This window comes from Polyodon spathula, chromosome 3 (assembly GCF_017654505.1).
Source record: "Polyodon spathula isolate WHYD16114869_AA chromosome 3, ASM1765450v1, whole genome shotgun sequence".
Lineage (NCBI taxonomy): Eukaryota > Metazoa > Chordata > Actinopteri > Acipenseriformes > Polyodontidae > Polyodon > Polyodon spathula.
Window position 1 is genome coordinate 72,817,146 of NC_054536.1, and position 144,179 is coordinate 72,961,324.

The 144,179-nt window shown below is 36.6% G+C and overlaps 4 protein-coding genes and 1 long non-coding RNA gene across 18 annotated transcripts in view; 2 read left to right on the plus strand and 3 right to left on the minus strand.

Moving 5' to 3' along the window:
- Positions 1-13,894: 13,894 nt before the first annotated feature.
- LOC121313382 (armadillo repeat-containing protein 1-like) lies at positions 13,895-32,737 on the minus strand. 2 transcript variants are annotated; one of them, XM_041245846.1, is made up of 7 exons: positions 32,263-32,737; positions 29,008-29,238; positions 26,508-26,599; positions 19,109-19,295; positions 15,625-15,741; positions 15,430-15,504; positions 13,895-14,674 (listed from the first exon to the last, which is right to left on the minus strand). In XM_041245846.1, the coding sequence occupies exons 2-7, from the start codon at positions 29,167-29,169 to the stop codon at positions 14,483-14,485; spliced, it is 825 nt and encodes a 274-aa protein (XP_041101780.1). In that variant the 5' UTR covers positions 29,170-29,238; positions 32,263-32,737; the 3' UTR covers positions 13,895-14,482. The 2 variants fall into 2 exon arrangements, with proteins under 2 accessions (XP_041101780.1, XP_041101779.1); XM_041245845.1 differs by having other exon boundaries at positions 29,008-29,225; positions 32,263-32,734.
- A 2,041-nt stretch (positions 32,738-34,778) lies between these two features.
- On the plus strand, positions 34,779-48,318 carry LOC121313383 (mitochondrial fission regulator 1-like). Of its 2 annotated transcripts, none has more exons than XM_041245847.1 (9): positions 34,779-34,855; positions 35,132-35,251; positions 39,332-39,501; positions 40,305-40,403; positions 44,079-44,203; positions 44,555-44,793; positions 45,859-46,099; positions 46,320-46,497; positions 47,133-48,318. In XM_041245847.1, exons 3-9 carry the CDS (start codon positions 39,436-39,438, stop codon positions 47,199-47,201), a joined length of 1,017 nt encoding a protein of 338 aa, XP_041101781.1. In that variant the 5' UTR covers positions 34,779-34,855; positions 35,132-35,251; positions 39,332-39,435; the 3' UTR covers positions 47,202-48,318. The 2 variants fall into 2 exon arrangements, with proteins under 2 accessions (XP_041101781.1, XP_041101782.1); XM_041245848.1 differs by having other exon boundaries at positions 34,818-34,855; positions 35,132-35,187.
- Positions 48,319-55,271: 6,953 nt separating this feature from the next.
- On the minus strand, positions 55,272-108,676 carry LOC121313384 (high affinity cAMP-specific 3',5'-cyclic phosphodiesterase 7A-like). 10 transcript variants are annotated; one of them, XM_041245850.1, is made up of 14 exons: positions 107,626-108,676; positions 72,356-72,416; positions 68,541-68,573; positions 68,024-68,107; positions 65,289-65,440; positions 64,689-64,752; positions 62,839-62,934; positions 62,227-62,327; positions 61,224-61,355; positions 60,810-60,901; positions 57,478-57,622; positions 57,031-57,127; positions 56,687-56,767; positions 55,272-55,679 (listed from the first exon to the last, which is right to left on the minus strand). In XM_041245850.1, the coding sequence occupies exons 1-14, from the start codon at positions 107,761-107,763 to the stop codon at positions 55,468-55,470; spliced, it is 1,488 nt and encodes a 495-aa protein (XP_041101784.1). In that variant the 5' UTR covers positions 107,764-108,676; the 3' UTR covers positions 55,272-55,467. The 10 variants fall into 10 exon arrangements, with proteins under 10 accessions (XP_041101784.1, XP_041101792.1, XP_041101786.1 ...); XM_041245858.1 differs by lacking the exon at positions 107,626-108,676 and adding an exon at positions 82,608-83,182; XM_041245852.1 differs by lacking the exon at positions 107,626-108,676 and adding an exon at positions 77,988-78,784.
- A 13,136-nt stretch (positions 108,677-121,812) lies between these two features.
- LOC121313387 overlaps positions 121,813-144,179 on the minus strand; it is a 24,852-nt gene continuing 2,485 nt past the window's right edge. Inside the window, exons 2-3 of one of the 2 annotated variants that reach the window (XR_005949981.1) lie at positions 138,447-138,644; positions 121,813-122,935 (exon numbers count right to left, since the gene is read on the minus strand). This is a non-coding gene — a long non-coding RNA (uncharacterized LOC121313387). Of the gene's footprint in view, positions 122,936-137,996; positions 138,060-138,446; positions 138,645-144,179 lie in introns of those variants that run through there. The other variant, XR_005949982.1, reaches the window with a different exon arrangement.
- LOC121313386 (dnaJ homolog subfamily C member 5-like) overlaps positions 130,778-144,179 on the plus strand; it is a 14,636-nt gene continuing 1,234 nt past the window's right edge. Inside the window, exons 1-4 of one of the 2 annotated variants that reach the window (XM_041245860.1) lie at positions 130,778-130,878; positions 134,318-134,440; positions 137,803-138,016; positions 138,504-138,678. In XM_041245860.1, the coding sequence (XP_041101794.1) occupies positions 134,334-134,440; positions 137,803-138,016; positions 138,504-138,678 (496 nt within the window). In that variant the 5' untranslated portion in view covers positions 130,778-130,878; positions 134,318-134,333. The other variant, XM_041245861.1, reaches the window with a different exon arrangement.

A 144,179-nucleotide genomic window follows, 5' to 3' on the forward strand; every position in this document is an offset into this window, starting at 1 on the left:
ATGTTATATTCACAATCCTTGACTGTATAGGCAAGAGCAATGTTACAAACTCAAGGGACTCCTGCGAAAATTTTATGTTGCAGATGGACCGTTCTATGCCAAAAAAAACTTCACTTTGTTGACTGATTCATAAAACAAATACGGATTGCAGACCTCGGCTCATAGTGGAAAACTAAAGGCCCATCGGGAAAACTATAGTTACCTCCAGGCCTGCGTTCGGGCATTATAGTCCCATTAGGAACTATAGTTCTTCCACCAGGGGCCATAGTTTCCCACTATACACCATAGTTTCCACTATAGCCCTTCTCTCCAGTCCATATTTACTCTCTCTCTCTCTCTCTCTATATATATATATATATATATATATATATATATATATATATATATATATATATATATATATATATATATATATCATGGATGAAGGCTATATTTGCATCCTGAGCCATTCAAAAAAAAGGCGTAATACCACAGTAGTGATGGAAAAAAGTGATAATTCCTCTAGAGGAAAATGTACTTGAATTCGACGCCTCGAGACCATCACTTTCAATTCAAACACAAAATGTCTCGTTTTCAATCACTCGACAACACCCGCAGTACAGAAATATTCATTAATGATCAACAAAATGAGAATATGTTAAAAAAATAAATGTTAAGCTGGTACATTCGTATCTCAGAGAAAGTGGAGAGGAACAGGAAATTAAAACAAGGTAAAGGCAATCATCCAAATAAAGCTGAAGCACTAACGGATAACAACATAGAACGTCTGTTCAACACTGAAACACTACGTTACTGATGAACCTCGTCTTCTTTAATATTAACATCACAAGAGCATAAATGTATTATAAAAAATAACAGATGGACCTCTTCAGTGAGTTACAGGAAAACAATTCCATCTCGGGTTTAGTAAACCACAGGTGTCCCAATACATTTTAACAATAAGTGATTATTACAAATTGTTCAAAATTATTATTACAAATCCAGTCATTCGTATGTATTCATTTAAAAGGGTACAATTGAAAGCAAGAGGAAACAGCACAGCTCTCAGAAACAGCACAATTTACTTTTGGGTTCATGCCTTTGATTTATTTTCCATCTGCATCAGAATTTTCCATGATAATCTGCAATTAGCTTCAATGTCCCTGATGATTAAGGTGCAAAAAGTCAAAGTGGATTGGTAGATATAAAGGCACCATATGCATGTGTTGGTTGGGGGTGTCCGATATTCCCTGGATAGGCTATGAAAGGTACCAAGGTGCATCCTCGGATGAAACTATTGAATGTGTGGGCAAGTGGAAATAAGCAAGAGATAATAATACAATGTTGATACGGAGAAAGAAGCGCCGACCAACAGGCACGGTAAGAGCTAAATGAACAAGAGAAAAGGAATAAGAAGATAAACTGGAGGTGACCGAATCCCTAATCAATATTAGTTATTTATATTCGGCGAAAAAGTACGACTTAACCCGCCCTTCAACCCGCGCCAGCTCTCTATTCCGACAGTCATTAATATATATATATAGTTTCGGCCTATATAGCAGGAATCTAAATATTTAACAATAAAAACAGATCACACCCAATATATCATTTGCGGGCCAATTATATATAAATACTATATCCGATATACATATATATAGGATAACTATATATCGTATGATATATAATGCTTATTAATTTTATTTATTTGGTGGTTATATGACAAAAAATAAAGTCTGTTAACATTTGCAAAGCTTTGACTCTTATTACCTTCCTCAGAGCGAATGATGATTGCCAAACATGGACAAACTTGTTTTTTCTTTTTTGTTTTAGTTCTCATACTAGCCAAATCTTAGCACATACAGTGAAAAGCAATGAGATAATCATGAGCTTAAGAAACATTTGTTTGTCTACACATTGATTTGGATATTAATACTGACAAACCCGGGTAGTAGAATGTAAACAACATAATTAGGAATACAAGTCTGGGTGTAAACTTGTAACTGCTGTGGAAGACTGAAAATCTATTTCCGGTAACACTGCGCATTAACTGTCTCGAACTGCACTGTAATTACACTGTAGTACCACCGTAATTACACATGTGGTTGTGTAGTTACAACACTACATATGAGTAATTACAAAATGAAAAAAGTTGGCAGTAGCTAGCGTGTGTTTTGTAATTACACTGTATTTCCACATGTGCGATTATTATGTAGCCACATATGCAATTGCAGTGTAGTTAGAGACACTTAAAAGGGTTACCCTATTCTTACATTTAACAATATTGTTGTTTTGAAGGTAAATATATATTTTCATATAAATTATTATTTCTGTTACTGATTTTAGAAGTGTACTTTCTTTAGGAAAGCTAAACATTAAAATAAAAGTCAATGGAAGATGTATGGAAAACCTATTTTTATTAATAGGATAAAAATACACTATAGCCTCACATGGACTGTTAGGTGCTTGTCTTCATAACCATGATGCACAAAATAAAAACACCAAAGAGTCAAGGTTATTCATTTTGGACACTCTATTACTTCTCAGACTTGCTGAGCTGACAACTCATTCTTGGAACAATTTTGTTTTACTTCGGAATACTCTGTATACTATAATAATATTTATATTTATATTTTTTCCTCCACTGGTTTCATACATTACACTATATCCTAAGATTCAAAATACAGACAGAAAATGTGTATCTACTCGTCAACATATTACAGATGTTAACCCTGATACCACACTAATATTTTCCATTATTGTTGTAAAATCTCTAAACATTGAACTCAGTATTATCCTTTCAATATTTAAAGGGTAGAAGTATAACATTTAAATTAAATCACAACACCAGCTTCTGCGCAAGAGTTATTACATCTACAAATGGTGATCCATATACCTGCATCCTAGGAAATCATTTGACATAAATTCTAGTTGTCATATCATTTCCAGCCTGAAGTAGGTAATTTACTGCTGTTCGCATTGACTGGGAGTTGAAATGCAAATAAAATTGTCAGGTTATTTCAACTTGAAGATGCTCTATAGGATCTATGTTTGTGTGTGTGGGGGGGTGGGGGTATTACTATCAATGTGCGGACAAAATTTGAGAAAATGTCCCCACAAAGATAGTAAATCCTGAAAAAAACGACATTGTGGGGAAGTCCTCACTTTGTAAAACACTTAAAAGAACTAAATTTGTCTGCCAAAATATTTAGTTTGTTGTCGACCTGCACCCTGTGTGGAGTTTTGTCTGAGTGGAGTTAGAAATAGTAAATAACAATATAGTGAGAGTCAATGAGAAGTCCCAATAAATATAGGAATGCAAACGTGTGTGTGTGTGTGTGTGTGTGTGTGTGTGTGTGTGTGTGTGTGTGTGTGTGTGTGTGTGTGTGTGTGTTTTCATCTTTTAGTTCAGTGATGTATTTTTTTTTTTTTTTTTTTTTTAAGCAAATAGTGAATTTAGCATTTACCCAAATTATCATAAAAAATAATATCATGCATACAAATAGAAATATTCCCAAATAATATTAACCAATTGAAATGACTGAGCTGATTTCACAAATCCAAAATTACAATTAACCCTTAAAACAGGTGCAGATGGATCTGAGGGCAGAAATGCAGTTATGTCAATCAGTCAAAGACAATTAAACTTGCTTGCTTTAAACATATATTTGTGATCCAGTTAGCAATACAGCAGTAAAACACATTTAATCTATGTCTCATGCAATACTTACTTTATTTTAAATAATGTATATGCAAATACAACAACAACAACAACTGATGAAAACACAATACAGACGCTGGAGAATCTGTTTCTTCTCGATTGAGTTAACTGAATCTTCCATTAATAAGAAAAAACTTCCAGTGTGAAATTCAAGAGATTCTGATATTATAGTTAGTAATCATTTTAATAGTATTATCCATGCATTATGTTTTTCTTTTTGAGTTACTCCAGTATTTGCATTGTTTAATGTGTACGTTTTGTATAGTACTGTATCTATGCTTCTTAACAAAATAGCATTGTGTACAAAATACTTCCATAGCACCCTCTAGTGGAAAAACTAGCATCCAATCTTGTATTGTAAAACTATGAATACAATTATGTGCTATGGATACTATTGATAAGCTTCTGAATGCAAGTCATGTGGCACACATGTTGTAAATGTGAATAATATACATATCTCAATTAAATACCTGTATTTGGTTTGTGTGAAATTAGATAACATTGAACCTTTAATAGCTTATAATGTCTGTATAGGTTTAGTACCGTGCAAAGTTGTAATATTCTATTCTGTTTGTTAAAAAAAACATGCAGAAACATGCAGACTATCGGGAGATGTTAAAAACAGCAAATGTAGTAGATGTTGTTTTTCTTTTCCTCTGGATTATAATACCCATTTTTTGGTGCATACAGTGTACTTCTGCTGGAATGGTCATGTACTGGTTTAGGCATATACACTGGTGGGCACAGGGTTCAGTTGTGTAACAAGTGCCAAACATATTGCTCCTTTCTTCTTTTTTCTTGCATGGACTTCTGTTCAGACAGATGTGCAGGAAATGTAATTCATCTGTCATCTTTTTATTGCAGTGTTTAACACAGCCCTTTTATTCTACCATTCGTAACAAGCATTTAGAATGAGCAACACAGCAGCGTGTTCACTGTACTACTGAGAGCGACATCCTCTGCAGAAAATCAGAGATTAATCAAAGCATTTTCACAAAGTGATCCTTCAAACACTTTGTATTTTTGCTCCACAATTAGTTTGTGAATTGTGTAAATGCTTGTGAATATTACCACAAATAGGATCTTAATAATACATTCATTTACAGTAGCTCTTTGGAGATTGACAAGATTAATCCAGTAATCTGGTTTGTAAATTCAGATAAAATAAGAGGACAGTCCTCTTGTAATACAAACAACTAGTAATGTGCCACTGAATACGGTGAATGGCTTTAAATAGTTGGTAATATATTTGTACTTTTCCTTGACTCATAGTAAATTATGTGGATTGTGTACAGGCTATAGCGGGACCAATATGCAGTGTACTGGACTAGAAACTGTTATGCAGTTTCTTTACCAATTTTAGATTGTGGACATGATCGTTTTGTATTGGTTTAGTTCAATAATACTGCCACTGTAGATACTCTTTATAATTAATTGTAACTGGTTATAAACATAGATTTTTGGTTGCAGTTCCTTATGTTGGGCTGTATTGTGCAGTTGTTGTGCTTGCTATTCACTGGAACACTATCTTTGTAATTGCAAGAGAGAAGAGTTCTTTCTTTAAAGTTTTATATATATATATATATATATATATATATATATATATATATATATATATATATATATATATATATATATATGTGTGTGTGTGTGTGTGTTATATAACTAGTGTGCCAAATTTTGAACTTTAAAGCAATTGTCAAGTTACCCAGAGTGATTTATATTGTTAAAAACACAAGGAAACAGTGTTTTCTAATATATAATTCCTAATATTCAAGACACCAGATGTAGATTGTCATTGCTTCAGTAACCACACTCCCAACCTCATGTTAGCATACATGCAATACCAATCCTCCCTCTGCTGGTACAGAAATGTTTTACCAAGAAAGTTGATTCTTCTGTAACTACCTGGTCTGACATTCTACATGAATTGTACCAGTTATTAAAAGTCTTGGTACCTGGCCCTAGGTAATGTTATGCTTCTATTTGCCACTAGTTGTTTTGTTTGTGAGAAGTCACTAATTTTCCCTGTGTCCATTTAAGAATACCATTATTAAAGATATTTCACTGGAATAAATATACTGTGATATCTGTGCCAGCCTGGAGACCCATTTATAAAGGTTAGGTCATTACAGAAAAGTTCAAATTTGGTCCATGTCTGATGTGCAGTAATGTAACTTTGATTGTTACCTGGTAATAATTCTTGAGAAAATGGGTTACTGAAACTGCTTTTTACATGTCAGACAAAATAGGGGCGCTAAGATGGGCACCGGGCATCAGTGGCTTATCGAAATGATAGAACTTCAAATTTTCAAACCCTTAATATGTAATATTGTAAATATTTCCAAATGCTGGAACATATTAAGAAATAAAAAAAATAAAAAACTCTTACAATGACATTTCCATTTCCAGGCCATAGTGTCACACCACAGATAGCTTTTTACCATGTCTTAATCAGACACAGGTCTGGTGACCACGGTACTGGTTCGGTATGGGTCGACCGGGTCGCAGTCACAGTGGGTGGCAATGTACAGGGATGCTCACATGTAAAAGCCACTGGAAAAACCAATCAGTCAGTACCACACAAGAGACTGAGGGAAATAGCTGTTCACCAAAGCAGCAGGATACCTGTGGTGGTTGTGATGCAAATCAACAACAGTAAAGAAGCAAGTATCTTGGTCCTGTGCAATGCTGCAGCTGAAGCAAGCAGCTGCTCGCATGTACGTGTGCAAGCACCAGGATACAGACAAGCCTGTGCATGGTTGTCTGAAAAACAGAAAAAACACAATGAGAAAAGATTCTCTCAACAAAAAACAATAATTTAACAATTACATAAATAATATAAAACTTATTGTATGGAGCTGATAACAAAAATGAGAAATAACTTCCAGTGGGTGCTATGCAGCCTAGAGAGAGAGCAAAAAGTCAGCTGACTTATGTTGCTGGATCCCTGGGAAGGAGTGACTCAAACCACTGGCTTCAAAATGCAAAATATATACAGATATAAAGGAACAATTTCCCATCATTCTCTTGCTCACATATGTAACTGAGATAGATTTACCAGTGAGCGTGATGGGAAATGTAGTTCTGAGAGGCCTATGCAGGTACATGGGAAGCCATTCTGAACATGTAACACAATAAAATAGAAAGGTCCTTATGTACCCTTTAAGGTGTCTGGAAACCCAGCCATTGTCCACAATCTCCCGGATAAGGAGGTCCGATTCCTTCCTGGATGTGCAGAGCTGGGAGGGAGGGATCAGGCAGGCATCACTGGGAGGTTGAGGTGGGTGTCATTTAGGTTTAGTCACAATGACTGTGAAGAGGAAAGGGAACTCTTATGATGGCAAATCAGTGTAATAAGCCTATACTTTGAATAAAAATATAAAATTTAAATGCAATTTTTTTTTTACTTTTGTTGGATAGGAAACATGTGCAATCAGGATGAACTCCTGTGCAATCTGGGAGAAATTAACTGGTTATTTACCATGCCACTTTGCTATAAATGGTAGCTACTGCTGGGTCAATTAGTAGCAACAATTATTTCATAATGAAATGTAGATAGCAGGGAGGACATACTGTAAATAATTACATTACATTACAATTTACATTGTTAATTCCATAATGGTAACATTAAAATTTGTTTTGCTGTACTGAAAAAAAATATATATATATATTTGGAAAGAGTTCAAAAATGTCAAACAGGGAGTAAGCCTTAATGAAAATATGCAGTATATAAAAGTTTAAGCAGTAAATATAAATGGTCACAGATTTAAGGATACGAGAGGGATTGTTACCCTCTCAGCCCTTCAGAGAGGGCGCGTTATCCCCATTGTGTTATACTGTACCAGGTTTTTGATTGAGGCAGTATTGACATTTCAGCTCATTTTCAGCTCAAAAAAAATAAATAAAAAAAATAAAACAGACTATTTGCCATTTAAAATAGATTACTGCCAAACTTTTTTTCTGTTTGTATTTTAATTAGATTCAGGGCCACTATGTTCTATTTTCTACTCACCTAGTTTCCATGATTATTTAGCCCATGCCTAATAGGAAACATAGAATTTTTCAATGATAATACCAGTGCTGTTTACATAAATATTGCATGGATGTCTGATTGGAGTATTCTAGTTCAATCAAATAAACAGATTGTAGATTTGCAGTGGAACAAAAGTTTAATTTGTTATGGAAACAGATTTGTGTGATCATATAAACCCAAACAGTAGGTTTGTAGCATTAAAAATCACTGATGAAGGCATAGTGAGGTGTTGGAGTTTGATTTTTGTTTTAAAAAGTATGTAAATTTAGGGGGGTCCCGAGTGGTGCATCCAGCAAAGGTGCTCCACACGGATGTGCCCAATAGCCTGGAGATCGCAAGCTCGACCATAACCGTGAGTTCCTAGGGGGAGGCGCACAACTGGCCGAGTGCCGTCTGGGGGGGGAGGTAGGGCTAGGTCGGGCAGGGTGTGAGTCTGCAGTGTGTGAAGATGCGGGCAGTTAACAGCACAAGCTTTGGAGCACAGCGTGTGTTCATCTTCACGTTTCCCGAGTCAGCACAAGGGTGGTAGCGGTGAGCTGAGCTTAAAAATAACTAGACATGATTAAATTGGGGAGAAAATAATAAAAAATAATAATTGGCGACGACTACATTAATAAGTAAATTGAAATAAAATACAAATATACAAATGCAGTAGTATTTTTTGGAAGGTGAGGTCACTTTAAAGTAAGTTTATTTTCATAATGAATTAAGGCAAGGATTAGGGTTTTAAAACTATTGTATAGAGACAAAAAATAACAGTGTGCTTGTGCTTGAAGAATGTATTTCATTGCTGCTTATTGAGTTAATGTCACTGAAAGACCTTAAAATCTACCTTTTCAATATATCCCTATTTCTCATTATAAAACATAATCTTGGATTTGGACTAGTAAATTACATCTCTCAATTATTAATACAAAGATAACCATTAGTTTTGTAAATGCAAAAAATAAATTAAATGTGAATCTAGAAAATATCCCAATGTCATTCCAATCTCAACAGTTAACTGTGACGCTTGTAATTTACACTACTGACTATCAGTTTACAACCTTGCTTGACCTTGTAGTTTGAAAGAATTCACTCTTGTGCCAGGAACAGACTGCTTAAATAATAAAAACCCTTCAAGTTTAATCAAATTTAGCAAACAAAGCAAAGTGTACTGTTCTGAGTCGTGAAGTGTTCACTCTGGGCTTTATTTTTTCCCAAGTTATAATACATTCATTAATAAATCAATAAATAAATAAATGCTATGTGACTAACTTCAGAATTCTATTAAGGATGCCTGTTACCTTAAGAAACACTTTTTCCAGTCTAAATTACCCAGTCTAAAAAGGGTCTACATTTTAAGTTCTAATTTCAGTCGACAAACACTGTCCTTACAAGGTCACATATCTCAATTTCACGTCCCTGCTCAACTACACAATGTTGCATGCAGCTGTACATTGCCATGAAGTATGGTCCATAAAATGTGTAATCTGCATCACAACAGAGGTGGCCCCCACTTTAATCATGTAAGCAGTTGCAAATTTACATATTGCCAGCATTTTAAATCATAATACTTGGGAGGCTATTGAGCTATGTAAAAATGCTGTTTTCATCCAATGCATTTTTAAACAAAAACATATTAATAGTGTATTAAGATGACAAATTTAGCAAAATCCAGCAAGACACAAACGTTATTGCTTTTAAAACTTAACCATTTCCAATGTATGAACTTTTCCCATTTTTCCATGGACAATTTGTAGGAGTCCTTACCAAAGCAGTGGAGCGCAATTTAAACAAAATCTGAAACATCATGAAGTACTTCATGTGATAACAGAAAGTCTCTAAAAACATGTCCAGTATTTAATAAATGGAACCATCAAAAGAAACCCAGAAAAATATGCAGTATTAGTTTTGATTACTTTATTATTTCATCATAATTTCAATTAAGGACCTTTACAGTGTGTCAAAATTGGAAACCTTGCCTGGTTCTGCAATACTTGACATGAAAACAGTAGGTACATTTAGCAAATGTAGAACTACTTTATGTGGAGTGGAAACACAAATGTCTACTTACATTAAAAGCAACCTTATAAATGGGTTTTGTTTAGATCTTTTTTTACCCTGCTATAGGCAATGTCTACATTTTAGGGCTAACAGTTAAATATGAACAGCACATGCACCAAAGCACAAACAGAAAATCCTACACCCAAGTAAATTGTTCCATTAAGGTGTTACTGTACACTGGAGTGTTTAGAAATTACTTGCCAGTGTCTCCAGTGCTGTAATATCCTAGCAATATCTAACAGTATATACCCAAGTATAAGTCAGTAGATATTAGGGTTAAACCAGACAGTTCTTGTAAATCCCATTGCATACTTGAACAGCTCCACATTAATGCTGCAAATTTCATGTTTTCCATCTACATATCCTTGGCTGTCAAAAAGTGGTTATTTAAATGTGCCATTAGAATAAAATGTTCAGCTGTGCTCTCATTTAACACAAGTTTCTAAGAACCGATGCAGGAAAACCTTTGTCTGGTTTCATTCCACAGCTGATAAATGTACCAGTGTACATGAATAACAGGAATTAAAGCAATTGCGATTATGTTTAAAAATATATTTCAGGATATATATGTAATGCGCTGGAGATGGTTACAATATGTAATGAGCTTCCAAACACAACCGTGTATTCAGCAATGCTTTAAAAAGTGATCAAAATCAACTGTGAGCACTTACGTGCTCCATGTGAAGACCCCATGGTAACCTTTATAAAATGAATCCATACAGTGCAATATTATTAACAAGTGGCAGGCATTTTACACTCTTGAAAGTTGTAAAGAGTATACTTAAAATGCTGGATAAACAATATTTTGTTTCGTGCGTGTAGCCAGTATGCAAACTCAAATACTTCGAAACACCAAAAACAATCTAAAAAAAGAAACTATGTAACCCTTCGATAACATGAGCTTAACGCAACACTCCTGAGACTGTCAGTGCTGAATGACAATCGCTAGGAATCTTTTTAAAGTGCAGTTTAGCCAACATTAGATGCTCATTCAAGAAGTCACCAGTGAAGGCTATTATTACAAGGACTGACTGCTCAGTGATCATCAAACTTGTTGAGATGAAAAAAAGCTGTACATTGTTTCAAATATGCTTCTAGGATGTGTTAAGGGACCAGTTCATTTGGTTTTGAGTGGGATGGTGCTTTAATTAAGACCTTCCAAATTATTGGCTTCTGTTAACAGCAACATTTGTAGCTTCCCAGTTGACAGATTTGACGACATCTGAAACCAAAATCTGTGTGTGCATAATGTCTTTTATACAAAATTGTACTTGAGGACTGAAATTCCTGCTGACACAAGCTAACCTTTATTGTAATACCACATTAACACAAATCTCTGAATAGTCAGAGGCATGGTGGTAGTTAGGGCACAGCTGGGGATGACTTCAAACTAATAGGTACCTTCATGGGTAAACAAAACAGCTTGAACATGTAAACTGCAAGATTTCTAAACGCCCTCATGAAATGGACACAATTTGTTCGATCAATTAAATGTGAACAATTTTAAGACACTGTGGGCTGTAAATTGTATGATGCTAGCCAACGTATGAAGATTAAATATTTTATATTTAGGTTCACTTAGGCCAGACAGAAAAAAAAAATACATTTGGCAAGCAACAAAATGACTTTCTTGAACTGATCTTTGTTCTAAGATTGAGAACTTTTAGAAAACAGAAGATTGCACCATTTCAAATGCACCTTGATGGAGGCAGCCTTAACAGATACTAGAATCATTTGGATTTGGAATAAGGCTAAAAAAGCAAAAACAGGACTGTGTGTTAAACTGTTTACAAAAATCACTTTGAAAAGCATGGAGATATATATATATATATATAGTACCAGTCAAAAGTTGGAGTACACCTGCATGAAACCAGGTTTTTCATGATTATCTATGCTTTAAACCATATAAGCTCGTCTATAAACACTTAATATTTAATTATATGATACATGTACTTATATAAGCTGATATTCATAAGTGAATTGCATTCAAAAATCTAATTTTTCAATGAAAATGTAAATCTTGTCAATTTCAATGAAATGGTCACCCAAAGCAAGGGGATTTCAGTCTGAAGCCCACGTCAGTTAAAAGTCTGAAATATGTATAACATGGCATTAGAACACTGGCCTAAGTGTCTTTGTTAGATGTTCTCTGAGTTAACTAGCAGGTGAGGGTCCATGATTACTATAAAAATATAGGTAGCATAGGCACAAGTTTGTTATTCCTGAATGTAAGGGAGCAGAAAATGGCAAAATATGCTCAGTTAAGCAAAGAAAAAAGACAGTCTGTAATTACTTTAAGAAATGAAGGTCAATCTTTAAGAGAAATCGCAAGAACTTTGCAAGTGTCTGTAACTGCTGTGGCCAAGACCATCAAACGATTTGAAGAAACTGGCACTCATGAGGACCGAACAAGGTCAGGAAGGCCAAGGGTGACCTCAGAATCAGAGAACAAGTTAATTCGAGTCACAAGTCTGCGAAACTGGCAATTAACTGCCCCTGAAATACAAGCTCAGCTAAATGCTACTAGAAGTACAGATGTTTCAACATCAACTGTTCAGAGGAGATTGCGTGAAGCTGGCCTAACTGGAAGAATTGCTGTAAAGAAACCATTGTTAAGAGTGCAGAATAAGAGGAAAAGACTTGCCTGGGCCAAAAAACACAGAAACTGGACATTTGAGGAGTAGAAGTCAGTTATGGACCAATGAGTCAAAATTTGAAATATTTGGGTCCAACTGCCGAGTATTTGTAAGACGCAGAGAGGGAGAGCGCATGAGTTCTGTATGTGTGGTTCCCACTGTCAAGCATGGAGGAGGCAGTGTCATGGTCTGGGGTTGCTTTGCTGGTGACAGAGTTGGTGATCTTTACCAAGTCCATGGCAAGCTCAACCAGCATGGCTATTCTAGCATACTTCAGAGGCATGCCATTCCATCAGGCTTACGGCTAGTTGGGCAGTCCTTCATTCTTCAGCAACATAATGACCTGAAACACACCTCAAAGTTGTGCAAGAACTATCTGGCGAAGAAGGAAAGTGAAGGACAACTCAATCTAATGACCTGGCCTTCCCAGTCACCAGACCTCAATCCCATAGAACTTGTATGGGACGAACTAGACAGAAGAGTCAAAGCAAAGCTACCCACAAGTGCCCTACATCTCTGGGAATTGCTGTAGAAGAGCTGGGAAGACATGTCGGGTGATTTCCTGCTGAAACTTGTTAACCTAACGCCTCATGTTTGTGAGGCTGTTATTAAGGCAAGGCGTGTCTATTCTGAGGAATCCAAGATTTAGAGACAATTTTCAATTTTCTTGAACATTGATTTGATACTTCTTATATTTTGTTTTGTATATTGTAACACGTGTTTTCATTTTCACGTATTTACACAAACGTACACAACGTAAAATATTGTCAATTATGAAAAAAACCTAGTTTCCAGCAATTGTACTCAAACTTTTGACTGGTACTGTATTTTTATCCTATAAAAAGTAGCACTTTCAATCTTCCTGTTATAAACTAGGGGAATCTTATCAGGATACTTCCAGTACACTGCAACCAAATTGGCTGATCGGCTACTGGTGTCTTAATGCAGAAAAACATTTCTTAAATGTGAAACATAAAACTGCAGTACAGTTTAGTACGTCTGTGATTGGGGTGCAGTGACTGATTCTGTATTGGACTATAAAGAGTTGTATGGTTTGCACAAGCTAGGATCCTAGGAGGCTACTCAAATACATTTCTACAAGGCAGGTGGTAAGGGTTTACCTTTACATTTCAAATATTCATACACTGTCACATTGTTAAACCAGACTCATCAAGTTTACAGCTACAGCATTGTAAATTAGATTTTAAAATATTTTAACAGAAGATCCAAAAAGCTTTACATTTCAAATTTGTTAAAGAAAAAAAAAAAAAAAAAAAAAAAAACACAACAACCACACACTTCTTGGAAAGCATTAACATTTAAGCTTTTTAAGTTTTGGGACAACATGATGGCAGCCACTGACATGGTTAGAAGGATGTCTGCTAAAAGAAAGAAAATAAATTTGGGGAAAAAAAATACAAAATTAAATAGAAATTAAAAGCAGCAACCAAGGCACACAAAATAAAAGTAATTCAGTAGACAAAACAAAAAAGGCAGACAGCAATAAACATTAAAATACAGTACAGCCTGACCAATCCAAACAGCAACAAAATATAATGCAGTTTGTAAATACTCTTGGGGTAAATCAAAGCATTGGTAAAATGAGGAAAGGCTGATCAAAACAAAACAGAGCGGTTATAATTCATGCACAAAAACACCCTTCAAATTGCATTATGTATCTAGGTCCTCAATTAAGTAAAACAGGAAAAAGTAGCGCCCTGGGTAATGTTTTTAGATTCCCCCAAAAATCCTTGTGATAAATCTTCAATGTCACAAGCCATTTTATTTGGTTACAAATATGGACCAGTTATTAACCAAAAAGGGCACAGAAAAAAAAAAAAAGGCAAATTTAGAATAACTGTGCATTTTGTTGACAGCATAAATTCTTAGTAGAGAAAAAAACAAATGCAGCATATTTACCGATAGCTAGATAGATACAGAAGTGTATGGTGAGTATCTAAACGCACAGCAATATATTATTGCAAATTGCACTAGGCAGTCCATCGCTCCAAAGGAAACCCAGCTACTTCTAAATAATGTACAGTTGCTCCCGGCCTAACCCTTCCGTCACCAGTAGAAGGACCTGGTTAAAAAGTTTGCTGCTGTGTTGAGCCAGCCGCTTGCGTCCTGCTTGGTCCCCACGCGGGAAACTGCTTTGTCCAGCTCCTTCGAGGGGCTTTCCTCCTCCGGCAAATAATCAGGCAGGTCTGTGTTCTGCTCAACCTCGACAGGGGCATCTTCTTCAAAAGAGATCATGACCTAGAGACATATAATATATCACTGTTATCCTTTCTTCCAAAATAAACTACTAATGAATTCCCCAAGAGCAGCCTGTGAGCACTAAATGGGACCAAAGAAATGACTTCAGTACCACACACACACTGGTATTTGGTTACCATACAGTTTTTAGAGTGGATTAATATGCGCCGTCTTCCTTCTCAGTGCAGGAGAAGTGGAGCTGCAGCCGCTGAAGTTTATCGCAGCTGCTGGGTGATGTCTGCTCCTGGATAAGCAGCACAATGCTGATGAAGCTCTCAAGCTTACTGCTCTCCAGGCAGAAAAAGGCTTTCCAATTATGGAAAGTTTTTCATTTAGTAAAATGAAGTTGTTATAATTTAATTACAGTAGACCCCTGATTTAACCAGGTTCCTCGATAGGACATGCTTTTCTGGGCACTATGATTCACACACATTAAAATAAAGGCAGCTTGATTTACGGCAAGTGAGAAAAAAAAGCATGCAGTGGTGAGGGAAGGAATAAATGAATTAATCAAAAAGCAATGCTTCCAAGCAACTTCATTATAATGGTATTAAAACACTCTACACGCACAAATAATGTTTCTAAGCACATCATTTTACACAATTCAGCATCCAAGACTTAACAGTATAGCATTAATGGCTAGCTTGGGGTGTATTACATTGGGAACTACATAATTCAAATGAACCGAGACAGTTACATGATGTTCCATTATCAAATATAAAGGGTATGACTAGAATATATATGAGATCTCTCACCTCATCTCCATCTTCACCTTTTACTATTTGCTGTGCTTTCATTATTTTGGTTGAAGCAATTGCAGTGCCAAGTGCCTAAAACATATTAAAAGAAACACTATTAGAAAATGCTACAAAAAAAAAGTGAAATGCAAGTTTTATCGTAAAAGCTTCTGAACAAAATAAGAACAATAAGACTCTCTTGTTTGAACTTACCTCAGCTTTTAAATCTGACCTGATCCTAACAATGCATCTCTTCACTGTCATCTGAAATGTGAAGCTAATGACTCCCTTAATCTTCAGCAATGCCTCTTCGCAAAGACTTCTACGGGCCTGAAAAAAATAAAAATAAATACAAGTTCCCTAAGCATTTTAAAACAGCCAGGATCACATCCATAGAAATTATAACAATACACGCGATGTATTGGACCTTACTGTGCGGTTTACTATCTTCCAGGATCAATACTTTTTCAGCATGATTAATTGCTTCTGGCTCAGATCTATCTTTAACTTTGGTGATATGCAGTGCTCCAGATAAGGTTTTGAGTTATTAAGTAATTTACTCTCCAGTTTAGGCACTACGGGCCTCAATCACTAAACAGTGATAACATGTTTTGCATGCGGCAAGCCGCTTACTGTGTGCTTTGTACAACTGCTGTATTCACTAACCAGTGGCAGGCAACCTAGCGCATGGAAAAAAGCGTGTGGAAAAAGTACCACGTTCGAGTCATTTAATAACGAATAAGGGGTGGAAACATATGCAAATTAAGTCACAAAATACCACGAGGGAGGTATTTAATATGCAAGCCACATTCACTTAAAGGTGCTAACTTTCCTAGGTGCCTCAGTGTGTGTTAAAAGTACCACTTATTGAAACCAAGCGGTGTCACAGAACCAGAAGGAGCAAATGACAGCAGAAGAGCTGCACAGGAGAAAGACGACTCAGGAGAGAGTATTTCAGACCAGGCAGATGTTACTAGGGCCGTGTGAGGAGGAGGTAATAACTAGATAGAGACTCAGCACAGGAGAGCCTTATACGTAGGCCCCAGGAAATTCACGATATCACGAATTTTACAGAAATCGTGTATGACTGCCTAACGTGGAAATGATTTTCATTACAACATTTTACATTACTCTTCACCTCCCCTGTTCATGTCATAATTTATATCAAGTATAAGCAGCGCTACAGTGTATTGCATTTGGTTACTACGGCAACAGAGTCAAATAAATACCGGCTTCACAATTGGTGAATTCCTCATACTGTACAATGACGTAACATGTGAGTCAGAGGCGGGAAGTTTAAAATGGTTGCTTAGATATTGTTGATTTATTAGCTAGCAGGGAGTATGACTAACATTAAAAATGCAGACAGCTGACAAATAAAAAAAAAGATAAATTAATTTCAACAGAAGATTGCATTCAGACATACGAAAAGGGGATGTTGCATGCAGATGGTGGGATTCTGTTTTGCTCAACTTGTAATGTGTCTTTGGATCATCTAAGAAAAGGTACTATTGACAAGCTTCTTGACAGAGCAGTGCACAAAAAAAAAAGAAAATGAAACTTGAAGTTCAGGCTAAACAATTACCGAACAAGCAGGTCACAATCACAGGATTGTTTAAAAAGAGCACAGAAAGCAGAAGCACATAATGTCAACACGTTTGAATTCGTGGAAGCCTTTAGTGCAGCAAATATACCGATGCAATGACTGGTCAATTAAATATTAAGTTTTTTAATGAAAAAAATCCCAAATTGTGGAGCCTTGCCTAACAGTGACAGTTTCTCCCTAAATTGTGTGCAGCACACAAAGAATATTAAAATGGCAAATTGAATGATTCCAAGTCTTTCTGCATTGTGTGCTACTATCAGACACTGATGATCAAGGCTAATTCAGAGGCACTTACTGCTTTCTTAGTAGATACAATTCATCTTGACTCTAACCACACAACAGTAGTAGATCAGGATATCATTAAGATGGCATTGATTTCAACTGTGTGTCTGCCTTTCTAATAGACAATGTAACAGAGGGAGAAACACTAGATGTTTACGTCTCTGCTTAGTCGTATATATATAATTTTTTTAATTTTTATTTATTTATTTGAATTAATATTATTTTTTTTAGGTTGATAGGCTCCAGTGGCATATATGATGTTGTATCATTTACTAATAATCTGATGGTATCTGTGTTTTTAGAACTTCATAAATTATTTCTACATACTACTAGAAAATGTAGTGTGTAGAAAGAAAAACACAAAACCTTTGGTTTTGTTAATTTCAGGTTTGTAGTCAATGTTTCACTCATGTTTAACATTTATGATTAAAAGGCAGCAAAATAGGATATGGGAATTATAGGGTCAATTTAATTAAATGTGTCAACATAAGTTTTAATGGTTTACAAAACTCGAAAATGTTGCTGAATATGTCATCTAAAATGTTTCAGCCTTGGTTTTTTGGTTGATGTTCTTGATGAACTATCAATGATAACACAACTGAAATATACACATTGCCCCTGCACCACAAACCTAACAGGGACATAAACAAACAAGATAGCTGATTCCGCATCCAGTGCTTAGACAATATCACAGACATTTGCAGAGTTTGAGATGTTACAGTAATAAAATAACGACTTGGATCGCATTATTGAGGAGTTTGGTGATAAAACGAGTGATCAGGAGATGATTTATCAGTATACTCAACTATGAAGAGGTATATGATAAATACAGCGAACAAGAGGTGGGGCTTGGCTGGAGAGGGTGTCCTGTTGATATGCCATGCCTTTTAAACCTGTTCTACTGTGAAATTAAAACACTTAAAACAGCACATGTGAAAATAAATTGGACCTGACGCTCCTGACAGGCACTGAATAAATGTACCACTAAGGGATAAAAGGCACTGCATATCAACAGGACACTCAGTACTGCATCTCCAGCCCCGCCCAACCCCTTGTTCGCTGTACTTTTCACATACCTATATAAATGTTATAAAATCATTTAAAGTTAAACTGTTGAAAGAACATATTAAAGTTTATAACAGAAGAGTTGATCTGCTTGACATTGACAATGTTGTAAACAAATTGTTTAGACACATTTAAGATAATGTTAAATATACTTTGTATTGGTTTAAAGGAATATTGTAGGATTGTATGTATTATTTTGAACACTCCAGTGTAACAGTACAAAATAAGTATTTTAGAGCCTGTGTAATTCTGTGTAAAGACAGCGCATTGGCTTGAGGTCACGCTGACCAAAAACACCTGTGAAATGAGCTAAGCTTCCCTTTATTAGAGAGCTGGTGGTGCAGAAGCATGTAACCTTGTAACCCAGCATGAGGCAGGTCTCCAAAATGAGAAAACAAGAGAATGGCAAAACCCAGCATGAAAACATTTTCAGGTAAGGTACAACTATTTATAATTTAAAAAAAAAGAATGCATGCACACTATTAAGGTTAAACTATGATAATGGATCTTTAAAACACGTTTTAGTGCAAGCTAAATACACATGAATCCATTACTGTGCAAGAACACAGATCATTAGAAGTGGTTTGGGACTGTGGCTACATTGAGGATTAGCTATAACTGTTAGATGAGTGCAACAAAGAAACCTAAAGTTCTAGTTTGATAAATTAGTAACAATGATGATGATGATGGACTACAAACTATAAAAAAAAATATAGAATAAAAAATAAAAAAAATCTGACTTACAGCATCATCAAGACCATCTATATGTAAAACCACAGTTTTGGCACGCTTGTTCGTGGCTCCAAGGAAGAACTGAGTCTTGCGTCTGTAGCTGGCCTGTTCAGCCTGGTCTGTCCCTGCGTTGCTGGAAGACTTAAGGATTTCATAGATTTCTGAGGCCAACAACTTTGTTTCTCCAGGTGTCGTTGTTCTAAAGAAAGCAAAAAACGTATTACAACACTACAAATTAGTATGTGCAGGGTGTGGGGGGGATGGAAAGAGGTCAGGCGATCATAAACTTTTAATCCTGGTTGTGATAAATTGGCAAACTTGAGTGGGGGCCTATACGAAATTAAATCAGTTTGGGTTAGTTAACCTCATCACTCTTCAGCATCCCCTACTGGGAACAGTATTTATAATGGTTTAACTTGGATCCTTGTTGACAAAATGCAATCCTAGATTTATTTGACTGCATTTTAGAATAAATGTATACCTTTGGTTTTCTACAGTTTTAACAGTCTCCATTTGAACAAATAACTTGTACTATGAGTTAAGACTTCTGCTCTCACTGAATCACAAGCCAATCTCTAATGGAACAATGGTGACACTAACTGACATTAGCAAATACACGAACCTCCAGGATTGGGCTCAATTCCCTTTTTTTGGATTCCAATTCCATTTCCTATTCATTTTTTAAAAAAAAAATCCATTCCCAATTCCAATTCCTTAAAAGGAATTTCTTTGAAGGAAATGGAATTGACTTAAATAGATTGGAATTGAAAAAAAGGGGAATAGATCCCAACCCTGCCTCTATCACTGAAAGCAAATTTCCACAAAGCAATTACAAACAAGAATGTTATTAACGCAAGTACTATACACCTCCATCACGGCAATAAATACAACATTTTCAGTCATGCAATAGTTGATAACCATGACCTACATCCAAGGAAAAATACTTCACTTCTGCGGCGATGACTTGGTGTACCGTATCTCCACCCCCTTTCTAGATGGCCAACTTCCACCTGACCTTGGGAATTAATTGTCAGGACAACCAGTCTAGGGCACTCTGTTCCCTTCACACAGCACCCTCACAGGTCAGGAGGGAGATTTATCACCAAGAATCATTCGGTCTTTGTCACAGTCTAGCATATTATTAAATGTTCAAACACTTCTTTGGAGTTTATATGTTTAACCCTTTGCAGTCCTATGTCGGACCAGGTCCGACATTACAATTTTCCCTTCCTGGTCTGATGTCGGACCCTGTCGGACATCAAAAAGATGTCAAGCACAGGTCTCTAGTGGGTTTTTTCTCCAGAAAAAGCAGAGAAAATCTTTCAATGTCCGAGTGAGACCGATAGGAGCCGAAAAAAGGGGCGGATCTGAGCAACACACATAGTCCCTACACCACAGACCTAACACGGACATAAACAAACAAGATAGCTGCTTCCTCATCCAGCGCTCAAAGAAACTCGAAAATGTTGCTGAATATGTCATCTAAAATGTTTCAGCCTTGGTTTTTTGGTTGATGTTCTTGATGAACTATCAATGATAACACAACTGAAATATACATATTGCCCCTGCACCACAAACCTAACACGGACATAAACAAACAAGATAGCTGATTCCGCATCCAGTGCTTAGACAATATCACAGGCATCTGCAGAGCTTTGTGATACTATAGTAATAAAATAATAACTTGGATTGCATTATTGAGGAGTTTCATGATAAAATGAGTGATCAGGAGATGATTTATCAGAATGCACGACTATGAAGTAGTACGTGATAAATACAGCGAACAAGGGGTGGGGCGGGGCTGGAGATGCAGTACTGAGTGTCCTGTTGATATGCAGTGACTTTTAAACGGGTTTTACTTTGAATAAAATTACTTTTAAAACAGTGTGTGTAAAATAAACAGCACGTGTGAAAATAAACTGGACCTGACGTGCCTAACAGGCGTTGAATAAATGGACCGCTAAGGGTTAAACATTTAAAATTCACATTACTACAAGATAGGCAACTCAGTCTCTCTATCTGATTTAAATACTCTCAAGGATTTGTGTTCAATCATATCCAAGTTGGGTAAGCAAGACACTAGATACGCAGAATGCATCATCGGAACAAGAAAAACAATTACAACCATTATTTAGGGCTGGCACGATGGTGGTTTTTCTCCCATCAATGCATTGTTCTCTTAGAGATAATGCATCATTTTTTTACATCAAGCAAAACATACAATATTAGAGAATAAACAGATCACATGTTTTCAGATATCTGATGTAAGCACAAAAACAAAATGTTTCTGCAGTTTCTCTTTCTAGTTCTAGATTAAAATAAACACCTTCGACATTCCCTATGTTCTAATATAAATCAAACGATACCGAGCGAGTTTCTCACTCACAAATGGTTAAAATGATTAAAATGTTTCTCTCCTAAGATGTCTTGACTGACAGCAAGCGGTTAGAAAAAAAATCCTCTGCAACAAAATCCAACGAAGTGGTTACACTAGTCAACTCAACTTAACTATTCCCAAGTCCAACTTATTTTATAAAGTCCATGGTCAAGAAAGATTTGCTTTTTGTTGAGAAAATGATGGCATCCACATTCTGCAGTTTCAAAGAAGAACGAATTTTGTTAACTATCATCCCGGACTTGTTGAACACCCGTTCACTTGGGACACTTAACACGTTCACTGCCAAGGTTGCTAATTTTGGAAAGCGCATCTGATTATTTTTCCACCACTGCAGTGGATCTTCGTTTCAGAGTGTGACAGGACTGGAAGGAGTCCCTGTCGTAATTTGCCCTCCCGACCACCGACAGCGTTGTGTAGGGTTGACCGTGATTGGATCAGGAGGTTGACCATGCAGGAAGTTCCGGGTCAGGCAGCCATCTTGGCCCAAGGTAGAACCATGCGGCCGTCAGGTCCCATCATTGCAATCAGCTGTGCTGTTCTCGTTGATTGGCTGACGTGGGGCAGCGTGCCGATTCCAGGGGTGGGACTTGGCAGTATTTAAGCAGTATGGTTTTGCCATTCGTTCTCCCTGGGCTGAACTGAAAACACATGCCGTGCTTGTTGTGTTGCTTTCATTCACTGCTGTTATTCACAGAAGCTTGAAAACCTTGGACACTGTGTTGGATTACCGGAGTGAGGAACCGAGCACTGGCCATTAATCTGTGAAGGGGAGCTAAGCAGCTGTGAGAGGAAACCCACCACAGTACCACAAAGAAACCCAGTGCTTCATTTGTTGTTATTTATTTTGTAACCGTGACATTTTTTGTTTACTCTTTTTATTTCAAACCTGAGTTTACCATTGCTGGTATTCCACATGGTTTTCTTGTTTATTTTTTATAATACTGGACTGTTCTATTTTTATTGTTTTTGTAAAATAAAACCCTGCCCTGATACCATTGATGGTACAGGGCTCTAAGGACTAATCTCCATTTCCGGCTCCTGTGTGCTGTCATTTCTGGTCCTTCCCAAAAGCTCCACCCACTACCCTCCCACATAGAGGTATAGGTCATGACTTCTTGTCTGATTAGGCTTTCCCTGGAGGTCATCTTTGGTTGCTGCTGTCCACGAAATAACAATGCAAATGCTTGTTCTGTCTTTGTTTTCTTTTTAACTGGCAAGTCACTTGTAGTTGTAGTGGCACAGTTCTGTCGTTAGCGGGACTGTTGTCCGTCAGCCTAACTAGTCTGGAAAGCACTGCTTCAACTACAGTGGCTTTGCTTGTTCCGAAATCCAAATTGCAAAATCGGGGATCAAAGAATGATGCAAAAACCATGACATAACTTTGTCGCCTGGGTCATTCAGTTGATGTACATTAAATTGCTGCAATAAAGTACACAGTAGTTTTTCTCTTTGTGCATTTGGACTTAGCAAATCAGGTGTTGTGTCCCCTTCACAAGCTTCAATGGGAATTTCAGTCAGTCTGTATTTTATCTCTGTTGCAACTGGGAAGAGTATTGTAGCTAATTTGAACGACTGAAGCAGAGGGGGTATCTCGGCCATTAGCTTCCACTGCTCAGTAGTTAGATCTAAAGTAGACTTTTTTGTCAAATCAGGGTTTAACAAAACTGCAATTACTGGCCATTTCAACTCAAGCAGACGTTCAAAACATACAATATACTGTATTCCATCTTGTGTGCACATCCTATACTAACTTTAGTGGTGCCTTTTCTGTGTTCAGCATTTCTGTTTGTTTTTTATTTAAAGCACTCGTTGCCAGCTCGCTTTTAAAATGTGTAACCAGTCTTCTTGCTGTTGTCACCAATGTGTGTACGGCTCGAACATCCTCCAAACTGTTCTGAATACACAGGTTTATATTGTACCCTGCACAGCTCACACTTGCCACGCTATTAAAAAGTGCTCCAGTGTGATCGTTTACATGCGTAAGTAAAAGGCACTGCTGTGCACATGTTTCGACAGGGCATTGCATAGCCTGGAGCAAGATTCGCTATCGGATTTTTAAACCTCCTCTATCAGATCTGTTTTGTGCAGATTTCTTTTGCTCTGGCACTATTTGGCTCGATTTTCTTTCCAAAATACAATGCCACTGTAGGTTGTTACTTTTGTTTTTTTAGTACTCGCATTCTCATATTTTGTTGGATGGAGCCCAAATGGTCCCGCAAGTTCGTGGTATTGCCGGAGAAGCTCAGCAAAGTTTCACAAATGTCGCATTTTACCTTTCCATTTTGTTCTTTAGAAAAAAATCTTCCAAATGCTGGACGGCACTGTTAGTAATTTAACTGAGAAAGCTTTAATCCTGTAGCAGCTATTCTGGTATTTCACTGGTTTGTTCTGTTCATGCTTTTGACCAAGTTCCCAGGCTGATTCTAGAATGTTTGTGCGAAGATGTGTGTGTGTGTGTGTGGGGGGGGGGGGGGGGGGTTTAAAAGAAATAAAGCAAAAGGCGGGGAACTAGAGTACAGTTTTATAGAATTAAATTTAATCTTAATAAAATGGACTAATGAAACAACATGTGGTTTCATGTTATTCATTTTGCTTAGATCCATCGATGGGTATTTTATCCATTGATGGTTGTTGGACCAAATCGATGCATCGATTCATCGTCCCAAACCTACCATTACTGTTATTACATAAAAAAAATGTGTTTATAATATCATACGCTGCAAGTTTTAATTTGAAGAAACATACTGTTGACAAGCATTTGTATTGTACAAACATAAAAAGGTGCTCACACTGACATTTCCCTACAAGGCAACATTACAAGATGCCAAAAGGGTCCTGCACTGAAGCCACCAGCTGTGAACAGATGTGTAACCAAGTCTTCAAAACTCTTATTATAATGCGACTTGATACAAACTTACAGGAATAATTTAATGCTTACAGTGAACTGAAAAGTTAAGATCAACATTTTTTTTTCTTACAGTAAACTGAAAAGTTAAGATCAACATTTTTTTTGCCTTAGATTTGGTGAAACATTAGAAACGTCAGTCTGAATCAGCCTCTGCCATATTAATTCAATCGATTAGTACAACCTAAAAGAGTATTAGGTAACCCTATCAAACAAGAGACTATAGAGTTGAGGAATGTTATGATGTAGGTCATTTCCTAATAAAATCTATTGTTGGAAATGTTTTCATTGGTGTTACATAAATGAGCACACAATACATATATATATATATCCAATACCGTGCTTTGGATAACATAAACATACAGGTATTACTAAAGCATTTACAGTAAACATAATCAACCTACTAACATAAAAAATGACAGGTTGCCAGGAATAAGACTTAAATTGCAACTTTAGGGCAAAGCCTGATGAAAATGATCGTAACCAAAGTGACTCACTACTGACAGGATTGGTCAGATACTTGCCAGAGGGGGGTGGGGGTGGACAACCACAGCACAAAATACAGTATTAGACTCAATGGCACAATGTGGCCATCTTGAAGAATTTACACAAAGAAAGCTCTCCCAAATTGGGATGCAGCTTTAGTCTTTATGTATGATTGAATCAAACAGTTTGTGAAATGTAGAGTACAGAAAGTATACAGCTTGACAGGCAAGTGCATTCCCTGTTGTACAGTGTTACATACAATACTAAAGAACTTCATAAAATGGCTTGGATAAATTAAGAACTGTGGATTGACTGAACAAGATCATATGACCGTTCGGTAATAACTGTCTTGCCGCACGGCTATGACATCATAGACCAACTTACTAACCTGATCTATTAATATTACTGTGCCTTAATAGTAACAATTATGTCAGCATACAACTGAAACAGCATTTAAATCACTCAATCTGTTTTTTTTTTTGTTTTGTTTTTTATCTCCGTCACTAAGAATTACAGAAAAATGGCGTAATATACTGTGGTATTTATTTAGTCGGAGAACAGAACAAAGAAAACTGAAGCAAGCAGTAGCAGTAACACTTTATTCAAAAGCCATCTGAGAAATCCCCAAGCAAGTCTCACTCAGCATGTAATATACTGTATATGCAGCAGCTGCATCTACTTATTAAACTAAATAGCGCCTTATAAAACTGACTAGCGAGTATGCAATGTTTAAACTCGACACAACAGATACATCTCACCACTACCCTCCAATTTCAGGAACATATTTAAAACAAAAAATTACACAGCGGTTGGGCTTTTATACAAGGTTGGGTTCAGCATAGAATTCCATTCTGCTCGCCGCAAACTGACATGAAAGTTGTTTAGTCCACATATCATCTAATTCTGGTTTACAATCTAGGGAAATTATGCCGATTACCAGCATCGGTGTGAAAACAGCCTCAGAAATTATTGGTCAGCTTTTCTTGGACTGCAAAGCCTGAATAGGATCATTTCTTACAAAAAAAAAAAAACCACAAAACCACACACCACTCGGAAGCCCCTCCCTCCAGTGCCAGTGCAGTGTTTGGCTGTTCCATGAATCCTCCCACAGATGTGGGAAATCAGTCTGCTTTCAATTCACAAATGTCATTTCATCTCGAAAAATTTTACTATGAAATGGCAATGTTCAATAATGTTTATGGCAAACAAAACAAAAAAAAAAAAAAGTATAAAATATGCTACAACCAAACAGTCTTCAAGGGCTATTTTTTTCAGTGGAAGCATACAGAATATATTTCTTCTTTTTTTCCTTAAAAAAAGAGTTTGTGTAATTATTTAAAAAAAAAAAAAAAAAAAAAAGTTGCCATTTTAGAAGAGAAATGATCCACTCCAGGGTGTGCGGCAATACAATTCTTACCGCACTGCGGCCTTGTGCCTCACAACACACCCAGGGCGTGTGGTAAAAACTGTCTTACTGCACACCCTGTCAGGGATTATTTCTTACATATACTACAGCACTATTACTTTTGGGTGCATTAATAACAGACCTGAAAAAACAACTTCATTATGGCACCAAGTTAAGATTTTTGGTTTTTTGAGGAAAGCTAACATGAGAGACTTACTTTTTCATCACATTCTCTAGGCTCTGCATCATGCCAAGCTCGCATCTCATCTTCTCTCTGTTGGAACGACATTCTGCTAAATAGCGCACAGCCTGCCAAAGAAGGGAGGGGAAGTGTGGATGTCAATTTCAAAAAAACAACTGGGCACAGAGAATCCATAATTGGCAGCAGGGTTGAGAAACGTTTGGGAATGTAGATTGAGGAAACTATTTAAAACATTTGCAACAGGATTACAGCTATGGGCTCGATTCACAAAACTTCTCACAAGGACTCTTAAGGAATGCTTGGTTAAGGACCGTTTTTGTTAAAGTCCATTCTGAATAATTACTTGGTTTGCGGTTCATGAAATTGTTTGCCAACTATTTGAGTGAGCTTTAGGAATATGCCCTACATACATTACCTGCTCAAAAAGTCTAATGAAGTTGGGGGAGGCAATCCTGTTCAGAAGAGTTCAAAACTTCAATAAAACTTAAATTTAAAGCTATCATAAAAAAATATTCACAGTATGGTTACCTTTATCCATACTGTGAATATTGTGTGTGGAGGCAGTATGGTCCAGTGGTTAAAGAAACGGGCAGCCGGCAGCAGGTCCCCGGTTCAAATCCCAACTCAGCCAGACTCATTGTGTGACCCTGAGCAAGTCACTTAACCTCCTTGTGCTTTGTATTTCGGGAGAGACGTTGCTGTAAGTGACTTTGCAGCTGATGCACTGTTCACACACCCTAGTCTTGTATCTTGTAAAGCGCTTTGTGATGGTGGTCGACTACGAAAGGTGCTATATAAAAGACTATTATTACTACACTGGTCCTTATTATCATTACCTGGTGTGTCTAAGTGCATGACTCCTGGTTAAGAACCACAAAAGGCAGACAGAAGTTGCAGCACTATCTCCGCCAGTATCTTGCATGCACCACTATTATGACATTTCCAGCATCAGCAGAATGCATCAGTCAGCCCATAATCCAGCACACAAATTTGACGACTTTAACACCAGTCAGCCGAGACGAGTTTCTTTTCATAAATGATTGATTTACCTACAAAATAGGTCTTGTTAGCTTCTGTCTTCAGTGAGGTAGTAAACCCAGCTTAGTGGTTATGAGATGACATCAGAAACACAAATAACAAAAGTTTTATATTGGAAGGCTAGTCACAAAGTAAATGATAAGCAATTAAACATGTACAGGTGCAGTACAAAGAACAACTGGCAGAGTCTGGGTCTATAAATTACAAACAGAACCAAAAAACAACTTTTTTTGTTTTCTGCAACTCTCCATACAATAATCTGTAAAGTAACAGCAGTCTTCGATGAACAAATACATTTCTTGGGGAAAACATCTGACAAACTAGACAGAAAGCTAAGGGAGTCTTGTGTCGATCATAAAAACATTAACAACACGCCTGTCCTTAGTAAATAGCCCTTATAGCAAAACTCCTTGGATCCATTGCAACATATCACTGCTTTAACCCTTTGCGGTCCTATGTCGGACTAGGTCCGACATTACAATTTTCCCTTTCCAGTCCGATATCATCAAAAAGACGTCAAGCACAGGTCTCTAATCATTTTTTCTCCGGAAAAAGCCGAGAAGACCTTTCAAATGGCCAAGTGAGGCAGATATTATAATATTATTATGTGACTAGAGCCTAATTAATCATCACTTATTTCATTTACGGGTCCACATGTGTCTGCTGGAAGGAATTTTACCCCCTTCCTGTCACTCACACCTGTGCATCAACAGTGCTTACACCCTGCCACAGGCACTTTAGTGTGGATGCTTTGAGCTGGATTAATTACAAGGTTTATGAGTATGGTTACCGAGATCAATTATACTGTGTGGACAGGGTCTAAACCTGCTTAATCCACTTGTTAGACACTTTCATCAAGTGGACTACATTTGATATGCTGCAAATGACCCTTGTGTTTTCTCTTAACACCTTTACAACAGCCACTGGCTATGTAAGATTCCCATGGGTCTTTCCGTAGCCGCTTTCGTCTCTATTTGATTTTATGCCTCCCTTTTAGCTTTGTAACTATGACAATCCGTCATCAAACTGCACCAAACTTTGCATACAGCGAGCCAGGTCCTTTACAAAGCAGCCATACTATATCTGTTTATTTACATAGCTGACGACAGCCTGTTCACTTTGAATATGATATATCTGATATGTAGCTGTCAATCTCTCTCTCACACACAGATTGAGACAAGAGGGGACGGAGGATGTTTCCAGCCAAACAAAAAAGGTTTTTATTTTTATTTTTTTATTTCAACATGGACAACGAAAACATCCTATACATGAAGGTTAGTACTTTTGTGAAATAGAAATAGTTAGTATACAGACACATGCATGTAAAACACAGACAGAATGTAATACAAGAAGTAGACCACTATGATTTATATTGATTCTTTGTATTTCTTTGCATTCTTTATACTGATTCTTTGTATGTTTGTACTGTTAAGCAACCAGCTGATATAACACAGGTACACCAAAATGTGTGTCTTACCAGAAGTGCAGAGTAGACAACCTGAGGGTTAGGCTGATCCAAAAATAAAATAAGGCCTGGTAAGCATCCTTGATCCTGGACAATGGCTCGCCTGTTGAGGGGGTCAGCTGCCAGGTCCCGCAGCTGATTCACGATAGCCAACGCATCAGGCTCCCCACTCATGGTGTGGCTGCTTATTGTGCCATACACATCAATCTAGGCTCTGTGTATTGCCTGACCTGTAAAAGAAAACTAGTAAAGAAGCAGCTTACTGTACATACAGTATTCTGATATTATATTAGGCAAAATAGTGCTTGCTCAAATACATGAACAGTGTGAACTGATCACCACGCTAAAAACTAAGTCTGGGAATAAAACTGCAGAAAAGCAATTCATCACTTTTAAATGGTTTGCACTTCGGTATGTTTTAAAATTATTTGACTGTCTTGTCAAACAGAGATGCAGCAGTTGGTTTTTAGTGGGACCCTGCCCAGGTTAACAGTTCCTCTGACGGGATGGTGATCTTGTTGCCCGATAATCCCTGGCTACCTGCTCACTGAATATCTAGGCATCCTGGAATAGATAACAGTCTTCCCTTTAAAAAATATGCAAAATATTTGAATGAGCAGTCTTCTATCCCTGCAAGTGCAGTGGCATCCCAAATATGATCTACTTCCGAGCAATGTGGGGTCTGCGCAGGCCCAGCCTTAGTGATAGGTGGAGTACGCAAATGCCTTGGGCGGCTAAATTCTGAGGACGGCAAAATGAAAGTTTTTTTTTTTTTTTTTTTTTTTTTTTAATTATTAGAAACTGCAGTGAATTTGAGTTGGTGTGCCGCAGATCAGTGCTTCATGTAATTAAATATACAAACTATAGTATCCGAAAAAGCGAATTATAAATTTCAAACATGTCTGATGGAAGACGACAGCTGTCAGGAGATGAATATCAGAAAAGGAATCTGAAAAAGAAGCTTTTGTAGGCTGCATCATTGTGTGCGTTGAATGTGGAAAATCAGATCATCAGTTATTGGCAACACCAATTAAAGAAACTGTGCCGTCAATGCTCAAAACGGCAAAATACTACCCAGCGATTTTGGACTGCACACCTGACAAGTAAAATCAACCAAATGACTCATAGTTAGATCTGTGTCAATGATCAAAACTTGCGGTAATGTGGCTGGAAGTGTAAATATCCGACAGCATTTTATTTTAATTCCTGGAATTAAACAATTCAAGTGGAGCTGGAATGACTGAGTTACATCTGCAGAAACCTGGGAGAGCTGGGACTTTACATTGCAGATATGAGAGGACAGGGCAAAGACATTGGGGCCAACATTAAAGGTAAAAACAGCAGAGTACAAAAAAGCATACAAGACATCAAGCGTCTTACAGTGAAACGAGATGGGAAAGTAGAGTTGAAGCAGTGACAGCAATCTGGTATCGGCTTGGGGAAGTGTACGATGCCCTGCTCTCAATTACAGAGGACAGTACCCTTACTGGAAGCAGCTGTGTCAAATCACAGGCGGAAGCAAAATGCATCGCAGGTAAAATGCTGAAATTCCATTTTTTGTGCAGCCTAGTGGTTTGGTACGATATACTGTATGAAATTAATATAACAAGCAAAAAGCTCCAGGCCGCTAACTTCGATCCCTCTATAGCAATTGAGCAGCTGAAGAAAATGAAAATGAACCTCCAGAATGACCTAACAGACAAGGTCTTTGGAGAGGCACTGACCAATGCAACGGACTTGACAGAGGATCTTCACATTGATGCCTGCATTCCACCGGAGCTACAAATTCCGTCGCGTCAAAAAATAAAAATTCCCACAAGGAGGCAGTAGACGAGCCTATCAGTGACCTCAAACAGAAATTCAAAGTTAACTTTTTTTAACCAGGTATCAGACTCTGCTATACAATCGGTCGATGTACGTTTTGTACAGCTTCGGAAACAGTGATGTATTCAAAACCATGTACAACACAGAACCGGTCGAACTGACTTGCAACAATTTCAATCGAGCATGAGCTTGCCAAATACCTGCCCTTACAGAAATGTCCTATAAGTTCATATAGTGGTACAATAGGCAATTATAGGACATTATGGGACTAAAAATGTTTTTAGAGAAATCCTAAAGGATTCTTTTTAAAAAAATATCCTCCTATAGTACTCAAAATGGTCTCCCTACAGTAGTACTATAGGACACTCTATGGGACTAAAAAGGTTTTAAAGAACTCCTATAGGATATTTTATAGACGTGACCAATTTACTACAGGACTTTCTATAGGTTATTTCCGTAAGGGTGGACCTGAACGGCATCTCTGCATGCCTTTGCAGCAAAACAAGGCCAGAAGAGTCGCGTTTTCATAATCTGCAATATTTTTTATTTTATTTATTTATTTGTAACTAAAATAATTTAGCATAATTTTAGTTTTGTTTTTTTTTTGTTGTTTTTAATTATTAACGTGATAACGTGCCAATACTGGCCGGTTCGGGTTTGTGTGTCTGTGAAGGAAAGCCGACCCTGGGTCTAGGTGAGGGGAAACTGGCAATTAAGTCCACACCACCAGTTATTTAAATCTTGTTTCGTCTAAACTTTTTAGCTGTAGTTTATGTAAAAATGCAAGTATGACACGCAGACAGGTAGCCTTTATGCGCCCCCGGATTTACTCAGCATGGTTCCGCAGACAATACATGAGAGAGAGAGAGAGAGAGAGAGAGAGAGAGAGAGAGAGAGAGAGAGAGAGAGAGAGAGAGAGAGAGAAGTTGTTCACATTATGTACCCAAGACCTTGGTACAAGAGAAACAGTTGCATGCAAAAATTTCACGCAAAACTAAATGTCCAGAAAGCAATACCAATAGGATGAAAAACATGGTGAAGAAATGCAACATCATATTACACGCACGCATTTTACCTATTTAACGTCATACAAACATGATCGCGTTAACATTATTATCCAAAACAGTTTTGTGGAAAAAAAAAAAAAAAAGCTTTATATGTTACAGCACTGTTACATATATGGCGTGTTGCACAACACAGTTTTCCTATTATTGTTCAGACATTGTTCTACTGTGGACATAAAATACAATGTTTACACACAAAACAATGGCTGCCATTTTCCACGCTAGCCCATTTTGTGACAGGTCAACTGTAACGTCATATTCATTTACCGTGTGATGAGATCAACAATATATAACAATCCATTCATTTTTAGTTGCGTTTCCACTGCAACAGAAGAATAACCTTTCAGAAAACACACCCAAATATAAAGGCTGTACATACCTTGACTGAAACCTCTCCGTAACACCAATCACGCCACCAATCGGTAGTTTAAAAATAAATAGGATACGGTTAATGGTTGTTCTCCTATGTTGTTTAATTCCAATTTAAATTAGCATATAAAATAATCATAAAAAAAATGTCTAGTCAAGTCTTTCTTATATCTTTTTTCACATTCAGTTCCCCTGTAACCACGTTCTGTCAGCTTCTCTGATTGGACATCTGAGCATAAATTCTCCCACATAACTATCTCCCACTCAGGAGAAGCTTTGTTAAAAGTGGAAAGGTCATGGTTTGGTTTTATTTACATTGGGTCGCTGTAGCAAATTCGTTTTCAATATGAATTTCAACTAAAACCCCTCACATTTTGCATTAAAAGGTTCTTAAATAATGTAAAAATGAAATAAAGTATTAAAATATGTCATCAATTTATAGAGCTCTGGTTGGTTAGTAGTTGCACAAAAATTCAATGCCCTACCATTTCTTCCTCTGTTTGGCTAGTCTCACACGTGTCTATCAGTTTCATTAACCAATACAGATTTGATCGGACTTGCAGTCGTTGTATTTCTCAACTCATGATTGGCTAGTCTTTGCCCCTCCATCGTTCTCTCCCATTGGCGGAAAATCCGTCTGTGAAAACTAAGGGGAACAGACGCATACACTACCATGACGGCTGGGATCAAGGATAGTGAATAAAGGCTAGGACAATCAATCCCATAATTCAATGTGTATGATCGCTACAGGGCGCCATTATTGGAGCCCACTCCAGAGCTTGTCTCTGATTGACGTCACGTTGCTACTAGTAACGCCTTCTCCAAGCCTTTGGGAAACTTACCAGTAACATCACTTATTTATACTCTAGTTGCATAATTAATGACTATTATATTTGTTTGATATATATATATATATATATTATATATATATATATATATATATATATATATATATATAATGAAACGTAATTACACATTAAACGTAATTGTTGAACATTAACTTTATTGTAACAGTATACATTACTTATGGATTAGTACATTGTGTTTAATTTAATATTAATTACTATTTTATACCGATTGAATTAATCTATTTATATGAGTAACACTTTAAAATAAATGTCTATGATTCATGATGAATTACGTATGAACTAATTTATCAACATGATAAAACAGGAATTCATGATGAATACACTTCTAATTCTAATAATGTAATTCCGTGTGTGCAATTCATCATGAATTACATATAGACCGACACTTATTAAAGTGTTACTATGTATTTAATACAGCGTTGATAAGGTTGTTCATCCTTCTTTGTATAAAGATAACATGTCGTTCCCCTCCACTAACGGGACAGTAGTAGTTTTCATAGCTATTTGGATTAGGTTTGGCAGGCCACTCGTGATTTCTGCATCGTCTCATTGCTTCATAGCCACAGCCAGCCTCCCGCAGATACTTTCAAAGCTGCGCTGGGCTGTGCTGGATCTGCACAGATTTTTAATGGTGGAGCTTCGTGATGTCACGCAGCATCCCTCGCAAAATGGGATTCTGTGCAGTTTTGTTCAATGGCTTTCAGCACCACCACTATGCAAATTGTTCTAGCGCCTCTGCCAGGATGCACCGAACTGGGGGTTAAGTGTTGCAGGTTGGCTCAGAAGAAACTGACTTTGTGTTTCCCAAAAGATATAAACAGAATTTAAGAACAAATCTGTGATTATGTGAGAGCTTAAATTGATTTTGTAATTTTGTTATGAATACAGTATGTGTTTCTTGATTTTCTTAAAAAGTTGTTTACCTATATATATATAATAAATATTTCTCAAAGTTTTGTTTCAACATGCTATAATCACAGTTGTCTGATTTCTAGACAGATTATTTATGCATTTTATGACTTTAAGTATCTCTGAAAATGTATAACTTATTTGTATGCAATCTGTATGGTTTTCCTTTTTTTCTATTTGTTTGTATTTGAATGTTAATTGTGCTTTTGTGTTTTGTATAAATCTGTCTAATTGGAGCCCATTTATAGCAGTTGTTATTTATCTGTAATTGTATATATTTGTGTGATTTTTGTTTATATTCTGGTGATATTTTGGTGATACTTACATTTTACTTGACCACATGTTCTTTGTTTTGAAATAAAGCTTTAAAAAGTGGTAGTCCTGTGTTTGTTTGTTCATCCTCCCCCAAAGAATAAATATTTTCATTCTGATTTCATTAATGAGCATGATGGCTATGGGGAACAATAAACTAATAAAATGCTAAAAACAAACATTAGATTTTTTTTTTACCACTTATTTCCTGTATATTTTGCTTAATCACTTAGCGTTTTTTTATGTTTAATTATTACAAACAAACAGAGATGATAGTTAAACACATGGTATCACAAGAACCTTTAACCTATATACAGTATGAACCAAGTAAGACATTTTCTGTGGTAGCAGTTGTGTGTATTACAAATAGCCTTGCTGGGCTCCAGGCACTGGCCCTTATTTTAGCTCCGCCCATCTATGACATCATTGTCTTATCCTTTTTCCTGTCTTTTGCTGGGATTGGGATGAATTGAGTTTGGAGAACAAACAGGGACTGGGCGAATTGACTTTGAGGTGAGTAGTACAAGTAGAGTTTTCTTTCACTTCCGTGTATACGTTTTGGAATGAATGGCCAGCACATTCCCTCTAGTTCTATCTAAAGTTAATGCATTGTTCTATTTTTATATTTATTTTCCTAACAGTGCTAGAATTTAAAACTCTTCCTTGCGTGTAGTAGGAGCCGGTGTTATTATTTTGAATCCCTGTGGGAGGTACAGTTAATTTGGTTGTTTGGATGAAACATTTTGTTGTCAGAGCAGTCGATGTTGTTTTTATTTATTTATTTTTCAGTTGATGCCGTCGTTTGGAGCTGCAGTAACCTTGTGTTTATGAACGTGAACGTGAAGGTGAGCGCAAGACTACCAAATAACTAAGGCCCATAACTACGACTAGTCATCTTTAAGTCGAATGGTAATTAAAAGTGTGTTTTTTGTTTTTTTTTTATTTTTTATGCTGAGCTATTTCAGAATACAACGTTAACAAATTCTTGTGTTTGGCAAGAATTTAATTTATAATATTTAAACTTTTGTTCAGATGTGCTAGGCATCTCTTAAAAGTAAGTTACCGGTACTTTACCGTTACTGTAATTTCTGGCATTTGTATAACAGCCGCCGCTTCTAAGTATCATATTTACGTTTTAAGATCCGTACAATGACAGATCAATTAATCAGTGTAACAGTAAAGCTAAAACGCTGTAGACAGAATTTGATTCCAGTTCATCCTTGATGAAAAAAAACACACTTTTTTGTTGAAAGATGTCGATTTTATTCTAAGAATTGGAGGGTCCTTGGATATTCAAATTGGTATAACCAAAATTAAAGCATACTTCATAAAATGAAACAGATATGCCAGAGCTGCAACACCCGACGCGTATTCCGCTTTCAGATCCACAATTCTAATCATGGGTGTTGAAAAAATAGGCTACTTGAAGTTATTAACCAGCTTGAAACTGTGGGAGAAAGACACTAGGGACCTGGACAAGAAGGTGCACGAAAAGAAAACAAGTACAACAAAATGTAGGCTGCACTCCCCTCCATAAAACAGTATTGCCACAATCCCGTTAGCCGTTATACTGATCATTTTATATATTCAGAAGCGCTCTGTACATTTACTTAATAACCTGCCCTCTCTGGCTGGCTTTTTTTTTTTTTTTTTTTTTTAATTGTTTTATTATTGTTAATATTCAAGACAAATATACAGTAGGCAATATGTACACTAGCATACATCAAACATATCTGAGTAGGGTGCGTTACAGCAAACCAACCAACTTTGATTCCGAACTGCAGTATAGGCAGCTTAGTAACATTCTTCAATATTGGCACTACTGATGGTACTCTATGCTATTTAAGGGTGTCTTTGCGCAGCAGTTAGATTTGATTAAACCATGCTAGCTGTAGTTTTGTGAACAGTCATGCAGGGTAATTAAGGCACTCAAGTTCTGAAGGTCTTTATTTTACATTATTCAAAGTGTTTTGATACATTATTGGGATTTTCAAGATGAACTGCTGCCTCTAACTAGTCAATAATTCTCATCAGTCATCATATTCAAATGATAATATAGATACAGAAATAAACATGTATTTTTCATGTTTTACACGATTATTTATGTAGGCCTAGCTATAGGTCCAGGTATATTCTGTGTTTCCTACATTGTGTTGCGTGTGCTCCAGGGTTCGACATTAACCATGGCCCGGTGGCCCCGGGTCGGTAGAGAGCGCAGTTTGGCCGGTAGTTACGAATCACCACATGCCCGACTGGTTACATATATATATATATATATATATATATTGCATATGGCTTCCGTTTCATGGATCCAGGAAAATGGGTCAGTGTGTCCAAAAAGATGAAAATTAATTTAAAACATTTTTTTAAAAACATAACTACGAACTAATCCTAACTTTCCCACCGCGCGTCATTCTACGTTCGGAATCTGAGACTATGTACTGAAGTGCTCTGTTGGTACTTGTTCCCGCGGCAAATCTTGTACAAATCAGGTTTTCTACAACTAATCAGTAAGCCAAAAGGAAAGTAACTATGAAAAAAAAAAAAATGAAGACGAACATTTAGCGTGGAGGCTTCATTATGACAGTGAAAAAAAGGTAACGTTCTGCCTTGTTTAGCGTCAATTTCCCAGACTTCCAGATTTGTTTTGAATTCAACATTCCGGTCACATCATATCCAGTCTCACAGTAAGATGTCCCGGTCGACACCCAGATTCGCGATCCAATTGTCTAATGTTTTGATTTGAGATCCGATGTGTTCACGTCAAAAATGCCATTCACAATCTTTGCACTCGTTGGTATCACTCAGCAAGATTGGCGCTGGCTTGGGAAAGGCTACAAGCGACAACGTTCAGAGAAGGATTGTTATTATGTTGTATTATGAATATTGTTTTAATAGTGTTTATTATTAGGATTAGGAGTGGGAATTTCGAATAGTTTCCTAATTGAATACACAGGGTGCAACATTTTTATGTATTCGATTACCCGAACTCTGGTCACTTACGCTACCAAGAGTAAAAGGTAAATGTGTGTGTACAAGTAGACACCATAACAGTGTAAGCCGGTAAAGTTTAGCCGGGTTCACAAAGTGTTCAAATAATGTCCAAGACGAGATTTCATCGTTCAATACCCTATTTCATAGGCACAAGTTTTTCCTTTTGTTTTCTGAATTTAAATACAGAACTCAATGAGCAGCAATGTCACAGCCCGTATCTCTTCCAATTAAAGCAACAGTAGCATAATATTGGCTTCCTTTCACAGTTAGAAACATACTGAAAATAAAAACTATCATGAAAAAATACTTAAATATATTGGGCCAGATAAAATTGCATCCGGGCCAGTAAAAACACTAGCTCAGTGGACCCAGTGGCCATAGTTAAAAATCTAAACGTAGAGCCCTGCTGCTCTATGCAGGTGATGCAGACTATTTGAGATAAAGTAAGCGGCACTTGCACAGCATCTATAGGTAGTCAACTGGGCTAGAGCATTTCAGCACCTGTCAGCATTTTTTACACCTTAACTTCTTACCAGCATATTGGGATTGTTTTTACAGTACTATTTTTTTTTTTTTTTTTTTTTTTTTTTTTTAATAGGCCTAAATGTGACTGTTATGAGTATAATAGGAATAGTTTAGTATTTCTGTCAAAACCACGCCATTCAAAAGCGCTCGGTACATTTACATTTATTTAAACTCATGTTTATCACCCGTTTACACAAGGCAAATACAGTCAATTCTTGTTAATGTGAATTTCATGTGATCAGCAAAAAAAAAAAAAAAAAAAAAAAAAAAAAAAAACATCTTATCAGTATTTCTTATTATCAGGAATCTAAGCCAAATGCATCCTGTCAGTTTTTATTAAAATGATCAAATTTCAATTACAGAACAATGACAAGTATTATACATTTAAAACTGCTGTGTGTTTTATTGACAACACAGCTGGAAGTGAACTTTTAAAAAGTATACATTGCAAATGAACTACACTTGAAACCTGCGTGTACAGATACAGATCAGTGGCACCAATCTAATGCATGTGAATACATTTCCCAATACCCTTGACACTTGGTGGTCAATTCCAAAAATAATTCGCACTAACAGGATGTTCATGTTAAGTGAATTCGTGGTTGTGACAAGGTAGCTGAGTGGATACAGGTGCAGAGGTGATGTAGTGCAGGAATGAAACAAACAGAGACTTTAATTTGGTTTGGAAAGGGGTACTTTATTTACTGGTGACCAGTAAACAATTATAACAAAAACAATAATGGGTTTTGCAAACCCAAACAATAATGAAAATCACACATACTCGCCCCACAATAATACGTACACTGTCACCAGACCTGGGTGAGTGCAGTAGTGCTCTTGGTGGGTGATACAGTTTAGTTTTATGTGACAATGGTGCAGTGATGTTCCAGCTTTAGTGACTACTCTTAGCGACAGCTCTGGAAACATGTTAGCTGCTTAATGTACAAACAAGACGATGAATACACAGACAAATAAACAAACACAGAACACTCACGATACTTGTTATTTTTGTTTTGTTTTCTCCTTCACTGGTTCACTCTCAGTCCTTCTTGGTTCTCCATATAAACCAATGCGAAGGAACAGATTACGATCCTCCGTCCCCTTTTATGCTGTCACACATGACCCCTTGGTAAATGAGTGCAACCACCTCTACAATCTGCAGCTGCCACGTCTTTCCCCTTCCAGGTCAAAACGTTCTTGCAACAGAGTCTCACCTTCTTCCAGACTGGCCGACTTCCCGACCCTGGGAAATAACTGTCAGACCAGTCCATCCAGAGACCTTTGTTTTTCGCTGCTTTGTGCCCTCACAGGTCAGGAGGGAGATTTACAACCAAGAATCATTGTATTTCTGTCACAGTATTATACAACGTTTTTGTCATACTAATAGCCGTTGCAGGGATGTATGTAACTGACTTAACTAACTGTATGTAAATGTATTATTTTGAGTATTCCTGACTTTTTTTTTTTCAGAACACCAACCATGAAGCCGATGCTTGCACACAGGCCTGCAGCTGTATGCAGATGGCTGACCTCTGAATGTAGATGCTGAAGATGTTCCCATGCAGTGATCACAGATGATTCATTTTCTTGTTCAGATCATAAGGATGATCCTGGAACATGCAGGTTTAGGCATGGACTCTGTAAGTATTGCATAATGTAATTCACACAAGAACATTTAATCATTTTTTTCATAAACATTTGGTTAGTGGACATAATTCCTGAGCATTATATAAAGATATTTTTACATTAAATAAATAAATAATGCAGTGTCAGGTTGTCGACTTCGACCACTAAAAGAGGCTAAGGGAACATCTGCAGCCTTTTAAAGGAAAAGGGAATGTCATATAAGGATTGCTTTGTCAGTTTGTATAGGGTTTCGCTCATTAACATCAGGGCTTAAGGAATAAAAAAATATGTTTCACAATTTGTTGACATTTAATTTAGAGCAAGGAAATATGTAGTTAAATTAACTATTCATCATCTGCATTTGTTACAGTTATTTTGTTATTTTAAGGGAAATATTCAAAGAGCATCCTGAGGACAGAGTGATTAGAATATGCTTTGATGCTCTGTACTGCAGTGGCACTGGAACAATTTTTAAAGTGGGGGTGCTGAAAGCCATTGAACAAAACTGTGACCCCTGTATATGATGGAAGTCATGCAAAGCCAGAGGGTGCTACTGCACCCCTAGTTCCAGCGCCCCTGCTGTACTGAAGATGAGTTCTGTTTGTATGTAGATGCTCACAGAGCCATGGGTGACTCCAGGGCATTTCTCACAGGATGAATCGACAGCCTGGTAGACTGTGAATACTGAATGTTACTACTGTCTCATTTACTTTTAAATAAGCTAAATTTACTTTTAGGATAAACTTAATTTTAAGAATGTTACATTTAATACTGTATTTGAAAGTCACTGTATGTCTTGTTTAATTTTTTACTTAAGACATTTTGGACAGACAAGCCCTACGGGTCCTCTCGAAGCATCGTAAGGAGAATAGCTACCAGTCTTCCATTGAAACCATGCCCTAGAGTTCAGTTACAGGTATGAAGAGTGGCACATTGGCGCCATAGTTTACAGTCATGTCTAAAATGTTAAAAACTCTTACTTCCTTTTTGTGTGTTCAAAAAAAAAAAAAATGTATGATATGTAATATCATTTCATATTTTGCCTTTCAAAAAATATTTTTGTTTCACTGTAACCTTGATTGTACTTTAATCTGTATTCAGTGTTTGTTATTTGAACTTTCCAACAGTCGTTAATGTGTATGTGCATGCCTATGCCATAGAAATGTTTATGATGGAAATGGATGTTATAATGAATTCTGTGTTTATGAAGGATGAAAAGGACATTTCAAATTCATGCAGACAGAAGCAGCATTTTATTTCTCTCTTGCACACAATGTATAGCTGTGAAACTGTAGGAGGAAATGGAATGTGCTCTATGACATTTTCCTTAATTGAATAATAATGTTTGACTAACAAGAATATTTAACAAATAAAGGGCTCTGTAATACTCAGCTGTCAAAATATATTATGGAAATACACCTCCTTTCTGAAGTAGCAGTTCATTATATATACACACACCACCCACTTGATATATTGCGGGTGTCGGGGTCCAACACAAATCCGCTATATATATATATATATATATATATAGCGAGAGACCCATAGAAAAACAAATAGGATTGTGTCAGGGTCCAATATAAATCCTCTACGCAACCTGCTTTTTCTCATTTTTCGTATAAAAAGCAGCGCACAGTTTTAATTTGTACTGTGGAGGGTAATTGCTTCTCATCAATTTAAGCCTCCAGTTAATTTCATGAACCTTCCTCTCTTTTTTCAAATGCCCAATCCACTGCATTGAAAGAATCCATTCCCAACATATAAGACATGTTGCTAGGGAGCTGCCCTGTGACTTTTGGTAGTGCATTGCTTAAAAATCCGCTTCAGCAAGTAGATAATTAAAATGCTTTGTTTTACTGTGCAATGCATGTGTATATGATAACAGTATGATATTAGTGTTTTGTTTTTAATTGTTTTGTATATTTGTGTTTGATGTGTAGTACAAAATAAAACGAACAGTAATTCTAAGTGAAATTGTCTATGTACAGTGCAGCTAATGCATGCGCAGTTAGACTGTAAAAATGGGGAGCCAACTCCAGGACCGCGATATATCCAAATCAGCACTATAGCGAGGGGCAATATAACGAGGGGTGGGCTAGATATATATATATATATATATATATATATATATATATATATATATATATATATATATATATATATATATATATATATATATTAATCTAACTTCACTATAACAAACCCTTCTTATACGAACCCCCTTTTTTAATGCTCCAAGCAGCAAGAACCGTTTTTTTTTTTTAAAATAGACATCTATTTCTTGTAACTTTTTTTTTCTCATCTACAAAAGCAAAACTTTTGCTACAAGAGAGTTTTCCTATTATTTGTTTTCGAGAAATTTCTAGAAATTATAAATTTCCATTGGGTTAGGTAGACGTTTGACTACAACTGTAAAATCCACAAGTACCCATGACAGTACAACAGTATATTTGTACACAAACACAGTATTGCCATACACAGAAACTAAGGGTGATCTTTATTACAAGTTATACAGAGTATAGTCATGTCATTGTCAGTCTTGTCATTCCAGCTGTGTGTGTGTAACACATTTTCTGTGTGTGCGCGTACAGTTGATGAAAGCGTTCTATTTTGCCATTTCCCAGTATTATTTAAAGTGTACAAATTTGTATAGTACTACATCAAGTTGCCTTGCTTTGCATACTATTCTTTCTCTCTTGTAATAACTTTGTCATTTAGAGATTGCACTGTGTTGTATTTTTTCTGCTTCACTGTAAAGAACACCGCTGAATGTTGCTGGTTCAGTTCACTTCCATTTATCTCAGACATTCTGATTGATCTCTAACTGTGACAGGTGTCTACAGCTGTTCCAAAACCTTAAAAGTATTATTATTATTTAACCTGGAAATTGAAATTATGATTTTAGTACACATGTATGATGTTTATGGATGACTGAAGATCCTGCTGGACTTTATTAATACATCTTTTTATAAAAGCCAACTTTGATTCTTTCTATTTCTTCTCTTCCTTCTGTAGCTGTGCTTGGAGAATGCAGTAAACCTGCTGTAGGTCAGTTCTCTGTTCAAGTGTTGTGTTGGAGTCATTTGAAATAGTAGCATGCATTAACCCTTTGTTTGACGACCACCCTCTCACAAGCACACACAAATAAATTGCTTTACGTTTTTTTTTTTTTTTAAATTGAATAATCTTTTTCATCCAAATAACTTTTTTTCTTTTCTAACCTAACTACTGATATTTCAAACTTGAAAATAGTTGTGTAAATATTTACACAGTCTTGTAATGTAACTGCACCTGCATAAGAGAGTTTGGAAAATAAATGCCATTGCCCCTGTTATTGTGCATGGTAATAAAGTGGTAATGCAAACATTTTATTTGAAAGGGAAATATTTCAAAAGTTTTGATAATGCGTATTTTTTAAAACTGTCTACATGCTCTCATTTTACCCTTTTATATAAAGTAATATAAATACAAAAGGAAATAGAAACCTAACATGTAGTTATTTAGCCCTTACCGGTCCATTTATTCAGCGCTTGTCACGTGCATCAGGTCCAATTTATTTTCACATGTGCTGTTTATTTTACATACACTGTTTAAAAGTAATTTTATTCATAGTAAAACAGGTTTAAAAGGCACTGCATATCAACAGGACTCTCAGTATTGCATCTCCAGCCCTGCCCCACTCCTTGTTCGCTGTATTTATCACATATCTCTTCATAGTAATGCATACTGAGAAATCCTCTCCTGATCACTTGTTTTATCACCAAACTCCTCAATAATACTATCCAAGTCATTATTTTATTATTATTAGTCATTATTACATCTCAGAGTGCTTGGTAAATGTCTGCGATATTCTTTGAGCGCTGGATGCGGAAGCAGCTGGCTTGTTTGTTTATGTCCGTGTTTTGTCTGTGGTGAAGGGACTATGTATTAGATCCGCCTCCTTTTTTTTCCCCCCTCTTCTCTCGGCTTCTGTCCATCTCACTCGTCCATTAAAAGGTTTTTATGTGCTTTTTCCGGAGAAAAAAACGACTAGGGACCTGTGCTTGACGTCTTTTTGATGATGTAATAAAAATTGTAATGTCGGACCTGGTCCGACATAGGACCGCAGAGGGTTAAGTAAATAGTATTTGTCGGGGGGGTGGCGGTATGGGGACGCGACGGAACAGACAGGACGGGACTCTAGCTGCACATACTGGCTTTTATCAAGGAGCACCTGCTACTACCTGACTGGAAAAAATGAAGATGCGAATTTCAGAACTGCAGCAAAAAATGTGAACGTTCCACCAAGCTTTGGGATAAATCGGTTACCCGAAACAACAGTTTATAATGCCAAACAAAGTACTGAAAGTTATTTAAAGTGATCTGGGAAGTGGGAAGCAGCACAGAAATACGTCTTGCAAATGTTGTAACTTCTAGGGGCATGATATTGGCTCTTTAAATATCCCAGTTTAAGGATTGTGCAACATGAAAAATGGAGTAAAAGGAAACAGTTGTAAATAAATCTTGCTTCTGACAAAAGGTTAACAACATTAGCTCCTAGCACTTGATAAATAGTCGTGTTTAACCATGCTTAATATGTTTGTTTTTTTTTAAGCTTCATCCATACCCTGAAGAAGCAGACAGTTCTAACCAGACATCCAATGAAAATGGGATAGTAGCTTCCCTTGCAGATGTTGCCTGGATTGATGAGTATGAAGGTGAATCTTTTACAAGACTCAGGTATGCTCATTGATCACACTTTTAATGTTAAAAACAAGAAGCGAGGCAATAGTTTCTTCAGTTGTAAATCATAAAGGTGTTCACAAGTATCAATTGGTCCTTTATTTATAGAGTGACAAGAACAGAACAAGTCACTTGTGCTCTGTCTTTCGGGTGTGATGTTGTTCTGTGTGACTCTGCAGCTGATGCATAGTTCACACACCCTAGTCTCTGCTAGTTTCTAAGTCGCCTTGGATAAAGGCGTCTGCTAAATAAACAAATAATACTTTATTGAATGTTAATGGCTGTTGTACAAATAAAGCTTGAGAAATATATTTTTATATGTATACTGTATATATATTTTTCTAATAGGTCTAATGTTTGTCCTGGATATATACTTCCTTCTCCGCAAGTACACCGGCTTGGAAAACCTCTCACCAGACAAGTGTCTTTACCAAATATAACCAGAGAAGAGCTGGAACCTAAGACCCCAGTGATTGCTAATGATGAGGCAATACAGAAAATCAGTGCACTTGAAAATGAACTTGCCCAGCTTCGAGAACAAATAGCTAGGATTGTTATTGCACAAGAACAGAATGCATTGATTTCTGGTATGTTTGTATCTATTTAGAAGTTATCAAGTAATAATTTTATTAGGGTACTTTAATCCAACGATTTATGCAAAGCCTCTTCATATGCTACCTTATGTGATGCCAAATCTGGCCAGCCTGCTGGTATTGCTCACAGTTTGGGTGTGCACTCTATACCAGCTTTATGATGATCTGTTTGTGTTCTTTGATTGATTATGAACTAGATATCACAGCTAATGAACTATAATAAGAACCATGCCATTAAACACTCGCGCAACCTTGGGCTTCATCCTGCATTGTTTGTATAAACTTGTACTGCTGCCATCTTCCACCCACTACTGCTAATATCACCTAAACTATTTAGGCTGGCAACTCTCTCAGCAAAATCTAATGGCACCTTTCACTTTGACACCATATAATGTAACACTTTGGTTTCCAGATGATAAAGACCAAACTCTTTGAAATAATGACTTCATACTCTGTACACAAGTATTCTGGGATTCCCTAGATCAAGTTTGAGGTAGTGACTGCATATGTGTTGGGGACCATGACATTGACCTAATATGGGTGCCATATTGAGGTCATGTGACCTTTTTAAGTTACTGCTAAATAGAGATGGTAGACTGAATTGCTGTCTTAATGTTTGGTACACAGCTGTAGTCAATGATACATGCTGCATGCTTTGACACAGAGTCTTTGAAGTTGGCAAACAGTTGTATTCTATGATTTTATCAATAAAGTTACATTAAAGTAATGGCAAGTAGAATTTAACCATTGCACTACCACATTGTCTTTCAACCCTTGGATATATCAATGATACAGATAAATATTATTTTTATTTTTTTTATTTCAAATATCAATTTTACTAACCATTTGGTCTGATATAACATACTTAAATAATACTACTGTATTTGTTCACAAAAACTTGATTGTTTAAATTGCATACACACTAGGTACACTTACCATTACAGTATTTTTTTTGTACAGTAAATTACATGTTCTTACTCTACAAAATATATTTGCTTCCTTTGTTTTAAAATTGTGGCAATAATGTGTATTTTATATGTTTTGTTTCTTTCAACACAGCTGGGTCCTTAACCCCGTTGGCAGCCCCCCCTGTACCACCACCTCCTCCTCCTCCTCCTCCTCCTCCTCCACCAGGTCTTCATCGCAGTGTCTCTGCCATGGATCTTATCAAAGAGCGACGAGGAAAAAAAAACAGCTCTGATAGTGTTCTCCTGGACTCTGGGCCCAAACAGTCAGAAATACCAAACATGTTAGATATTCTGAAAGACATGACCAAAGTGAAGCTACGAACCGTAAAAAAGTGAGTATACTTGAGCCTATATTGCTGTTCCCAAAGCTACTAAGTTCACCATAGTTTTACATAAAGAAAGTTTACTGTTTTCACTGTCATGTGGTTGTGGTTGTTTTTTTCATATTTTTTTTACTATGTCCTTTGTTGGCAACTAGTAGAAGCACATGTTGTATAATGCCTCTATATATATATATATACATACTTTTTTTTAACCTCCTCCACTACACAGACCAATGGAAGGCACATCAAAAACAAAACCAGGTGACCCAACAGATGCAGCAGCTCTAATAGCAGCGGCTTTAAAACGAAAATTTGCTCATCGCTATAGGAATGACAGTGAAAATGAAAAAGAAATGAAAATTCCAACTTCTGAATGCAACACTGCAGCAGAGACAGAGATCCCATTTGTAAGTACTTTTAACATCCCTGTGAAAGGGGCTTCAGAGTATAATCTTAGCAATCCGTGCTATGTAACATGCAGCATGCGAATACAAATCACAGTTGTAGCAGTAACTAAATAATTCCAGCCAAACTTAAGCCTCTGTTATCCAAATCAGTACAGTACTAGAGTCCCGTGGCTTGTTGCATAAAACACCAAGTTCAGTGTCTCCATAGTTTTCCCCATAAGTGTTTATTGAGTTTAAAGGGGTTGCAGAAAGCAGCTCAACAATTTAAGTCAATACACAAGTTAAAGGAAAGCATGTCCTTCCATATTCTACTAATAAATGATAAACTACAAGAGAATTGATTATTTTCACTAACTTCAATAGGGATACTACAATTCTAGTTTAAAGGCACTGGTAGTTAAACCACCACAATTATTTTTTTATATGTATTTAGTTAGAAGATAAACTGTCCATGTTTTCCCTGATTATATATGTGTGTGTGTGTTTTGTGATGAATATAATTTAGAAATGTATGAAAACACATGTGTGTGTTTTCAACAAGATTCTTTGTTTGCCACAAATGAAACACTTGCTGTACATGGTAGAAAGGATAACTACATATTTTAAGGTACTTTTTTTTTTCTTCCCTTTTTTAGTTTGGACAACACATGCTGAAATCTACTGGCAAAAGAAAGGTGTTAGTAAGCAGCACCTCTAAACCTTAAAGGCCCAAAAAAATCTACTTGAAGGAAATGGCTCTCATCTCAATTTTTAGCTTATAAAAGCATAATTCCATCACAATTCAGGAGTAAGTAGCTTCAAATGACAGTTTAAAAAAAAAAAAAATAATAATAATTTTAATGAAGTTTGTAATGATTCTGTGTGTGATTTCTTTTGTAATTACAAAAGGGCTGGCCTTTTCAGTTAAGGTGCTTTGACAGGTCTGTGTTTAATATGGTGTTATTCAGTTCATGTTTGAGTAATTGCTGTAAGAACCACTCAGAATCATTACACACTCCTAAAATGTTACCAGGGCAGCAGAAACAGAACTACAAGTATAGATTGAAGCGACTTACTCTTTAAAGTTTATAGAATACTAAATAGATGTTCAAGAAATGTGTTTTATTTTTAATTTTTAAAAATTAATATTTAAGATATAATAGTTTGTTACTTTCAATACATGTGAGACGCTCTCTCTTTGGTTGAATGAGTCATTAGGAAGCATGACTCATTATTTAATTACCTCCAATTTAGTGTTTTAAAAGACTGCCTTTTTTAATGTTTCATAAAGTGTGCCAAGTGAGTACAGTAAGACTTTAACAAAAAAGTCTAAATGGTACACTAGTGATTTTTTCCATCAAAGAATAATTTCAAATCCCACGGAGGGAAGATACGTATTTTGGGAAATCTAGTCTATGTTATTGCTGAACAGACAAATTAGTCAATATGGTGAGTGTGTATAGTGTCTCTTACTTTACTGTAAAAGAGATGTCATCTTGTGCATTTTGGGTTAGAGAATTATAAGGCAAATCTGAGCAGACAGTTTGCGAAATGATGCCTCTTATATCAAGTGACACCATATACATAGCACTTTTGCAAAAACAAAGATCATACTCTGGGAACTTCTTTTACTGCTTGAGATAATTTTTATTTACATTTGGCCAAGTTCTGTTTAGCTTAGGTGTATTTTGTACTGGCAATTTAAACTCAAGATTTACACTTGATGCTTACTGTAATGCTTTAAAACATGCTTGCAGTGATTTAATATTCCAATAAACAGAGTAGACCCTTGTGCCTGATTATTAAAAATAATCAGACTAATAAAGAAAATCTGCATTTTAACTCTTGTTGATTTGTTCTTTTAAAACCAATTTTTAATTTTTTTTTTTTGTCCCTCTAAAATATAAATATCTCATACGGGACCAATTATAGTGTTGCTCCATGTCATGCAATTCCCAAAAATCCCCTTACATTAAACCTAATTTAGACCATATACAGCTGTAAGCAAAAGTATTGGTACCCTACACTTAATACGAGAATTCAAGAAAACATGTTAAATACAAGCATTTAGTGATCATTAGCCACTAATTAATATGACAAAAACCAGAATACACAATTCCTGGTAGTTCAACAAACAATCTTTAAAAAAAAATAAAAAAAATAAAACACTTGTAAGAAAACAAGGCCTAGTATTTTCTTACTATCTGTCGAGACCCAAGAGTAAAAATTACCAGACATGACAAACCATTTCAAAGCACAGTAATCAGGTTGTATTATTAATATACAGGTAAAGTTATACAAAGAAATTCGCTACCACTAGAGTTTGTGAATTAGCCCTGATACAGAATAACAGATAAAGTAAAATACTGGAAAGTTGTGTCAGCCGCTCCTGCATTTTCCAACTATGTTGTGTTACACATTGTAAGAAAACCCACCCTGCAATAAATACATTCTCTAGCCCCACCCTCTGCTTCCACATTCCTCAGACAGGCAGATCAAGGGAGAGGGGGGAGGTGGAGAGAGAGAAACAGACACAAACAGTGAGACTAATAAGAATCCTATTGCATAGCACTTTCACCCATTCCTAGCAACCATTACATGCACTGAACTAATTCAGTTATCAACAAGAAATAGTCAATGAAATTATTAAAAGTAAATTACAAACACTAAAATTGCTAAAAGTACCAAATGTTACACACTTAAGCAATTTTCAAAATGTATTCATTTGGCAAAATTATTAATGTAATTTACATTATATAAAATTATATATATATATATATATATATATATATATATATATATATATATATATATATATATATATATATATATATATATATATATATATATATACATATATGATCTATATATACAGTTCCTTGCAAAAGTATTCAGACCCCTGACCAATTCTCTCATATTACTGAATTACAAATGGTACATTGAAATTTCGTTCTGTTTGATATTTTATTTTAAAACACTTAAACTCAAAATCAATTATTGTAAGGTGACATTGGTTTTATGTTGGGAAATATTTTTAAGAAAAATAAAAAACTGAAATATCTTGCTTGCATAAGTATTCAACCCCCACACATTAATATTTGGTAGAGCCACCTTTCGCTGCAATAACAGCTTTAAGTCTTTTGGGGCAAGTATGTACCAGCTTTGCACACAGTGTCGGAGTGATTTTGGCCCATTCTTCTTGGCAGATTTGCTCCAGGTTGTTCAGGTTGGTTAGACGATGCTTGTGGACCGCAATTTTCAAATAGTGCCACAGATTCTCAATGGGATTAAGATCAGGCCTTTGACTGGGCCACTGTAGGACATTCACCTTTTTGTTCTTGAGCCACTCCAATGTTGCTTTGGCCTTGTGCTTGGGATGATTGTCCTGCTGAAAGGTGAATTTCCTCCCAAGCTTCAGTTTTTTAGCGGACTGAAGCAGATTCTCTTGCAGTATTTTCCTGTATTTTGCTCCATCCGTTCTTCCTTCAATTGTAACAAGATGCCCAGTCCCTGCTGATGAGAAGCATTCCTACAGCATGATGCTGCCACCACCATACTTCACTGTAGGGATGGTATGTCTTGAAGCATGGGCAGTGTTAGGTTTGCGCCATACATAGCGCTTTGAGTTTTGGCCAAAAAGCTCTATCTTGGTCTCATCTGACCACAAAACCTTTTCCCACATCACAGCTGGGTCACTCTCATGCTTTCTGGCAAACTCCAGACGTGCTTTCAGATGGTACTTTTTGAGTAACGGCTTCTTTCTTGCCACCCTCCCATACAGGCCAGTGTTATGCAGAGCTCTTGATATGGTTGACTGGTGCACCATTACTCCACTCCCAGCCACTGAACTCTAGCTCCTTCAAAGTGATTGTTGGCCTCTATGGCTTCTCTCACAAGTCTCCTTCTTGTTTGAGCGCTGAGTTTTGAGGGACGGCCTTTTCTTGGCAGTGCCTGGGTGGTGTGATGCAGCTTCCACTTCCTGATTATTGATCCAACTGTGCTCACTGGAATATCCAAACACTTGGATATTATTTAGTACCCTTTCCCTAATCTATGCATTTGTATTACTTTATCTCTAACTTATGTAGAATGCTGTTTGGTCTTCATTTTCCTTCAGATTCACAGCCTTACCAATGATCCTTCAACAGTGGGGTTTTTATCCAGAAAATGTGACAGCAACTTTAATGGTTCACAGGTGGAGGCCAATGGTAAAGGTCATCGGTGCAAACTGGGAGCTTCCACAGCACAGGGGTTGAATACTTATGCAAGCAAGATATTTCAAGTTTTTTATTTTTCTTAAAAATATTTCCCAACATAAAACCAGTGTCACCTTACAATAATTAAGTGTTTTAAAATAAAATATCAAACAGAATGAAATTTCAATGTACCATTTGTAATTCAGTAATATGTGAGAATTGGTCAGGGGTCTGAATACTTATATATATATATATATATATATATATATATATATATATATATATATATATAAAATATTAGAAAACCATTATGCAGTATCTAATCTGTATTATAAAGTCAATAATCAGAAAAAGTAGTAATTATTTCTAACATCTGTCGAATGACCTTTTGGCAACAGCAGGACATGACTACCGAACAGTATAAAAAAAAAAAAAAAAAAAAAAAAAAATGGAACACCAAAATCCACAATCAGAGCAATAATCAAGAAACCACAGAACTAATTCAACTGAAACACTTGAAAGAAGTGGACATCCAAAGAAAATTACGAGTTCAGTACTACCTACTAATGCAGCAAAAAAAAAAAAAAAAAAAAAAATTCAAGATTAACAGCCAGACCTAAAGAAAGACTTAAAAGCATCTGGAATAATATGGCAAGAGCTGTACAAAGTCACATGAAAATGAACCATCAAGAAATGTAAATAGGAATCTGAAGCATTCTTCAACAAAGTGATCTGGTCCAATGAGGCTAAAATTTCCCCAAAAATGGACCAGTGTGTTTGGAGAAAAAAAAGAAAGCCTTTTAGTCCATGAACCAAAACTCAATGAAGAAAATCTTTTCACCTGCAGTTAAACGTGGAGGTGGTTCAATCATGATATGGGGGTGTTTTAGCAGTTCAGGGACTGGAAGCATTTATGTGATTGAAGATCAAATAAATGCAGCAGCCATGTATCAAAACATTCTACAGGGTACAATGATATCTTCCAACTCACTAATGACCCAAAACATGACTGTCAACTGAAATTCTTGAAGAAAACAAACATCTAATTTCTGGAATGGCCTTTGCAATCACCAGATCTCAATCCAATAGAAATGCTTTGGACTGTTTTAGTTGTCCTAAATTACAAAACAAAGTTTTTTTAAATTTCAGTTTGTACTTTATATTTAAAAGGGATTTGTATTAAAAAAAAAAAAACAAGGCATACAGTTTATTTTGCACTCCTTAGGGGTGTAAGGATACACGCAGTGATTTGCGGGTGCGAAACCCCATAATGCTGCTGTAAATTGTGTTTAGCAGCCGTAAAGTCTGATTTTAACAGTCGCTACAAATGTGGTGTGTGTAAAGAATGGTGTTCACCTGGTGTTCTGCACCCGCTGATAAATTTGCACTTTGTCATCATTGATCCATTAAAATATACTGAAATGCATTCAAATGAAGAAAAGAGCATGGAATTGGGCGGGATCTGGATACTAAGCGGGCGCAAACATTATAATGTGATGTAAGAATTTTGCCTTGCACTGAGGCAATTGCTGACCCTCCAAAAACTTTACACCTCTTATTACAAGGAGCAAACCATTGTAGATGCGAGTAACTAAGAGCTGTATAAAAGCACACCCCTGTCATTGGCTTCAGGATGGCTGCTGTGGTGCACTTCCTGATGCAGTGACACTTGGCTCTTGTTGAGGAGAGGCAGGAACATGTTCGGAGGAGAAGGGCAAGATGAAGAAGACCCTGCATATTCAATCCCAGGGTCACTTTGTTAGGGACAATGCTGGACACACTTTATTACAATTGTTTTGCATGACTGTATTTACATTAATAAAAGTGTCGTTTCTGCTTTGAAATGAAAAAGTAAGATCATTTAAAAGCCAACTTAGTTATTTCACAGAAAACACCTGTGGACACTGCAGTGTAACAATGTGGGAAAGCCATTGAGCCATCAAATATAAAGTCACAATAATCCTTAGTCTCTTGTTAAGCATCCAGTTGAGAGGATCTTGTATAAATCTGAAAAATCTGCTTGCATTTATTCACTACTGCTAGTGTCTAATAACTAGGGCCCTGTGTTTTTCTTTTTTTTTTTTTAACCTGTAATTTAGCACTACAGCCACAAGATGGCGATATAGCCTCCACAGTAAACCACATACGTAATGAGCAATCATTAAAACAATCATCTCATTACGTTACTTGAACAAATTGAGATGGCTACTGACATTTATTTAACTCTTACGTATAAGAGGATTTAAAAATTATGTTTTTTTCAATATTATTTCAGAGGTCAAATGTAAATACATTATTTACAAGTTTAATTTAGCAGTACATTTTTTAGCAAATCATTTCGTAAAAAAAATTATTGTATTTTCTTAGTAACTGTATCTCACCGGGCACAAATATATATTTTCATCAACAGAAGAGATTTGGGCAGGCCCTGCCCAATATAAATCTGACTAACTTTGGCCCTTACCATCAGAATGAAGTTGTCAGCACACAGGTTCTAGAGGCACATCATGCCAGGATCAAAAGAAATTCCTGAAGACCTCCGGAAAAAAGCTGTTGATGCCTATCGGTCTGGAAATGGTTAGAAAGCCATTTCTAAAGGTCAGCTGGTATGGATAGCTGTGATGGGATGTAACTGGCATACTGTACTTGTTCTAAAAATAACTGTTGCAAGTAGATATTTAGGGTTGTAGCTCTAAAACCAAGGGTCTCCAACCCTGGTCCTGGAGAGCCCCTATCCAGCAGGTTTTATGTGTCTTTACATCATCAGTGGCTAAAGATCTGGAACACCTGCCAATTTTGACTAATTAAGACAATAACTGGTTCAATTAAGTAACCGAGAGACTGGTTGAAACGAAAACCACCAGCCACAGTAGCTCTCCAGGACTAGGGTTGGAGACCCCTGATCTAAAGCATCAGCACATTCACTTTTCCATATCAGAACTAGAATTAGAATACAAAAAATGTTATTTGTTCCAAGGTAGTACCTTGATGGGAATGTACAGTAGCCTGGTGAAATTCAAAAGCTAATTCAGCATTTGTCTTGACTAATTTTACAGAAAAATACAAATTCATAATCTTAAATTTATAAAAGTGCTGTTTTTATTTTATTTTTTTTAAATTGAGCTCTTGCACTGTAACCCAATATTCACAAGACTAGATTGCTGGTACATTGGTGCAAACATATGCAAACTTGTTTATTCATCAAAATGCAACTGAAACAGGCACGTATAACAAAGATGAATACAGCAAAGCTTTTCCAAACAGTTTCACACTCAAGTCTTCTCCCCAAAAAGACTGTCACAATAAATTGTAAACAGGATTATCAAAGTCTTTTACAGTAATAACAAGGAAAAATACAAATTAAGAAAAGCACCTGTTTTCATTCAGAAAACAAAACCAATACAATTGTGCTTACTGTACAGAATCAAAACAACCTAAAACAATACAAAATATGAACAAAACGGAATGTTTGAAGTTTAAAAATAAATCGTTATTCAATTTCTAACCAAAAAAAAATATATTAATAATAATTTATCACCCCAAGGCCAACAGTTTGACAATGCAATAAAAAAAGAGAAGACTAAAAAACAATTCACCACTTTATGAAAGGAAAAAATGGTTTGGTCACTTAGCTTTATGCATAGTTTTAAGGCATCTGTAGCAATGTCTTACTTTTTCAATGAAACATTAATTTTCCTTGCGTTGAAGGGGGACAGGTTTTAAGATACCTGCCTTGCCTTAGTTTCCTCCAGATAAATTGGCAAATACCCTGAGCTAATTTTATATATCTAAAATAAATTTAGTCTTTTTGGCACGTGAAAGAGCTGTTCAAGTGTAAGGATCGTAATAACCATGTGCTTTGCCATCATTAAAAGATCCACAGATTTTTACGATGACAGCTGCCCAAACGGTTCAAAAGTCCAGATGAAAAAGGTGAAGTTCAAAGGAGTCACATGTTCCAACCTCTACTGGACTGTAGGCTGGGCTGCTTACTATATATAATATGGTGGAATCAAGTCACAGTGCAACACTATTGAGAACTGGAGGCTTTTGTGGCATCCGGTGTGTTTGTTAGAGCTGCAGCCTGAATTTTGTTCTTTCAGCAATAGGACAAAATTCCTATTTAAGTGGTTCTTCACACCTGTGCTTCAATGCAAGTTACAGAACCAACTTTACAAAAAAAAAAAAACATCATTTGTAAACGGTCTTCATGGAGGCAGCAAAAGGAGTGGGCTTTTCACATCTTGTCTAGATTTTATAATAAAAAGGAAGATAAGCTTAAAATGCATTACTAGATTTGGGTACTCTGTACAGTTATGAAGAAACCCCAATACTAAATCAGCTTTTAAGAAATAATAATTCTAAAAAAAAAATTTAAAAAAATAACAGCTATAACAAATTAAAGTGTTCAATTAGCACTTTACCAGAACAAAAGTAATCTTCCTGTACTGTTCCCTTTCAAGAATGATGCTTTTAAGATAATTAGGCAAAAAAACAAAAAACAAAAAAAATAAAAAGCCAAATGAGGTATCTATGTATTGCTTTATGAAATACACTTCCTTCCCTCTACACAATAAAAATTTTTGTTCTGTTTTGGGGGGGAGGGGGGAGGGGGGGGGACAGGTAATTAAATCAGGAAAAGCATATAACTTGATTCCTTTCTGGTATGGTTTTCCATGCAATCAAGGTAGTTGAAGTGAAGTCAGGTTCTATTCCTCTTTCCCATAGTTTCTGACCCCTTTCACTTACGTCAGGTCAAGTTTACTGTACTGTATGTGTGATCTGGGACAAAGGGTCATAATTCTCGGCTTTCCTGAGGTAAAATGTCAGAGTCAGTCTCTTCTAAGGTAGGATCAGTGTCATCCCCACTGCTCGCCTGCTCCTGTACCATTCCCCTCCAGCCAGCTTTGTTCAGTGCAAGGTAGCCGAGCATCGTCTGAGAGAGCTTGGTGTCGGAGAACCGAGCCCACTCCACAAACAGGGGCTCCACCACGTAGGTCATGAAACCTGGGACACAAGAAGACACCATTAAGAATGCTCCAGGAATATTAACATCCATTTATCGTCAATCTGAGGTTCTTCACATAGCCCCCTATGGCAGGGTGATTGCCCTGCACAATGGGGAATTAGTGTTTGTAATTTGTATGTGGAAATGGGTTTATTGTGTGACTTTTTGGAGATGATTTGTGTGACTAAATTATTGTTTACAGACAGGCGCTCAATTGAGACTTACTGCCTGCTAGGCTTGGTTGAGGGGAAGGACAGCAAGTGATTGGCTGTGCCAGTCCTCAAATCAGCAGGTGGGCGGGTCTTGACCAAGTGTCCATCAGTTTAAAAACATCCGGTGGAGATCGCAAGGCGACTGCAACGCCATGCTACAGAGGGGAGCTGTACATACGAAGGAGGACAGAGTCCGCTCTGCAGGAACGACAGCTACGCAACCCTGAAACTGCAAGTGGTGCTGGTGAAGGCAATGCCCAGCCAATGCCGTATGAAGCAGCAGGAGTCATCGCATGAATACCGGCTCATAAGTAGGTTAGTTTCGGGGATAGCGATCCCATGTGATGTACTGCGAGGGTTATGTAGTGTAGCCGGTTCCTGGAGCAGGACGCCTCATTTATAAGGCTAGCGCTCACCCTGTGTGGCACCTTTTATTTGTAGCTTTTGTACTGTGTTTTATTTTGCTTTTGAACAGCTTGCTGTGTCCTCTGTGCGTTACCTTCCCTGGTAATGTCACATGACCCCTTTGTTTGTTTACTTTTGCATTAATAAATCCTGTGCTGGTGTTTCAACTCCACCTCCCATGTCTCTGTATTGCCTAAGCAGCTGTTACCCACACATGTGACATGAGCACCGTGTCACACCCACACAAACATGTCTCTGCTTTGGAAGAACAATCCTTGGGTGCAGATCTCACTATCAGTTATTTGGTCATTCATGGCATTAAACTGATAGAACAGAAAGACTTGAGACAGTACATTCCACGTATTACATAGAGAGGAAAGTTAGCTTACCCATTTGAATATTTTCAATAGTTTGTGTTTGTCTGTCACACAGTGGGCTTACATCTAGTTTATGTTTCTTTTCAACATCACCTAAAAAGAAAAAACATTGACTTTGAAAACATTTTACATAGTAGGAAAGGTAATATGGTTCTGTATACCCCAGAATGCAAGCTAGTCTAACTAAATATGATGGACCAATGGCTTATTGCTGCAACATCCAAAACTGATCCTGAACCAAAGGTAACCATTCAGCCACCACAGCAAAAACAGTCAATTTATGGGAGGTGGTGAACATGGGCTGGCGCAGGTTACTCTACAATTCTGAATTCATGCGCTGCCATTTGTGAACTTGCCTTGATGGAAGAATTCCTCAGTCACTTTCTCACTCCACTGCTTACTCAGTTCCCAGGTCCTGCATGGGTTACAAATATCAGCACACTTGAGTGCCATCTGCAAAAAAGAGAAGAGAACAGTGGTGGTACCTTGTACAATTCTAACGTGCACACACAGAGCATACCAGTTTTTCTTTGAATTAAAATAAGGAATAATGCGTTGAGAAATACATGTACTGTACATTCGGAATATACCTTAAAAGAAAACCGAATCATTTCAACATTGACAAATACCAGTTTAAAAAAATGGATCCCCCTTTTCCTTATTTATTTTTAACATTTGTATTTTGCTTCAGTGAGCTGCGGTGGAGTGTGCCAGTTTAATTTACAGCTTTAATATTCATACTATCTAATTGTGAAAATAGGATTTCAACAATTTTAATGATACCAGGAGTATGACAGGTTTACCTGAAGAATAAAATGTCGATGACCAGCATCGTCTAAACGTAGGTCTTCCCTATCCAAATGGGTTCTAAACTGCAACAAGTATTCATTCTGTCGGCTGATGTCAGTGGCTAGAATGAGAGAACCCAACTGTCTCTCCATTCCCAACCTAAACAAAACAAACATGTTGAGCCAGTTTCAGTGAAATGGAATAAATGAATGAGACTTTTTTTACACTACTGTAAGCATTTGAAAAGCACATTCTGAAAGTAAATTAGAATAAAAAAATGTCAGCATATACAATGTATTTATGTGGAACAACAGTGACACCAAGTGGCCAGACATTTCCACGCACTTTATGCCTTCACTTATTAAGTTTGAAAACTTTACTACAGTATAAACTACTGAAATTCTGGTAAGCTTTTTAAAAACACAACATTTTATGCTTTGCTATTTAAGCATAGACAATGTTTTACTGTCTATTACACAGTGTGTGTGTGTGTGTATATATATATATATATATATATATATATATATATATATATATATATATATATATATATATATATATCACGGAGTTCGTTGCCCCTTTAAGATAGACCCAGGACACAAAAATTGACTTTTACGGCGCTGACGCGCACTTTTTAATAAACACAGAAATGAAAACCAAACAAATGCCTAGCTCCCTCTTGGAGCTCTGACTAAACATACACTGTTCCTCACTAAACCACAGGACGGCTAAGCCGTTTACCTGACAAACACCAAATGGACGGGTCTTTTTCGCACCTCTTCGGTGAATTTAGTTATACACAACTATTTGTATTTTTCTTTGTGAATTTGTTTTTAACACATGGTTTTTGATATCAATATACTGTTACAAAAACCTAATGACTTCCAACGGTCACAGTTTAGGTAGAACCGTTTATTGAAACTGGATCCCTGTACCCCCCTCCCTGATTTAGTGGATAATATATATATATATATATATATATATATACACACACACACACACACACATCAAAAGAAACACACAGCACATTTATTTTTGAAAAAATAAGTTATATGACAACATGTTTTTGGTTTCTTTGTAATCGCCTTGATCGTTCATCCTTGAATGACTTTGACTGAAGGACATTCACTAAATCACCTAATTAGCGAGACAGTTGATTGGACACTGGATATGGAGTGATTTCAGCTATTGAACTGCAAGCTTGAACAAAAGCATAAAAGAAACACAGAAAAAAAAACAATATGCCACATCTGTCAAGAGAGCAGTGCCTTCGTGCAATCGACACGTTGTGAGGCTGAACTAGGGCAGCGTACTGTGGCTTGCCGTCTTGGGTGCTCACAGCCAGCAGTTTCAAACCTGGTGAGACGGTATAACCAGATACACACTGTCAACGACAGGCCATAGACTGGGAGACCAAGAGTCATAACACCTGCCCAAGACAGACAGATCATTTTGCAGCATCTTCGTGATTTCAGTTGTTAATCAGCACAATAAAAAGTCACTGCACCTGATCTTAAACAGAGTTTGTCACTTTTCGATCCAATCTAGTGAATTTCATCCAAATATAAGTGCTAAGTTTCTTTTGATGCTCAGTATAAAAGAGCCAACTTCTCAACGTTCTGGTAAGTTTACATACCTTTGTCAAGGGAAAGCGAGTTTGAAAACAAACAATGGAGGTACTTATATAAAAAAATATAAAATCCAGGGCTGGCAATGGAACGTGAAACAAGCAACGTGATTTGTCGAGCAAGATTCCAGCTGTCCGTACACTGGATGGATATGAACAGTTGGAGCCTTGTCACATATTCTAAATCGTTGCGCTGCCTCACAGAATTTAAAGTAGCGGTAGCCATTTTGCTTAGTTATAGATGTACAGCTGAAACTATGAAACTGAGTGACCAATTAACTGCAAAAAAATCCCAAAGTAGTAAGGAGACATACTGATTTGGATGAAGAAAAATTAAATGAACTGGAAGATAGCAAAACAGAGAGAGAAAAAAAAGCTGTCTTTATACTCATTCACCCCGACTTTGTCACTTCAAATAATGTATTTTTAGCGGTTTGTAAACACTGCACGTCATTCATCCCTCTACGACACAGATCTTGAACAAATTACTGAAATCCGAGACATCGTTGAATTTATTTTTATTCCTCACGTCTGTTCTGCTCTAACAATGTGTCTTCACTGAGTGACATAAATTTATTAATTTTTTTTAAATAACTGTGCCGTCTCAACTCCACCCCCTGGTGATTTTTTAAATGACAATGTGCACAATACCAAAAATAGATGTACTTTCTTTTACATGTTTTAATTAATTTACTCAGCTTAACTTAGTGTGCAGTTCAAATACATGGGACTACTTTATTGGCATAAGGATATTTAATTATATTTAAAAAAAAAAAAAAGGAGAATCACTTTTTGCCCGAAACATGACTTATGCTTTTTGTTCTTCAAATCCACTGTTTAAACTGGATGATAAATGCAATAAGGCCTTCAGTGTGCCTCACAACGCCCAAGGCGTCCGTATATTTGATGTATTTATATATATATATATATATATAAAAAAGTTAATAACTAAATAAAGAAATTAGTGGTTTTAATCTTAACATTTTCTAATCAATAGATTAATCATTCGATCTAGTACATCGATTAAATCACACCTGTTTTCTTGCGATATGAAATTGTTTTGAAAAACAATTGCAAGTAATACAGAGTATTAACATAATGCTGTTGTAGCCGGCCCCTCGGTGAAAGAAAACCACTTTGACAGACGTTTGTGAAACCATCCAGGTAACATTTAATCTTTTGTCTCCAGGATATACAGTAACTTGATTATGCCTTCTCCAATTTGAGTTTGAAAATATTTGCTTATATGTAATTAGAAGTTCGCCGAAGTGAGTCATTTAAAATATTAACTTACTTTTTAATTGCGGTTTGTGGTGTTTTATGGTTCGGATGGGCTCACAACTGGCTCTCTTTAATTTTAAGTTTCATTGGAGGGGCAGGGGTTACGTTTTTTTTCTAATCAATTGTGTTGAGAAAGGGTTAAAAAGTGTATAGTGCTTTTCGAAGCAAAAAAAGGTGACAACATGTGTCTGATTCTTCAGAATGTCGAGAAGTTTATTTGATTCACTTTTGTTTGCACGTTTTTAAAGATTGACAATTGCGTTTTTTTGACAGAGTATAATAAAGGTAATGTTTAAAACTAAAAAAAAAAAAAAAATTGAAACATTACTTTATTTCACTTGTGATGTGAGCCAGATCCAGGCTAAGGTCAGAGGAAACGTTTTGATTCAGCTGCAACCCAACCAGTCTATAAAACCTGTAGAAGGTCAGCATCTATACCTGTCTTCCAAGGGAAGGTGTGCAAATAACCCTGACTCTCGAAGCAGGCCCACAGCTGACCTCCAGTGGTGATTTTCTAAAACTGAGGTATTCTAGAAATGATACACAAAATTCACAGGTTTACTCATTTAACATTATCATTAAAGTAGTGGTATTAATGTAAGTATGTTTCACATATATTAAGGCCTCTACGGATGCAAAATAAAAAATAAATTAAATAAAAAATAAATAAAAAGGAAGTTGCCTTAAATGGCCAGCTTGTTACTGCTTGCATCCCCCCCTCAATCCATTAGCACATGCTTTCTGTTACACAAGTGTGCAAAATACTGCATGCAATAAATAGTAAACATCACACAGAAGATACAATGTTCCTGTATTTAAGTGGAGTTTCTAAACTGTAGAAAGGGCTCTTACCTTGTACAAAGTCGCTAAGTAATGGTTAGTTTTTATGAGGAAATGCTGATTAACACCTGGATGATCCAAGTCGTGTGTTGTAGCTGCCAACAGACCTAGCAGGATATCCCATGAGGTGAGAGATTTGGCAAGCTTCAAGAAAAAGGAGGACACATTTTAAAAGTAATATACAATGCCTTTCTGGTATTTTAAAAGTGATCACATCTAACAAAATAATCGTATACATTTTTCCTTGCCAAGCACATCCATTAATTGTACAGGTCTGAAATGTACAGTTTTGAAAGAAACACATGTTTTTATTTTAAAACATGATATTAGGCAGTGCACTAGGTTAAAGAAATCTCAGTTTGCAAGCCTTGCCTTCAGATCGCCTTGCACTTTCTTGGCCATTTCACCTGGAAAGGGAAATTCTCCCGACCCTTTCAGAGCCTTCCTTCCTGTCGTTCACCAACCAGCTGCTTCCCCTAATGACTGAAATGCTTTGTAGCCATTAAGATATTTCGCCCCTGTAGACACTGCCGAGGTGAAATGACATAGGAGGTGGTACCCAAAAAGCCACAAGGTATTTAATTCCACCACTGTACAGGTAAATTAAATAGACACCCATGTTTTGATGTTCCAGTGTAGTACCACTGTGGTCCCATATATTTTCTTCCAAATAAAATAGAAGTGATTCTTTCAAAACTACACAGCACATTGCAAAAGTAGCAAGACTTAGGGAATGATTTCAGTTGTGTGCAGAGTATTTAGCCAACATTTCAAAGTGCTAGGTTTTTATTATCTGGAGAAAATAATCCATATTATTCTAGTACAGCAGCCACCTCAGGTCACAGAGCAATATGAAGGGTACTGTTGGCCAAAGTGTTTCCAGAACTCTGAAAACATGAAGCTGGCCTCTCAAATGGTTCATATTATAGCCTGTGGAGCCATTACAAAAAACATACAAGTTCCACTGACAAGAATGCTTTATTTATTACATTTATTAGGATCATTCCTCACTCACCTTGGGCTCTTTTAAGTAACAGTGCATGGCCTGAGTCACATCAGCAGCATGGACTGCATTGTGGTAAGGGTTTTGACTGTGGTAGTCTTCTTGAACCATTACTTGAAATAATTAGAAAACAAACAACAACATTTGCAGTAAATGTGAGCAAAACAGTGAACTGACATACCAGTTTTAGCAGTATTACAATTAATATAAGTTATAATTGCACATAAAACCATGGTCAACATTACATTTTAGAGTTAACTAATCTGTCTCAGACCTACTGAGAATCTTTCAGGGAATGAACTTCATAGTATTCAATCAAAATCACAGGTAATTGTCATCCCAAGCTGAGTAAATATTTAAATTTGATACTGACAGACAACCAATTCACAGTTGCAGCCTTCTGCATGTTTGCATTATTACGGGTGGTTACCTCTTGCCTACTATTCCTAGAAAGCTAAATTACTTATTCAATCAAGCAATCAAACCAGGGCCAGCTCAAATATATTAGATACTGCTTAGTTTAAACCTGAAAGACCATTTGATTAAAATTAACTTTATTCTTTATAGCTAAAAAAAAAAACCCACCACAGTCCTTCAGTTCTATTATCTAGAAAGTTAAATTACCTAAAAATCTACGAAGTTTTACCATGTCTAAACGGAAGATTTCAATAAGTCCATAACGTTTAAACAAATGAAACGTCAAGCTGACCAAGCTGTTTCCTAAAAGAAAAAAAAAAAAAAATCAAATGTTAACATAGCATTGTAACAAAAATCAGTTTTTATAATTAATTTGTAGTAGAATAAGGATTTTAAAGCTGCCCACATGAAATGTATCACTTAACAGGAAAGACATTGACTGGATACTATGGGCCATATTTTCAAAGTGTTTCCTCTATTCTTTAATTAACTCCTGGGGGGGGGGGGGGGGGGGGGGGGGGGGAATCACATTAATGTTACAAAATGAAAAGCAACTTTAAAGTGTTAAGAGAAAGTGAAATATTCAAACTTCGTTACTTAGCTTTAGTTTTGTAAAATTAACAGGTGTTTTACAACTTTGAAAACAGTAGGATTTAAATAAAAGGCTGGAGCTTTGAAAAGTTGGTTCTGTGGGTCTCATTTACAAAAGGCCACTAAACATTCTGGTGCACCATAATTGCAATTAGTGTGCACGTTCATGATTTCCATATTTACTACTGCAATTTTATTCACTATCGCACAAAATAGTGGGCATATCATGGCGCACATTATTTATTGTGCCACACGCTATGGTAATCAGAATGAATATGTGATTTATATGGTAATGCATGATAATGTATTTAAATGAGGCACCCTATTTTTCTGGGCTAAAATCTATCTGACATCATGGAGGTATTAACTGCATTAAAGTTTTTTTTTTTTTTTTTTTTTTTTTTTTTTATAAAGCAGTGAATTACCTGTAAATAACAGGTTATATTAAGTGTGAATAAACATGAATGAATCTTATAATTTCTTAGATGTTATTTTATATTCGATTACACTGATACAAGTAGGAGTGGTTAAATAAAACACTGGACCAAACAAGGTATTAGAATTTAAAATAACCTCCTCCACTAGAATTTCTAACTCTTCCACAGGCAGTTTTAGTTTGTATTGCCTCAGCCTGTCCCCTGCCGAGGGAGGGCTGCATCTGTTGATCTGTCATTTGCAAGTTACCTCCAGCTTTGACAATAAGCCACTGACCAAAAGATACGCCTGGACTGCTGGGGCTTTTTATATCACGGTGGTCACGGGTATGTCTTGGACATCATCGTGCACATTAAATTATTGCTCACAATACATGTAGTGTGCATGCCATGGTATGTAAATTAGCCAAATAGTGTGCACGTAAATTAATGCATTCTCTGTTAGTAAATTGCTTTATGGTGCTCACTACTTAAACGTGCACGTTACAGCTACATTTAGTGCCCTTTCATAAATGAGGCCCTATATGTGCTGTTAATTGCTCCAGTAAGTTAGAGAGTAAGTAGCGGAATTCCGAAAAATATAGCGTTATACATCCACACGTGTTGCTACAACTGTTTAAATAATGTACTCGTAGTTAACATCCTGACAACTTTTTACACTTATAACTCTTTTCAAAATGGCCGCTAGTGCACTGGGGTTTGTGATCTGTCCTCTAAAACCATAACAAGTGCTCTGGCTTTTCTGTTTTGTACCACATCACCACATGCCGTTACCTATTTAACAATGTGGGCAATGCATTATCAGTGCACTAGAGCGGACATGCTACATAGAGTTTTGAAACAGACTTTCAAGTTAAGTGTAAAAACTTGTCAGGATGTTAACAATGAAAATCAAAAATTAGAAGTGCTTTATTTAAACAACACGTAACACATTATCTTCGGAACCCCGCTACTTGCTCTTTAACCCCAGCTACTTGTCAATTCTCATCTTCAACCATTCATGACCATTTCAACATAAACAAGAGAACTTACCATTTGACAATCTGTCAAAAAGAAATATATCAAAATTCCAACTTCCAACTTTTTCCAGCATACACTAAAAGGAAAGAAAAACATTTTTGTGTTCCCAACATAAATACATGCATATTATAAATACATCAAGGTTGCTATGGAAATGTGTACTTTGTAGAGAAGAACTAAACATCCTTACAAACTATTTGCTATGCCACATTTCTACCAACAAGACGCTTGGACCCAGAAGTTAGGAAAAGAAAGAACTCAGTACTGAGAAATGCCTGTTGTAGGGTCTGGTGCTTTTGTACTTTTTTTAGTTGTAGAATATTTATAAAATACTTAAAACAAAAAAAAAAATAAGTCATTGTGTTCGATTGAATTACAATGTTTTACATTTTCCACTGACAATTGTGAAGATCTGTTTTTTAACGTTGCATAATTCTAGTTTGACACGATGTCTTGAATTATAATAAAAAAAAAAAAGCCTCTTGCTCATATTTTCTTTGTGATGCTCGGTCTCTTAGCTATTGTTGTAGGCATGGCACTTTCAGCCAAAAAGGTTACAATTCTGTTATTGTTGTTCATTAATAAGCCACTCCCTCTAATCGCCAAACAAACCTTTGCTTGACCAGTATAGTCATCATCCAAGATGTATAAAGGGTTCTGGGGAGGAAATCCACGGAAGAAGCGAGAGGAGTGCAGGTATCTCTGGAAACTTAACAGTCTCCGAATCTTCCTCGCCGACACAGGCCCTACAGATTCAGGGTGTGCTGGAATGACAGCATGGAAATCTTTTAACAGCCTTTTTTACTACTTATTTTTATAACTTCTTTTTAAAGTAATAATTAATATGACGTCTTACTATATGTAATGTAAAAGGGGTATTTGTATTGTCATCTTGTTTGTTTTGTATGCCTACACAAAATGTTATTTTTTATCTGTAAAAGCACTTTGAGGGTCATACTCATAAAAGATCCACTGTACAGTACTTTTAACCCTTTAAAGATCGGGATCGTGTTAACACGATCATACTGAAGTGGGCTTCTAGGACCACGATCCTACACGAACACATTTGTACGATTTTTACATTTTTTAAAAATGAATGTCCCGGTGGTATGAAATGTCATGTCCGAACTTTGCGTGTAGTCCCACCCTGACTGCAAGTGAAGGACTATAGTTTTTTTTTTTTTTTTTTTTTTTTTTTTTGTGTGTGTGTTGTCACCGAGTGGGGCATTTAGTGTCTAAAGGGCAGAGACAGTTTACAGCAGCCAAGCAGAGGCAAAAACAGAAACAAAACATCACAGGAACTTGTTTAGAGCGAATAAAAAAGGAGGAAACACTGTAAAATCAGATGTATTTGACATAATTACATTAGAATATGTTTTCCTATTACTGATAATGAAATGAGTAACTATTTTATTTATAAATATGTGAGAGAGAGAGAGAGAGAGTGTAGTGTCCATTATTGCTTATAAAGACCCTGAGAATAAACGTCTATTATGTCACTCAGATGAAACAATGTCTGCCCAAACAGCAATATTTTTCAAGAAAATGTTCGAGTATTGTAACATCCTTCAGGCCACAAAATAACTTTTTTTTTTACACATGCATCTCTAAGCAGAATACATAATAAAAATTACTTTTTTTCTTTAAAAATAAATGAAAAAGTTTGTACGGTTTCTGAAGTCCTTTATAATATTGCACAGAGTGTTCTGAAATAAAGGACACCATTTGCAAGATGCTACTCTAAAAAAAATTATTTTTAGTGAATTTATAGGAAGAGAGTCAACTACAGTCAAAAAGCACCTGGTCCTGGGGGCTCATCTCACTGAAAAATGCTTGGTCCTGAAAGGGTTAAAGCCTAAGAGACTGATTTGGTAATGAAGATCATGAATCTCTTCTAAAACACAATAATTCTGAAGCTAATTAAACATGAAAAAAGAATGCCCTTCAGTAAAAAAATAACAAATTGTAAATTTATTATAAAATCACATACAAAAATAGCTGTTATGGATTTGTTAAAATTCCACTACTTCTTATCCTGCGTATAGATGTAATGCCATGCATATATCATACAGCACAGTAAAAAATAGTCCCAGTATACAACAACACTTTTTGTCATGTGGAAGTGTGCATGTAACAGTCCTCTCGTCCAAACTATAAGATGCCTTACATACAACGAATATCCTCACGTAAGTCTTGGTTACAATATAACAACATTTGGTGCAGTTTTAAATGCACATGGCATTTTCAGTCCATTTTCAGTTCATGCTGATATCAAATTTAAAGCCTGTTCAATTTACTGTTTACTTTTAAATTCATATTGGGTTGTAATTCTTTTTTTAAATAATGCCATGCACTAAATTAGAACCCCTACCCTTTTCAGTAGATCCCACACTGTGGGAAGTCCAGCAGGTGTGTGTAGCAGCTGGTCCTTATAATTGCAGTTTATTATTGTGGCGCCAAAGCGGGCTGCAGTTAGAAAGGTACCTTGGATTCTAGAATGTGTAGCTTTAGAAACCACATTATTCCATTATAGATCTCTAAGAGAGGCCTGTGCCTTTGGACTAAAAATAATACCATCCACAACTATTAAAAACACTCAATACTGCTGGATTTGGAAATACTAAAAGAAACTGAAATTCAATGACAAACATTCCGACTAGAAAAACACTTCTAGCAATACTTCATAAAAAAACAATGTAATTAAAATGAAATTACACAATTCCTCGTTATTCCCGAACTTCTTTATTTTTATTTGCACTCTATTTTACACAAAACACTTTACTCCTAAATAAAATGGGCATTTGGACCTCCTATTAAAATTGCTTTTCTTAACTTGGTCTAATTGAAAAAGGGAGTATTAAACCCTACTTAGAAGCAAGAGGTTATGGGTAACCTGTAAACTCTTGGATGCGACTAAAATAACAATATGAATAATACAAAACCTAGTTATAATACTACAAGTTACTTGTATGTGTTTAGTCATAGGCCGATGAAAAACAAAACTAAAATAGGAAATTAGATTGTGTAGGATTTGCTGTTCATTGCTAGTGTCAGCAAAAAAAAAAAAACACACATCTAAAACTGTCCAACATAACCTCATTAGTAATTCTCTAACAAGTTTATTTTTATTATAATTTCTATTTTAATATTCAAAACACTGGTAGGTAATAGAATTCTAAAGTTACTGAAAAGCAAAACAAATTAAAAGTACTTGTTCTATTCAGCATAAAAAAATACATGAATGAATATAGCATTTAAAAATATCTGTTAAAACAAAAACAAAAAAAAAAACACACCACCACCACACACACTTTTAAAACCTTGCTGGAGGTTTACTGAATACTCACAGTGCAAAATGCGGAAATCAACGTACAGGTATGGATGGGAGCCTCTTCTTTCTGTTTCAAATCCTACCCGACTTCTTACATCTCCTGGAAAGCAATCACAAAAACATTCAACACACTTTTGAATTGATAAATGTATTTTTTAAAAGGCATTTAAAAACAGCTTTGCTCTCTCTGCAGGTAACTGGCGTTCCCGGGATTCGATGCAGTTTGACAGAACTTTTACAACACTTAATGCGCATGCAGCTGCGTGCTACAGGGCTCCCTTTTTTGTTTACCCAAATTCACTGCAGCAGACAAAGCAAACAGAAAAAGCTTGTGCTAGGCATTCAGACAAAAACCACACACAAACCAAGACATTCTTGAATGATGATGATGCTACTTTGTTTAATGCACCCCACATTATATATTGACTTCCGTTCACTTTCATTCAATCTCTTTAAAAATGGCAGCTTTCAGCAATTCACTTACTGGTGGTTGTATATTAGAAGTAGAAATTTTCCCACTAGAATTTACTTACTTGAAAACAGCAGTTTGAATATTACACAAGCCCCTATCAAAATACCAAAACCGAGTATTAAAATATAATAGAAGCAGAACATCTAATGAAAACTACATATACACTGAAACTAAAAGTTGAGGATTATTTTAACTCTCTACCTTGCTTATATGATAACACAGGTACATTCTACGTCAAGGTACATTCAACAAATATTTATTATTACCGTCAACCTGTCGAGCCCATTGTTCTCTCACTAATGAACATTACGAGGGACTGCTTTCTAACTACTGGAATGTACAATGTAAATATTAAAACTAGTCTGTTCCAAAAGTTTACTTTCACCTAAGAAATGTTCTCGTTAGTTTTCAATTTACGGTTTTATTTCACATAAAAAAAAAAAAGTTACAAGAACACTGAAAAAAAGACATACAAACCACATGAGGGAACCTATAGCTCACTGAAGCCTTGGGTGGTGGGGGGGGACATGTGCGCATATATATATATATATATATACACACACACACACACACACACACACACACACACACACACAAAAGTTTGAGAGGTGTATTATATAGTATATATTCTTGGAGGTGTGTTTCGGGTCAATATGTTACTGAAGAATGAAGGACTTGCCATGGACTTGATAAAGATTACCAACTCTGTCACCAGCAAAGCAACCCCAGACCATGATAGTGCCTCCTCCATGCGTGACAGTGGGAACCACACATGCGTCTTACAAATACTCAGCGGTTGGACCCTAATATTTCACATTTTGACTACATCGGTCCATAAGACCGACTTCCACTCCTTAAACATTCAGTTTCTATGTTTTTGGCCCAAGCAAGTCTTTTCCTCTTATTCTGCACTCTTAATGTTTTCTTTGCAGCAATTCTTCCAGTTAGGCTTGCTTCACGCAATCTCCTCTGAACAGTTGATGCTGAAACATCTGTACTTCTAGTAGCATTTAGCTGAGCTTGTATTTCAGGGGCAGTTAATCGCCAGTTTCGCAGACTTGTGACTCGAATTAACTTGTTCTCTTATTCTGAGGTCACCCTTGGCCTGCCTGACCTTATTCGGTCCTCAAGAGTGCCAGTTTCTTCAAATCGTTTGATGGGCTTGGCCACAGCAGTTACAGACACTTGCAAAGTTCTTGCGATTTCTCGTAAAGATTGACCATCATTTCTTAAAGTCTTTTTTCTTTTTTTAACTGCTTAACTGAACATATTTTGCAATTTTCTGCTCCCTTACATTCAGGAATTACAAACTTGTGCCTATGCGACCTACATTTATAGTAAACATGGACCCACACCTGTTAACAATAATTTGTGACAAAAGGTTAATTAGCTAACATGCTAGTTAACTCAGAGAACATCTAACAAAGACACTTTTATACTTAGGCCAGTGTTCTAACACTGTGTTACACACATTTCAGACTTTTAAGTGACTTGGGCTTCAGACTGAAATCCCCTTGCTTTGGGTGACCATTTCATTGAAATTGACAGATTTACATTTTCAATTAAAATTAAATTTTTGAATGCAATTCACTTATGATCATCAGCTTATATAAGTACACGTATCATATAATGAAATATGAAGTGTTTATAGACAAGTTTATACAGTTAAAAGCATAGATAATCATGAAAAACCTGGTTTCAAGCAGATGTACTCAAACTTTTGACTGGTACTATTATATATATATATATATATATATATATATATATATATATATATATATATATTATATATATATATATATAATTACTTATTTAAATGAATACAATACTGCACACTACTTCAACATATGAATTGTTCAGTACTCTAGAGGAACGATAAACAATTATTTTGAATCCAACAGTGCAGGTTAAAGTATATGATAGAGATAGAGAGAGAGCTAGATAGATAGATAGATAAAAGTAAAAATAATAGTAATTTATAACATCTAATCCCATGGTTTGTTGCGAGTGTAAATCATAAAATTGGTTAGGGTTGACAATAACAACAACATACTTGTTTTCAAATATTGTACACTGTCATTTTTGCTGGGAATCAGGTCACCGTGTAGTCTTCTTTGTTGAAGACTGAACAGATTCAATTCTTTTAGCCTGTCTGCATATGACATGCCTTTTAAACCCAGAATAATTCTGGTCGCTCTTCTTTGCACTCTTTCTAGAGCAGCAATATCCTTTTTGTAGCGAGATGACAAGAGCTGAATACAGTATTCAAGATGAGGTCTTACTAATGCACTGTACAGTTTTAACATTACTTCGATTTAAATTCAACACTTTTCACAATATATTTCCGAGTATCTTGTTGGCCTTTTTCATAGCCTCCCCACATTGTCTAGATGAAGACATTTCTGAGTCAACAAAAACTCCTAGGTCTTTTTCATAGATTCCGTCTCCAATTTCAGTATCTCCCATATAATATTTATAACGCACATTTTTATTACCTGTGTGCAGTAGCTTACACACACTTTTCTCTATTAAATGTCATTTGCCATTTGTCTGCCCAGTTCTGAATGCTGTCTAGATCATTTTGAATGACCTTTGCTGCTGCAACAGTGTTTGCCACTCCTCCTATTTTTGTGTTGTCTGCAAATTTAACAAGTTTGCTTACTATACCAGAATCTAAATCATTAATGTAGATTAGGAATAGCAGAGGACCTAATACTGATCCCTGTGGTACTCCATTGGTTACCTCACTCCATTCTGAGGTTTCTCCTCTAATCAGTACTTTCTGTTTTCCACATGTTAACCACTCCCTAATCCATGTACACATGTTTTGTTTGGACTCCATACAATGAATGACCATATTTTTCTTTAATTACATTAATCACCCCATGCTATATTTTTTTCATTTGTTTGTGTTTTTTTCAATTTTAGTTTTCTTCTATTTCACTTAGCTGTTCCTCATCTACTGTTATCTGTCTACTCTTGCTAGTGCACTTTTTTTTTTTTTTTTTTATCAGATGGACTCCTGTCTTCACTCAGAAAGTTGGTGTTGTACCAGTTATGTGGAGTTTCATCCCTAAATATATTAAAGGAAATAGGTGAAATGCCACTCATTTTTGGCAGTGGTTTTGTAACTAATAACAAATAAAATGGCAGCTTGTCATGGAATTTATAATGTTGTGGTGCGTGGCGATTTATTCAGTGTGAAGCGGCTCATTAGTATGCCGTGCGATACGCTACACATACACACGGTCATGTGATGCTGTTTAACCAATCAGAGGTTGTTATTTTTCCAAGCCGTGTTATAAATTCTTATATATTTCAGTAACTCTTCCTTATGCAGTTGAACTTTTCATTTGTAATACTTTTCTGTAGCCACAGGAATCACACATAAATACAGGACAAAAACAGTGATAAATATAGGATCAAAAGAAATTATAAATAAAACACACCACACACACCACCACCGGTTATTTATTATTACTATAACGTGTTCCTCCTACAACATATATACAAGAGGTTACTGTATACAGTTCTCCTTGAAAAGAGTGCACTTTAGGTTTACCTGTGACGCTACTGTTACTGAATATTAAACTCCTGTTCCCTAAATACTTTTTACGAGTAGCAGCTGACTAAGGAGATTCACTTCAACATACATATTTTCAGCTGAAAAACCTTGAATCCCCAATCATGTACAGTAATTTTATCTCTACAGACAGTACAGTTGCCGGTTCAGATAAGCAATTTGTTGAACAGATTCCAATAAAGCGGGTGTGGATTGGAATCTATACCATGCAATTTTAGTGTAAGTTGAAGACCACTGTATGGTGTAAAAAAGAAGATTTTTGGAGAGTGCAGCAGTCATGCTACTGTACTTACCTAACATACGAATATACAAAGCAGTTTGATCTGAACTGTCATAGGAGATTGCCCCACGTCTCTGGAAACAAAAAGAAAAAAAGCAGAGCTCATTAATGTTTCACTTTTGTAGGACTCGTCTTTATCCAAATACAGTGCTACTGCATATATTTACAGTGTAAACCACATTCATGGCAGTTATGTTGTTGTTACAATAAAATAAGGAGAGCAGGAGGACCATCTTTTTCCTTTCTCAAAATTCAAAGCAACAGTCAGAGCGTGCAGTCCATGAATTCAAATATCTGTATAGAATATGCTTTAAAAGATAAGTTTTTCTTTGTTTGGATGCAGCAGCCATGCTAGTCGCAACACATCAAGACGCAATATTTTATCCATTAAACGCAGTACAGAATAGTGTGTGAGGTTAAAGCAACACATTTTTGGACAACCCACAGTACCATCCCTAATGCACTATAGATGACTTTCTCCCCTAAAAGCAAAAAGGGTTCTTTTCAAATTACAGCTGATCCACCATTTTACTCTGTGCTCCAGTAATGATGCCGACATCCAGAAATGTTTCATGGTGTTGCATCTTGTACTGAACATTCAGTACGAAGCTAGGGACGTGCTGTCCTTTAACCTGCTGTTAGGCAATCTGTTTACTGGAAATTGAGGAGATACTATTTTGTTGATGTTTATAACATAATGGACTAGCTGCACAAATGGTAAATGCATTTTGTATATTTAACGAGAACAAGAACCCAGTTTCCTTTTTTTTTTTTTTTAATAAAGTACTATTTTATATATAAATCATTGGGAATTAAGGTTAAAACAGAAAGCAATTTTTTGTGCCTACCCCATTACAGCTTTTCAATAAACAAATGAAAAAGTAAAATTTCCTACACTGAAAAGTTACAGTTCACCCACAAAAAGGGACTGATCAAAGTATAGCTGAGGCAACTTGTCTTTCTTTCACTAGCATTACAGATTCCACACAAGCTGAACACCAAGGAGACCGTTCTAAAAAAAATATTGTTCTTTTTGATTCAACATTGTACGCTTTCAAGGCCCAATTCACACCCACTGAAATTATGCACAGTTTATTTTCCATTTTTATTTTACAGCTTTTTTTTGTTTTTAAATACGGAGGGGGTACAAGACAGAGAGCTGCATTACAATGCAAGTTTCCACATGCCTGGACTACCCTGTATATCTGACCCAGCCTCTTACTGTAGCGCTCACAAATACAATGAACTGCCTTCTAAACAACACACTATTTTAAATCAGCTTTTTGCTGATTTCTGTTGCTTGAGTAGAACTACAGTAAGCAGCCCACCAATATACTACAGTTTAATAATTTAAAAAATGGTGATTATGCAAACCAAAAGAAGGCTGTTGTGAGGCATCGATTCAGGTGATCACCACCACGTATGTCATTTTGAGTTTTTACTATGCGCATTCGCACCTCATTAAATGTAAGGTAACTGTATTTGGGTTCATTTTATTAATTTTATACCACTATACAAACGAATGATGGAACAACAACAAAGATCACTTTCCAAAGCTAGCCTGCTTGGCCAGAAGGATCTTAACCCTCCTGTTATGTACAGAATTTATGTACATCTGTTATATTTTGGGTCATACTGACCCGATGCAATTTCAAACTAATTTAAAACAGCCGAAAACTGATTAACTGATTTTATTTGCAAAGGTTTTACCCTTTTATGCTGTTTTAGTCCAGCAGCTGTGATAAAACTTCTTTGACTGCCAACCTGGGAGCTCCTCATTTTGGAGTGTCATTACCAGTGAGATGCTGTTGCAAAACTGACAGTGAACATTAGGCTCAGCCATATATATATATATATATATATATATATATATATATATATATATATATATATATATATATATATATTATTTGTTTTTTTGTTAATAATAATAAAATATAATAATAAAATAACAAACTGAAGATGTTTTATTCCTGCACACAAATCTACATAGATAAATGCCACGGGTCACAGTGACCTGAAACATCTTATTTGTATACATGACCTGTTCTAAAAAAAAATAAACATCTCAAAGGTTCTGTTTTCTGTGTATAAGTTCATGACCCCAACTTAGGAAAAGTCAGAAAATGTTACAGAAAATGAAACCCAAAATAGTATTTAAGCTAATTGGAAACTAGAGGCGGGTTTTCAGCAAAGCTGAGCAGATTGTAAACTAGCTGTGTTCCTCTTTAATAAAGCAAAATAATGTGGATGCCATCCTGTTTCTTAAATACAAACACATTATAAAAGAAATGGGCACAAAGATACAGCCAGGACTTTAGAGGAGATATGCATTATCAGATATCATTTAATTGGTGTACCATAATTGTTTTCAATAATGTAGTGGCTATTTGTTATACTATGTAAGCAATATGACCTGACAGAGAGAGAGCATTACCTGATATTGTTTGATTTGTTTTTGCAATACGGTTATAAACATTCTAAAAGGGCATACACAAGGGATTATATACATATTAAAAATCAGTAGCTCCAAAATGTATTACTTCTGTTAGTTTTAGAGACTGGAAGGATTTAAGGTACTATAGAGGAGTACATGCAACATGAAAGAATAAAAATATGAAGTAATACTACAAGCCTTTAAAATACTGTAGTGTTCACTTCATCATAAAATATGCTATTGATGCAAATGTTAACACATCAGATTACAGCAGTACTTCCAACGGAAAACTGCATCATGTGTGGTTCTATCCTTCATGAACCAACTGTTACTTCATTTGGAGATGAAAATGTTGACTATTGAAATAGCTTTTTAAACCATATGCATGTGACTACAGACAATTATAATCTTGCTGATCTCAATAATTTATCTTTTTTTTTTGCATGTATTAATTACAGTATAATAAAAACATAGGATAGTATATTTCCCCCACCATGGCTGTAAATAGAAATTTGGAGCCATCTATATCACAAAAAAGCTGATTATAGCCTACTGTACTAGGCAGATGTAAAAATTAAACTGTGAAACATTATACATATGTAAAAGACATACAGACAGGAGTCTCCTTATACAGTACCCCAGTTTTGGATCATCTTGTGCTAAAGAACATTTCACGACATTTGGATAAGCACTTCTCTGGAAATACTGTCTACATGTGCATCTCCATTATATCCCAGTTGCTGGGAATGCATTGTCAGCAAGTGACAATTCCGAATTATGAGTACTGTATCTTGATAAAGTACGAATATGGATCAAATCCAGGTTACAGTACCATTGACTTTACAGTACCAATTTTATTACTATTCTAAAAAAAAAAAAAAAACCCACCAACTAAATGTTATGCCCCCTTGGTTTAGATTTACTACATTCCCAAAGCTACAGTCCAACAAATATTACTATACGTTTTTACAGCAATTCAGGATATGCAAATTACAACACTGTAGATAAAATGCTGCATCCTGGTACCTTAGATGTAGTGTAGGTCACAATGTACAGTTTTTGGTTGATTAAAGAGGAATATGACTGAGTGCAAACCACCATTTCTCAGCTGAGCTGTTATTTTTCTTCAGCTCATTGTCAAAGAAATAAAGCACACTGTAGAGAGCCCTTCCATGGGGTCCTGTACCCCTCCACCCGTCACTCCAGCTTCCCTCCAGAGATTTTCACAGCTTTCAGAGCAAAGCGCTTGTACTTTCTCAGCTAACCAGAAACTGCAAACACTGGCAAGGCTCCAGAGCGACATTCAGAATGCTGGCTGGGGTGTCCCCAGATGGCATCAATTTCATTCTATGACGTCAATTAGCTGAACCAATTTGCATACTTGATTTGTATCCATTACTAACTCTCTCCCTCCCCTCCCCTCCACCTTCAAGCTCTTGAAAGTGGTGTGCAAAACAAAAACAAAATGCCTTTAACAAAACCCCCTTTTTTTTTTATTTTACATACTTGGAGCTTTTTTCTGTTTACTTTTTTTGTCGTTTGTTTTCTTTGCTTCTGAAAAAACAAATGTTAAATGAACCCTTATGAGTCTATTGATTATTATTTTTATTATTACTGCTATTCTTTCTTAGCAGACGCCCTCACCCAGGGCGACACAGTTGTATGCAAAATATACATATCAAGATTTACAGTACAATGAAGAGCAAGGATACAAAATACAATGACTTCAGTCCTGATAAGAGCAAATACAAAACACAGTATGATATCGGGGCAGGTCAAGAGCAGATAAGTGTTGATAGTTACATCAGGGTTAGATAGGAGTGCAGGTGAAATACAAGACACTACTGATGGAAACCATTGCAACCGTTACAGACTTCTTGAAACCGTATTTAATAAGAAAGTTAATAAACAACCCCAGTGAGAGTTCATGTAAAGTTAAAAAGTAGCATTTTTAGATCACAAAAATACTGTACTGCATATCCCTATGTGATGCATTGTGTCAAACATGCCATACATTTAATTGTACTCTCATTACTAGAACTGCAAGGGTAAGGGGCGAGAGAACAGATGTCCCAGTTTGACCGACACCACCCCCTTTCCTCATTAAATGTTTCGGTATCCTCACACGTTTCCCCAAACCTTAAAGTCCTGGTTTGTAACGGATGTTGATAGGTTGACTATGTAAACAATCATGTTGATGGTTCCGGAATAATATTAAACATAGTTTGCTATACTAAATTAAAAGTATGCAAAATGTTTGAATTCAGGGTAAAAATACATACGGTTAAAACACGTAGTTAACGTGGTCATGAACTGGAATGGGAAGTGACAGTTTTTGTTCAAATAGTACAGTGGGGGCTCCCGAGTGGCGCATCCAGTAAAGGCACTCTGCATGGAGTGAATCCAGGCTATGTCATTGCCGACCGTGATCGGGGGTTCCCAACGGGTGCCGCACTATTAGCCGAGTTTAGGTCGGCAAGGAAATCCACAATTCACCATGTTGTCCTCCAGCACTATAGGTCTGGTGGCTTTGCAGTATGAAAAATGACAGTGTGTTAGTGCTAAAAAGAAATTAGTTTTATAACCATTTAATTTACTGCATGTGTCCCAGTTCAGAGCTTTGGAACAACTGAAGCCAAAACCTCTTATCTTCATAGTACCAAACACATCAGAAAGGACTCACACTGTAGATTATTCATTATGCAATTAAAGTTCTGAGTACAATAAACTGAAATAAAAGGGTAATGCTACTGTATATGACTGTTCTGAATCAATCTAACTCAATCCTCTCAAATGTGTAGTATAGTAAATGTAGTATAATACATCTTACTCAAACACATCATATTGCTCAGTAAAAAAAACATTTACTAAGGAATTACGGAATAAATAAAAAAAAAAAATTAAAAAAAAGCTTTTCTTTAATTTTTTTTTTTTGTTGTTGTTTTAACTATGGTATGGCCTTCAAAGTGATACAAATCAAATATTTTGGTTGATGCCCATTGTTGAATCCACTTTGCTGACAAAGCTTCTCCTTTCCCTTACATTTATTTTTAAAAGTTACGGTACTTTCACAAATATAATACTGCTGGATTTCAAGCTTCATGTAAACCAACTAGAATTTGAAACAGTAAAAATTACAATAGATAGTTACCCTATTTGTTTCATATATTGTGCATAGTGTTTTATTCATTTGTTAAAAAAGACATACCTTGAATGTAATCCACCTGATTAAAACCACAATCAAGGACCAAATCAGTGCTATTCCCATTGGATAAACCCAACACTGAGGATTAGACCATAGTCGCTCTCTCTCTCCAACTTAAATTTCTCTTTACTGAAATCTGCATGCGTATTTCATGGCCTGATAAATCACAGGCAGGCGTGCGACAGCTCAAGGCTCAGGCACTGAGCAAGCACAGAGCCTTGTGCAGCTGTCTTACCTCGGCTATCATCTGACCAGTCGCTCTGGGGACTGACTTTGCATGAGAATGTCCTAACCTTTTTCTTTTCGCCTGAGTATGATCCACACAGGGACACACAAAATATCTGAGAACCATGAGAAATTTCAAAAGGAAAACAAAAGTCGCCAGAACTCGAGAGAGAAGCACCATTGTCTCGAGAGCAGGGAAAAAAGGAGCCGCCGGCTACAAAGAAGGGAGAGGAGGTGAAGAGACCACCAACCCCGTGCCACTGGTAAGCCAGGTCCCTTGGCCCTGGCTCCCAGACATCCGACCTTTGTGTCTGGACCTCTGGGCAGTGGGACTAGTTTCCCCGATATCAAACCGTACTTTGTTTTGTATTTGCTCTTATTAGGCCTAAAGTGATTGAATTTTGTATCTTGATCTTAAATTGTAATGTAATTCTTTCTGTAATTTAATTTTTTTCTGCAATTTCTTTTATTGCTTTTATTCAAGCTTGCAATTCAACAGCTGAAATCACTCTATATCCATTGTCCTATAAACTGTCTCGCTAATTAGGTGATTAAGTGCATATAGACACACACATACATACACATACAGTGCCTATAGCAAATCTACATCCCCTTTCAAAATTCACCTTTTGTTGCCCTATAGCCTGGAATTAAAATTCATAATTTTTTTTTTTTTTTTTTTTTTTTTCCCCATTTATCTACACATCCTATTCCACAACTTAAGTGAAAAAATATGCTAAAAATTTGTAGAAAATTAAAAACTGAAATAGCTTGGTTGGATAAGTGTCCACCCCCCCCCCCTTGTAATACCAATTCTAAATGAGCTCAGGTGTAACCAATCACCTTCAAAATCAAACACCAAGTTAAGTGGTCTCCACCTGTGTTAAATTGTAGTGATTCACAGGATTTCTGGATAAATTCAGCAGTTCCTGTAGGTTCCCTCTGCTGGGTAGTGCATTTCAAAGCAAGGACAACCATGAGCACCAAGGCGCTTTCAAAAGAACTCCGGGATAAAATTGTTGAAAGGCACAGATCAGGGGATGGGTATAAAAAATAAATAAATAAATACGACGGCCTTGAATATTCCTTAGAACATGGTCAAGACGATTAAGAAGTGGAAGGAATATGGCACCAACAAGACCCTGCTTAGATTAGGCCGTCCCGCCAACCTGGATGACCGAGCAAGGAGACTGACCAGAGAGGCTACCAAGAGGCCAATGGCAACTTTGCACAAGCTACAGGCTTTTATGGCCAAGACTGGTCAAAGTATGCATGCGACAACAATATCCCAAGCACTCCACAAATCTGGCCTGTATGGTTGGGTGGCAAGAAGGAAGACATTACTCAAGAAAGCCCACCTTGAATCTCATCTGAAGTATGCAAAAAAATTCTGTAGCCATGTGGCAAAAAGTTTTGTGGTCTGACTAAACTAAAAATTGAACTTTTTGGCCTAAATGCAAAGCTTTGTTTGGCGCAAACCCAACACAGCGCATCACCCAAAGAAAACCAGCCCTACTGTGAAGCATGGTGGTGGCAGCATCATGTTATGGGGATGTTTCTCATCGGCAGAGACTGGGGGCACTTGTCAGGATAAAAGGGAAAATGAATGGATCAAAGTACAGAGAAGTCCTTGAGGAAATCCTGCTGCCCTCTGCAAGAAAGCTGAAACTGGGACACAAGTTCACCTATCCGCATGACAGTGACCCAAAGCACACAGCCAAAGCTACACTGGAGTGGCTAAGGAACAAACTGGTAAATATCCTTGAGTGGCCCAGCCAGAGTCCTGACCTAAATCCAATCTAAAATTTGTGGCATGACTTGAAGATTGCTGTTGAACAGTTTTGTAAAGAAGAATGGTCAAATATTGCCAAATCTAGGTGTGCAAAGTTGGTAGAGACCTATCCCAACAGATAAATAAATGTATTTATATAATATATATATTTATATATATATATATATATATATATATATATATATATATATATATATATATATATATATATATATATATAACACACACACACACACACATTATATATATATATAAAGAATACCATGTCTGTCAAGAGAGCAGAGCCTTAGTGCAATCGGTATGTTGGAGGATGGACTACGGCAGTGTATTATGGCTTGCCATCTTGGGTGCTCACAGCCAGCAATTTCAAACCTGGTGAGAAGGTATAACCAGGACATACTCTGTCAATGACAGGCCACGAACTGGGAGACCAAGAGTCACAACACGTGCCCAAGACTGACAGATCACTATTTTTTTATTTATAATCCCAGTCCCTGAGACTATAGTTTTCAGGAAAAAACTCTTAAAAGAAGAAGTCCACTAGTAAGTGTACTGTAGGTCAGTCAACAAATAAAAGGTGTTTTGAAAAAATAACCTTATTGCTGGCATTACAATATACAGACTAGTCAAACGAGGAGCATTAGTACAAACATATAACTTTCATAAAATTACAAATTAAATACAATATTCAGGACACTTCTCTCCCATCTGTAGTTTCATCTGCACCAACAGAGACTGGTTTATGCTGTAGGTGCTGTAAAACTGCTTGCATGTGTTTCTTGTACACCCTGGTCAGATGAAGAGCCCTGCTCTACCTAAGGCAACTCTAAACTAGAAAAAACTAAAAATCACTCTGGAGTACCTAGTATTATTAAGGAGTTAATGAGAAAGTTAGAAATAAGTTCTAAAACTAAAGGTTTCACCTCAACCATCATGTTGTTTCCATGTGTTGAGCGGGTGACTGAGTAACAGATTTTTGATAACAAAATAAATTAATACATAAATTCAATAGTTTAAATAAATAAAAATAAATAAATAAAATCAGGGGGTTGATTATTTTTTTCAGGTAATTATCACTTTTCTGTATATACAACTCCAAAATTATTCCACAGAATAGAACTTACAAAACAGCTAGATGCTTTTTCGACTCACACAGCACACAGGCAGCGCAGCAGCAGGGCCAGACAGTCCATCACTGTAACGGCCACAAAAACACCTGTTTTCTCGTTATCCAATGATCCAAATAAAACACAAACGTTTTATACAAGCGTCATCGCTGGGCAGTGTAGTTTTCAAAGCAACCCATTAGTTTTTATAGGAGAACAGCAGTAAAAGACTGTTTGCACAATTTTATTTATTTATTTGTTTTTTAAAAAGGTGCATTTGTAAAAGCAGAATTCCATTCCCAAAATGCCAATTCCGTTCCCAATGCCTAATTCCATGATTCCGTCCGTGATCGTGGAAAATCAGTAGCCCAACACTTTCTAGCAAATGCACTGTAATGACGAAGTAAACAAACATCAACGAACCCCCTTTTGATCAACTTCTAGGGCATTCCTGTTTTGTGTTCTTTGCTTTGACATATTTGCCTTTTTTTCCCATAAGTAACATGCACTGGAATTCACTCAAAACTAAAAGAACGGAAGAAACTACAGTCAAAGTGAACTTCGGCAAAGAGATCGTGTTGGCGACCTCAAAGATATTTCAAGCAATTGGTGGCATTTCCTGTTTGTTTTTCACTTCTTTAAAACACATTCGATATTTTGACTGTCCGCGTCATCTGGCTGGAATCCAAAATAGATTCACACCAAGCTTCTCTCCGGCATTCGCCGTGACTGTTGCAGTAATTTAAATTTTCCCAGAGCGCGCAGGGTAGTTGGTCACTTCTGCTAAACGGAAATGAGTAAGCCAAGTTCATGTTATTTTAAAAGCTTAAATAAATAAATCAGTCAGTAAAATAAAACACGATACTGAAAAACCGTAATACTTTGAGATCTTTATTTATTTTATCCCGATATTAGGTATCGTAGGACTTTGGTATCATGAAATACCGCGGAACACTAGTATATTGTACCTTCCTGCTGCCCTTTTGAAGTATCATCTTACATTTAATTATTTTCGTGCACCATTTTGATACGGCATTCCTATGCAAGATTAAAATCAATTAACTATGTTAAAAATTGATCAAAGTCCACAGTTATGATTAAACCAATTAAAACCCTTAGTGTATATACACAGCACATGTATGGCTAGCAAACAATTACCCTACAGGCCTAAATATTAAGTGAATAATACAGGATATGAATGTTACAAGGCTGGGGGCAATGCCTACTTTCTCACCATTAATGCTTCAATTTCCAAAATTGCAGATGCATCACTGACACTCTGACATACTAAATCAGGGCTAATAAGTTGCAGGGTTTACCTCCTGTTAGTGCGCATCCACAAAACACATTCCATTTAAAAAAAAAATAAAAATACCCATTTTGTTTTATTTTGAACTTGAAAGTATTATTTGTTGCATGTGCTCCTATACTTATAACCCACAAAGATTAACCAGTAAGTCTAAATGATAATGTGCTATTATTTTGTCACATTGCACTCACCCAGTCGGCTCAAATTCAGCAGCTGTTATGGTTTTTGTGGGTGGGCCCACTACCAGAAGGCAAGGTCAATCCCCACCAGATTTCAGGGACAGGAAAGCTCTGCAGTTACTTTAAAATTAGCCAGGACACAGAAAAATAATTTGTCTTTTTGTCTTTTCTTTTTCTGTGTCCTGATTTTACGTTACGAAACAATACTAGCTTGAACATCAATGGTGATGAAAAACTTTGAACCATTAACTCCTCAACCTTAGAATATTTTATATGATTTTTTTTTCCTTTTTCTGGTATATTTACACAAACTAAATCTTCCAAAAAAAATAAATCACTGCAAACTTGTTTTGTACACTCGATTGCGTTAAATATTGCACAGCCGGAAGCTCAGTAACTCCTCAGTAATTTCAGATGTGTTCCTCCACAGGGAAACAGAACGCAATGTACTGTAAGCAACTTGGGACGTCCTGCCTTCCAGGACACACCTGTCAACTGGCCTTGGCATTGGCCTTTAAACTAGCCAGTTACAGAAAAATGTGCAGAGGCATGCCCCTGCCTTGAAGTTCCATGACCAAATAAGGTTTCTCCATCTGCATTGACATCAGGGCATATAACTTTGGAGAACCATGAACAGAAATAGCCTTATCACAAGGTCCATTACTCAAATGCAGCATATGCAACAGGGTACTGGTCTTGAAGCACAGGAAATATAAATGCTAAAAAAATTGCGGAAAATACACAATTGAGCTCCTCAAAAGTAACGGAACTCCTGCCATGCCAGCAACCAAATATGAAATGGCAACCTGCAACAAATCTCATCTCATACTATAGGCAGCTAGTACAATTAAATGATTAAGTTTTTGCTGGGAATTTTAAAAAGTTCAATAAAAAACACATGCAGGCACCTCCAAAATTACTGGCACCCTTGACAAAGAGGAGCAAAAATGGCTGTATAAAATAAACAAACACAGGTAATGAGCTATATTTTATGCTTAAATGTAGGAAAACTATATTCTTTTATACTAATACAATTGCTCAGAGAAAATGTTTTTTTTTTTTTTTTTTTTTTTTTTTTTTTAAACAAGTAATAATTTTTTCTCAAAAAGATAGGTGTCAATTATTGGCATCCCGAAAGATTCTTATAAATAAAATTGAACAATTAAACCTGCATTAACATTGCACTTTAAGTGCATCTCAGTCTTTCTGGCTTTCTGTTTCACTGGGGTATAAAAATGAGGTAACACGCATCTAAAATCCATTTGTCATCCATCACCATGGGGAAAGGCAAAGTACTCACAAATGGAGAGGCAAATGGCTGTTGACCTTCCAAAAAAAAAGTAAATCAGGCAATGGGTACAAAATAGCTAAAAACCAAAAATATACCACTTACCACTATTAGGGCAATAATTAAGACGCTCAAAACCAATGGAACAGTGATAAATCTGCCTGGTAAAGAAGAATCCAAGGGTCACAGTTGGAAAATTACAGAACTTGGTTGCATCTTGGGGTCACCAAGTCTCCAAATCTACAATTAGATGCCACCTCCATGCCAATAGCCTATTTGGAAGGGTTACCAGAAAAAAGCCTTCAAGAGCAACCAACAAATGTAAGCACCTGGAGTTTGCTAAACGGCATTGGCACTTGGATTGGAACCGGGTGCTATGGTCAGATGAGATGAAAATAGAGCTCTTTGGCCTCAAAAGAAGGATATGTATGCAGAAAAGAACCTCATACCTACTGTAAAATGTGGTGGTGGACCTTTGATGTTATGTGGCTGTTTTGATTCCAGTGGTCCTGGGGCCCTTGTTAAGGTTAACGGCATCATGAACTCTATCAAGCACCAGGACATTTTAGCCAAAAACCTGGTTGCCTCTGCCAGGAGACTAAAACTTGGCCGCAAGTGGATCTTCCAGCAACACAATGACCCCAAGCACACATCGAAATCCACATTTTGCAATGGCCATCTCAGTCTCCGGACTTGAATGCCATTGAAAACCTGTAGTTTGAATTGAAGAGGGCAGTCCATAAGCGCAGACCGAAGGATATCAAGGATCTGGAAAGATTCTGTTTGGAGGAATGGGCTAAGATCCTTTCCAATATGTTCTCCAATCTCATAAAAGAATTACAGAAAAAGGCTCAGTGCCATTATCCTTGCAAGGGGAGGGTACACAAAGTACTGAAAACAAGAGTGATAATAATTGTGACACTATTTTTTTGGAAATAAATGTATAATTTGAGAAATGTGTAATTTTGGTTGATTCTCTTGAATCATTAATAAAGTACAATATATTCCACATGATGGAAAATTACTATATAGCTCATTACCTGTGTTGTTTATTTTATACAGCCTTTTTTGCTCATCTTTATCAAGGGTGCCAATACTAAACACACATACACTACATAGCTAAACTGTAGAAATATTTAGCTGAAAAGACAATACAATTAATACTAGCTTTGTTAAAAGTCCAGTGAAGAATAAGCTTTCAGTGAAGCTCTTCTGTATACACTATTATGAAAATGCAGTTTTATAAGAATGTTATCAATAAATCACCATCATCTTCATGCAGTGCCTGCAGGGAGTATTCACCCCCCTTGGACGTTTTCAGTTTGTTGTGTTACAACCTGAAATCGAAGCATTTAAATGGGATTTTTTTTTCATTTGATTTACACCACCTACTCAACACTTTCAATGTGTGAAATAGGGGGTGAAAAAAACAAAATCAATTAAAAATAAATATTCACCCCCTTTGCTATGACACTCCTAAATAAGCTCAGGTGCAACCAATCGCCTTCAGAATTCACACAAGTTAAATGGAGTCCATATGTGTGCAATAAAAAGTGGTTCACATGATTTCAGGTTAAATACACCTGTCTTTGTTAGGTCCCACAATTGGGTAGTGCATTCAAAGCAAAGATACTACCATGAAGATGATACTACCATAAAGGTTTCAAAACAAATCTGGGATAAAGTTGTGGAAAGGCACAGATCAGGGAAGGATATAAAAAAAATTCAAAAGGCATTGAATATCCCTTGGAGCACAGTCAAGTTGATCATTAAGAAGTGGAAGGTATATGGCACCACCCAGAATCTGCTTAGAGCGGGCCATCCTCCCAAACTGAACAGCCGGGTAAGAAGGCCGTTGGTCAAAGAAGCCACTAAGAGGCCAAGGACAACCCTGAAAGACCTACAGCGTTCCATGGCTGAGATGGGAGAAACTGTCCATGTGTCAACAATAGCTGAGGTACTCCATAAATCTGGCCTGTATGGAAGAGTGGCAAGAAGAAAGACATTTGAGAAAAAATCCCATGTAAAATCCCGCTTGGAATTTGCAAAAAGGCATGAGGGAGACTGAAAAGATGTGGCAAAAGATTCTGTAGTCCGATAAAACAAAAAACAAAAATTTAACTATTTGGCCTAAATGCAAAGCATTATGTCTGGCACAAACTCACAGGCACCCAGGTAACACCATCCCTACTATGAAGCATGGTGGTGGCAGCTATGGGGATGCTTTTCATCGGCAGGGACTGGGAAGCTTATCAGGGTAGAGAGCAAAATGGATGGAGCTAAATACAGGCAAATCCTTGAGGAAAACCTGCTTCAGTCTGCAAAATACCTTGGACTGGGACGGAGATTCACCTTTCAGCAGGACAATGACCCCAAGCACACGGCCAAAGCGACACTGGAGTGATGAATATTGCACGATCTAGATGTGCAAACCTGGCAGAGGCTTACCCAAAAAGACTTACAGCTGTAATTGCTACCAAAGGTGGTTCTACCAAGTACTGACTCAGAGGGCTAAATACTTATCTAACCAAGACATTTTAGTTTATTTTTCATTAACTAGTGTTTCACAATTATCTTGCCTCTACAAAGTGTTGAGTAGGTTGTGTAAATCAAAAAGGAAAATAAAAAAAAATCCCATTTAAATGCATCAAGATTTTAGGTTGTAACCCAACAAACTGTGAAAACATCCAAGGGGAGTGAATACTTCCTATAGGCACTGTAGTAATACCCCACCCTTTTCAAATTCAGGATCATAAAGTGTAGTGTAACAGGACAGCCTGGTCCTTTGTCAAACAGCCAGCCTATTTCAATGGTTTGGGGGAAAAAAGACTGTTCATCTGATTTACTGAGGTTAGTTTATATTTTAGTGAGGAATGAAACAGGATGTGATTCTAAGGTATTGCAAACATCGGAGATGAATCAAAAGTAAGCAAAGCCATGTAGAAGCACTGTATTTCTGTGCCAGAAGGCAGCAAGAATGCCCGATTGCTTGAGTGTTTTGTATTACAACAAACAGCAACCTTGGGCTTACCCTCTGCACATCAAGTGTGCGTGTTAGTTTTTTTTTTTTCATTGCTGTTAATTCAGGGTTAGGACACTTGGTAACACTCAAGCTTTTATGCAGAGTGACACAGACAAAGGTCTAGAGACAAACGGCCCAGCAAGATCCTAGACAAACTTATATGAAGGGGAAGTACCTTTTATCTTGAGGAATCTACTTCAGCACTGTGCAGTGCGTTATACTTCTAAGCTGAGTCACTTACCCTTCAATTTAAAACACTGAGTAAAAGCTCCATAATATCAGCAGATTCAAACGATTGTCTTTGTATTTACTAAATACACATACATCTATTCTGCTTTCACCTTATTGATGGTCAAGGTTCTAGAATCAAAATACTGTTTAAATTAATCTCATATTTAAATAAGACAGTATACAGTGCATACTTACAAAATTAGTGATAAGAGGAATGCAGAGTTTGTATTTCAGCTCATCTACACATTCTGTGACCTTGATGAAAACACTTGAACTACTTGTGCTTCAGTCCCACACAGCAAGCATGCTGTATACAGGCAGAAACTCACTGGGGGGACAACTGTGCATAACAAAGCAGTTGGGCTATCCTAGGGTTACTATTCTGAATACAAAACAACATACAACCTATATACACACACATCACCCACTGAAGTTAAAGGTCAGTGGGGGACTGTAAATATGATTTCTAGAGATATTTAAGGGAAGGAAGGACATGTTAGGTTTATTCATTGCTGGTTCAAAAGTATTGCACTGTACAGTACATTTTCATGGCAAAACAAATGATACACTTTAATTCTTGTCAAAACATCCATAGTAGCAAAACTGAAAATACTAAGTCAATAAACCTAGAAAACAGGAGTTTCTATGAGCACATAATTTGACTGATAATGTCAATGTCAGATGAATAGTTTGTAAACGTGAATTTGGCAGTGAAATGGATGTTTTTTACTTGACTCCACTAGTAATGGAACTTAGAACACAGCAGTGTACCAGCTGTTTAGATATAGGGCTTGATTTTAGAAAGAAAGATTTCAGTGGAAACAGTAAAATCCGTGAATTTTTCCACCTGTTAAACCATTAAAAAATATCCTCTTATTTTCTAAAGCCGATAAATCTGGCGGTGGATCGCATTTCATTTTCAGGCATACTTTGCTGTGGTTCTTAGGAGCTTTAAAATTCATAAGTAAAGAGTAATGCTGTAATCTGCTAAAAAAAAAAAAAAAAAAAAGGTTCTGGTTCAAATGTGTTAGCAATGTTGTTAAGTACAATCGAAACTTGTCCCAAAGGGGGGAAAAAAAAAAAGAATCAAAAACACAAATGCAAACATATTTTATTTTTGTATTATTCTTTCTTATTTTCTTATGTCTACACTTAATCTGTAAAACTGCAGGGCAATGCAACAGCGTCATATTAACAGATTGTATAAAATATACCGACAAATGTACCGACATTTACCAATAAAAATATGCGTGTGCATATACAAATGATCACTGTGGTTCATTATTCTGGCAGCCAGAAGCAATATCACTAGCCACATTAACAATTACATTACAGTATTTTGATCAAATTAAAAGGGTACATCATGAAGCAATATTTGTCTACGTTTAAAAGAACTGAAACAAAAAGAGAAATGTGAAAAAACATCAAATTTACCAAAGAAGTGCCCAGCCCATGAGATATCAAAAACACAAGCCAAGTTTCAAAAAGCAATTGGGGCAACCTTGACCCCCACCGCTTTGACAGTTGTGCCTATTTGCTTGGTGCTGACCAAGGTTGCTCCAGTTGTTTCTAACTTAACTTGTGCTCATCTATTAAGAGCACACGGTACTCGCTGTCATTTAACACCTTATCCGATTACTAGAAATAGTAATCTAACAATCAATGCATTCAATTCACATTCCAGATACTTGTCAATTTGTTACATATTGTTGCGGCAGCGTATCTGGTCCGCAGCAGGAAGAAATGGAGATGGCACAGGATGCAGTTTAAAGCAGTGAAAATTGCAATTTTATTGAAGCGTTTGGAACAGCAGGCAAATGGACGCTCTCTTAATAAATGGTTTAGCTCAGATAGACAGCTCCCAGATACACAGCTACATGAAAACCACAACACGACCCCACGCTGTATGCAGGCAGCTCCTAAATAGTGAACCCCCCCCCCCCCCCCCCCCCCCCCCCCACGTTGCTGTGCTGTCTCTCACTGGCAGTGTAAGGCACTTTCTCTTGGGCAGCGAGGGACACTCTCTCAGACAGCAGTTGTGGAGCAGAGATCTCTGGCAGAAACTGCGGTGCTGGGTTCTCGCTCAGGCAGTAGCGCTAGGCATTCTGGCGATGCTGGGCTCTCTCTGGAGCTCTTGCACTGGCAGCATAGCACGCTCCCTCCTTGGCGGCGCGGGACTCCCCGGCAGAGACTTGATGACCACCCCATTGACCTCATCCCACTCCCTCTCTGAGCACCGCAGCAACTCCTGGAGCCACACCACCAGATGTGCTCTCTCCCACTCGTTCAATGCAGGGCTCTCAGATTCGGCGGGTGGAAGGAAGACGAACAGAAATGAAAGAGCCGCCTTAAAGGCATATCTCCCTGCCGGCACTTTTGGTCCCATTTTGTCATGCATGTGTTTTTAAACTCGTATTTTACACGGCATTGGGGTTTTAGAGGAGTGCTGGAGACGGGCTGTACTGGTTTGATTGCTGTTTTTTGCTTTTTTTGAGAGGCCTGACTCTGTCTCTGTGCAGGTATTAGGCTGCACTGCCCTTTCGTTTTAAAATTATAATTCTGTGTTTAGTTATTGTTTTAATTAACGGGCAAACCGCTTACCATGATTGTATATTCTGGATCTGCACTGTTTGTTAAGTATAGTTTACCACCTTCATTTAATAAAACGATGTTCATTGCCTGACATAGTAGTGTGGTCTATTTTACATTTTCCTTCTGCTATTCTGCCTGGCTGATCCTATCCTGATCAGAAAGAACAAGTGTCCCTTCCAGGTGCTACATATGTTCAGCAGAAATATATATAACTGATGCAGCATAATGCAAATGACATACCCAAAATTCGACCATGATTTCACATTATCTCATCAATATAGCACAAATACATACAATATAAACTGTCAACAATATATATGTATGTAAAGGTTATGTGTGCAAAAGTATGTATGTTCATATCAACTACATTTTTTTACATAAAAATGTGTTACACTATTTTTTATTTGATTTTTATTTTTTTGCAATATAAACCCTGTGTGAGAATCAAACCCAAGACATGCTTCTGATGCAGCTCGCAGTGCAGACACCTTAGCTTTCACGCCACAGTTTGTACTTCCATTTCACAACAGAAGTAGTATCGCAGTAAAGTTACAGATTAACAAGTAACGAGATGAACAAGCTTTTGTAAATAATGATAACACTATGTAACACAATTTTTGTTCCTGGGTAGTAAGTGTTATTTCCTAATTGCTTATGCCTCAAAAGTATAGAAAATGGCTCCCCACAAACTTTGCTTTTGTGACCAGGACAGGTAAATTTCAAAATATCACTATTTCCAGTGAGAAAACGGGCAAATGTGTGTCTTTTCGTTCAAAGTCAGAAAAAAACATATGAATCCAATTAACATGTATTTATACTAAAGTAATACAAAAATGACTACAAAAGATTTAGAAGTGAGTAGTTTTTCGAGATTTACGATTATACTGTAAATTTACAGTATAATCGTAAATCTCGAAAAACTACTCACTTCTAAATCTTTTGTAGTCATTTTTGTATTGTTATACGATGTAATGTATTATCCCGATTGTATTGAAAGTTTTCATCTAATTTTGCCAACTATCATAATAAGCTTGATCTGTTAACTTAATATATTGTAACGTGAAGTTGTACTCTGACCAAACCCAGGTATATTTCTCAGTCAGCCTTAGTCTATCAACTGCAGATAATGTAATACAGTTTAATACAATTAAGCACGTTGGTCATTCCCAGTCCTTACAAAAAATATGCCTTCACTGTTAACAGAACGTATTATGCTACATTTATTTTACTGAACTAATATTCGAAATAATGGCGTATAACACTATCCTCCAGCAGACCTCCTTTAAAAATACCCCCTAAGAGTAAAATGCAACTACCTTGAAGTCATGAGAACTTTCAATAAATACTGTACATACTTTAATGCTAACTTATAGGGTATTCATTAACTACAGCCTGACATTTTAATTTTAATGTGACTTTGAACTACTGTCCAAAACTTAAGCCCCTTTCACACTGACACTTCTACCCGGGTCCAGACCTGGGTTCTGGCTACCCGGGTCACAATCCCGTGTAGTGTGAAACCAAGTACTTGGGTCGTACCCGGGTTAACCTCAGGTTGCAGGTTGACACGCTTTGACCCAGGTTAAGCGAGACAAAATGCATAATGGCAGTTCATAAGCCGACAAAATAACAAACAGCCACGCTTTCATCAAGGTTTCACTTCCGCAAGGAACATTTGTTTATTCTATTTAGCCATATTCTGTTTGGTTGCTTGAGACACAACATGAACCAGACTGCAGCATGGATGAAGAAACATTTGCTCTAACCTCAACATTTAGGCCAATGGTTCAATCCAAAGAAGCTTGGATGGAAGCATCAGTAACAAGCTGCTTCCGAGGCATTGCTACGCGTGTTATTTACTTTCATCTGTCACTCGGGTAGGTTCCCTACCAGTGTTAAAGGGGCTTAGTCATACAATAAAAGCAAAAACATCAATTATTCTGCTTTATTGACCACAGTCAACATGGCTGTAAACCAAATAAAACACTGAAACAGTTTTTTTTTTTTTTTTTTTTTTTTAAATTACAAAAGCTGCACATGGAATATACTTGCATGTACACTCTGTCTTTCCAGTGGCTTGAACCAAAACAAAAAATGCTTTCTTGTGCTCTCCCTTGCCAAGTCGAGAGAAACGCTCCCAAAAAAAAAATCAAAAATAAAGAAAAACGATAGTATTGTTTTCCTTACTGATCATCTTTGTTATATATTCACCTTCCACAAATGCCGTCAACAGAGAGGTAAATTGGTAGGTTATGTTGAGGCAGACAAAGATGGCGCTGAGAAATTCATATTTCTTCAACGTGTAAAGCACCCAATTCTAAACAATTTTACCTTTACCTGAAAATGTTTCCATACTGCGTTTTGCTGTTCTCTCGTTTTCCCATTTCAGACACCCGCTTCTAGTGTACAGACACTAGTCACAGCACCAGCTATTATGTTGCTGCCAAATTTTTAGAGATTGTTGATATTCAAAAACATGTCTAAGTCTTTTTTTTTTAATACTATTAAACAAACGAATGCGATCTTAGCCACAAGGCTTGCTTGGAAATAACCGCTAACATCTGTCAAACTCGCATTGCATGGAAGCGGAGTCTTCTCACTTAACCGAGGTAGACTTAATAGGGCTCAGGAGGAATGTGTGAGAACCTGGATCAGCTCAGATTGGCAGTCAATCCATGCTCATGGAAGTATTCTTTAGGTTAGGGTTGGAAACGAGGTTGGGAGACCAAAATTTCTCTTTTCATGCAACTGTCACTGTCAATACTGATTCGAGTGCGTTTTATAACATACAAAAATGTATTTATACACAGTTAGATTTTTTTATTTATACAATGCAATTAGGCAGTATCACACAAAAGCAGTCTAAAATCGATATGGTAGCTTTGCTCCTTGAATGTTCACAATCAGAGTGGTCTTGGTATTTACATTTACTTTAAAAGTGTTTTGAAGAAAAAAGAGAAAACTACTTAAACATGAAAAAAGCTACTTAGACAGGTTTCATGATCATTATCCATACATTCCTCACAGTCTTTAATTGGATTTTAGGCTTTAATTAAACATGTTAATTACTCCTCCCTCCCTTGACTGCCCTTTTTTTTTTTTTAAAAAAAAACAAGGAAGTTGTCTATTTAGAAAACTAAAAAACTTTAGTCCAGCACAGCAGTGTTTTGATAAGCTGTTTTCACACAAATGCAGAGTTGAAAGGAGTCCTCTTTCCTACATTCAAATTCTTCTGCCAACAAAATAAGTGACTGTAACTCCGTTATTATAACGATAAGTCTCCTGAAAAAGTAGATCACTGTGACCAGCATCCACCAACAAATAAACCTATGGGTATGTCTCCATAAACCTCAGGATTCTGCAGCCTTTAAAAACAATAGAAATATTAATCTGAAACGGTTGAGTTGCTCAGGTTTTATTTATTTATTATTATTTTTAAATGCAACCGGCATCTTGCGTCACTGACAAAACCGCAGGAATGTTGTCAGGACAAGGTCTGGCTATTACAGGTTATAGCCACAGGCTTTTTTTTTTTTTAACAAAACAGGTCCATCACAAAATATTACGCCCACACCCTGGTTTACAAACTAGAATTCAATATTACACCAATATAACACTGAAACGATGTACAGATAAAACTAAACTAGCAAATGGGTATTTAAAACACTTTGCCATTATAATAGAAAAGGTTGCAGCTATTACATCTACTCGTAATTCAACTTTTCCCTTTGTCTTCCAGTTTGAAGGTGCTACTGTACCCACTAAATAGACAAACCTCCACCAGACTAACTTTGTAGTGGATTACACTATGTAACACAATTTTTGTTCCTGGGTAGTAAGTGTTATTTCCTAATTGCTTATGCCTCAAAAGTATAGAAAATGGCCATTATTCCCCACAAACTTTGCTTTTGTGACCAGGACAGTGATACTTTGAAATTTACCTATTTTCTAGAACATTCCAGATAGATTCAGTGCTGAGTAAACTTGGAGTAACTTCTAGAACTTTCCAGTAATATAAATAGTAGTATAAATACAGGGACCTTAAGCCCACCAGTTCAGTTTAGTTCCAGCTGCCTAAGTGGATACATATCTGCATTTTTCTGAGATGCCATCAAGAGGCTGCAATGGTGGCATTCCTGATGGGTCTCCAAGGCAGTTTTACCAAGTTTCCCTGCTATCTTTGCCTTTGGGACAGCAGGGACACCAAGGCGCACTACCACAGGCGGGACTGGCCACAGCGGACCAAGTTCTCTGTGGGGAGGAACAACGTCAAGTGGGAGCCACTGGTGTACCCCCGGAAGGTGCTGATGCCACCACTGCACATCAAATTGGGCCTTATGAAACAATTTGTCAGAGCTCCAGATAAGGAGTCGGCAGCCTTCAAGTGCCTTCAAGACTTCTTCCCTAAGCTGTCTGAGGCAAAGGTCAAAGCCGGTGTCTTCGTCGGACCACAGATAAAGAAGATCCTGGAGTGCAGTGAATTCCCCAAGAAGCTCACTGGTAAGGAGAAAGCGGCTTGGAACAGCTTTGTCGCAGTGGTTCGGGGCTTCCTGGGCAAGCACAAGGCCGAAAACTATGTGGAGCTGGTTGAGACTCTGGTGAAGAACTACAGCACAATGGGCTGTAGGATGTCCCTCAAAATCCATATCCTTGATGCTCATCTTGATAAATTCAAGGAGAACATGGGAGCGTACTCGGAGGAGCAAGGCGAGCGCTTCCACCAGGATATACTGGACTTTGAATGCTGCTAGCAAGGACAGTATAACGAGAACATGATGGGAGACTACATTTGGGGGCTGATTCGTGAAAGCGATTTACAGTATAATCGTAAATCTCAAAAAACTACTCACTTCTAAATCTTTTGTAGTCATTTTTGTATTACTTTAGTATAAATACATGTTAATTTGGATTCCTATGTTGTTTTTTTTCTGACTTTATGTGAACGAAAAGACACAAATTTGCCCGTTTTCTCATTGGAAATAGGTACATTTCAAAATATCACTGTCCTGGTCACAAAAGCAAAGTTTGTGGGGAATAATAGCCATTTTCTATACTTTTGAGGCATAAGCAATTAGGAAATAACACTTACTACCCAGGAACCAAAAAAAATGTTGCACAGATAATTATCTGTGTTCATTTGCTAATTTCTCCTATTATTGCAGGATTATATTACATCTTTGATGCCTCGCAGCATTTTCACCCACCTATTTGCTAAACAATGCTGCATTAAAATAGCAATGCTGCCTAGCTTCATCCACTGGGTAGCTCATATAGTGATCACTGTAAAGAGAAACATCACATCCCCATCAGGTCTGGATAAACATGCCTACCTTGCATCCTTTGTCTGTAAATGTTGTACCCACCTTAAGTATATTTGTGTACATTTTTGGCTACTGGGCTTTCGTTTCGAAATTCCCGACAATGGCAAGCCCATATTTGATTAACCTATACATAGCCGATAAGGGTTTTTTTTTTTTTTTTTTTTTTAATTTTGGTGGCAAAATTAAGGTAGGCTGCACTTTCGACTGCTGCGTGTCCTTCAACACAATCTAAAGCTAATAGTCGCGCAAGGCCGTTTTGGAATGCCAACAAGCAAATGTAAATATACTGTAATATTACACAAAAAAAAAGACTTTTTATTCTTGCATTTAAACTAAATTGTGGGAGACTTGGTCCACCATTTTTATTGAAGTAGGAACTTCTAGCAACATGTTGCCATGGTTATATTAGAACATCTTTACAGTGCTTACTCTGTTTTGTAACTTCACCCTTTTGTAGATATAACATTTATATGGCTGGACCTTTTATGCTGGATGTTTTTGTACATGTGAAATGTTTTTGGAACAAAATATTTTATGATATATCAACAGTATCTCTATCTATATTATAAACATTACTGGATTCGAATCCATGTATACAGATGTGTCAAAACACTTCACCACAGTTTTTAAATCTTCTCAGATTTGTTGTGTAACTTTGAATATCCAACCTTAGCTTGTGTCAATTTGCATTTTGTCCCCTCAAAAAAAAAAAAATAAACACACATACAGAAAAAATTGCTACAACTACAGTTTTTCCACTTTTTTACTTTGTCGCTCAAATATACCCACAGGCACTAACAAATGGCAGAAACTTATACTTGAGCATGCCTCAGACTGGGAGCAGAGCAAGTGGTTTGTTCAGCCTTGCCCATTTACTAAAATATTTAAGGGAGGAGCCAGAGGCCAAACATAAATCATTAAACTTGCAACAAACCGAGGAGAGGGCCAGCAAATGCTCAGATTCCCTACAAATTTCTGGTTTACCTGTTATACACACCTTGTTTCTAAACTCACAGAGATTAAAGTAATACTGTCCAAGGCTGCTTCATAAATTCAAAGAATCCTTGTGAATTGTATCACTTTGCCGTTAAATGCTGCATGAGGGACTTCACATTCCAAGGGGGCTGGTGTCATGACACAGAGGGTTTGTAATGTAGTTGTAATGCAACCCAGTTATATTGGCAAAATGATACTGTTAAGATACTGTAGCCTGTTGTACATCCATTATTCTCTTTCTTCATACTGAAGCTCAGTTCTTGCATGTTTTGCATTAAAATACAGTATTCCATAAATATTACTGGGATTCATAATTCTTAAACTCATCCCTCCCTCCCCTTTTTAATATTAATGCAGACTGCCCATTTTTAAACAGTAGACTTCAATAACAGAAGACAGTTAAATTATGTGCGATTTTAGAGTTTAATTTAAACAAATCTGGGGTAGACCAACTTTGTTCTAGAATGAAACTTAGTGTCCAAATACACAAGATGTGATTTACAACTACTGCTATTATTAAATGTACAGCAACGTTCAACAGGTTGTAAAAAGCAACTGTTAAACTGCTTTTGCAAAATTCTTACCAAGTCTCACAGTGACGTTATTACAGGACAACACAAACTACGAGCGATAAACAAAGCATGGTGAGTTTAAAGAAGAGTACGAAGTTGAGAGCCTCAGAAAAATTCAAAGATAATCCTGAACTGGTACTTGCCACTCTCTGAATTTCACTGGCCGTTCCTGTCAGCAAAATGTTCAGGGTCATAAAAGATGGAATCTGACATTTTGGTTTCTCCAGAAAATGGAAAATAGATTTCATTGTACATGCACTACAGCATTTATTCTTAAATACAATAAATAAATAAATAAATAAATAAATAAAACACCCACACCTCTAGACTTAAAAACTGTCTAAATTGTACAGTGCTAGGACTGTACAGTTATTTTCTAAAACTTGCAAGAAATACAGAAGGTGCATGCAAGAGCAGTTTATTTTTTATTTTTATGGTTTTCTTTTTAAAAAGAAACGTGTGGCTTTCATCATAGCACACAAACATTCTCTGCTTTCCTCTTAGTGTCTTTTGTTGAATAGTTATTCGTCAGACTGCTGCCCCCCCCCCCCCCCGCGTTACCATACATTTATTTTATGATAAATCATATGTCATTAAAAGTATGTATAACTTGAAAGCAGTGGCTCCTGCAGTCATGTAGAGAAACCAGTATTTCTACATGTATACATGAAATAGATCAAAACCATATCTTTTAGAATATAATCATATTCTCTCCTTGTATACATTACTGTAAAATGCGAAACACTATAAAAAAAAACCCACGGGGGTGGGGGGGGGGGGGGGGGGGTTGTTAGAAAGCCTGCAAACTACTTAAGTGTGGATGTACTGCAGTAAAACTACAAATTAACTTTTGAAAAGTTGTGTTATTGAATCAACCTTTTACACAGGCAGATAGTTTGTATAATCAAATGCATACGCACACTTTGAAGGTCTGGCCATCTGTGTTACTGGACAAATGCCCAAACACTGCCAGCTGAGCCAAGGCACACGTCCAACAACCGCCAATGTAATCTGACTCAGAATCCAATATCCCACTACCTTAACAGCACTTAAGTTGTGACCGACACCAAGAAACATCTAGGAGCAAGTCAAAGACCCAGCAGCTTCAGGGATTGGACAACAGAAAACAAAGGACTCACCAATGAGAAGCAAGGGGCTGGGTTTGTTCCCCTCATTTAAAGTAGCCAGTGCAGGAAGGGGAGTTGGGTTACTGTTCTAATGTTATGAATGTCATCTGCAGTCTGCACAGTAGTTTAGAGAAAACAAAAATGTTCCTCACCTCACACATTATTTTGTTACACCAAAAACAATTTAGGAGAGAGCCACTACATACATGAAATTTGTACAGGTTCATGAGGTTCCATTTCTAAAATGCAGAACAGGAATAAAAGACTATTTTATTTTATTTATTTTTTTAATTACAATCACCATAGCTTTCTTACAAGTTCCTTTTCATTTCTCTCTGAATTGTTTAGTTTCCTAAACTTTTATTTTCACTTTCAAATGGGCTGTCTTGCTTATCATATACTCCAAGTGCAGCAGGAACTTGGGTCCCACATGACTCCACTGTGTGAAAAACATAATGTAACTTAACTGAGAAGACAATAACTACATATCAAAGAAACTGAAAGTCATGTGACCACATTGGAGCAGTCGTAGGTCATAGGTGAAGGGTGCTGTTAGATTTTGTTTCCACAACACAGAAAATAACTTTCATTCTTTTTGGGCTTAGTCCCTCAGGCTACAAATTGTCAGGTGCACTATCTGGGTCAGGTCGTGAATATACATAACTGACTACTTGTTTCTCTACTTCCACATCAATGGGCTTTTTTCTAGATTTATGTATTTTAATGGCACTTACATGCAAATCACTAGGTTTACTTCCCGTTTGGCTTTAGCTGGTAGCAACTGTGAAGGAAATCAGGCAGATATAAAAATCAAGCGTTTACCATTTGCAAGAATACAGTTACAGTGTTGCTCCAGTTACAAGTATACAATAAAAGAAACAACAACACTAAGCCAAAAAAGCAATCTAAATAAACAATCAAATCACTGTTTTAGGACAACTGTAGAGAAAAAAACAAACAAAACATGCTTACATTTGCTTACACACCCTACTAGTTAAAGAATTACATTTACATTCACGTTAATATGGTAAATTCGGATAAACATTTGGGTGCTGCTTGACCAGAAAGAATAAGCACACCAATACCGGGACGGCAGCTAACAACACAAACATTCCACCATGCTTTGGGATAGATCTGAGTTGCTGAAGCAGTTCATGAATGCCAAAAAGTACTGTAAATGATTTCAAGTGATCAAGGATGATGGAAAACAGCCCAGCAAGTTCCAATACTTCCAGGTATTGTCAGAACTTATATGGATGCAACTGTAAACATACAGACTAAGGGTCTGATTTTCCAAACTTACTCATTAGTAAGTATTTAACTAAGACCAGCAGTTTTGATTACATTTTTATTAAATACATTCAAATTTTGCTTTTGCGTAATTATAGCTTCCAGTGAATTTACAGATTGATTTTGCAAACATGGACTTAAGTTTCTACAGAACTTCACTGAAAGTATGTACTGACCTTACTCATTAGTAAATCCTTTACCAACTTTGGAAAATCAGGCCCTAAATGTCATCTGCTTCCTTTCTTGTCCCAGCTGGGATGGGAGGAATGTTTTACTGCTAGTCTGGGATGGCTAGACAGATTTTTTTAAAAGTGCCATGGCATCAACAGCTTGCAATAACTGGGGAAAAGTTGATACCAAGCAAACTGTTCACTGCTGTGATGAGACAGACTGGTTTGTACTGGAAGATGTTACCGACCAAAACACTAGCTTCCAGAACACAGAGATCTGCAGCTGGCTACAAACTGAGGAAAGAATGCCTAACTGTCCTCGCATGTTCCAATGCCAGTGGGACACACAAACTCCCATTAACTGTCACTGACAAGTCAAATAACCCAAATGTGTTTAAGAGTGCAAACATGGGTGCCTTATTAGTTAGCTACAAGTCACAGAACAATGCATGCTGCACTGCTTTCGTAATTGAAAATGAAAACGTCCCATCAAAATCGGTCTTACTGATGGACAATGTACCAGCCCGTGCTGATGGCAATTCACTTACTTCACAGGACAACCATATCTAATGTTTGTTTCTGGCTCCAAATGCAATCTCTCTTGTGCAGCCTATGGAACAAGGCAGACTGGAGAGTTTAAAACGCTGCTACAAATACCATCTGCTTAAGCATCTACTTACATCAGATGAAGTATAAGAAAGTGAAGATACTCTATTGCAGCGGTCACCAGGTCAGCGTTGCAAAAATTGACGGATGAAGATATTGTGCACTCTTTGCTTGATGGTGAAGAGAGTGATGATAAAGATCACCAAGAATCAAAATCTCCTCATAAGTACCTGCAGCAGCAGGAGCCCGATAATTGGTGTTGTTAATGATGCGGTTTCGCGGTCGCACAATGGCAAACAGAGCCTTAAACAGTGCAAGCTTTCAGATTTTTCCAGCAAGTATAAACAGAAGTTAAACTTGTTTTCAACATTTAACTTGCAGTTATAAAAGAACCACTTATCTTTTCTAGCCATTATACTGTATACTGTACAGTAATATTACATTTAAAACAGACTTTTTAGACGAGCATTGTCTGACTTTGAAAACTAGACCATACTATTCTGTATTGAAGAACTGCATTAAGTTACATTACAAGACTCCTATTGCATTCCAAGTTACTACGAACTTGATTAGCCACAGTCTGTACAGTAGGTAACAAGTTCAGGTGTGGCTTATTAAACTCATAGCAAGATCAGGAATGGCTCAAACTACCATGCAATGGGAGTCTTATTTCCACCCCTGCAAGGTTTTCTTTGATTTTGTCAGATCTTGTCAGAATTAAACCCTATTGCTTCTGTAAAACTTCCATTAGCCTAACAATTATCACCAAATGTTTATCTGAGTTTCACGCAATTGTTTAGATGTATATTTGCTATGCATGAATAGCAATCTCCAAATAAGATTGTATATACTTTTCTGAAATAAGAGTGCAGTCAGTATTTTGTGTAGGAATATAAAACAGACTACCGATCTATGCTCATTTTTAATTCAATTCATTCTAAATGCAACAAAGAATGACCTTAGTGTGGTAGGTACTTTAATGGTTTAATGTAAAGAATTTACCACTTTGTTTTGTTTTCAACACTGAATATAGGCTTTCCTTCTCTAAAGTGGTTATATAGCAAAAGGAAAGCTAGAATGACACACCTACCTTAACAATGGAACAAGATTAGTTAGTGTAGTCTCTGTGTATGCAAGGTGGTCAGGATTTACAGTTTTGTCCTCTAAAGCAGGGGACAAACTGCATGCTACAGTACAGATGGAGGCCTATCCAGCACAGCCAATGACACTAAGGGTTGATTTGATCAACTTACACCTTCTTGGGACAAGCCACCTGAAGTGCCCATGAAAATGTAGGTCTAGTCACAGCAATTATGGCCAAAGTGTCCTTTACGCTACAGCAACTACAGATGCCTAAATACCCCATACAATACAAACAATACCATGATTACGTGATTAAGTCATATCAGCTTGGAGAAAAAAAAAAACACAACCAACACAACCCTTTCAAGCACATGGATTTCTACCATGCCTAATAATAATGAAAAAAAAATAAAAGTAGAAGGCCTTGCATAATCTGGAATTATTTTTTGGCAAAAACGCAATCATTTTTTCAGGTCAGGAATTTAGAAATGTTTAGAAGACACTTACAAGTGCTTTTCTTTCAGGTTTTAAAAAAGTGATTTACTGTACAGCACCATTGCTGCATACGAATTAAGGGAAATTACAATATAATTGATCTATTTACTCTTTACTTGGACTTGTACATTATATGGGCTTTCACCACTTTATTCTGTCAGGTGATTGAACATTAGCAGAAAAGTTGTCATACAGTAGATTAAAACCTTTGTTACTAGAATAATCACAATCTACACAGTTCAGGCAGCAATGGTATTCTATTACACTAACCAGGAACTGGATGGCACAGTATTGATGTGCACTACAGCACTCAAAGCCCAAGTGTGTTGACTGTCTGCGTTCTATTTCCATTAGCTTAAATCCCAGCAGGGGAAGTATCTGTAACAGATTAGAGGAGTTAAAGCTGTAACTGATTCAGCAGGAACTTTACCCAATGTGTATGGATCCTGAATTTGATCTGAAAGCAGCAGGGTTTTTTTTTTGTTTGTTTTTTTTTAAATCTCTGATGTGTTAACAGGCTGTAACAGATGTATAGTATTTGAATAACAGACAGGTAGTTACCAATGATAGGATGTTCAACCCAGTGGGTGTTTAGATCTGCATGACCTGTAATTAAATACACAAAAAACACCACTATCTGACAACGGTAAGTAGCCACAAATTCTAAACAGACTATATCAGTGGAGGGGAAAAAAAAAAAAAAAAAAAAAAGAATTAAAAATCATGCATGAAACATGCAAACAGACAAACATCTTTGCATTACACAAACGCCTCAGCCTTAACTCACTAGTGTAAACTCAAACAGTGAAGTCTACAAGCAGAGCACAAACCTTTGGGGAATCTTTCAGTACAGGCCAGAGGAACCTCATTTATCAATCACCAGACCTTTCACCATATGTATCACTGAACAATGAACAGCTTCTACAGCAAGATGTATCACGCTGCAATGACGTCAGTAAGGGATTATGAATTTGCAAAATATTGCTTCACACCCCCCTCTGGGTCATTCAGTTGTCATCTGCAGAATGAAGCTTGGAGTCATTTCTACTGTACAGTATGCAGTGAAACAGAAAAAAAAAAAAAAAAAACATTAACATTTTTTTGTTTCCAAAAACGCACGCTTTAAAAAATGTACAAGCTGAAACTCCACCAACTAATAAACTAGCCAATGCTTTGAAATTCAGCCAGAATACAGTAGGCAAGAAAGCATCTGACAGACAAAGGCCTGTGTTTGGTTTGCCAGTGGCATGTGAACATCCAGGAGTTCTGCAGTTTCATAAAATTATATCTATATCTTTTATCTGGTAATCAGCTCTAACCTGAAAATTGAATTAGCCCTCAATGCAGCTGCTACAACTTACAAACAGTCTTCATACTAGAGTTTGTAACAGGAATGAGTTAATTATAGTCTGCAAATAAACACTAGAATGCGTCATTCACTCGACAGGTAACACCCTCCTCCCGCCAACTAACACCAAGCTAGGTGCTTACAGTTGTTCATGCCACATTTGTTTTTTGTTTGTTTTTTTATCACTTCTGAAAAACATAGCATGGGAATGTCAAATCCTCTGTTTTGCATACACAAAGTTACAGGAAGATTGTATTTTTTATTTGCTGCGAGAATTGAAAAAATATTATTTACGCATGATATTTAAATGTAATGCACACTTTACTCAGTGTCTAAATTGGAGAGAAAATTACTCAATGACCCAAAACCTCATCTGGAGTGCCAATCAAAACTGACTTATGTCCCCTATTCCAACACACCCAAAATACTAGGGGTACACAATAACACCAATATACCAGTATACTACGATATTCATCAGGAAATACAATAACCAGTATTTGAACACCACCACCAGTATTCTTAATTTAACTGATTCACGGAACTGTCTACTGGAAAATTTCAGCTATTATCTCGCAGGTAATCACTTTCTGCGAGAACTCATAATGCGAGCAGTGCCAACACAAAAGAAAATCTGTCAGCACACAGATTTTGAGCTGCTTAAATTCTGCAAAGGAAAATCACATGTGTGGAATCATTTCCTAATAGAAAATAAATTCTAAAAAGGATGGCTTATAGCATCAAACATGCAATGCTGTTGTAAAATATGCTGGTGGTACCACCAACCTTACATACAGCAATGTAGTCCTACATCTCAAAAGTAACGGAATGCCAACTAAAATATTGATTTTTCTCAAACAAATTACACAAAGTGATGTTTTATTTGTACATTTAACTTGAGGTAATGCATGCATCTAGCACGCAACTTTTAGGCTACTGGTGGTTTTCCAGCTAAATTTGGCTGGCTTTGAAAGCATCTAGCAGGTTAGTGTCTTTGGTGGTCTGGTTATTTTTTGGCCATTCTTATCATGCATGTTTTTGTCTGTTCCTTTTGATTATGAGGTCATCACCAGGGCAGAACTTCAAATCACCACGATGCCCTGGTGATGACCTCATATTGTGAGTATCTCCCCCCCCCCCCCCCCCCCACCACTGTTTTTCAAATTGGGAGCACATACTTCAGAGGATACAACAGTATATGTATCGCAATATTGCAATATTGGCTTCAGTATTGCAATATAGTGCAATACAGATCCTCAGGTCCCAATTCCCACCCCTACAAAATACCATCTGATCCTCAAAAAATGTTCTTGTTTATAAGAGAAGTGTTCGGTTTTTTTTTTTGTTGTGTTTTTTTAAACATTTTAGAAACAGTGAATGTTTCGGACTTTTTGGCTAAGAATTGTAAAGTCTAGGCGTATAGCAACAAAATGCCCTCTCAGTCATGCCACAAGATCTTTGAGCAGACCCTTAGCCAGTGCGGTTTCGAGGAGAAGCCAATATCAGATCATGAATCGGCTAGCTAAACGGAAAATGAACCCCTATGTAAGTCAATAACAATTTAAAAATCTTTCCGGAAACATGCTGGTAGCCAATGTGTGCAGCTAAAACTGGGCGAAACTCGAGCAGCTGCATTTTTGTACTTAAGACAGGCTAACAAAATTACTACCAGCTCCAGAAAAAAACCTAGGAAACACTATAAACATGGCCCTTGAAACTGAGCTCAGGATCAAAAAGTACACACAAATTGCTTATCTGCAAATTTGTCTTAATCTCTGAACTAAGTAGGAGAAAAAGGTGTTGTCATGTTTTACAATAGACATGTAGCTGCGTTGCCATCTTTCTAGAGTGCGCACTCAACGCCCCCACGATGCAGGCTTGCTGAAGCTTGCTTACTGTACAAAGGGTGAAAGGGCCTTCCGTTATTTTGCCCTGACTATAAAATGCCTTGAAGTCATAATAAAACAAATACACATAGCGCTGTTATGAAAACAGGACGCATGATCACCACATAGAGGTGCCAGCAAAGTACTTTCTTTTTTGCTACCATCAAGGCCATTCAACACTGCACATTTTCTGAAAACAGCAAGAAATAAACATCAAAATTACCGCATTTTAGCAAGTGCGTTCACAACATAGTACAGTAATAGCTGCATTCTCAGATTCTGAGCTAAGCAGCACTTGTCTTTTTATTTTATTTTTTATATTTAAATAAGCAGCCACAAATTGAGCAAGGTTTACAAAAAAAGGAAACGCAAAACTTATATACAATTCTGTAATGCTGATTGACAAGACTAGTACCACAATTAATACTGTTCCAGCTAATGGCAAAGTCACTTTAATTTCTAGTAAATGTATACATTTTAGGGTACTACTGTACTTTTGAGATGGAATGCACATTAAAATGCATGATGGAGATGAAGACTATCTTTTCAGGAACTAAATATTTAGTGGATAAATCTGATAACAGCACCTTTTATTTCACTATGAATATCGGTTCTGTCAAGCATCCTGTACTAAATGTAATGTAAATGGACCCCATTTTCATCCAGCATCCTTTTAGACAAGGTCACTTATACTTCCCTCTCTGAACCACAACCAATAAACACAGTTTACCTGAAACTCAAGAAAGAACCCATTTTATGAACTGTGGCTACTCGTAAAATTATTTCCATTTAGGGGTCAAACCCAGAAAGCATTTTTGCCTTCTAACTGAGAACTCTCTGTGTGCACGGTACTGTGGCACATGTACTCAACTAAAACGTCCTGTACTTTGTTTTAACTGAGTAACAGTACTTTGAGATTACAAGACCCTAGCAAATCTCCTACTGCCTCAGGATGCGTTTACAGTTAACAAAAATAATTTTAAAAAGACAAAGCACAGGGGACATTATGGCGGCCCATAACAATGTATGTGCCAGTACCTAGGAGTACCCAGTGTAACCAGTGGTGTACCACAGGGATCAGTATTAGGTCCTCTGCTATTCCTAATCTACATTAATGATTTAGATTCTGGTATAGTTAGCAAGCTTGTTAAATTTGCAGACGACACAAAAGTAGGAGGAGTGTCAAACACTGTTGCAGCAGCAAAGGTCATTCAAAATGATCTAGACAAGATTCAGAACTGGGCAGACACATGGCAAATGACATTTAATAGAGAAAAGTGTAAGGTACTGCACGCAGGAAATAAAAATGTACATTATAAATATCATATGGGAGATACAGAAATTGGAGAAGGAATCTATGAAAAAGACCTAGGAGTTTTTGTTGACTCAGAAATGTCTGCATCTAGACAATGTGGAGAAGCTATAAAAAAGGCTAACAAGATGCTCAGATACATTGTGAAAAGTGCTGAATTTAAATCAAGGGAAGTAATGTTAAAACTGTACAATGCACTAGTAAGACCTCATCTTGAATATCGTGTGCAGTTCTGGTCACCTCGCTATAAAAAAGATATTGCTGCTCTAGAAAGAGTGCAAAGAAGAGCAACCAGAATTATTCCGGGCTTAAACGGCATGTCATATGCAGACAGGCTAAAAGAATTGAATCTGTTCAGTCTTGAACAAAGAAGACTACGTGGCGACCTAATTCAAGCATTCAAAATTCTAAAAGGTATTGACAGTGTCGACCCAAGGGACTTTTTCAGTCTGAAAAAAGAAACAAGGACCAGGGGTCACAAATGGAGATTAGACAAAGGGGCATTCAGAACAGAAAATAGGAGGCACTTTTTTACACAGAGAATTGTGAGGGTCTGGAATCAACTCCCCCGTAATGTTGTTGAAGCTGACACTCTGGGATCCTTCAAGAAGCTGCTTGATGAGATTTTGGGATCAATAAGCTACTAACAACCAAACGAGCAAGATGGGCCGAATGGCCTCCTCTCGTTTGTAAACTTTCTTATGTTCTTAAGTGGGCCACTTCAATTTAACACTTATTTGTAGTCGTCTTGTCGTCCCGTCCCCCCCCCCAAAAAAAAGCCTGCGAGAACTCTCATTGAAAGCCACGCAATATACAGCAGCCAGTAACACAGGTTACGCATACAATGCAGCACTAGTCTTTATAGGTTCCCCTTCAAATTCAATATTGCAAAATAGCAAAGCTTGTTTTTCAACAAAAGTTTAATTGCATGAATTGCACACAGCTTTGATTAATTCACATATTTGTGTATCGATTAACGACATCTGCTTCAGTTAAATTAAATATTATATAAGCAAAGTAAACACTCACCAACATTGAAGTAATCACAATATTGAAAACTCGAACAAACTTAATTTGTTTAAAATGCATTGCTGAAATAGCGGTTCAGTAGTTCTGTCCTTAAACTAACTGATGTATGGAAATGTTCTGGGTAGACACATACAGTTCAATATAATACATTGCTTAAACTCTGGTGCTCTTAAAAAAAAAAAAAAAAAAAAAAAAACCACTCCAATATTAAATCTTTTAGAATAAAGTAAATCGCATGCATCCTAATCCCCAACATTATGTAATTTTTCAACAAGAAAACGCATCGGAACAATTTATTTACTCGGGCATCCTACTGTGTAACTTTCTAACACCGTGGACAGTCAGACTCAGCTTAGTGACAGGAAGGCTCATCTTTAATTCACTCCCTCGCTCCTGCATGGAGTACAATTTATAAAAGTATGCAACAAAAATTAAAAGGGTTATAAGTGGTTGACAAACCTGAACAACCTGCCTTGGCCAAAAACAAATTAGCACAAGTATCTGGTCAGCAGGTAATTATTTGGGTAAACTAGGTTCAGTACCTTGAGCGATTACCCTCACTTGTATCGTGTGTAAAAAAATTAAAAATTAAATTAAAACAACAATAGACAGTCAGACACAGAGATACACAGTGAATTAATTTAGTATTATTATACTTTGTTTACCTGAGACAGCTGTCTGGGATCTGGACAACCAAATAGAGAGGAGCTGGAACTGAAGCTGATGGCTCCCCTCCGGGTGAGCACATGTTTGGGAACCGGCCTGTCCAGAGGCAAAACCGGCAGCTGATAACATACTTCCATTGAATTAAATTCAAAGCTGAATCCAAATCAAAATTCAATTGGGAAAAAAATGGGGGCTTTAAATTAAAATAATAATAATAATAATAATAATAATAATAATAATAATAATAATAATAATAATAATAATAATACAGAAATAACGAGAAAATGGCACAAAACAATATGATTACGCCTTGAGAAACAGGTAGTCTTTTTTTTAATTGCCTGTTTTCTGTTAAAGGCACAAAGTACTTTTTGTTCTGCAAGACTGCAAACAAGCGCAAACAGCGGTTACTATTAAAATATATTTTCTTCTTTTCTCCTTGCGAGTCTTAGTTTGTCCCATTTTATTTGGGGTTATTGTCATTGGGCTAATGTACTTCTTTCCCCACTTTACCCCTTTTCAACCCCGATTCGGGCCTAAGGAAAGAGGCCTCTCTGTTTTGTATCTGTTTAAAAGTTGCTTCCTCATTTTTCCCCCCCAAATACAGTCTTCTGTCAAACGTGCTTCATCGTGACAAGGCTCCTCGGTACGGTACGAAACAAAAACCAAAACAAAACAAAGGCGCACAGTCAGTTGAAACAAAAAAAAAAAATCTATATAACATTAAAAATAAAAGCTTGCCTTTAAAATGATTCGGGGGTTTTCATTCTGTATCATAAAGCATCAACACATGATTATATTTCAGTCCTTTTTTTTTCTTCTTCAATCACATTGCAGGCATCGATTGCTGCTGTTATACTAGGATGGCTTGCTGCAGCACTATAAACAAAAAAAAATCAGAAACTTAAGCTGAACGCTTGGAAAAAAAAAATGTATATATACACACGTAACTGCTCTAGAAAACAGTACACATTTATTATTGGCACCACACTGGGGTACACGATACGTTGCTCTCCATTACTACCTCTTCATAAGAGCTGACACTACCTGCCAGAGATGGAGCTGTTTGAGCAGATATAAAGCGCTCGTATCAGTTCAGCCCAATTGGTGCGTCCTTTTAAGTGTTAAGTTTTCTCTGATTGGGTGATCTGGTATAGTAGATTTGTCACAAGGACTTTGATTGGGTAAATACAGGGGCGATTCCAAGACAAGAGCTGTGGAGTTGCTAGGAGTGCACGGAGTCCAAGTACAGTAGGGTATTCCACCACAGCGGGGTTTGCCCTTCTGCTGATCTGCATCATTGCTGGTGATTACCTCGTCTGCATGAGTCATGCTGCTGCACTTGAACAGTAATTTTGTGTTACACTGTTCATAGTGTGGAGCTAAGGTTATATTGTTCAGTGTTATTAGAATAAAGCTTAGATGAATGGAAAAACATAGGCATAAGGGAATCATGCCCTGATAAATGTGTTAAAAAAAGACAACAACTCATTGACCAAATCATATAATGAATAACGTAGTTGTTCTTAAAATGTTCCACTTCACTACCCCAAAAAGATGGAGTAGATATACCTATTAGATGTGTAATCCACTAGAGGTAGCACATTCTTTGAGCGCACCACTGCTCCGCTGTACCGCATAGTTAAGGGTGCAGTAGAGTAATCCTTTTCAGGTTGGATTTATATTTTTTCATTTCTACCTACATCCAAATACAGAAATGGGGTGAGGAGAAAGGTAGATTCATCAATGGAACTGTGCAAGAACTGGAATTGCCCAGTGGTCAATAGCAGGCTGTCTGTGGCAAGTACACTAAGCAGATGAGATCTCAGGGTTATGTCTCACACAGTGAATAGCCCCTCTAATCTCACAGCAGCTCAGTGTCCCATTAATTAACCCATACACCAGGGTTTCATTCATAAGCAGGATTTAACAATGACTTTACTGCCCAGAGGTGACTGAACACCCACAATTCATCAAAGTACCTCTTTGATCCTAAGTTCTGCAGTTGAGATTCCCTGAGTAATGCACATATGAAAATATTTCAATTTATTCTTGCTCTGATATCTTTAGACCTTGAGTACCAATCCAACCTCGGTTCAAATTCAGGTCAGTAATGTCAGGGAGGTGTTTGGCCTTGTCCTAACTGGCTTCTCTGAAAGCTTTCATGACTGACAGAAAGACATTATCTCTGGTCCTAAACTCACTGTCAACACAGATGTTAAAACTTCTATTGTTAAAAAATCTATTTAGCTCAGCTCTCAGCATTATAAAACTGGAGACTGAATTATACTGGTCACCATTTTAACTTCTTGAATAGGAATAAAATTCCCCCAGAATATTGTTGAGGTTTTCTGGACTTATTTCTTTTTAAGCCAGTCTTTAAATACATTAACAAGCCATGGTGTAGTTCTTTGGGGGGGGACGGGGGGACGGAGGTTCGACTTTGTTTTCTTTTATTTCATTTAGCAGTGCCTCATTTACTTTTTTCTGTCTACTGTTGACAGTCGAGACTTCAGAGAACTGCAAAAGTTGGTGCTGTACCAGTTCACTAGAGTCTCATCTCCAAATATATTCAAGAAAATGGGTGGAAGTTCACTTGTTTTGTAACAGTGGTTTAATAACAAATTAATAAAATGGCAGTTTGTCGTGGAATTTTGTGTTGGAATTCTCAATGTGGTGCATATCGATTAGTATCTCCGTCTGGTTTGCCAAATGCTGCATAATCCAGTTTATATCCAGCCCGTCATACTTGTTTACTTCAAGTTGAATTTGTTTGAATTTCAGAAAGTCCGAAATGAGTGACAGTGACATTGTAATCACCATTTTAGTGTTTGGAGCATCTTTCTTTTGTAGTATGTTTTGTAATTAATTTCTGTTAACTCACAGAATAGGTGTTCAGCCATTTTCTCTTGTTAAGAGTGCGGGGAAGAAAAGCATTCCTTTGATAAGGGACGGGACTGACAGTGATGTGAACCAATCACATAACAGACTGAGACTATTGACCGGTGGTGTAAGGATGTTAGGACAATCGTTCAATCTATTTTTCCTTCTATGATGAAGTTTTAACCAATCACAGGCCAGGATTTTTTTTGATGACAATGACTCGAGTCAAGTCACCGAAAATCGTAACTCGAGTCTGACTCGAGTCAAGTCGAGTAATTACAACTATATAAACACAAAGGCTGGCTAACATCTATTTTTCAAATACATACGCGGTTCAAAGCTTAGGCACAAATATAAATTATTAAAATTTTGGGTTTGCAATAAACAGAAAACTGTGGATGTTATGGAAGGTCAATTTAACAGATAAGGAAAACATTGGGACTCATTCTCTATGCCTGTCCTGTTAAAAAAATATATATAATAAGGAAAAATAACAATTCACGTCAGTTTTACATAAACATACTAGAAAATTATATTAGCCATATTGGTTAAACTAAAATGAAACAGAAGAAACATTGATTAAGTTTATGCCTTGGACCAACTCTGGAGTTGAATTTATGCAAGCCTTTGTGAATATATATATATATATATATATATATATACACACACAGATATACACTTTGTTCCTTCTTGTAATATAACTACCACCACATACGGAAAAAACCTACGAAACAAAAGGTATATATATATATATATATATATATATATATATATATATATATATATATATATATATATATATAGATAGATAGATAGATAGATAGATAGATAGATATAGATATAGATATAGATATATATTTCAGGATGTTTTGGACAAAAGTCCTTCTTCAATTGTGTAGAAAAAAAGTAAATGCAGTGCAGTAAACCTGTTAACTTGTTTACTTTTCTTTCTAAATAGAATTAAATCTCTACAACCAGTAAGATATTGGGTCATAGTTTAGGTTGGACTCTGCTGCTAGCAGGAGCTACTGTGTGAAATGCAGTGTAAATATAACTGATGGCGCCAACCATTATTTTTTAGCAAAAAAAAAAAAAAAAAAAAAAACACTTATATTTCAACAGCTAGCATGTCCCAGCTAACATTTATTACTCCGATCAAATAGCACCCTCGGGTGGATATCTCTTAAAACAAACATAATACAAAAAAAAACAAAAAAAAAAACAGAACGTACTTGGTTCCAATAGACAAGCTGAAAAACTAGACACAAAAATTTGTAGCACATTTCTTGTATCTCTGTTCAATCCAGATTGAAGACTGTGTTCCAATATGAGCTTGTTTTTATTGTATAGGGTATTTAAGGTGAGCAGGCAGTCTGCTCGGGGCTGCTGAGTAGAAGCAAGCAGAAAGTGCGTTTTGTTTCTGAGCAGTCATATAAATATTGTAAGTTTTGTGTTAAACCTGTGTGGTTATTTGTTTATGTGGCAGGTAAACGGCATAGCAGGCCTGCGAGCTAGTCAGGAACCTGCAACAAATGTTTAGTCAGTGCTCCGAAGGAGCTGTTTGTTTGTTTGTTTTTTTTTTTTTGGTTTGTTTTTTTTGTAATTAAAAGTGCGTGTCAGAGCTATTTCTGTTCAATCCTGTGTGTTTTGTCGTGTATATTACAATAATAAATAATATAATAATAATAATAATAATAATAATAATAATAAACCTTTATTTATATAGCGCAATTCATGTACAATGCCATTCAAAGCGCTTTACATACAGATAATAAACAGTAAAGAGTACAGTTATTAAAAACAGAAATAACAATAAAATGCAGAATAAAACATAAAAATGTTATGGAAAAGCTATATTAAAAAGGTATGTTTTTAATCGAGATTTGAAGAGTGCAATTGAAGGTGAATCTCTGATAAAAGATGGTAAGGAGTTCCAGAGTGTGGGGGCATTAAAACAGAAAGCAGCCTCTCCTATCCTTTTACCATTCACCCTCGGAATACATAAAAGGCCAGCATTTGCAGATCTCAGAGTGCGTTCAGGCTGATAAGGAATTAGCATATCATTTAGATATTGTGCAGATAGTCCACTCAGTGCTTTAAAAACTAATAATAGAATTTTAAAATCAATTCTGTAATGAACAGGAAGCCAATGCAATGATGCCAACACAGGCGTAATGTGAGCCTTTTTTTGTTCTAGTTAGCATTCTAGCAACAGTATTTTGCACTAGCTGTAGGTGTGATATAGCATGACTTGTAAGTCCAGAGAATAAAGCGTTACAGTAATCTAACCTAGAAAAATAAAAGCATGTCCTAATTTCTTTGCATCATCCAAGGACAAGAATGATCTAACTTTCGTAATGTTTCTTAAATGACAGAAGAACACTCTAGTAATGTATTTTATATGTGGTTCAAAGGAAAGTGCAGAATCAAAAATAGCCCTCCAAGTTTTTCACTTCAGATTTTACATTTGATTTTAGCAAACCTAGATCAATATTTGTCAAGTTCATCTGTTGATTAGAACCTAAAAGTAAGACTTGTGTCTTATCGGAATTTAACTGTAAGAAATTCTGAGACATCCAGCTTCTAATATCGGCTAGACTTCTGAAAAGGGGATTGATAGCTGTTGTGTCACCTGGTTTGACAGATATATAAATCGTATGTCATCTGCATAGCTGTGGAAATTCACTCCATGTTTACGAATAACCTCCCCAAGTGGCAGCATGTATAAAGAAAATAACATGGGACCAAGAATGGAGCCCTGCGGAACAGCACATGTAATATTAGCTAGTCCAGATTTAGATTATCCTAAGGCAACAAAATACTGTTTATTCATTAAATAGGATATTAACTAGTTTAGGACACCACCAGAAAGGCCCAACCATTCTCTAAGATGATTAATTAAAATCTTGTGATCCACAGTATCAGAAGCAGCACTCAGATCTAAAAGGATCAGTAGAGATAAACACTTAAAATCTGTACTTATACGCAGATCATTTGCCACTTTGACAAGTGCAGTCGAGGTGCTATGCTTAGCACAAAATCCTGATTGAAATTTCACAAAGATGTTATTTTTTCCAAGGAAACTATTAATTTGTTTCAAAACGACTTTTTCAAGTATTTTGCTAAAAAAGGAAGGTTTGAAATAGGTCTAAAATTACTTAGAACTGAACTATCTAGATTTGATTTCTTAAGTAAAGGTTTCACTAAGGTGGTTTTTAAAGAAGAATGAAACCTTCCTGATGACAAAGAGCTATTAACTATATCAAGGACATCATTGGACAGCTTACTAAACACCTCATTAAAGAGACTGGTTGGTATAGGATCCAAAAGACACGTAGAGGATTTAATGTGCATAAATATTATATTTAAGTCTTGTAAATTAATCAGATTAAAATAATGTAATTCTGTTTTGATTGTTTTTGGTGGCACACAGAGCTCAAAATCATTTTGTGGAATTTGATCCTTAAAACTAAGTATTTTTCCATCAAAATAATCATTTTTCTCCACACTTGATAGGTGAGGCCACAATGCAATATTCAAGTGAAGGAGATGGGTTTACTAATCTATCAATAGTTGAGAAAAGGACTCCAGCATTGTTCTTACTTTCTGCAATAAGACTGGAAAAGTAAGCACTTCTTGCTGACATTAATGCTGCATTATACTTTGATAGGGAGTGCTTTAAAATATCATAATGTATTTGTAGTTTTGTATCTCTCAATTTACACTCTGCTTTGTGACAATTTCTTTTTATTTGATGCATATCATTATTCATTCACGGTATCCTACGTTTTCAAAAGCAGTTTCACAGTACATAGAGCAGTTCTTAGTTGATGGTTGTATCTGTCAACTAACTCATCAGTTGATAGAGAACTTGTTGAGATGGGTGGACATAGACTAACTACTTCAGAAAACTTTTGAACAACTGCAGGATTTATAATGTGCCTTTAACAGAACACTACAGTCTTTTTACATTGAGGCAATATAGCCTCAAATGAAATTAAGAAATTACCTGATAATGCAGGGTCGATAAATGGGGACTTGATAATTTCCAGTCTCGAGATGTGACTAAATGTAAAGTATGACCGTGGTTATGTGTAGGCCCTGTTACATGCTGAGTAAACTCAAAATAATTTAACAGACTTAAAAAGTCCATAGCTGTCAAATCAGATATAACATCAGTGTGCAAATTAAAATCTCCAAGTATAAGAGTTCTATCATATTTAGTGGAAATTATAGACAGGAATTCTGAAAATTCTGGTAAGAAAGATTGTGTTAGTTTGGGTGGGCGATAGATATTTACCAGAAGTACAGGGAGTCGACTATCAAGTATAAAGGATAAAGATTTAAAGGATAAAAACTCCCCAAAACTATTCTGTTTACAATTGTAGATATCAAGGAAAATGCTAGCTAGTCCACCTCCCTGCCCTCTAGCAAGTGCTTGCTCGATAAAAGTATAGCTGGAGGGTGGGGCTGCAGTTAAAAGTATTATCATCCACACTATGCCACGTCTCAGTCAAAAATAAAAATCCAAGTTTATAGCGAGTGATGAGATCACTAACTAAAAGAGCTTTGTTAGATAGGGACTGCACAATAAGTAGAGCTACACGTATTTTATTGCACTGAGATAAAGGAGTAGCTGTATTTAAAGAAACTTTAATAAGATTATTGGAAATCAGCCAGAGTGCAGATAGATCTACCAGAACAGTCCCTACAACTTGCAATAAGGATTTCAATTTTATTGTTGCCCTCATCAACAGCTACCTCACTATGATCAGGTTGCTGAAATAAAGGGTTTTGTGTAATTCTCTTCAGTGTACTCCCTGCTCGTGTATTAATACTAATTGCATTTTTAGTACATGCACCCCGGGTAAAAGAGAAAACATTTCTATGACAGGGGACAGTTACTGATTTTATAGGGTACACTGATTGTTTAATCTGCTTAGGTAACTGAGACCCAAACAATGGACAGATTGTTACAGTACTGTCTTGTTTTCTGTTAATCTTAGTAGTCCTTTCCAATTTGGGTGGAGACCATCTTTTTTGAAGAACCCAGGCCTCTCTCAAAAACTATCCCAGTTATCGATAAAAGCCAGTTTCTCAGATGTACACCATTTGGATAGCCAACTATTTAGGGAAAAAAGTCGACTAAATGCTTCACATCCTCATCCTCTGTTAGTAACAGGTAACGGTCCAGAGAAAATTACATTCTGACATAATGACTTAGCCTTTTGACACAATGAAATGTATTTTTTCTTTAGAATCTCGGATTCTCTAAATCTTATATCATTTGTTCCAGCATGAATGATTAGGGTGGAAATCTGATTGTGATTTTCAGCTATCTTATTCAGGTTAGCCTCAATATCAGAGACTGTCGCTCCTAGTAAGCAACATACTGTTACCACCTGAGAATTTCTAAGGGTTAGATTGACATTTCTAATAATAGAATCTCCCACTACGAGCATCTTGTTGTTAGGTGTGTCACAGTTCTCGTGTTGGTGAAGAGGTTGAAATCTTTTCCTAACTTCATCTGAAACATCCTCTAAGAGTGATTATTTTTTTCTGGGGGTAGTGGGTTCCTGGGTGACTAGGAGCCCATTCCCTCCAATTTCCTCTGTACTGTCACAGTCCAGATCAATATCTAGTAAGGGCTTGTACCTATTGGACACAGCCAGTTCTGGAGATGTCGCCCATGTGCGATGTGAACGTCCTTTCTTTCTGTTTTGGCCAACAGTCACCCATCTGTCTCTCTCTGTCTGGTTGGAATCTCTCCTCCCTACTAGTGGTGTGCACACAATCTTTCTGTAGGGCGTGTTTATTAAATCTGCCAATTCTGCTAAATCTTTATTGCAGTACATGTCAGCCAATTTCTCCTCAAGGCCACTTATCCTGGATTCCAGGTGTTCTATTAGTTGGCATCGTTTACAAACAAAATCCCCTTGGAAATCTTCCTCTAAAAAGTCAATCATTCTGCAAACAATACACTGCAATGGCCACATTTTTTTCAGTTTTCAGTTCTGTTTTCCTTAGCCACTCAGTTGGAATATTAACCTGTAGGTTATGTTAATATTAATATTAGAAACCCAGGAATAAAATAATAAACAATTAAATTGCACAACAAACAATAGCAGTAAAATAATATAATTAAATTAAAAATAAAGTTCCAGCCTTACTTTTCAAGCGGTAAAACAGTAGTTGTAGATGGTGGATTGCAGGCCTCTGCAAGCCCAGAGCTTTCCTGCCACTTGAAGCTGAAGGATCATTGAAACTGAGGGGTGGATAGAGGTGGATGGCAGGCCTCAGCAATCCCAAGTGTTACATATCAAAGAGAAGCTACAGAATATAATGAAATTAGAGGAATGTAACACATAAACAAAGTTTTTTCCACCAAGTATTAACTCAGGGGGATGGAGACTTATTCAATTATGATCTTTCAGTTTTGTATTTTTAATATATAATTTTTTTCTCAATAAAAACTTTTTTCCCCTTAACAGTGGGGAGTATGGAAAAGAAACCGAGCGTATGGTGTCAGAAGTTCCCTTCTGACTCGACACACGAAAATGTTTCTAAAAGTTTTAATTGTTCAAATAAATAAAAACACAAATAAATTAAAACACTGCTGCTCAGGTAGAGCAGAACAAAGTGGAAGGAGTCGGCAAGAGAAGCCCTGCAGGGAACCAGAGAAAGAGGAGACAGTGCTGTCTACGGAACCACAGGCTTCAGACAAGGGGGAGGAGGTAAGAGCTGTACTGCCACCACAGCCCCAACCTCCACCCCTGAGAGCTGATCCGCCGCAAAATGAGGAGGTCAAGCAACCCATACTCCCGAACACCTTGCCAGAGTGCCCGGACCTCCAGCCGCTGGACCTAGAGATCAGGCCGGAGCACCACCAGGCACAGTCTCTCACCTGGTCCCCTGCTCCGCTCACCCTTAAGCCCCAGACGTCGTGGCGCATTGTTTATATTGTCATCAGTAAATCCAAACAATCAGTCAATACAAATTCCAAGCTAGAAAATCATAGCAAACAAAGTGAAGTTCAGCTACATGGCCTACATTAAAAATGTGTATTTGATTAGTTATTTGTTGGCACTATGGTTCCTTATCTTTCAAAATCCGTAATATGGGAGTTAGTGCAATACAAAGACTCCAAGACCAGACATGCAGCTGTTCTGCATAGTTCATGTTTAGAGGTGGAGTTAGTCTGAGGTTAAACTTAAGTGTAGTTGCAAAAATTACTGGTTTAGTGGGCTGAAAACATAACAAAACTTTATTACCGGTAAAATCATTTAAGTTTCTTTAATCGTAAAATCCCAAGGACAAAAACAAAGGTTGCAATTGTTTCCAGGACCTTGTAAAAACTCAGCCTCCTCCTGAGTTATTGACTTTTACTAGCACGGTAATTTGTCTGGTGACCCAAAAGTAAATGTTTATATTGCTGTCAATGACGTAGGCTAGGTAGTCTAGTAAATATTTGGCTGTGAGCCAACAAAAGCAAAACAAGCAAAGGATTCTCTAAAAAGCTAAAAGCCAGGGTGTGCTCTTTACCACTTGTCTGAAAGGTAAGCCCATCAATCTGGTGTGAACAATGATTTTAGTACAAACAACAATGAATGCAAATTCTCAGTCTTTGCCTGCATGGCTCGTTTTAAAAACATATATAATTTAAAACCAAAAGTCAAATAGTGGATTATTAAAAACAGTTGCATTTGCATGAAACAGAAAACTATGAGTTATGGAGAGTCAATGTAACAGGACTCAAGTTGATACCTTTTATTGAACCAACTTAATAAGATTAAAAAACAAATATGCACGTTTTCAAGACCACCCACTTTAGGTCCCTTTATCAAGTAAAATTAGATCTGAGAATAAATAGTGCAGATGATTCTATTTGTAAAAGGAATTAGAACTTTACAAAATGGAGCACAGCTAAAGAAATAGAGTTTCGATGCAAAAGAGAAGCATTCTGTAATTACAGTGCAAAAGGCTGTTCACATGGTAACCAAGCATAGAAGGAAGAAAAAAATGGAAGGCTAAAACCAAACAAATCAGATAAAGCTGATTACACAACAGAATTATTTAAATGGACTATATATGCCACATGTGCGTATGCATGTTTTTCTTTAATTATGTAATCTGTTAATTGTTCATTTTCCCCTGCACCAGGGAGGCATTGTAAATTAGGACCGGGTGCAGGGTATTTAAGGTGAGCAGGCAGTCTGCTTGGGGCTGCTGAGTAGAAGGAAGCAGAAAGTGTGTTCTGTTTCCGAGCAGTCATATAAATTTTGTGTTAAACCTGTGTGGTTATTTGTTTATGTTGCAGGTAAACGGCATAGCCGGCCTGCGAGCTAGTCAGGAACCTGCAACAAATGTTTAGTCAGTGCTCCGAAGGAGCTAGCTGTTTGTTTTTGTTTTTGTTTTTGTTTTTTTTTTTATTTCTATTTCTTTTCAATCCTGTGTGTTCTGTCGTGTATATAGAAAGGTAAAAATAACCCAAGTGAGCTGGCTGTAACTATATATATATATATATATATATATATATATATATATATATATATATATATATATATATATATATATATATATTGTGTCATATTGTGTCAGTGCCTCAGAGTTTCATGCATTTAAATGAGGATTTTTTTCCACTTATCTACACAACATACTCCACACTGATAAGTGGAAAAAAGTTTTTATAAAAAATTATATATTAAAAATACAAAACTGAAAGATCATAATTGGGTAAGTCTCCATCCCCTGAGTTAATACTTGGTGGAAGCACCTTTGGCAGCAATTACAGCTGTGAGTCTGTTGGAATAGGTCTCTAACAACTTTGCTCACCTAGATTTGGCAATATTTGACCATTCTTCTTTAAAAAAACTGTTCAAGCTCTGTCAAGTTCCTTGAGGAGCATTGATGGACAGCAATCTTCAAGTCATGCCACAAATTTTAGATTGGATTTAGATCGAGGCTCTGACTGGGCCACTCAAGGACATTTACCTTGCTGTTCCTTAGCCACTCCAGTGTAGCTTTGGCTGTGTGCTTTGGGTCGTTGTCATGCTGAAAGGTGAACTTCCGTCCCAGTTTCAGCTTTCTTGCAGAGGGCAGCAGGTTTTCCTCAAGGACTTCTCTGTACTTTGCTCCATTCATTTTCTCTTCTATTCTGACAAGTGCCCAGTCCCTGCCAATGAGAAACATCCCCATAACATGATGCTGCCACCATCATGCTTCACAGTAGAAATGGTGTTCTTTGGGTGATGTGCTGTGTTGAGTTTGTGCCAAACATAACGCTTTGCATTTAGGCCAAAAAGTTCCATTTTAGTTTCATCAGACCACAAAACTTTTTGCCACATGGCTACAGAATATCCTGGGTGTTTTTTTGCATACTTAAAATGGGATTCAAGATGGGCTTTCTTGAGTAATGACTTCCATCTTGCCACCCTACCATACAGGCCAGATTTGTGGAGTGCTTGGGATATTGTTATCACATGCACAATTTGACCAGTGTTGGCCATAAAATGCTTTAGCTCTTGCAGAGTTGCATTGGCCTTTTGCTCAGTCATTCAGTTTGGAGGGACGGCCTGACCTAGGCAGGGTCTTGGTGGTGCCATACACCTTCCACTTTTTAATAATCGTCTTGGCCATGCTCCAAGGGATATTCAAGGCCTTTGATATTTTTTTATACCCATCCCCTGATCTGTGCCTTTCAACAACTTTGTCCCAGAGTTCTTTTGAAAGCGCCTTGTTGCTCATGGTTGAGTCTTTGCTTTGAAATTTACTACACAGTAGAAGGAACCTACAGGAACTACTGAAATCAAATCATCACTACAATTTAACACAAGTGGAGGTCATTTAACTTGGTGTGTGATTTTGAAAGCGATTGGTTACACATGAGCTCATTTAGGATTGCTATTACAATGGAGGTGGACATTTATCCAACCAAGCTATCAGTTTTTATTTAATTTATTTTTTTACAAATTTCTAGAATATTTTTTTCATTTGGAAGTTGTGGGGTAGGATGTGTAGATAAATGAAAAAAAAACTATTTTAATGCATTTTAATTCCAGGCTATAAGGCAACAAAAGGTGAAAAATTTGAAAGGGGGTGTAGACGTCCTATAGGAACTGTATATATAACAATAACGACATAACAACTAATAGTGGTTATAGTGGGTCAAGAAGTTAATGCCCTTTTTGTGTCCATGAGGTTTGCAATTTGTAGGGCTTAAGTGCTCTTAAAATTGCCCCTCATAACCTGGGCCCTTTGGAAATAAAAAGATAGGTTACATAATTTGAATAGCTCTAATTTAGTTTTATTTACTGATATGCCAGTTGTACAGGGATTTCAATGCTTAAACTTGTGGAAATCTGGAGCTTTCACTTTCATAACCCTAGTAACAATACATTCAATACTCAATTATATTTCAATATATATATATAAAAAAAATAATAATTAAAAATGGTGGTCGTAAATTAGCATAGGTATTAGCCAAAAAAAAATGTAAAAAGTTAAATGTTTGAGAAAAGGCAACCTCATAACTTACTCAAAATATTAAAAACATTTGAATGATTTAATGTTGGTATTTCGATCTGTCGCTGTTTAGATTGATTGACTAGACCTCTGTCTGTGAAAAGGTAGATAACCAGGGTGCTTTTGAGCTGCTGAGATCTCCAGATGGAACACATGTAGCTTGTGTATATATACACAGAACAGATGCACAGAAAAAAGTAGGCAATGAAAATCCACAATTGCATTGTACAGTTACTTTATTACTGTATTACAGTATATATTATCAATTGAAGCTGCCCAGCTAAAATCATTGATGGAAAACTAAACAGAGACACATCAAATCTGTTATCTCACAAGTACTTCAGTACCATGCGTATGCCTTCCATACTCATAGAAAGCATTAACTTCGGGGTTTAAGGTTTACAACGTGCTCCTTTAAACTTTTATAGGTTCAGGTAATTATTGATATCACAGCTGGAGGACCACGTATATGTTGTTTTGAAAAAAAAACTCTACATCTGGTGTTTTTGCTTGTCCTGCTGTTGGGCTACCTCGGGCCGTATTGTGCTTCTTCAATTCTTTAATTAACTCCTATTTTTCTAAAAGGGACAAAATGTAAAATAAAAAACAAAACACCAAGTGCTTAAGAGAACTTGACACATATTGCACAGTTGTTTGATTCTAGTTATTAATTAGTTATTTAGCAGATGCTTTTATCCAACACGACTTACAGAGACTAGGGGGTGAACTATGCATCACAACTGCTGCTGCTGCTGCACAGTCACTTACAATAGGACCTTGGTTTTACGATAGGTTAAGTGACTTGCTGGGGGTCATACACACTGAGTCAGTGGCTGGGACTGAACCAGCAGCAAGCCCCTTTCTTCAACCACTGGACCACCAAGCCTACAGCTTTGTAAAATTAACAGGTGTTTGCTTCTTTCAAAAAACAAATAAAAGTTAATTAAAGACTGGAGTAAATGTTTTGAAAGCAGCCATCTTTTGCCTGTAAATAGAGCTGTGGATGTAGACTTTGTTTGATTGCGTTTTATTGTTTTGAAAGTGCTTAACTATATCACTCTATTTTAATGAAAACTACAAAGCAGTCTTTCAATGGTGCTTATGTTATTTATTTATTTATTTATTTTTTTTTTGCTGCTACATTTCTAGGTCTCCAATGAGAATTCTAATCTAGGGCAATCAACCAAATGAGTTCTTAAAGTGTATGCACTAGTAAACTCTCTATCTATCCCCTGGGCTGGAATCAGCTACATGGACAATCCCATTGTGTGCAGTGTTTGGAATGCAGTGTTTTCAAGTGGATATGCAACACACCTCCATGTTGCTCTGGGGATTTGTTATTTACATCCTTGTATGCTTACCTCTGCTACCTTTCCCAACAGAGGAGTACTTAATACTAATTGAAAGACTTGTCCTGATCTCACAGGAGAGACAGCAGTGCTAGACTGGGGATTATTTGGGTGTGCTTTTTATTTATACTAATTATTTAATATTGACTAAAATTTTGTGATGTATTTATTCAACTACTTTTTTTTGGCCATAACAGAAAATCTGAGCTGAAACCAAGTTCTGTTTTCAGACACTATTTATGTTTATATCACTTGAAGTCTCAAAAAGTCTCAAAAATAAAGTTTCACATTGTTGCAAAGTTAAAAATGTTACGTATTCTGATACATAGCTCTTGTTATCTTTAGCCACCCAAAGGAAGGCACAGTACACTAAATTAATGCTTTTCAGGTTCAGTATCACATTCTGTATCTAAGAAAGTTCTAGAGGTACAGTACAATGATTGTGGGAAACCTTTGTTTACAGGTCAAGGTTTCAGGATGTAGTGGCCAGTCCTGTTTTCAACGTTCTCACAGTGGTAATGTAATGAAGCTGCAACACGGATGCACCTCTGCACGTCTAGGAGAAAAAGTACATTAATAAAATACATTTCTTATGTACTATATCAAGAGAGGTTTATTTTTTTTTTACACATTTAAATTTTAGGAAGGATTTTCCTTTTTAACTTCCTTTGGCTTCTTCTGAGTAAATACTGCTGATACCCATTATTTTGGGGAGCAACCTTTTTTTCTGACCCCACAGACCAACATGAGACATAAAATAAATTAACTACAGGATAAAATATATATATATATATATATAATAATAATAATAATAATAATAATAATAATAATAATAATAATATTCTTTAATTTATATAGCGCTTAAATGCAGAGCATCTTAAAGCGCTTTACAATATAAAACACAATAACAGTAAAAAACACAGCAAAATTAATTGTAAAAACATAGCAGGTACACAGGCAATACATATTTTTAGCTTAAAATATAAAACAAAGCGATACATAATTCCAAATTACATAAAAACCTAACTCTGATGGAATGCCAATAGCTAAAAACATACTTTTAGTTGTTTCTTAAAAATATCTATGGTTTTAGAGTCCTTGATTGCCTTTGGGAGATCATGCCTGGGTGCATAACAACAAAATCCCCAATTACCCACAGAACGAAGCTGAGTTCTGGTAATTCTTAAAAAGCGAGAGGTCGCGGAGCGCAAATTAGTGCAGGAATATACTTTTTTTTCAGGCCTGAGATGTAGCTGGGAGCCAGACCGTTGAGGGCCTTACAAGTTAACAATAACATTTTAAAATCGATCCTGCTCTTAACGGGCAACCAATGCAAGGAAGCCAGAACTGGTGTGATGCGTACACACAATGTGGATCCTGTTCAAACACGAGCAGCGGAATTCTGTTTATACTGGAGCCTGCCTAGAACAGCCTTGAGGCACCCACAAGCAAGGCACTGCAGTAGTCAAGCCGGGAGGAGACAGATGTGCACCAGCCTCTCCGCATAAGACAGAGAAAGAATAGAACGCAGATGGGCTGTATTCCGGAGATGGAAAAAAGACACCTTAGTGACAAACAGACATGAGACTCAAAGGTTAAAGAAGGGTCAAAAACCACACCTAGATTCCTGACCTCAGAGTTAGATTTAACTTGAAACCCATAAATCACCATACTGAAAGTTTTTTTTCTGATTTTGTTTTTTATTAAATAGACATAGTTGTGATGTCATCTTGTGGTAAAAATCAGTGAATGGCTCAATATAGCCTCCAAATTAACACAAAGCATTAGAGTGTAGTTTTGTATACATTTGGGGAAATTCAAGGGGCGGAACTGCTAAATTAGTGTGCATGGTTAGGTCACAACACAAATCTAGCACACCACAACAATCTGTTTGCGAAAACATGTGAACTCAGCAGCAGACAGTGTAGGCCTGGTAGAGGTGCTTCTGTGCCACTGCTGTAAGGGAGTTGCAGTAGCAGTGCCAGAAATCTCAGATCATTTTGATCGTCTCTTCTGTGACACTGAGATGGTCTGGCACTATCACTCTATAGCAATGGATTATCTGCAATTGTCCAATTAAAGAAACAGAGGCAAGTTTGGTAAAACGTAATTTAGATTTTTTTTTTTTGTAAGTTTTACTCTTTGTATTTTCCCATGAAGGCAGAACAGTGGTAACCCAGACATTTCCAGGAAGGGTTTGGGGTTAGGGTGTCCTTATTCCTGTAATCCTCCCATGATACAGTAGTAATAGTAAGATGTGTAAAACCGCATGTGTTCTATTTGCCACAAAAACATATTTTTGTCCTGCTAGGTGGTGCTGTTAGCTTTCCAGTTCACCTTTTGTAAGGCACTCTTCATAATTTAGCATATTGATAAGTCTCACTGGCTGTGAGCCATTCAGTCTTACAGCAATATGATGACATCATCCACAAATGCTCAATAAATTCAACAAGGCAAGCATACAGTAGGTGTCAATTAGTATAGCCAGCATCTGAATCAGATTATTTGCCTCTGTAGGTTGCTTTGGATAGGTATCATTCAATTTCAACCAAAATAGATAAGAAATAAAGTGAGATTTACATAAACTACATGGCTTAAAAGAAAAATGATCTGTGCAATGTTACACTTCATGTTATTGATCACTATTGTATAGATAGAACCGTCTGTCAACAGTCTCTGTGTGCAAGCAACCAGTTATGTAAAGAAGTGAGCAGCACAAATTATGTTTTTAGAAGACAGAGAATGTCATGTATATTGTAGAATGTATAGGGCCCTATTTAGCAAATATGCGTGCAGCCACAGACACTTTCGCTCAGGCAAAAATGACAGCGTTAGCGAACCACCGCGATAGTGTGCAAAAATGGGATTTAGAAGTCGGGGCTCATACGTGGGCTATCGCACATCAAATAGTGAATCATGCACCCAGCCAATCAAAGTACAGTGGGGGGAATAAGGTTACAACCAATAAGGATTCAGCATTCTCTTGCACGAAATTGAAATGGTGGAAATGACAAATGACTGCTTCCTAACACAATTTGTTAAGGCACCGACTAGAGGGGAGGCATGCCTTGATTTAGTCTTTTCAAATAACGAAAACAGAATAACTAAAACAGAGGTCAGAGACGCACTAGCAAACTTAGACCACAACATGGTCTCATTGGAAGTGCTTGTTAAAACCCCAAAAGTAATGACTAAAGCTAAGGTTTACAATTTTAGAAAAGCAAACTATGAAGGCATGAAACAGAGACTATCAGAAGTAGATGGGAGTAAAATAGAGAAAACATCCACAGAAAAAGGATGGCTGTTCTTCAGAAATGTAGTACTAGAGGCGCAAAACAATTACATCCCTAAAGTAGACAAATCTAAATGTAAAACTAAGTTGCCAAAATGGTTTAATAGATCAATTAAAAAAAATATTCAGCGAAAAAAGGCACTTTACAGAGCATTAAAAAAGGACCAAAAACAAAGTACACAGAAAGAGTACACAGAACTGCAAATGCAAGTCAAAAAGGAAGTTAAAAAGGCCAAGAGAGAAATAGAAATGAACATTGCTAAGGGAGCTAAAACCAATTCCAAAATGTTTTTCCAATATTACAACAGCAAGAAAACATTCAAAGAGGAGATTAAATGTTTAAGAGATACAAATGGCAAAATCATAGATGAAGAAAAAAAATAGCAAATATATTAAATGATTACTTTTCACAAGTTTTTACAAAGGAAGATACTGACAACATGCCCCACATGTCATCCAGTTCCTATCCAGTTTTAAATAACTTTAGCATAACTGAGGCAGAAGTGTTAAAGGGACTAGGAGCTCTTAAAATAAACAAATCCCCTGGGCCGGATGAGATCCTCCCAGTAGTACTCAAAGAAATGAAAGAAGTTATTTACAAACCGCTAACCAAGATCATGCAACAGTCTCTTGACACAGGGGTTGTACCGACAGACTGGAAAATTGCAAACGTAATACCGATCCACAAAAAGGGAAACAAAACTGAACCAGGTAACTACAGACCAATAAGCCTGACTTCTATTATATGCAAACTTATGGAAACTATAATAAGATCCAAAATGGAAAATTACCTATATGGTAACAGTATCCTGGGAGACAGTCAACATGGTTTTAGGAAAGGGAGATCGTGTCTAACTAACCTGCTTGATTTTTTTGAGGATGCAACATCGATAATGGATAATTGCAAAGCATATGACATGGTTTATTTAGATTTCCAGAAAGCTTTTGACAAAGTCCTGCATAAAAGATTACTTCTCAAACTGAACGCAGTAGGGATTCAAGGAAACACATGTACATGGATTAGGGAGTGGTTGACATGTAGAAAACAGAAAGTAATGATTAGAGGAGAAACCTCAGAATGGAGTGAGGTAACCAGTGGAATACCACAGGGATCAGTATTAGGTCCTCTGCTATTCCTAATCTACATTAATGATTTAGATTCTGGTATAGTAAGCAAACTTGTTAAATTTGCAGACGACACAAAAATAGGAGGAGTGGCAAACACTGTTGCAGCAGCAAAGGTCATTCAAAATGATCTAGACAAGATTCAGAACTGGGCAGACACATGGCAAATGACATTTAATAAAGAAAAGTGTAAGGTACTGCATGCAGAAAATAAATATGTGCATTATAAATATCATATGGGAGATACTGAAATTGGAGAAGGAATCTATGAAAAAGACCTAGGAGTTTTTGTTGACTCAGAAATGTCTTCATCTAGACAATGTGGGGAAGCTATAAAAAAGGCCAACAAGATGCTCGGATACATTGTGAAAAGTGCTAAATTTAAATCAAGGGAAGTAATGTTAAAACTGTACAATGCATTAGTAAGACCTCATCTTGAATATTGTGTTCAGTTCTGGTCACCTTGCTATAAAAAAGATATTGTTGCTCTAGAAAGAGTGAAAAGAAGAGCGACCAGAATTATTCCGGGTTTAACAGGCATGTCATATGCAGACAGGCTAAAAGAATTGAATCTATTCAGTCTTTAACAAAGAAGACTACGTGGCGACCTAATTCAAGCATTCAAAATTCTAAAAGGTATTGACAATGTCGACCCAAGGGACTTTTTCGCAGAAAATAGGAGGCACTTTTTTACACAGAGAATCGTGAGGGTCTGGAATCAACTCCCCAGTAATGTTGAAGCTGACACCCTGGGATCCTTCAAGAAGCTGCTTGATGAGATTCTGGGATCAATAAGCTACTAACAACCAAACGAGCAAGATGGGTCGGATAGCCTCCTCTCGGTTGTAAACTTTCTTATGTTCTTATGTCTGCAGTATACTGTAAAGCCATAAATATTTGCAAACCTTTTAATATGTGTTTTTCACATACGAAAAAAATTAAATTCCACTAACAATACATACTTCGTATATTGCAACAGGTAGCCAACATTTCTCTAGCAAAATACGTTTTATGGGTGTGCTGCACCAAATATTTTGTTCGTAAACACCGTATTACTTCAATTCGGTTCCGCCCTCGTATTAAAGACGCTTTGGTATTGATGCCGCTATATCAGCTTTATAATAGAGGCCGCCCTAGAATAAACGCTGCTATCAAACATTAAGGTATTTTTTCGCCCCCTCCCCTCCTAAAAAAAACACACACAGTAAACAAATAAACTGTACAAGTTATGCCTCCGAACAGACGGGAGCCTCAATCTAGCACGTAAATTACAAACTAATGTTAAACGACATACAGAACAGCAGTCTTTCTGAAGTTCCTGTAGGTGGTTTTGTTGTTTTGTTTTTAGTTCAATTATAATTCCCATACTCAGTCCCCTACAAATAAAAACAATGTGCTTACTATCTATGAGAATATTTTGTTTAAGTTACTCTTGCAGAGAAATTACAAACAAGCAAGTTACACTGAGAAAAAAAAATAACCAAGCAGGATATATTGTAGTTTTTTTTACAGAAATCAAATTTATATTCTGAGATAATTTTTTGTTGCAGAAAAACATCTACGTCACACTCTTGGATTTAACTGCCACACCGGCATTGTCCCGCCCCTTAACAGCCAATACACACTCCTGACTGGCTGGTACAGCATTCTCCTGACCTTCCAACTCCCACCTAATAGGCTCTCGGTAACTGTCACCGATAAATGGGTTTGTGAAAGTTGCTAAATAGGGCCCATTGTTTCACACACAGTAGAGTAAATAGAACAATGTGCATGTCATTTTAAACAATGTGGTAAATAGAACACACTTCACATGGAACACATTGAGGTAAATAGAACACTCTCACATGGAACCGTGTACTTTACTAAGGTATGTATAAACATCTGCAGTGGTGTATTTCTGATTCACAAAAATGTTTGAGGATTAATTAGATCATGGGGATCCAATTAAATTAATAAAAAGAAAAAGATCCTTCTCATTCCTCTAGCCAGTAGACCACACCTGGCAAAGGAAGATATTTCATAAATGGTTTCTATAATGCACCAGTGTCACTTTGAAGTAAGTTGATTTGTTTAAATATTCAGGTTCGTATTTTTATTTAATAATGGGAAGGTGGGTAGGCATGTTCTATAATACAGCAGATGCCACCTTATAAAAATGTACTGTGGTATATTTGAAGTAATTTGCATTTAAATTTGCTTTTTCCATGCTTATACAATGCATGTATTATGCTTTTCCATAGTAACCATGTTTTTACCTGGGTGCCAAGCTTGCCTGTGCTTTACCATGTCTTAGTTATGTTTTACTACACTTTGCTATGCTTTTACCACTGTTTACCGCAGAAAACCTTCATATGGGTCAGTCTTTACCAGGCTCCAGACACATCCCATTGGCCCTCAGCCGCACACCAGGACCAATGGGCACAGACTAACAACAACCAATGAGGACGCACATATAACAACCAATGAGAACAGATAAGGACAGACAAACTGTTAAGTAGACATGCCAATTTGGATGAAGAACAATTAAATGAACTGAAAAATAGCAATAAATAAATGAATTAATTAAAATTGAAATTAAAATCGCTGTCTTTATGCTCAGTCACCCTGACTTTGTCACTTAAAATAATGTATTTTTAGCAAATTGCAAACGCTACAGAAAAACACAAAAAGACACTTCTTCACATTATCCACCCCTCTCAGACACAAACCTCCCATCTGTTCTGCTCAAACAGTGTGTCTGCACTGTCAGTGACAGGAAAAAAATAATAATTACATGCTTTCTCAACTCCGCCACCAGGTGTATCTTTTCAATGGAAATATACACAACATAAAAAAATAAAGATGTATTTTCTTTTGCATGTTCCAATAAAATTAATGTACTCAGCTTAACTTAACATGCAGTTCAAAGTTATAAATGGGACTACTTTATTGGTGTAAGGATATTTCATGAAAAAAACCTAATACTTTTTACGGTAAACACGATTTATGTTTTTTTTTTTATTTCTAATCCACTGTTTGACCTAGATTATAAATGCAACAAGGCTCTTCAGGGCGTCCTTATAAATTGAACATACAGACTTCGTCTCGTGCCTCACAATGCCCCAAGGCATCTGTATATACAATACGACATATACAGAGGACTGTCAGGTCATATACAGAGGACTGTCAGGTCTTATTGCATGCCTTATATATATATATATATATATATATATATATATATATATATATATATATAGGGTGCTGTTGGATTTAAGCTGATATCCACTCCTCGAGAGCTCAAAGCTCTGGTCATTCTGACCTTGAGTAGGTAGAAATCATCTTGTACCTTACACAGCACCTATATTTATTAGAACATATAGATACAAAAAAGAATCATTAAACAGCATAGCTAATTTTAATGTGACACCATTTCCATCTGATATGAATGACCTGATACAAGCCACCTGATACCTGATTTTCAGATGGCTGCATCACATCAGTATCAAGGTCTACACACACACACACACTGAACCATATAGAGCACAACACTGTGAAACTACACTTTATCCAAAATGCCAGTTTCAGCAAAGCATTACCATGTCCGTTTGGACAGAAAGTGTTTGGCTTTTTATTTCTTCATAAATTTGAACAAATGTCAGTTATTCAGTATAAAGTGTGCTTTGGCTGAACAGCTACCATTGCCCTGCCACATCTCTACTGCAGCAGGCAGCAAAGTTGCAGATGTGCACTGTTAAAACTGACAAGTCTCATTGTTGCCATGACCACTACAGAAGAGGTCAGGTTTCCTGACACTGTGCTGCTTGATTTCAGCAACCCATCCAATGGAGTGAAGCAAGCCACTTTAACAACGCAATTCTAATTGGAACTGTATGCTGCCCAGAACTCCGGGGGTGAAACACGATCAAGTCTGCATGTGCTGTGCAATTCTGTATCATTGGTTGCCACAGAAATATGAACCCATGACTTGATGAATGTTTTATTCATTCCAGCCACAAACCTGCTTACACAAAGAGCAGCAACCTGATTCCACTGACCTGTCTACCTTTGATGAGAGAGGAATAACAGCTTTTACAGTGGAACAGGTATAAACCATTTTAAAACTGCTTTTTCTGTTCATATGTGCCATTGACCTTAGGGTCAAATGTAGACATTTGCATGAAAGTACCTGTGAAAACACCGGCCAGGTATGTTAATTTACAAGTATATTAATTTACAGGTATATTAATTTACAAGTATGTTAATTTGCAGGTTTGTTAATTTACAGGTATGTTAATTTACAGGTTTGTTAATTAATTAACAAACAAATGTTTCTGTGTTGTTTGGTTGCTGTTCGATGCATGAAAACTTGAAATACTTATAAAAGCACCTTGGAGATTTCATTATTACTCTATTGTAGTGTGATGCTAGATATAATGACTAAATCACATAAGCTATTTTAAGGACATATTAAAAATAATAATAGCTGCTTAAAATATTCACACTGCCGTTCTTTCAGAACAGTTGGACATTAAGAATAATTCCATGTTACCAATTAGCTTAATTGAAAGACACAATCATTTATATTAGACAATTTGACCTCAACAGGTATGGACAATTACTTAAATTAAGGCATCTTCGTTTGTATTTTATTGAGGGACAGTGAACACAGAAATAATAAAACAAAGTTTAATGAAAGGGCTATTGAATGTTAAATGTTTATTTTAGGACTTGGTGACACCATTTCAAAAGATATTGCACAGTTTTACAGCTTGTTACTTTTATGAAGATGCAATTTTAAATCTAGAATGGGGAAAAGCACAATTCACTCTAAAAAGAAACAACTATAAATCACTTCAAATCCCCCCTCGTTTCATCATCCACCCCCCAAACTCATCATGACAGTAAAAATAGACATAATGAAGCGTTCTTCCCTTGGTATAAGTTAGTGGTCAGCAAATGCGTCAGCCGCACGAAGAGCACAGCATGTGGTTTTCAATAACTCTACTGTACAGAGTATATTATTTAGTAAATTATTGATTTGCTAGGAAATCGGGACTGTCCCGACCATATAGGGGCTGTTGGCATGTTTGGATTTTGTCTCCAAAAATATATTAGCCAGTATCATACTGCCAACAAGTCGTGCAGTGCAGTTTTTTTTTTTTTTTTTAACATCATTGTAATTAAATTGAACATATCTGATCAAATATTTAGCCCATTTTTTAAATCAATATTGGATGTCACATTCGCTGTTAAAATCTATCTGCTTTAAGTTTTTAAAAAAATAATAATAATAAAAAAATGACGGCTGCTTCGTCATTGTTTTTGGAACCAAAATAACCATATCAATAATAAATGAAAAAGCTCATGAGATAGTGTTTTCCACTGAACAAGCAATGAAGAACCGAAGAACTGAAAGTATACACCGTTAAGCATTGTATCGTTGCATATATTTGGGATAAAAAAAATAATACCAATAATAATTTTTTTAAAAATTGTATACTGGGCCTGTTTATAGGAGAATCAAATGTCGTGATAAACTGTGCAACCATCAGAAGACTATTAATTGTTATAGGATTATCAATTCATTTCAAATTTTTTAAAATTCAGGTTTGTTTCTTTTCATTTCCTATTTTGAAGACAATTTTTTATTTAGAAAAGCCACCGTTTGGAGATCGTCAGCTCGAACCCAGGATATGCCACTGCCGACCATACCCGGGAGTTCTCAGTGGGCGGCGCACATTTGGCCTGCCAGTGTGCAATTCAAAACTGCTTGGTCCTCAGCCTGTAATGTTCTCACGACGGGCTTGCAGTGTGATAAAAGGCAGCTGTATGAAGACACACGTTTCGGAGGACGTGAGTGCTCGTCTTCGTCTCTCCCGAGTTAGTGAAGGGGCTGCAGCAGTTAGCCGGGTTGAATAATAGGGCGTTCCAAATGGTGAGAAAATAAGAGGTAAAATAATATTGGTGATTCCAAATAAAAATAATAAAAAAGAAAATAAAAGCCACTGTTGCTTACTGCCAATTGTCTACATCATCTGTGATTTGACATATTAAACAACTATATGTCCTTTATGGACAGCAGGCCTGAAAATACAGTTTTTTGAAAAATCTAATAAAAAAATGAAGTCTGTCGCAAAATTCAACTGAATGAGTTGAAAAGCACAAGAGAATTCTGGTTGTCAGTAAATACTTAACAGAACTGATAAATACAGTTTGGTCATTAACCTTGCTTAATATGCTTAATATTACTCTCCGGTAGAGACTGTATACCAGCATAACACTCACCTTTCATTTAGTTCTTAATTGCATGTATAAAACCAAACGGATTGAAAAAAAAAAATGAAAACAAATTATTTTAGCTCTTTACAAGTGATCGTGCCAATACTAGATGAGCCACTCTGGAAGCCAAACAAACCAGATCAACTAAACCTGCTCTAACCTGCTAGTAAACCCCAGGACAGGTTTTTCCAATGTCCAGGCCCTTTCAGGTTTCACTATGCTCGTTGGCTTTTCTTTGAACTCATAAAAAGGAGGAAGGATTGACCCTATATAAATACTTACTGTGACCAGTTTGCCTGTTAACACACACATACAGCATTGCGCTTGATTATTATATTAGTTCTGTGTACTGGTAATAGAAACAAACAAAGCAATGGACAATCATTTGACATGATTACATTATTCAAATATGGACCGTGGCAGTGCACAGCAATAATATTTATGGAATCATTTCATTAGCTTCAAAGTCTGTTATCAAGTTGGCAGTCTGTTAGTGGCCGTTAATTAACATATCGAATGTACATTTTGGAACAATCACTGGACTTTACCCCTATTTAATTGAGGTCATTAAACACAATGGATGTGAGCTACTGCAGAAAGTGCCTGGAGACGGAATTGTTTGAGCAGCAAGTGATGAACTGTGCATAGCAACTATCTGTATTGTGTATCACACGGCTCCCTCTTTTAAAATAACAAGTAGCACCGCTTGCATCATTTTTAATTTAATTAGCAATACTGTTTAACATTCTTTCTGTGGCTGCATGTAAAACCAAAAAAAAAAAAAAAAAACAACACACACATCATCAATTAGGCACTTTTTTCCTTTCCTTCAAAATAGTTGGTAACACATACATTTTTGAATTCATCATAAGATGTAGCAGAAAAATGTGTTTCTTCAGACAATACTCGTGCTTAGATTTAAGCCATTTGCCTCTGGAGCCCTGGAATAAATGACTTAGGTTACAAATAAAGTGAGATTGTTGGTCTCAATCATTCTTGCAGTGCAATGTGGGAAAACTCACATTCAAAAATCAATTCTATGGTTGTTTTTTTTTGTTTTTTTAACTTTGTATGGTTTGTATGCCAGTGTAAAGATGACAACCAAAAGTTTATCACTGTGAAAACTGAGACATATTGGTATTTAGCAATATTTCCTTCCGTTCCATTAAAGCAACAATTAGTCATTAAAAAGGATGCACAATACACTGATTCCCTACACAGTACTATTTATTGTAGCTTCTTGTTTTTTCACTATGGTTTAAGGTAATGGTCAGACAGCATGGCTGAGCAAAGGCAACGAGCCCTGTCAACTTCAGGAGAAGCATTGTACCAAATTCTTGACCTGCAAAAAGGTTCTTCTCATGAAGAGATAAAGAAGTCATATAGGTAAGTGGCTGAATGAAACTGTTTTTCTCTTATATATGCATTAATTGACTGCACATGTGATGTTCATATTCCCATTAAGCACACAATCATATTATGGAACATTCATTGCAAAATTAAGTTATTGTGCACATGTTTAGCTTTATCTACTTTTAGACTTAATATTTAATACTGTTTTTGGAAACATGTTGACCAGCACTCTGCTGATACAAAGGTAAATAGCGCCTCACTGTGGACATTTAAGGAAGGACACATGCCTCTATTTACAATAAAATGCTTACATTTGGGTTAGAATGTCATTCATAGCATATCTTTTCAGAGGAAGCAGTGGTATTAATTTCCTTTTCAGTAAGTTAACACATATTGTACTTCTTTAGCACTAATTTCTTTACTCTAAGAAACACCTTCCTATATGCCCCCTAGACCTTCCTACCTACCTACATATCTATCTATCTATTATCTAACTAGCTAAGATAAATAGATATAGGGAGAGATACAAAATATATTCTTTGGGAAATAATATTTAGAAATATCCATGATTTATTAGACCATCATTTGTATTTTAAACGTTTAAACGGGCCGCAACATATTTAATATATATTTCAGTGATGCAGTTTTGATATATGATGAAAATATCAGTGGTATAATTCTTTAGCATATAAAGGCTGGCTCATACTTCAGTCTTGCAACCAACTAGAGTTGGCTGGCTGGTAAGTTAGAGCTGGTAAAACACCTTTTAAATGTGTGTTGCTACTTGTTTTAAAAAATAATTCTTATTCATAAATATTCAAGTTTTCTCAAAGTTTTTCTCACAATTTAAAAATATTCCTGGAAGAACCATTTTGGGTTTTTTTTTAGTGAACAAATTCTGGAACTGAATTTCCTCAGACAGGTACACAAATGACCTGGCTAACCCTTAAGGAACAAACATATAGTTTTAATATATGGTAGTATGATTATTATATTTTTCATATATAGAAATTGGCCCCATTTTTATATATATATTTAAAATATATGGGACTTATTTGTATCTTTATTTTTATCCTCCTCTCTCGCTCTCATTCACGTTCTCTCCTCCGAACACCCACCCAGAGCGCTGAAAGCTGCAGACTTTTATGCAGATGACCATCTCCCGATTAGCAACAATTAAACAATGAATTCACACGGGAGATGGTCACCTTATGCACAAGGTTTTTTTAATGTGGATGGGGCTTCCAAGCCACGCTGCCAAACAAACCTACGGTTCCTTGCCGTCATATATCCAAATAAACAATAACAAAACACTGAAACACCTCGCTCATCCTATATAATAATACATAAATCATAAAACATGAATACAAAATAACACAAATGAGTCATAGCGGTGAAGCGGGAGACCCTGTTCAAAAAATAAACAAAATAAATTTTTCATGTTTAGGGCTCCTCACCCTGTCACAGTGTGCTATAACGTGTTTCTTTGAAAACTGCACATTTGAGACCTATTTAGCTGATGGAAGTACAGAACAGGTCAGATTTATGAAATAGTTTTGTTATCTACAATTACTTTAAGCTTTGTTGATATAGCCCATTATTGCAGTAGTACACACCTGTACTTATATAGTACTACAAGGATTACAAGTCCATACCACTGTAATATGTCAGCGTATTAAAATGTTGCCACTGTGGTGCCATTGTAGCTGCCATGCATTGCCACTGAAGGCCATTTTGTAGAGGCCTGTTTCATTTAGATCTAAACCTATACCCAGGACAAGCTATTCTACCCAATACTGTTTTGTTATAATTCAATGCCGTCTTTACCTTGGTCAATTGCCTGTAATGATTTGTCGCAAATACACTTTTTGGGTTATCTGAATCATTTTCATTCACTCAATGAGTAGGTGACTTCTACAACTACCTTCATAAACCAAGTAATGAACGTAATACTGTAGTTGCTGCAAAACACATACATTTATTTAATGAAAACCGCACCCAATCAAGAATTAACAAGACCCTGTTTATTGGACTAGTCTTGCTAACTTGCAGATGGTACTGGGTGAAAGTGCAGCTGGTCTATCCCTACAGACTGCTAATGATTTTAATACATCCTTGTTGTTTACTGGGATTAAGATTTACGCATGTACTTCATTAACCGTTGATCAAACATATCTGGTTTTGCGTCATTTGTTTTCTGCTGGGGTACCTTCAAAAAGTGCCTCACCAACTGTACTACATGCTTGCATATGAATCTTTAATTATAGCAATTATTTTCAAAAAGATAATCTCTACTTTATTTATATATTCACTACGAATTTCACTGTGTACTGTTATTTTAATTGCAAATAGGCTAGTAGGTAACTTTAAAGCTTTTTCATTGGGCTTTTATGTTTCAGTTGACAGATCCAGATTAATCCTTTTGACAAGTGCAAATGAAGCAGTAGCTTTGTTGTTGCAGTTTAGTCTGTAATCTATATATTTATTTTATATGTTGAAAATATATGGTGCACCATATATTTTCATTAGTCTGTAATCCATATAAAATAAATAAGAATAACAAATGCAACACTGCAGGGCAAAAGATGCGGCATACAGTTTCACCCTCCAGGTGAAATGACCCAGGAAGTGCAAGGCAGTGTAAAAGCATGGCCAGCAAACAGAGGTTTATTTAACCTTAAAAAGTACCAGATAGCATGTTTTAATTGAAAATACATCCTTGCTCAAAATTACACATTTGAGACCTATATAATGAATGGGTGAGCATGGAAATGTATGGAACTATTGTATCAGCTATAAACTTGTGAGTTATTTAAATAATTATTCTTTCCAAGTCTGTTTTAATGGAAGTTTGAGATTTGTGAAAAAGTCAACAGACTAGTTTCAGCAATTTAACTGTATTTTATTGACCACAGTGCAAGAATAGCAAAGGGTAATAAAGAATAGTGAAGTGAAAGCAAGGTAAAGCACAGGTAGTCATTGTAAATTTCAGAGTGGTATGGTAAATCACATTTAAAAACATAGAAAACTACGATAAATGCAGAGTATAACCATGGGAAAAGCATTGGAAAATGTCAGTATCCATAATGTATAGTTACAAGTTTCTGGGACTTTGGGAGCAATTAACAATGTTAATTCCCACTGCAGTAGAGAATACCATAATAAGCTAATTATAATGCAGAGACAGGAGTGAGGTAAAACAACAAAAATTGCATTGTACACTTTGTTTATGGAAACGTCACTTGTTTCACTCAAAATAACTATTGTTATAAAATGGTAACTTAATAGCTAAATTACTGAAGGCCCAGCTGTTCGGAGTCTGACATTTCCGTACATCTACAGTGTTTGGGATTATGGAATCTGTTTTTTTTTTTTTTTTTTTTTTTCATTTTAAGAAAACTAGCTCTGAAATATCATCCAGACAAGAATCCTGACAACCCAGACGCCACAGACAAGTTCAAGGAGATCAACAATGCTAACGCCATCTTGACGGATGTGACAAAGAGGAACATTTATGACAAGTACGGCTCCCTTGGCCTATATGTGGCAGAGCAGTTTGGTGAAGAGAATGTGAACACATATTTCATGCTCTCCACCTGGTGGGCAAAGGTGAGATTCCCCTCCACATGCTTCCAAGTTCTTCCAATGATTCCTATTGGTAATAAAGCTGTTTCGTCATTTTGAGTTTCAGATTTACAAATAAACAGAAAAACTCAAGAAGTAGTAAATATCACACTTTCCTACTGTACATGCAGACATGTACACAGGCGTGTTATAAACATAGCCTACAGCATGCCTGTAGCTAGAGAGATAACCACTGGGATTCATTAATGCATAGAGGCTTTAGGTCACCAAATGTAAAATTTTGTCTAAGAAATGCTACTGACCACTTCGCAAATGGAAAGATTTACAAGTACTATATAGCATATTGATGTACAGAATGGGAAATTAATTACAAAGCATTACATTTGACATACATATCAATGAGTATTTGTTATACAAATAAATGCTTACTTTACTAATACAAATATATACTTACTTTATGAATAATGTAGAAATGCTTTAGTATCTGTGTCCTTTCTTTCACATTGCCCAGGGTTTCTTTGCAATCTGCGGTCTGCTAACAGGCTGCTATTTCTGCTGCTGCCTGTGTTGCTGCTGTAACTGCTGCTGTGGGAAGTGTAAACCCAGACCTCCCGGAACGGAGGAGTACGAGTGCCACGTCTCACCAGAGGACCTGGAGGAACAAATTCGAACCGACATGGAAAGAGGTGAGAGCACACAGAAGAACTAATATCACTATGGAAACACAAAAGCAAACAACATTTCAATTTCATCATTCCTTAAGTAATGTTACCCTGTGTAACGGGCATGTTGTGTGATACACTGCCCGCGCACTGCTGTTACGAATTCTGTCCCGTCAGTGAGATGAGGTTAAAAGCTCTGAAATCGGCAATGCAGGTGAGCGTGGGGTGGGGTCACTAGTTCACACCCAGCCTCTACCCTGTTACCCTGTCTTGAAGACATATATATATTACCCATTACCCATTTTTTAAATAACTCAAGACCACCTGCTTACTGAGTATCCTGGATCCTTCAATATGTTTTTCTAAATAGAAGTAAACGGTGTTATTGAGCAAGCCTTCTCACCTGATCAGTAGTACCGCCACCCCCCTCCCCCCACACATAAAATATAAAATATTTTCTAGGATTAACTATGGATAGGACTTCTTACTGAATACAGTATGATTAAAAAATAGGCAAAATATCATAATAGACACAATGTCATATAAGTGCAGTGAAACTCCAAATGCTATCCAGTTATAACGAGTTAGGATATGTGCATATTTCAGCCACAAAAATGTATTTTTATAATTAGAGCAGAAATGAAACACTGATATGAGCTGGAGAAATGCGAGCTATAACATCACACTTTAGTAATGACATGTATTCTGTTTCTTTAATTGTAGCATATATGCAAAAAACAGTGAACACAAGTAGCACTACATCTCCACACAGCTGTTCTTGATAAACTAGTGATAACAAAGATCTACAAATCTATTGTATGAAATGAGAGGCTTTAGAAAATGTTGAAAACGGAATGGTTCATAAGGAAATGCATGTCAAACAACTGCAGCTTTGTACACGTTTTACCATTAAAGAGGGTTCTTTAGAAACATTTTAGAAATTGAATTTTTCAGAGGAAGATAACCTTGCTAAAAAGTTTCAAATGTGTGGTTTCATCAATTAGCCAAGTCATCCATTTTATTTAAAATAAATATCAGCTGTGTGTTTCCACCAGATGTTTGGAGCCAAATTTATAGTTCTGTGCCAGTAACTAGCATGAGATTGTCATACCTGCAGCGTGCTTCAACAAATAGTGATAATTACCTTATGTGAGTCATTACTGGTAATATGTATTCATAAGGGTTATTTAGAGATTTGACAACAAGATTTAAACAAAATTCTGAGAATGAGACAGCCTATATATTTAATTGCTACTAAACCATATAATAAATCAGCATGCCATTTTGAAAATGCATTTATAACGTTTGGCAATAGGATTAAACTTCAGAGAATATACTGCATTATATAGTTTTAGGTTGCATCTCTTAAATTTCTTTTAAACCAATAGGCATTTTTTAAAGGATATATTATGATATGCTTAATGATTGCGCGGGCTCAGGTATTGCACTAGTGTGATGATGACAAATCCCTTAAAGTTCAATTGATCCAATTCATGGTCTCATAATCATCCCTTTGTTCACTATTGGGATTCATTATCTATTCAGGGATATCATCTCAACAACCGCTAATGCTACAGTTTACACAATCATTTCTGGAAATCTTTACATAAAGAAATAAATAAAGAAATAAAACTTTTAGGACAGTTTTTTTTTTTTTTTTTAAAGAATGCTTCAAAACTTTTTAAACCGCTAAAGGGTTTATTGAATTGCAAAATTAATTTAATCAATAATACCGGCTTTAAAAAAATAAACGGTCCTTAACATGTGTTGATAAAGCCCATAGTCTGTTTGACTGCGGTCTATATTAAGTGTTGATCCTAATGTCAACTCATAAAGATACTGACCAAAAAAGAAAATGACACCTGCCTTCTGACTTTATAAAAGTTATTAAAGAGTTTATTCAAGGTGTTTCTAAGGATCTATCTGGTGGGTTTAAAAATAAAAATTCACATTTAACAAGCATGTCAGTAATATGAAATATACCCCCTGTTGTACAGCCACAGTGTCAGTATTATGAGCATGGATGTAGGGATCAGGCAGGGCAGGAGATGTTAACCCCTACCCTCTTTATTTCTCTTTTTTCCATTTATTTGCTAAGATGCAGCTTTTTCAGTTTTTAATGAACTTTTCAATTTATTGATGATATTTTTTTTTTAATCAGCTGTGGCCATTGGCATGTCTCTTTTAGCAAAAAAGGATAGTCTGCTTGAGGCTAAACTATTGAATACTAGAGTAAAGAGTTATTAAGGATTTTTATTTTAGTCTAAATTTGAACTTGACTGTTGGACCCTGCTGCTGTAAGTCTACACATCAGCTAAAAACAGGCAATGATTCATTTGATTACTCAGTGTACAGTAGCAAAACACCTACAATCATCTAAATACTGAGCAAAAGAAAGACATTTCAAAATGTCTTTGGTGCTATGACAAGTTCTAAAATACGCAGGTTAGTAGCACATTTCATTTCAAGAACAGCAATGCTTATATTGTGTACATTCATATACTTATACATGTAGCTATATAGATAGAATCAGGCGGAGACAGTTCTTTTTGGAAAGCCACAAGTTGTGAAATGTGCAACCTGAAACCATCTGCAGTTTCCAAAGCACCTTAACTCTTCCTCTGGGCATGTTTTAGTCAAGAGAAGCAGGGTTGCTTTACCTTGCTGATTATACATGGACACATATACACCATATTGATGCTTTTGATAAGGATACATGTTAATTATTCTTTCCTTTGTTTGAATTAAATAGTAAATCATATGCCTGTTCATATGCAATTACATCAGAATTGACCACACTGTATAAAGTGTTACCAAAGTCCTCCATAGCCTTTTTAGCTTTATTTGCACAACTGAAAGTCTCATTATTGTTTTCAAAGTGTGCAATGTAATTAATATTTGTATTGTATAGTAGTCTGAGGAGATAATTCTTGTTGCAGTGGTGGAAAAGGTCATAATGATGAATGAACTGCTGTCCATTTGGTTAGAAGAGATGCATCCGTCCTTTTCTGTGGTGTCAGTGGAAATCCTGCTCTTGATCTGGTCTCTGCCTCTTTTTTTGAGTTGACGATGGTGGTTGTGCTTGTTAACAGAACACCCTCTGTGCCTTCTGTGATGCTTTTACGCTGGGTGTAATTTAGATTATGTATTCATCCCAAGTGCGCCCAGTGCCAGAATGAAAAGACATTCTGTTATGTGTGTTCTCTATCACTGTCTAATGTTGTTTCTGCTTAGGTCATTATTTACAATGCTTACTAAGCCATTCCAGCAAAAACAATCTGGTGTAGCTGTCAATTCTGTCCCCTTTCAAAGTGTGATTTTGTGTAAAGATTTTCTATTTACTAATTTTCATTTGCGGAGGGAGGGCATGAATTACTGTTGTACACATACAGTATAGTCATTGCTAAAACATCACTTCAGAAACTAAGCATGAATCTAAGCAGAAACAACAAAAGAGAATGTTAGAGAAAGCACATAATAGGATACCAAACCAGCAAGAAATGCAATATTCAGAAAATGGATTTGGTGTCATTTTAAGCTTTTTACCATGTTTGGAGCAACACTGTTGTGGCTGGTGCTGACTCAGCAGCCCCCCTCGTCCTAGAGAAGATGATGGAACAGGATGGCTGGTTTGAGCAGATGCTGCTTGTGACCGTGGTGGCTAGTGATGAACAAACTGCTGTCTACTTCATTGGAAGAGATTTATCATTTCCATTTTAGTGGTGTCTGCAGAAATCCTGCTCCTGAGCTGGCCTATTCCTCTCTGGTTTGATGAGGTAATGCTTGTATTGCTTTGGTAACAAATTTTACCTTGGACTCATTTTAGGGCTATTTATTAATAAAGAATCATATTTGGGCTTCAATGTATAGGAAGGTACAATTAGAACAGTCCTGCCTTATAGCCACTTCATTTTAAACTGTTTTGTAGTGCTTTGTGCCCCTAGCAGTTTGTGTCAGCTTGCAAACATTATTCCTTGCTGGCCACCCACTACTAATTTTCTACAATTTAGAAATTATGTATAAACCTCTCCTGCACTTATTTTTATGGTTTTCTTTGAGAACAACATGCATGGCTGTTCTAAAATGGTTTGAAAGAAGTAATATAATGTTCTTTGGATTGACTTTGCCTAATGCATGGTCAGGGTGACAATACGAGAGTTTGGTATGATGACACAGGGAACAGGATATACAGTAATTGTTGGATTAGAGGAGTTTTGTTACTGCAGGTTTGGATGCCCAAATGTTGAGATGTTTATATCCATTACAGTGGGATACAGTGGTTAAAGCAAAGCTTTGTGGATAGATAGAGAAATCATGGTAAAGCACTAGTCAACCTGGTAAATCACACGTGTGGTAAAGCATAGTAAAAAGGTAGCATATGATAAAGCATGGAAAAATATTGATCTAAGCAGAAACAACATTAATATGGAAATGTGATAAAGCTATGTATCATTGATATGCCCAGAGGTGTAGCAGAAAAGGATAATTTCTACTGGGCTACCTGTAATTGAACTTTACGCGGAGAATCATAGAATTATAAACACACTGTCTGAACGAGTTTAGTCTGGCACAAGAAATATGGAGTTTAAAAGAATGTGGCACTGAAATGGGTAAAGTTCAATGGACACCACCTGAAATTGAGTTTTTTTTGACAGAAGTATGGGCTGTAACCATGTCACATCATCTGGTTTCTGATGTCATTAATATGACCAGGCATAGTTGGGAATTAATCTTAAGTAAAAAAAAAAAGAAGAAGAAAAAAAGCTGTGTATCAGACATTGACAGTAACTCAAAGTGTTATTGTTTGTAGTTATTTGTAATTTTGTAGTTATTACATACCTTCTTCCAGTATTTCAGTCGACAACAATTCAATTTGAAGCATTGAACAAAATAAATGTGTTTTCTCTGTGACATACTGTAATAAAAATATATCTCTTTTCAGATTTAAATCTTTCAGTGTATTGTATGTTTTAACTAAAGCTTAATAATGCATCCCTTTTAAAGTGGCCACACACTGCACTACTGTACATATTCTGCTGTGTGGGATACCATTGATAAACATCAGTGTCAGTGTGGCAGGCTGGCGAGTGGATAGAGGCCCAGAGACAGTCTGTAGTTCAAAAAAATAACTATTTTATTATAAATAAACACAACAATGAAAGGGCACAAGGACCAAAATAAAGGGATTTAAACACAAATAAAGCAAGACAAAAAAGCAAAAATAACAATTTCCAGGCTTGGCAATGCCTTCACTGGATTCAAACTTTCAAACATACAAACATTAGTTGATTACTCCCACCTGGGGCAATCAACCTGGGCAGGGAGGAGAATTTAACTCCATCCCTGCCAGTATTTCCAAGAGCAGAGCCCTGCTCTGCCACAGTCAGTCTATCACACACAAAAGTTTTCTCAAATGAGGTATAGCTCTTGTTTTACCAAGGGTGGAATTATTATTATTATTATTATTATTATTATTTAAAGCACTTTTCTTTTGTAGTTGGGTTTCTATATATGTGGACATCCAG

Excerpts from the sequence above, each read along its gene's own strand:
- LOC121313383 (XM_041245847.1), top strand. The coding sequence starts at position 39,436 with ATGATTCATTTTCTTGTTCAGATCATAAGGATGATCCTGGAACATGCA. Across the intron at positions 39,502-40,304 it reads CAGGTTTAGGCATGGACTCT|ACATTTTGGACAGACAAGCC; the intron begins GTAAGTATTGCA and ends TTTTTACTTAAG. Across the intron at positions 40,404-44,078 it reads GCCCTAGAGTTCAGTTACAG|CTTCATCCATACCCTGAAGA; the intron begins GTATGAAGAGTG and ends TTTTTTTTTAAG.
- LOC121313382 (XM_041245846.1), bottom strand. The coding sequence starts at position 29,169 with ATGAGTGGGGAGCCTGATGCGTTGGCTATCGTGAATCAGCTGCGGGAC. Across the intron at positions 19,296-26,507 it reads CTAGAGAATGTGATGAAAAA|AACAACGACACCTGGAGAAA; the intron begins GTAAGTCTCTCA and ends TGCTTTCTTTAG. Across the intron at positions 15,505-15,624 it reads GGTCAGATTTAAAAGCTGAG|GCACTTGGCACTGCAATTGC; the intron begins GTAAGTTCAAAC and ends AATATGTTTTAG.
- LOC121313384 (XM_041245850.1), bottom strand. The coding sequence starts at position 107,763 with ATGGAAGTATGTTATCAGCTGCCGGTTTTGCCTCTGGACAGGCCGGTT. Across the intron at positions 61,356-62,226 it reads GTTACTTAAAAGAGCCCAAG|CTTGCCAAATCTCTCACCTC; the intron begins GTGAGTGAGGAA and ends TTTTTCTTGAAG. Across the intron at positions 56,768-57,030 it reads TGAGGAATTCTTCCATCAAG|GTGATGTTGAAAAGAAACAT; the intron begins GCAAGTTCACAA and ends TTTTCTTTTTAG.